The following is a 144,179-nucleotide window of genomic DNA, read 5'->3' as shown; positions in this document are numbered from 1 at the left end:
GCATAGCCCTACTTACACTTAAATAGGCTGTGTCTTGCCTTCACACAAAGGGCTGCATACCTCCAGAAAGGCAGGGCACATGTGCACTTCAAAGGCCTTCCTCTAGAAGCTTCTCCCTACTTCAAAGACACAACTGTGTAAATACTGACCTCAGACACCAACTCTTCAATACTCTACTGGGCCTGTGGATACTTTGTCAGGAAGAAGGAATGCTGTGCTGCTGGAAGGACTGCCCCTCCGATGGACTGATTCTCTGTGGATTCCTGTATTGACCTTCTGCCCTCTTGCCTGGGATAGAAAGACTGGACCTGTATCACTTGAACCCAGAACACCAGAGTGACTCCAAGGGCTAGTTGGCCAGCCTCTTCATCTGAAGCCTCAAGGACACAACAGGTTTCCAACAACCTTGCACCTGCACCTGGATTATGCCATCTCAGAGTCTACTCTGCCAAGTGTTGCCACCTAGACCCTGGACCCTTGGAAGTGCCCTTAAGGTACTCTGCCAGCCTCTGTGGATCCATCGGAACTGATGCATATCCTCTGCTAGTGGGGTGAAACCCCGAGCAGAACCGACGCATCTCTGCTACTGCGTGGGTTGGACACATTGCCAAGACCTGCTTTGCCACTGCATCCAGCAGCCTTTTTAGAAATGCTACTGTGCAATGCATTCTTAAGGCAGGACCTGGCATCCCGTCGCTAACAGTAGCCTTGACAACAGACTTTACATTGCAGACCCGCAGCTCCTCGGAAATGATGCATTGTCTCGTTTGCATGACGAATCTTTGACACTGGACTTCCCATCACAACCCCCTGTCAGCAGGACCCTGAAAGGAGATGCAGGACTTCACATCAGAGCCTTACTACTCCTCAGAACCGATGCATCATCTTGGCTGCACGATGCATCTTCAACAAGGAACATTGCATCACTCTGCAAACCAGGATTTAAGGTGCTTTTTTCAGCAAGCCTATCTGGGTCCATGTAGCTGGCCCACATTCCATGGCGGTCAACATGAACCTATAACTCCGTCCTAGTCCAGCACAACCAGATATCCACAGATATGCTTTGTGCTTATTGGTGCTATTTTCACTAAAATCTTTAAAATTGCAAATCTCCACTTCTACTGATTGGATGTTTGTCATTCTGATCTAGTGTTATTTATTAAAGAAAGTTCATTGTTTCTAATTTGGTCCTGGATCCTTTTAGTGTGGTGTTTTTTCACTTTATAACTGTTTGAAGTGTTGCACAAATACTTTACACATTATCTTTAAGTTAAGCCTGGCTCCTTTGTTGTGCCAAGCTACCAAAGCAAAGGTTAATTTAGGGTTGGCCTGTGCCTCACCCTGACAAGGATTGTGGTGGCTGCTTGACCAGTGCTCACACCCCTGTCAACCAACAACCCAATTTCTTACAATACTTAACTTATCTTGTCCCGTAATATTGGCTCACACATATAACAATTCTGATGGGTGTCATTTCATTTCAGCACATCACAGAGAAATATCATTTAAAATTGTACTATATTTCACATTGAAACACGCGTTTACATAAAGGTTAGCTGGTTGCAATATGTTTAATTGCAAACTGTCTTTAACAAAACTCCGGCTTCTTTCACAATATGTTTCTTTATTTTTTTTAAACAGTTTTTGATGAAACATCTTGAATCCTGTCCCTTTTTCTAACTTCAATCCTTACCCTAAACTTTGTCAGTAGACAGATCTTAACGTTAACAGTACCCAAACCCTGTTCACAGTCTTAATACTAAACTACCTCTAACGATTTCCTTACCTTAACTCAAAGTCTGACCCTAGCCCTAACATTCCTGCTTACTGTTACCCTAACCAGATCCCAGGCTGTTTAGCTACTCCTATCCCAATGCTGAATTTAATCTTCACCCTAAGCCTATGCTTAACCATAACATATACCCTAACTTCAAACGTAATGCTTCTTTTGGCAGAAATACCATCACTTCTACCATGAAACTGACCCTCTCTTTCACCTAATTATCTTAATGTCATTAAAATCATTCCTCTGAGCTGTATTTCTCTGGCCTTGCTGTTCAAATACACAATTTTAGTTAATTAATTAATTTTTAAATATATTAATTAAACAAAATGTGTTTTCTAAGAATGTGTTTGGGATAAAATGATCACAATACATAGAGAACACTGTTCAGAGGGAATGGAAACAAACGTTTGGAATCACGTGATTTCAGCTGGAATCCATATGGAAATCTTTGCCCAGGCAGTTTCCATGGTAATTCCAATTGGAAATGATGAATTCTAAAAAGTAGTAAATCTTCACCAGAATGTAGAATTACATGTGTGGGTGTGGATTTACTATTTTGTCCATGAATAGGGACCAGCATCTATGTTTTGCTCTTTCTGGGGCCGAGGGAGAGGGTGGGCAACAGAAAAGGGCTAGGCAGCATTTAAGGAGTGAAGCAGAAGATTGAAGCAAAAGTGTGTAAGGACAGATCTCCAAGCCACATATGAAAGCTAAAAGTAATTTATGGAGGCACAGCTACAGTGTGTAACACAAGGTTGTCCGCAGAAATACAGATTCACCATGAAGATAGTGTCCAATCACATCACATGGTTATCATACCAAGGTTCTCTTCACAGTGTGCTCTGTGAGGCCATATAACACACTGAGAAGACACCTCACATATTCCCCACCATCAAAGAAAAGTACCATGTACTAAAACAGTAACACAATGAAAAAACATTGGGAATAAAATAGCACAAACAGGCAATAAGCATATCATTTTAATCTGTTGTCTGTAAATCCTGTTGAACACAAGTCTCCTCTTTCATATTGATGATTGATGTTATTTCACCTTGACACCTTCCATAAGCTGAACTTCAAGTCCCAACCCTTTCTCCTCTGGCTACCCATTGAGCAAGTAACCCATAATTCTTTTTAATGTTATCTTTATTGATTCCACCTCCCCACCCATGCTTATCTTCATAAAACACAATACATGCAATGATATGTTCTTTAATCTCTTGCCAGGGCTTCCTCAGTTTCACTTAAAGATAACCTTCAAGGGCGGTCAGTCCTATCATCATTCTTCCCTCAAGTACATATTCTCCCTGAAATTGAATTCTAATAGTTTTGTCACTAACCTAGCTACTGTTGCTGTAGATTTTCCATTTTAGATCCAGCAAAAAGGTCTGCCAGAGAGCAATCATAGGTTTTCAAAACAAAGTCTATCTCATATGCATCGGGAGAGAGAAGAAAATAGCAAAACTCTCTATTAGGACCTAATAGTGTCCTCTTTACATGCCCAGAATACACAGTTAATCTGGAAACAGCCAAGAAAACAAAAACAAGAGCAAGAGAAGATACACAAGGAGAGGAAAAAGATACCCATCAGCCCACTCATAAGTGGAATCTCGTCATCTGGGTATATGTTGGTAAATGGTGTCCTCTAGGGTCTGCCTTGGAAACAATCCATAGGACTGCCTAGTGATGGACCCAGAACATTTCACCAACAGATGACAGTATATGAGCGGGAGGGGTTGAGGTTGCAGTGCTCAAAGAAAAGGAAGAAGAAAAGGAAAATAATCCAAGTGATTCTAAAAATACCTACGATGATGTCATGAAATACTTTATTAGGGCTGACCATCAAAGTGGTATGGTTAAAAACAGTATGCTGATAGCATGTAAGGAATTGCTACCCACCAATGTTGTTATTCGGTCAACATGTTTCAGCCTCAAGGGCTTTCGTCAGGACCTATGGTGCTACTGCAACACTTACTTAAGTGATGTGAAAGTGGCTACCTGGGCCTTTGTACTTTATAGGTCTACAGGTTTGTGCAAGCAGTGCAGTCAGTGAGGCTTTGTGGTATACTTTCCTGATGCAAGAGGAAACCAGTCTGGCCATTGTGTCACCATGTGTGTCTCTGATTTATGTGTTTTGAATCCAGTTTTTCTTGTTTGTACATTGTGTTTCTACTACCACTGGTTATAACTTTCTAAGTGTTCTGTTTATTTCCAGTGCGTGGCCTCCCTTTCTTCCTGAGCAGTGGCCAGGTGAGGTGAGGTTTTCTCTCCCCACAATAAGGGTGAGTGTCTTTCAAGTGTTCATAGCCATATTATAAAGACCATAGAAACGAGAGTTTGCAGTCTGTGCACTTCTTTTTGTTGACATAATTTGTCCATGTCTCTGTTTCTGTCTTTTGTATTGTGTCTATGCAGGAGAAGATACACTCTTTTCAGTTTGGAAAGCAGATGTAGATCCCACTTTCACATCACTTAAGTAAGTGTTGCAGTAGCACCATAGGTCCTGACGAAAGCCCTTGAGGCTGAAACATGTTGACCGAATAACAACATTGGTGGGTAGCAATTCCTTACATGCTATCAGCATACTGTTTTTAACCATACCACTTTGATGGTCAGCCCTAATAAAGTATTTCATGACATCATCGTAGGTATTTTTAGAATCACTTGGATTATTTTCCTTTTCTTCTTCCTTTTCTTTGAGCACTGCAACCTCAACCCCTCCCGCTCATATACTGTCATCTGTTGGTGAAATGTTCTGGGTCCATCACTAGGCAGTCCTATGGATTGTTTCCAAGGCAGACCCTAGAGGACACCATTTACCAACATATACCCAGATGACGAGATTCCACTTATGAGTGGGCTGATGGGTATCTTTTTCCTCTCCTTGTGTATCTTCTCTTGCTCTTGTTTTTGTTTTCTTGGCTGTTTCCAGATTAACTGTGTATTCTGGGCATGTAAAGAGGACACTATTAGGTCCTAATAGAGAGTTTTGCTATTTTCTTCTCTCTCCCTCTGTATTTCTGAGACCTTCTGTACCTTCCGTGTGTTTTAGTGTCTAGTTGGGGGACTAGGTACCAGTAGGTCTATAATAATTTTTTCCCCTCGGACCCCCCCCTTAACCGTTTATCTCTCTCCTATCTCATATGCATGCCTTGACATTTTTCACCCCCACACACCCTTGTATTTCTTTTAAATATCTTTGTTCTACTGGTCTCAGTGTTCATGACACAATCTCATAGTTACCTTCTTTTTTCCATCCTCTCGGTTTAGTCCTTCGCATAAACACTGGAGTCTTCAGTCACACAACTCTTCTTTCATCTGCAAATTGTTGTAATACCAGCGCTTCATCATTTGCTCTTTTAATGTCAACAAAATTGTTTTGCACTCATCCAACCACTGAGGCAAAGAACCACTTTTGTAATCATCCCCTCAAACATTCAGTTTTCTATTTAAAATGCTTTAAGAACTTGAAATAAAATGTGAATAGCCTAATAAATTAAACTAATTGATCTCTATCTTAGGGAGATGGTGCATTCATAAAATGTTACAAAAGACTAGGGGCCTCATTTAGAGTTTAGTTTATGCAGAACATCCATCAAAACTGGTGGACATTCACAAAACTAGCTATTTTCCCACCCTGGTTAAAAGTGTGTAACGTACCAGGTTTACACCTGAAGAGCCTCAGCTAGCCCTACTAATGGAAGACTTTCACCAACAGCCCATCCACCAAAGGGCCATCAATGTACATCGACACGTCTACCCTATTCAGAGAAAATCTGGCAGTCCCGAACAAGAATCTAAAGAAATGCCCACCTACCCCCCATGCTCTGGGAAAAAAATATCCCAGCGTGTCAGTGCCAATTTTATTTTCGACAGCAAAGTCCTGCTTTGGGCTAAGCAAACACATCAAAATTGCCCTTACACAGGCAAGCTTTAGTGCCTTCAAAAGAGCCTGAGTGGTGGTGGCTCTTTTGAAGACACAGAGATCCTACCTTCCAGGCTGGGATCTCTAAATATGGCAGATGGTCTTTCACCAGGGGAGCATAAGGCATAGCTTCCACGGGCATGATGGGCTGGTGGGTGGCATGCTGAATCCTGAATCATCTCTTAGATTTTGGTTGAACCTCTTTATCTCTCAGCAAATGTCCCAAATATATGTTCTTTTTCTTTAAAAACATCTTTTCTTATAGTTTGTCCTTTAGCTTATGAAATATATAATCCCTGCTCAACCTCTGTGCCATGCTGTTATTCATTTTTGAACGCAACCTTTTTTTGATAGTTTTTTAATATTTTTAAAATAAGCGTTTCAGTAACATATGCCACATATGTCAGTCCAAATGGCATAAGATAAACCTGATATGTACCACCCAGTGTTACAAATATTGGTATGCAGGCTTGAGATTTACTTTGGTTTATCATTTGGCCATAGCTACCAGAGCTGTCAGATCTTCAGTTCTAGATAAAAGAACGTTCTCTCCCCAGATGGCCACAATAAGGCATCCTAAGTCAATTAGCTGTGCAATCCTGCCTTCGCTTCAGCTCCAATGTCTGAGCATCTATCCAACGCTACTGTTCTTGCTACTTACTTTCCCCCTGATATCTCCCTTTCCACGAGCCCATTCCCAGTTCTACATTCTCCCCCACAAACTTCAAGAGGTTCTCTCTATCCCCTCCTTATTGCTTCATCCTGCCCTGATGGGACCCTTGCTCTATCCATATTTCACAGTATGTGTTGTCAAGATCATCTATATGTAACCTAAACCGAGCTGGGGTTACCCTAAAGCAATTCCTTGGTTGTGTTACATCCAGTCTGCATTGACAGCCCTAGGCCGCCCCAGCCTTTTCATGCAGCCTGAGGACATTTTTAAGGCGGACTACCTGTGGGTCAAACAGAATCTTCTATCTCCCGTTCTCAGGGAGGGCCAGAAATTGCTCAGACCAGCTGTATGAGCTCACTGGTTATTAAAAACTGTGAGTCTAATTGAACCATATCTGACCTGGGTTAATAATGTCTACCATCATCAGCGTTTATCAAGGTTTAAGCTGAATTCCTTTTTCCAACTGGTCAGCTTTCCTAAAGGTTGGGCTGCAGACGGCTCTTTAAGCCCTGGTGAGAGTGACTAAACTTCAGCTCAGTCCATGATACATGTTGTAATGTTCTGTAGCCCATAGACTCTTACAAGGAAAACGTTTTTGTTTCCCATTCTGAGAGAGGCTCAGTTTCAACAAGTAAGGCCAGCAATGGTGTTCACCTCTATGTTGGAAGAGATGCGCACCTGTGTAAACATGGGTCCGTTTTTTAAGCAGTATTGTTAAGATTCAAGTTGCTTGGTCCTAATTGTCTGCACTAATTGATTATATTTTATTGGCCGCCCTTCATCTCCATTAATTGAATCTACTTTCTTTTACTGGTACATGCAGTAACTGTATTTGTTTTATCGCCTATGTTTTATAGACTCTGTTTAATGTGTTTTACATATTTGTGATTGGACTTGTATGTTTCATGAGTTTTTATCTTTTTTATATCTTGTATTGTTATTTATTTAACTGAATAAAGAGAATTTACTACTAGTACTCTTAACGATGTATGTACGTATGCGGAACTTGAATCCGTAATTTTCCTCTCCTTTTTCTCTCAGTCTCAATTCCACCTGCTTTTTTGAATGATTCACATTGTTGACAGACATGAGACCTATGATTACAAAGAGACTGCCAATGATTGTTTCCTTCTCTGTTTTATTTGCTGACTTTTGTACCCCCAAGGGATGTAAACCATAAAAACCTCTGTAAAAATGATTTGGAAAAAAGGCAATGTAAGTCAATGCACTAGGGAAGCTCTATAATCTTTTATGTTCAAAGTTTTGTCTGCAACTGAGCTATGCACTTCACTTGTTGCACTGTATTTGCATAATGTGAAGACATGTAATTCTGTTGCATTGCCTACACCAAACCATTTCTGCTGTTAATAGGTGCAACTATTTTCACTGATGTGTTATTGAGCTCCTAATAGAATGAGCTATTTGTTAAGTTGGGGAAACTGGTGATATCAGCATTAAAATGAGTACCGTGCCTTCTCACAACGTTGCATTTTTTCTGCAAGTCTTCATGAATCAACCTGATTTAACATGCATAATTTGTATCTATTTAACAGAATGCACTGATATAGTGCCTAAAACATTTAACCATAAAGCAGTAAGGTCTGATGTAAAGTTAGATAGAGAAAAATACAAGTATAGTGGCCAAAATGCACAATGTGAAACCAGGAAACCTGGCTTCAAATCTGTTTTCTCCAATTGAACATATTGTGTGATCCAAGTCAATTAGTTTATTTTGCAATACCTCAGCTACATTCATCTTCACCTGAGTGTACCTTTTTCTAAAAACATTAGTTTATTAAGATTTACAAGCAGTACACAGGAATAACACCTCTGATCATGATTTGGAGTCAAAAGAGATAATAAATGTTGTGGCAGCCCTAGAGAGAAGAGCTCAGAACCATTTGGGGTCACCTTATGGAGAAGGAGCTTAAAGTTCTCACTGTCCTGCTGAAATTGCTCTCACATCACTACCATAGCCTGAAAATACATTTTTGAAACTCTTTTGGGGCACTCAGAGAAACCATATACCTCTGGCATTGTTTTTGCAATGAGGTAAACAGCACATTTTTAAACAGGACTGGATATCATTCTTATTCTCTCGTGGATCTTCAAATCTAAAATAAAATACAGAATTCAAGATTACTTGCCAGAAACTCACTTCCTTGAGTTATGATGGTTTGCCAGTAAACATTTATGTCCAACCCCTGTTTATGGTAGGGATTATATTGCACATGCCTAATAACTGGCGGTGAGTCAGACACAGGAAGTAACCCACAAATCAGGCCCATATAAAACTTTGACGCAGTTGCCACACTTTTATCCCTAATTTGTTTATTAGGCACACAAATCATTCCCGAAGGGATCTCAATGTGCCATAGTAGCAGTGGACATTTTGCAGTACAATGATAGACTTGAAGGTTGAACAGCAATGTTTTCAGCAGTTTTTTAAAGAGAGTAAGATCGGAACAGGCGCCGATGAACAAGGAAAGCTGATTTCAGTGATGCGGAGCCAGAAATGAAAAAGAGCGACTGGCAAATCTGGTCGCAGAAATACGTTTGGGGCGTAATACTAATAAATCGCTGGATCTGAGCTAGCAGACAGGGACATATGGCTGTATTTAGTTTTTGAGGTAACACAGTCCATTTCCGTGCAGAGCTTTAAAGAATAGAGAGAGAAGTTTGAAAAGAGCATGTTTTTTAATCAGTAACCAATGGAGATAGCACAATGTGGGTTCTGCTGGGAAGCGAGAAGGGTGGTTCAAGATAAGACGTGGGGCTGTGTTCTGTACCACCGGAGCCTGGCAAAGAGGCTTTCTTTTATTCCCACCAATAAGGCATTTCCATAGTCGATGCAACTTACTACCAGAGCTTGAACTAGAATTTTCCTGGTCTATAGAGGAGTCAACTGAAACACTTTCTTAGGCATGCGCATGAGGCTAAAAAAGGTTCCAGAGATGCTTTTAGCATTCTCACTCATGGGGTGATTATCTTCTAAAAGGACTCCTAGGTTCTTTACATATTTTTTAGGGGTAGGTGGTGAACACAGCTCTGATGGCCACCAGTCTACCGACTAGACAGAATGGGCTTTTCTGAATAAAAGGATCTCTGTTTTAGGACACTAGTTGATGATTCACTATAGACTCTAGGGGCCCGATTCACAAAAGTAATCTGAAACAAAATCGTAACATTCCAACTTTTGGTATTCACAAAGGTCATTTAGGAGTAGTAAAGTTAGGAATCCTAACTTTACTACTCCTAGTCTCAGATCACCTTTGTGAATCAGGCCCTAGGATTTTGGATATAAAAAGGGAGTTGGTATATAGGTCTATAGATTAGCATGTCCAGAGGGGCTGCTGTGGGTTTTTTAAGGAGGGGTTTGATTCATGCTGTCTTCCACATATATGGAATAGTGGCTGACTGTAGAGAGAGATTGCATAGGTCTGTGATTGAGGTAAGCAAAATAGGAGTCAGGGTAGCATTCACATGAGGGGTCAGGGTCCGACAGGGAGCAGTTTTTTATTGAGTCTAGACGAGCCAGTATTTGATCTGTTGCAACAGGATTGAAAAATTCAAAGGTGGAAAATTGAGAGATGAGTCATTCCTGTTACTCTCTTGGAAATATGCAGTTCCAAAGCCATCATTCTAGTCAGTACTCCTCTCGGGTGACAAGAGGAGGCCAACAATAAATCTTGGGACTTGGATGGTGAATCTCTAGGTCTGGGCTTCTTACCTTAGTTATTCCATAGGTTCCCTTCTTACTAAATGGCATCTGCCTAAAATTGACTTGAATTGCTGACTTTGTGAAGGTTTAGCAATCAAAATCATTAACTTACTGTTCATAAACAAAAGGCACTGTGAACTCACAGCCACGTTGCATGGCTGCAGGTAGCTCACCACTATCACATCTTGAATTTTTTTTAAATTAAATTGGCAGTGTCAATACGCTGCCCAACAGTATTAAGCATTCATCTTGTTAGCAAACATTGAGTTGTGTTTGTAATCTGGCTACTAAGGGTGGCAAATTAAACCATTCACTTGGATTTATCAATGAACATTTATTTAAAGAGAAGTGATAAGCGTGAAAAAAATGTTGTTGTGGCCCAGCACCATTAAAGAATTTTGTTAGTTTGATATTTACTTTGTGGCTCTAATTCACTTTAAAAAAAACAAAAGACATCAACTACAAAGAATATATCTTCAGGCTTTGCTCTTTATATTGAACTTTTTACTACATGTAGATTATAACCTGTTAGTGCAGAAATCTCACGGTACTCTCTCTTTGGAAAATTAAAGAAATTTGGCACCATTACCTTTAATTACTGTTTTCCTTATTTCCGCTTTATCTATTTTCAAGGTGATGAATCTTTGACACTGTATATTGACCAAAAGAGCTATTTCAATAAACCCAGGCAAATAATTAAATGCAACTAAATATTTTAGTCAATAATAATAATAATTGTGAGTAGTTTTAAAGGGATTTATTTTCCAATCAAACTTCAAGATTCTCTGACTCTTCATTTATTAGTCAGATATCAATCAGCTTACAGAACTGATAATAGAAAAAGTAAAGTTGGTACAGAGAACATCATAATTTCCATTACAGTGCATTCCATAAAGAAAAGAAACACTATTCTAAGAAAGTGAGGCACGAAAAATATAATTCAGAACTCATGAAGAGTTCAAGCAAAATGCAAGAGTGAGATTAGCATGAAGCTAAATCAATAATTAATACCTGCAAAATCTCCCATGAAGAGAAATAAAGCATAGAGCAAATAAGCCTTGGCAAGGCCAAGTATTTAAAGCATAAAGTTCGGGTTTTTAACATATAGCCTATATCTAATCTGCCCTCGTCCCAGCTGATTCTGTCTCCCCTTGCTCAGCTTCGACTGAACCCTGTTCTGCTCTCTATCAAAGACTTGCCTCCCTTTCTCTGCAGGTCTCTAAATCGGAATCTGAAAAGTTCTGAATAAAGTCTGCAATAATCTTGGGGAGAGGATATAGCCTTACAGCTAGAGCGGTTGACCTCGAAACAGGGGAACTGAGTTTGAGTCTCGGCAATGACGTTCAACATCCTGTGATTCTGGGCAAATCACTTAATCTCCCCGTGCCTAATAAAAATGAATGTGTCCTCTTGTAACAAAACTGGTGCTCATGTAAAGCGCTCTGATACCCGATGTCTCGGTTTAGTTCATGCTATATAAAACAAAAACAAAAAATATCCCAAAAATCCTGCACTCATGAACTAGGAAGCATTTGTATAAAAAGAACGTGGCATGATCTTTGTTTTTGATCGAATTGGAAAACAGAGTTGCTCAAAGATCATCTACACCTCTGGCTGTCTGCACACGTCATCCATCAGGTGAGTGAAATTCTTCTTGTGACACATTTGAATCTTACTCTAAATGACTTCATCTCCTAACTTTCTGTTAAGGAAACATTTATTTTAACTACACAGAATAACATCAGCTCCAAAAAGAACTTAATATTTAGGCAGGAAACATTAAAAACATTTTACGATAATACATTTTAAAATGTGTGAGCTTTTCAGTTTTCTCTATGCTACGAAATACACGAGGCTTCGTTTGAAAAAAATTTTTAAAGCAACTAAACAGGATAAAACAGGTTACAGGCTATAAATTAGACAAAACTTGTTTCTTTCACTGAGAGGAAATATTCCTTTCGTATCTCAAGCTGAAGCTCTCACAGGAAGGCTAAATCAAAAGCTGCTTTCAGTTCTCTTCACTTTGTGTTAATTTCAAAGCACTGCATACACGACATGGTTAAACACTTTTTATAAGTTAGAATTACATTCTTATAGCGAGGAGAACATCTAAACTAGTCATATTAAAGTCAAACTATGAATTCATTTTGCATGTTTTACATGATTGTTAAGTAGAAAGAGTCTAACCAAGGCCTCATGTTTTCATTTTATGACACCAAATGTCTGTGTGTCATTTTTTAAATGCAGTTTTATGTCTGAAGCCCAAGGCAACTTTGTCATTAGTAATGCTTAATGCTATAGGAAATGTTTGTTGTGTTTTTTTGTTGTGGCCCAGCAGCCATTCATTTATTGTCAAAATGTAAATCATTAGAATTATATTAGTTTGATATTTAGTTTGTGGATCTAATTTACTTTAAAAAAACATCAAATACAAGGAATATATCTTCAGGTTTTGCTCTTTATCTTGAACGTGTGGCTGCCTGTAGAATATAACCTAACTGTAGTAATATATTCTTCAAATAGAGATGATCTTCATATTTAGGGGCTCATTACGATGTCGGTCAGAAAGCCTCCGACCGATATCTTCTCGGACTCATGACCGTCCAAGAGGCGGTTGGCGATTCCGACCGCCGGATTACGATACGACAAACACTGTTCGGTCGGATTCCCATTGAACACTCTCCAGTGGGAAAATGTGTGTGTGTGTAAAACCCTGCACCCTGTTGCAGGCACCCTATCGTGCCTGCCACACAGTGCAGGATTGTACAGGGGGGTACCTTAGGTCACCCCATGGCCCGTAACCATAGGCCGTGGGGGAAAGAGGGCCCTGCCAGGGCCCCCCAAAGGCACTATCCAACAGCCTTTCCGTGTCGGAAAGGCTGGCATGGAAAGGCTGTCGGAATCCGACATCATAATCCCAACAGCAGATATGCCGGCCATAGGGGGTTACGGTGTCATTCCGACTGACAGGAATATTCCAGGAGCGGGTTGGAACTGAGTCGGAATGACCAGCCGGTGTACGACTGTGAACATCGTAATTGGGTGGTTGGAGCGTAAACTGACCGACATCAAAAAAAATTCCCTTTGTCAAGACATCAGTCTGTATTCTCCCACTTTTTCATTTAAGCAATTTCTGGAGATTTTCCGTGAAGAAAAAGGCAAATAGCATCTAAAAATTAGATCGAGGAAGACAAAGACTTTCATAGATTCCACTGTGTATTAAATATGACTTTGAGCTGCGAAGTCATAGCAGCATTCTTAATTGGGCAACAGACAGCTCTTTCCCCTGTGATCCCTTCGTGAATCTCTCTGGTATTCAATTTGCTTAGTGTGGAACTATTAACAACCCTGCTACCTTCCTCTGCCCTCTGTTTCGGCCTTATAGTAGAATACACAAGAAAACATGGACTCCTTCTCCCCCTTCCCTGCTGACTTTCATTTTGTTTTGGCATGGAAGTTGTGAAATCCCAAAATGTTAGTATTAGATCCACGACTAGTAAAGTGGGAAGACTTGCAAAATGATTCCGCATGGAATTTCACAAAGTCCTCTGCCAAAACGATAAATGAAAACCTGCCCTCTCTATAAACAATATGTTGTAATGATACCATCATCTGTCATTTTTCCAAAAATGTGTCCTACAATATCCCGAAGATCTCTCCTTACACATTCATTTTCTTAGATGCTGGGTTGCGGTTCTTACGGAAGTTGACAATTATTTGAGGGACCAACTTGTTGCCAACCATGTATAAATGTATGGGTGTATATGTTATTTCTATAGTGCAATTCTAGCCGAAAGACAGACGAGCTATTCCAAAGGAGTTTATATCAAATCATCACAATATAATACATCAAAATCTGTCACTAACTTGCTTGCTGAAATCTAGATGTGACATCATTAGTCAACTGTAATAAGAAAGTGACACAGCTGCTCAACTGTGGTATCTTATTACAGTTTAGTTGTGACAGCACGCTGCTTGCTGAGAGAGCAAGCAGACAGCATGGATGACAGGCCCAGAAGCAGAGTTACAACTGTTTAAACAATGAATACAAAAACTATATTTTCTGGTCTTCTGAACTGTTTTCTAGAGTGAAGAGCAGTTATTGACACTGCTTTTTATAGAGATGCGGTTCATCACTATAAAGCAAGCATCTCTCTGAAATTCGCCTCACATTTTGAACTATGGTGCACTATGGTATTGTCTTAAGTGACTTACATCAAAATGCATAAAGGGTGTTTTCTCAACAAATTACTAGCTGTATATTGGTGTGTTTAATTGCATACCTCAGATTCTGCATTTAGCCTACCTATCTGCAATCATACCAGTTCATATGATAGAGCAAGAAACCAATGATTTAAGCTTTTTGTAGTAATAGTGTGATCAGGTATAGCAAGTATATAATGCCCACTATTGTACATTAAAGGGATATTGTGTGTAATACCGGGGTTCAATGACCTCATACGGTCACCGAACTCCTCAGTGACTTGGAATATCTTCCTAATGTATGGAAGAGGGGCATTCATCCCATATTTGAAAGAATCTGATCAATCAACGTCTGTTAGTTTTAGCGGGAGCTCTCATACGGTGTTATAATATCCACTTATTGACTGCATATCTCTTTAATGTTGGCTCTGATTTGCTCCTAGGTATTTAGAATGGAAAAATTGTTCTTCTTGAACATCTGAGTTAGCCATTGAGTTAACAGGAATATTTTTTGCATATTTTGAATGAAAGAGACTGGGTTAGCTTGAGGTAGAATTGTACTATTGTTCATATAGAATTCTCTCTCAGCATGAAACATATAGCTGTGCTTCATGCCCCTTCTATTGATAAATAGGCATGGTGTATGCCATTACATGAAAATTGCATTGAAGCTACAAGCAAATCACATTTCAAGCTATTTGGCTAATTTTGTGCACTTGTTTCCCCATATTTGAAAAGTACAGACTAGTAGTGTTAGGCACAGGAAATGTTATGCATAAATCATATCTTTGAAAGAAATAATCTCAGTTTGCTTAACAAATGGACGGATGGCCTACATTAAATGTTTGTAGTAGGTTTGTGTGTAATTTACATTATACAGGCGTAATACTGCCAATGATCAAATCTTGAGTTCCACGAAATGGGCAGTAAGTTCCCCATTTTGTATATTATATGAGGTACAATTTTGTATGGCTTTTGCTTGGGGTAGACTGAAAATGTATCACTAAGAGACATTTCCTGTATCAATTATGTTCCTGCAGTACCTAAATAAGATGTGCCCTAGCCTAGAAAAGTTATATGAAATGCCAGGACAAAACATTTTACACACCTCTCATGATTTTGCATTACTTTATGTAATTACCAGGACATTCCAGTGGTCAAAATGACATAGATTCCACATAGGTCTACTTTGCAGGTTGTACCACAACCACGCAAAAATGCCAAACATATGATATTATATCGAGATAAATTGAGCACCCTGCTTTAAGTTAAACAAGAAAACTGCATCTGTGTTTTGAACACATAGTCCCAGAGCACACAGATATGAATTGAGAAGATTATCCTTCAGCAGGCACACCAAATAGTTCTAGTACTATAAAAAGTGACTTATCTGACAATGGCTGTCACCAAAAATGCTTACTTAGCAGCCGGGGGTCCTTCCTTCACAGTAATAACTGTTTTGTGTCAAACTGTATGCAATGCTTTCAGTTTCCAAGCAATCTTTTCTTTGTAGAGTATCCCTTTGGGAAAGTGGATATATTTATTTATTTAACTTGTAGTCGTTGCCACACATCACTATAACAATTCACCTCTGTGTAACATTTCTGATGCATTTGTGTTTTTTTAAACTAGAATATTAGTAGCACACACTGTTCAGCACTGGGAGGAAATCTCCACTCCAGCTTCTCAAAGACCAGCTTAATGCAATGGTGGCTGATTTTTAATTTTCAATTAAGTTCAATTGTAATGAAAAACCACACATCTATTACCAATTTATAATGCGTTTTCTATGTAAATTTCTTTCACCGCCTTCAGCAAATCATACCCAAATGAACGCCGTTGGAAAATTAAGCCTCTTACCTCTTAACCCTTACGTGAAATAATTTTTCTCTCAAGGGGCCATAATATTTAAAAAGGTGCACTACCGCCACTAGCTCTAGGCACTGGGGGGAAGGAACAGCACAGCATTGAAAAGCAGACTGGAGTTCTGAAACTGACAGTCCTTCAATGATGAGGGACCAGTAACATGCTGAGCAGGCGGTAGGGATCCCCACTAGACAGATTGTCTATGTGACTGCACATGTGTTTGGGGGGGTGTCTGTGAGGGGTGGTCCTAGGACCCTATTGCACTCCTTTAAAGGGGGTGTACACGGAGGAGAGTGCACTGACTGTGTGCTATGTCATCTGCGGAACACAATGAGTGAACCTGCCAATGACTTGTTTGCATCTGCAACAGCATCCTTAATTTGGCATGGATACAGATGCCAAAGCAGTTCTTCATTTGTGGGACCCTGGATGTATGTCGTTACCACGCATACTTTTACAACGCATGCCTTTACCACACAACTTTTACAACGCAAGTCGTTACAACGACTTGCGTTGGGGGGCGCTGGATAGTGAATAGTTTAATTTTCTATTCCAACTCCAGTCCCCGTGGCTAGTAGGGAAGGTTTTGGATAGTAAATTAAACTATTACCTATCCTAGAGCGACCCCCAGCGCAAGTCGTTGCAACGATTTGCGTTGTAAAAGTTGCGTGGTAAAGTTAGTGCGTGGTAAAAGTTGCATTGTAAACGCTGTTTACCTGGGACCCTATATCCACGTAAAGGACACAGCACCCCCTTGGGATCACATGGCTGTGAAATGTGTGACAGCTGGATAAATATTACAGGAGAGGCCACACAAACAACTGCACACCTGTTTGTGTGTGCCTCACATGTAAAAAAAAAACAGACACAAATGTCCGTTCTATCCCGAAGGCATTTTCTGTAATACGTCCCCAGGTGACAAATAATGAACTATTGTACCAACATTTACATTTATCAGCGAGTACAAAAATATTGTTTTTTGCTCTGAACGGTTACTTCATATTTGCTTTTTATTAGTGGGGTTAGTGCAAATGTAACTGTAGCTTTTTAAATAGCTGGTGGGTGCGCAAATTGGTTAGAAGCTGCCTCTGCAAAATGTAAGTGTTCTGGTCCTCCAATTTGAAAAAAAAAATGAAATGAATGCACTTGAAAAATGCACTTCTAGCTAGCCATCCTTAGGTGAAGAGCATAATACATCTTCTAACAGAAGGCAGTAATTCAATTTAAATTAACCAGTATACACAGAACAGGCGACCTGCTTCAATTTATAAGGAAGTGGTGAGTAAATAACAGTGTGATGCATATTGTTGAGTGATGAATGAAGAATTATGGTTCTCTAAAAACAAGCATTGATGACTCTATCATAAATGCCAAAGAAGTTAAAGATTCTGGATATGTTTTTTAATCCATGAAAAAATAATTTGGAGATCTTAGTTCAGTGGAGATCAGTTGATTTGCATGAAATGAGGCAGATCTGGGCCATCATCTTATTTAAATCGCTGAGCTGAGAAGTCCATAGGAATATACGCAGCTAGCATAGTATCAGTGAGGGAATGCTTCTGGAAGAGGCATGTTATGAATCCAGTAGCCTTAATGTTGGACATGCTACAGCTGCTGAGGTCTGGGATGGGTAGTAGTAAAGGAGGTTATTTAAAGTGAATAGCTCTCTACATGAGGCAGCATAGCTTGATTTGGATTCAGCCCAAGGACTGAAGTAGGGTGGTAGAATACAGACGCTACAGGCCTCCCAAAAGCAGAGCGCTCGCTCCGTAAGCTTACACTAGTATTTATGGCCCACAAAGGGAACATTATGATTGGCTTTCCTGCTCCCAACATTCCAAAAGGATGCTAAGTTAAAAACCCAATGCCTTGAAAAGGCAGGTCATGCATTTTTCGAATTTTTGCCATACATTAGACCTGGGCATTAGGAATATAAACCCAAGTTTATGTAGTTAGGCTACAAAACCTAAATTTCCGATTTTCTCTGATTGTCAAAGTCAAGTGATCAAAGTAAAGTGATCGATACCATGTTGCTTTTACTTCTGAAAGACCTGCTTACCATCCGCATATCAGAGGACAATAATATTGTTAGCGCTCAAGGAATGGCAAAAATAGGGTATTAAACCAAACACCCCAACTTACAGCTTGGACACTTCAAATCCAAATGGCAATTGACAGGTCGGATGGACCTTTGCCACTGTGTTTTGAATGGAGCAAAGACAAAAGTAGGGGTCATAAATGTCATCACTGTCAGATTCTATATTAACAGTCAATGAGGAGATCTTGTAGAAGTTTCCAAAACTTGTATTTATCTTTAAAAGATTAGTATGGTTTTGTCATCTTTATCCCAATTAGTCTAGATTACAGAAATATCAGATAAAAGATTGATTAGGGACAGCATGAAATCAAACAGAGTATTCCATGATGGAGATTTGTCACTAACTTAGCTAAAAAGCCTAACCTATCATATTTAAGAAAGCCATGAAGAGTTCTTTCTAGAAAAGAGAAAGATTTTCGGAGCATAGATAAATTCTTGAACTTCCCATAAAGAGTCATTCTGGAAACTCAGCTGAGTTGCCCACATCTTCAGTCGCAACCCTTGAAATATCAGTAACATTGATCAAGAAGAATCAGGATGAAGAAAAGTAAAGTAACTGTCAGCAGTAGCTTCCAGCAACGAGGGGCAAGGCTGAAGAAGATTCTTCATAGAGCGACTGTCACATAGTAGTTCATAAGGAGTCTCCTCCTGTTTCTAATTAGGAACACTCAAATATAGTATAAAATCACACAATAATTTTGAATATTAGTATGTGTATGATGCTCTCATTTAATTAAAACAGCTCATACGATAGTGTTGTCAACATCTGTTCCTTCTCCTTCCGATTTCCATGGTAACTAGTCATGCCGGTTCATAGGTAAACAACTGTTGTGACTTGAAACATGGAGGAAAGTTCTCATAAGAACCTTCTTACCTAAGCCCTTAGCGGCTCTCAGTGTCCCATTGTGAATACAAAGCAGGGCTCGAAAATTCCACTCGACCGCTTGCATAGTCGAGGTAAATTTAACAAGGTCGAGCTGTTTTTAGGTCCTACTCGCCCTTTCTGGCGAGTAGGAAAAAAAAAAAAAACTTCTGTCCTCTCTGTGAAAACGGAGCAAATGTGACAAGATAACAAGATTTAAAGGCATCTTTATTGCTCACAAAGTTAATGAGCAATAAAGATGCCTTTAAAACTTGTTATCTTGTCGCATTTGCTCCCTTTTCAGAGACAGAGGTCAAGTAGGTTGCAGTTAGGTCGAGGACATTTTTAAGGTACTGCAGGACTAGTACCATTTTTGGTTTTTTTCGAGCCCTGCAAAGGCCTAGTCAAATGAAATGAAACAAATATATCGACAATGGTCGTGGTTAAGTATACATAAAACATATCGAAATAAATATTCGTTCTAACAGCCTATTCATTATGCATCCTCAGCAAGGTTCATAGTGAAAGCAAGATGATCTAATGTGATGTGATGAAGCAAAGAAACATAATCTTGAAGTTAGCACATTATTCTTTAGCAGGATGCTGGTGCTAAATTCTAAATATGTGTCTATTTAGCTATGAGCAAGAGTCAAAAGCAAATATGGCTGGGGCCTAGTTACAGAAGCACAATGAGAATGGTAGCCTACTACATTTGTTTTTCTTGTCTACACTGTAAATTAAGTCCTGTATGAAATCAATAGACACTTCACTCTTTTACAGCATAAACTGGTATTTATTTGTAAAAGGCCAATTAGCTCAACTATATACATTCTCAAAATCATATGCTTTGTTTTATAACCAATATCAGTGTCCTATGTTAAAGATTTCAAAAACAATTATAAAAAGCACATCAAATAATGATACTAAATACACAGAAATCAATTAATAAGGAGCAATTTTGGTTCAAATCATGAAATCATTCAAGTGTGGTTAAAAAAAGTATTTTGCGAATAATTACGCAAGATAATATTTCAACGACTTAAACCAAATGTATATTTCCGGTTGTTATTTTAAAGTTTTGTTTTCTCCTCACAATGAATTAATAGGGGTCCCATGTCCTTACATACTCACTGGGTATGCCAAAAACATGGATCTGGGAAGGTGGTTTGCCGAAGGCAGTTGGCCTAGCAAGGTTGTTATGGGCCCTAAGGCAAGCAAGAAAGGCGGTCCAGTATAACCTCGGTTTGGTAGTAGTACAGAGCCTTGATTGAGCTACAGTGGACTCCTCACATTTTTGGGCTCAGGTAACACTGCACCTGCGACACCAAAGTCAGCCCAGTGCCATTTCTCTAGATCAGTGTTGCGCAGGCCAACATTCTGATGAAAGATATTAATTGCCCAATCCCCAGTATATAGTATGGAATTCAAATATATATTTTTACTCTTTACAAATGGTGACCATATTTGACCATTGTGCCCATGTCAGTGTCTAAGGACGTGTCTACAATGGCAGTCCCAGTAAGCTCTCATTCATGGCCCCAAATACACGGAGTAATGTGCTGCCAATCCACCAAAAGTGCTTCGGTACCTCATCAGAGGTAGAAGCGCTATTTGAATGCAATTGCAAAACAATAAATGTGGAGGAGCTCTACTTGTAGTGAACAGGATTACCTAAGTGAATAACCGTGGTGCTTCAAACTTATTTTCCACATTTATGAATTTCATAATTGCACGAGTTATGTATATTTTTAAATTCTAGGTAAAATCTGTCCAATATTCCTTAGGTAGTGGTAATTTGTTCATGTGCTGTATTTTGTTGCTGTTAAGCGTGTTTATGATCTGGATTGTGGAAATGGCCTGTTTTTAGATATTAAGACGCTGCTTCACAAAGCCATTTGTGCATGTAAATTTAACTTAGATGGACCAATGTCTTGACTTCAAATTAGGCCCGGGCTAAACGTTTCATTGTAATCCCGTACAAATCCCAAATAACACGTTATACATGTTTTGTATAACTTTCTCATGTTTATGCTTGCTTTTTGTAATTTTTGCTCACAAGAAAATTGTTTAAGGCGAAAACCTCATGAGGTCAGGAAATCTGTTGATTTCCAGTACCCCGTCACTTCCTGCTCACTTCATGACACTACATGTGTATTGAATGTGTAAATAAATACAATACCTTCCTTTTGGACAATAATATACCCAACTCTGATTGTGGTTTTATGGTTATGGTTACGAATTTTCCTTGATAGGGGCTGCTGTCTTTAATAGTATACAGTCTAGAGGTCAACATTTCTTGCCTGGGTTGTCACAAGATCCTTTGACAATTCTTCACGACCAAAGCAATGAATAAAATACCTATCTACACAGTGGTTGGTTTACTTAACCCCTTGGCTGCATCAGAAATTCCGCCGCAGCGCTGGGGGGGGGGGGGGGGGGGGTGCACGCGGCGCCACCATGCTCGTGACGGAACAACTCCATCACGAGCCTCGGGCGCCCTGTGCTTGTGACGGAGTGGTTCCCTCATGGCCCTGCCCGTTCAATAGAACGCTCAGAGCAGGCGCGAAATCGCTGCCGCGCAGGCGTGGCGGTGGGACCGTGACGGAACCACTCCGTCATTAGCACAGCCCGTCCGTGGCTGGTGACGGAGTGGTTCCGTCACCAGCACCCAAAGGGTTAATTAGTATCTAGGGTAAACCAAACACACAAACAACCTAACAGCGAGATACCTTGTTTATAGACAGACCCATCTGGGGTGGATCACCAGCAGCATCAAATGCTGGTAAAGGGAACGTTAAGGAATTCTGAACATTGAGCAGTGTCTCATTAGCCATTTGACCTACCCTTGGTCCACCAGTTCGGCAGAGAGGAGAAGTTCACGTGCACACGTGCAACCTTTGCTCAATGCTTGTGGAACTGGCTTTAAGCAGACCTGTTTGAGAATCCTTTGAATTTAACCCCTTGGCTGCGGCAGTAATTCCGCCGCAGCGCTCCTGACGGAACCACTCCGTCCCGAGCCTCGGGCGCCCTGTGCTAGAACGCTCAGCCCAGGCGCAAGATTTCTGCCGCGCAGGCGTGGCGGCCGGGCCGTGACGGAATCACTCCGTCAATAGCACAGCCCGTCCATGGCTGGTGACGGAGTGGTTCCGTCACCAGCACACAAAGGGTTAACTGAGTGTCAAGCCCGAGTGCCTATAGAAATAACGTTATCTTTAAACAAACTGCATGCAGATTGTGGGTTTCCACCTGACTATTTCTGTCTGACAAGAATAAAAAACTGCCTCTAATAAAACTGTGCAGAAATTACATGATTCAGGTCTATTTATTAAAAAATCAATACCTTCGTAATGCCTCTGCTATTTATCCTCACTGCTGTGTGCTGTCCTGCCTTGTATGCATCTGGCTTTGCTGACTGTGCATCTGTCTGACTGGCAGTGAGAAAGACAAGAGGAATCTTCATTTAAACCATAGGATCTCTATTCTACAGCACTAATTGCTTGCCAGTCTGCTGTCAGCATATAACAGGCCTGCCTTCATCATGGCTGTGAAGCCATGGGAAAGCGGTCGTGCTCAATGTGGCATTATAATGTGCTGTCATCGTTGACTCGTAAACTGCTTAAAAGTCTTATTCCAGTAGAGAAGGCAAAGGAAAAATAATTCACATGCAAAATTGAGAAGGTACAGTAGTTGGCAGCGTCACCCACTTTAACATTACAGGAAAGGTCTGCTTCAGCTGCTGATCTTCATGTAGTGCTAACTTTGTAAGAAAAATAATCAAAACAAAATACATGTACAGGAATCTACATTTTTTTAGGTGCATGCGGCAAGCGTTGATTAATGCTGGAGTAGTAGAACACCAAGGCAACCTAGACTTGGCTCCACCTCATTCCTCATTCTTCCACCAGCCTTTCTTACTCTGGAAAAGTTCATGTTTACCTCTGCTTTCTCTCTTTGTCATTGTTTTCATGTTTCTCTTTCTCCTTCTTGCTCCCTTTTCTGCTGTGCTCTCTGCTATTCTGAGCCGAACTCTACTGATGACAATAAGTCCCAGTAACCAAAATTAAGTGCCGGTGCACAACACCTACAACCACGAACATAAAGTAAGCACTGCGGGTCTCAGGAGTGTCAGGTTAGAACTATAATTGAAAATCATGTGGCGATGTCTGCGTTTAAAACATGTTGATATTACACCGGGCCAGTGGCGTAACAAGGGTTGGCTGGGAGGCGGTCCGTCTGGAAGGCACAAGTTTTGGGCAGCCGCGGCCTGTGGAGGGAGTTTGGTGGGGCAGGGAGGCGGTGCGGGGGAGAGGCAGGGTGGAGGGTGGTAAACAACAGAATATGGATAATTGCAGGTAAGTAAAGCTGCATCGCATTTTGCGATGCAGGGTTCGCTACGAAATTCGTTTTATTTATTAAATTGTTTACTTACCTGCAATTATCCATATTCCGTTGTTAACCACCCTCCACCCTGCCCCTCCCCCGCACCACCTTCCTGCCCCACCAAATTCCCTCCACGGGCTGCGGCTGGTTTTGGGGGTGGCATACCCCCCCTTACCTGCAGCTGTCACGGTGCAGCAAACACAGGGACCTTTGTCGCCCCCCCCCCGCTCTCACCTGCGGCCATCGCAAGGCAGCAAACGTCCCGAACGCCATGGGTGGCGAAAGACCAAGCTACGTACTGACCTGTATATATAAAGCACAATGTCCCAATAGGTAACAATTGACAGGCAATTAAGTTGTGCATGCAAAAAGCATTACATCTGAAGGAGGCTCAATTCATTAGTACATGGCTTGTAATTCACCAATTTTCTGGGTTAATTACACATGGAAATACAGTTGAAAAGCAGCACTGTACACGAAAAATCATGTGACAACCCAAGAAGCACTTGGTGACAAGGTGATATGTACAAGTGAAGGTGACGACGCAAGTGAAGGGGGTGAACAGCGTGGACGGCGCAAGGTGACAAAGTTATGTACAGTGGTGGCTCAAGAATTGATAAATTCAAGTTTTTTTAGAATACATTAGAACACAGTTATGAGCCAAATGTTGTAATGCGCCAAACAATTGTGCCATAGTGTCGACGGCGTTTCGATCCACAGTTAATTGGGATCCTCTTCAGGACAGGGTTGGTGGATTGTTGTAGTGCTGGGCTTCAGGTAGGCGCTGGTTCAAGGTAGTACCCAGTCGTCGTGGAGCGATAATTTCAAGGGAACCTGGAGAATCAAGGACAAGGTTCAAGATGCAGCGTTGGTGCCGGGAAGCAACCGCGAGAAAACTGGGAGAACTTACGGTTGGAACATCGTGAGTGAGTACAGATACGGGGTACCGTCTAAATCGGCGTATCTGAATGCAAGGCGTCTTAGTCGATGCAGAGGCAGCGTCTGAATAAATCTGTACTTCTGCTGTCAAGGACTGAATCAGGAGCGAGGATTCCGACCTGCGATGAGGGCAATTACCCATTCCTTCAGATGTAATGCTTTTTGCATGCACAACTTAACTGCCTGTCAATTGTTACCTATTGGGACATTGTGCTTTATATATACTTCATACCCAGTCCCAGTTTGGTCTATGGGTCCTACTCCTGTTCTTTTTCACTACGTACTGACCTGGGCATTCTTTTCCAAAAGTGGGCAGTCAACCCTCTTAACCCCTTCCGTGCTCATGACGAGCTGAGCTCGTCATGAGTTGCGCCGCTCGCATGCTCATGACAAGCTCAGCTCGTCATGTAACGCGGCTTTTTTTAAATGCCGCACAGCGCGAAAATAGCGGCCGCATGCATGCGGTTAAACATTGCTGGGAGCTTGATGGCAAAAGCCTACTTTTCAAGAGCGAGAAAATTACTCCTATTGGATTTCAAACTCTTTAGGTATTCTGAAAAATTCCCAGAAGTGTTCTGAAAATTCTTTGACAATTGTAGTTTTCACAGTACTCCAAATGAAGGCCCAGATTTACTAAACTTTCCCATAACACAACGCAGCAAGGGAACTAGTTTAGGACACCACCGCGCCGCAGCGCCACCAGCTGCTGCGTGTGCCTCCCCGCCTGCCTGCCTCGCTGCTCCGGCTGCCGCCGCGTGACCACGCCCCCTGCCATCGAGCGGCGTGGTCTGTGCTCGCTATCCTGCCTTGTACCACTGTTTTTGTTTGAATTGTAAATTGTTGTAAATTGTAATTTTGTCCCCCTCTATTGCCTGTTTGCCTGGTTTTCCTTGGTTGCCCCCGTCTCATCCCTCCCCGCTCCCCGCTTCCCGCCACCGCCGCTAACCCCGCCCCTTTTTTTCATTCTGTACCCTCCCCGCTCCCGCCTCCCAGCTGCTCCGCCCCCCTCCACTTGGCCATATATGGCGACCGTGCGACGCAGGTGAGTGTGACCTAGTTTAGGACACCCCCGCGCCGCACGGCCACCAGCTGCTGCGTGCGCCTCCCCGCCTGCCTGCCTCTCTGCTCCGGCTGCCGCCGTGTGACCACGCCCCCTGCCATCGAGCGGCGTGGTCTGTGCTCGCTATCCTGCCTTGTACCACTGTTTTTGTTTGAATTGGAAATTGTTGTAAATTGTAATTTTGTCCCCCTCTATTGCCTGTTTGCCTGGTTTTCCTTGGTTGCCCCTGTCTCATCCCTCCCCGCTTCCCGCTTCCCGCCACCGCCGCTAACCCCGCCCCTTTTTTTCATTCTGTATCCTCCCCGCTCCCGCCTCCCAGCTGCTCCGCCCTCCCTCGCACTTCGCCATATATGGCGATCGTGCGAACGCGCAGCGGTCACGCGCAGCGGGTGTGCCGATTGTGCGCCGAAGGCGTGCCAAAGGTAAGCCCGTCTGCGCCCGTACGCGACCGGACCGCGCCCAGCGCCAGGACCCCTGGCCCCCGCAGACTCCAGCCCACCCGCCGGACGTACGACGCCGCCACCCTCAGCGCACTCAACACCAACAGAACCCCGGGATGCTACCGAGCCACCCCGAGACGAACCCACAGACCCTTCAGCTGTCACACCTGCAAGTTCTCCTGCAACCGGACCTGCCCCACTCCAGCGCCCGCCAAGCCGAACTCCAGCAGCAACCACCTCAAGTGCATCCTGCTCAACACCCGCTCCGTCCACAGACACACCTATAGTGTATAGTATGGGACCTATAGTTATTGTATGATTCCATCGATTTCCGAGCGCCTAGAGACCTGCAGGTGATTGGCGCGATATAAATCTAAATTAACAATAACAATAACAATAACACCATCGAACTATGGAACCTCCTCGACACCACAGATCCTGACGTCGCCTTCCTCACGGAAACCTGGATGAACGACTCCTCAGCGCCCGACATCGCCATCGCCATTCCGGAGGGCTACAAGATCACCCGAAGAGACCGCGGCAACCAGACTGGAGGAGGCGTCGCCATCATCCACAGGGACACCATCCGCATCACGACCAACACCGACGACACCCTGAAAACCGCCGAACACCTGCACTTCCAGATCCACACGGACCCAAAAACCACCCTCAGAGGCACCCTCATCTACCGACCCCCGGGACCACGCACACAATTCAGCGAAGACATCGCCGACTTCATCTGCCCGCATGCCCTCCCCTCCGCTGACTACATCCTCCTGGGGGACATCAACTTCCACCTGGAGAACAACAACGACCGCAACACCACCACCCTGCTCGACAACCTCGCCAACCTCGGACTCAAGCAACTGGTGACCACCCCCACCCACCTCGCCGGACACACACTCGACGCCGTCTTCTCATTCAGCAAGGACATCATCTTCAGCCACGCCACCGGACTCCACTGGACGGAGCACAGCTGCGTCCACTTCAGCTTCAGAAGGACCACGATCCACCACCACCAGCAACAGGTTGCTTGAAGAAACTGGAACAAGATCACGGAAGACCAGCTCGCCGCTTCCCTGAGCCAGCACCCTCCCGCCAGCTCAGCGAACCCCAGCCAGGCCGCCGATAACCTCACGAAGTGGATCAGCAACTGCGCAGACGACCTCGCCCCACTGAGGACCCCACCCAGCAGACCCGGCAGCAAGAAGGCCCCATGGTTCACTGACGAACTCAAGAGCTCCAAAAAGAACTGCCGAGCCCTCGAGAAAGCCTGGAGAAGGGAACCAACACCGGACAACATGACCACCCTCAAGCTCGCTACCCGGAAGCACCATCAACTGATCCACGTCACCAAGAAAACAGCATTCAAGGACCGATTGGACAACAACGCACACAACTGCAAGGAACTCTTCAACATCGTGAAAGAGCTCTCCAACCCCAACGCCGGAAACAACGACATCACCCCTTTGCAAGACCTCTGCAACTCCCTCGCCTCCTACTTCCACAACAAGATCGCTGACATACACAACAGCTTCAGCCCACGAACAACGCTCCCCACGACCGCACCAACGCCCCCCACCACCACCCTCAGCGCCTGGACCCAGATCAACACAGAAGACACCATCTGCACGATGAACTCTATCCACTCCGGATCTCCGACCGACCCCTGCCCCCACCACGTCTTCAACAAGGCCGACGCCATCATCGCTCCCCACCTGTGGGACATCATCAACACCTCCTTCGACACAGCCACCTTCCCTGAGAGCTGGAAGCACGCCGAACTCAGCGCACTACTAAAGAAACCAACAGCGGACCCCACCGAACTCAAGAATTACCGCCCCATCTCGCTCCTCCAGTTCCCAGCCAAAGTCATCGAGAAGACCATCAACAAGCGGCTGGCCGCCTTCCTCGAGACGAATGGATCCCTCGACCCCTCACAGTCAGGCTTCCGAGCCAACCACAGCACCGAGACCGCCCTCATCGCTGCCACAGATGACATCCGAACCCTGCTAGACAACGGTGAAACAGCGGCCCTCATCCTCCTAGACCTCTCCGCGGCGTTCAACACTGTTTGCCACCGCACCCTAGTGCAGCGCCTCAGCGACATCGGAATCCAGGAGAAGGCACTGGATTGGATCATCTCCTTCCTCACAGGAAGGACACAGAGAGTCCGCCTACCACCGTTCAGATCGGCAGCCACGGAAGTCATCTGCGGCGTTCCTCAAGGCTCCTCGCTCAGCCCCACCCTCTTCAACGTCTACATGAGCCCCCTGGCGGCCATCGCACGCCAGCACAACCTCAACATCATCTCCTACGCCGACGACACCCAGCTGATCCTCTCCCTGACCAACGACCCCGCCGCCGCCAGAACCAACCTCCACGAAGGGATGAAAGAGGTAGCTGAGTGGATGTCGACCAGCCGCCTGAAACTGAACTCAGACAAGACGGAAGTCCTCATCCTGGGCTCCTCGCCCTCCGCCTGGGACGACTCCTGGTGGCCCCCCGCCTTGGGCACCGCACCCAAACCGACAGACCACGCACGCAACCTGGGCTTCATCCTGGACTCCTCCCTCTCCATGACCAGACAAGTCAACGCCGTCTCCGCATCCTGTTTCAACATCCTGCGCATGCTACGAAAGATTTTCCGGTGGATCCCCACCGAGACCAGGAAGACGGTCACCCAGGCCCTCGTCACCAGCCGACTGGACTACGGCAACGCCCTTTACGCCGGAACCACCGCCAAGCTCCAGAAAAGACTCCAGCGGATCCAGAACGCATCAGCCAGACTCATCCTCGACATCCCCCGACGCAGCCACATCTCCGGACACCTGAGAGACCTGCACTGGCTTCCCGTCAACAAAAGAATCACCTTCCGTCTCCTCACCCACGCACACAAAGCCCTACACGACCAAGGCCCGAGCTACCTCAACAACCGCCTCAACTTCTACGTTCCCAAACGCCACCTCCGATCGACCAACCACGCCCTCGCCGCCGCCCCCCGCATCCGAAGAGCGACAACAGGAGGAAGGTCCTTCTCCTACCTGGCCGCCAAGACCTGGAACACCCTCCCTACCGACCTCCGCATGACCCAAGATCACCTCTCCTTCAGGAAGAAGCTCAAGACCTGGCTGTTCGAGCAGTAGCGGCCCCCCACCCCCCCCTAGCGCCTTGAGACCCTCTGGGTGAGTAGTGCGCTATATAAATGCCATGATTGATTGATTGATTGAACTTGCTGCACTGCATTCCATGAAAAGGAGAGAGCAGCAATGTGCAATATTTACTAATTCATGGCACACTTCTGCTCTCTCCTTACGCTGGTGTGCTTGTGGTAGCCTATCACAAACACAAACACAATGTGCCATGACACGGTGGTGCCTTTGTAGTGGTCAAAATAGTTTTCCTGCACAAAAAATCCCTGGAGGTGTTTTTCTCTTTCTAAGTGTGCTGCAGAATTTTAGAATGAATAAAGGTTATCACCTATTAACCATATCATAACAGAAAATGGAGTAAAACATTATGTGTGGCAAATTGCAGGTCTTGTCTGCTGGAAATTATTGAAATTATTAGAATAATAATTTTCATTTCAATCACATAGGACTAAACTCTTCTTGTAAAAAAATAATTCTTCACAATAGATGTTTTAGTGTACAATAATGATCAGTAGTACAACTGAAAGAAGGATGATGGTGAGCACGCATGCAGTCTAATAATGTGTACAGCAAGATGTACGGGAAAGAAACATGGGGCCAGATGTACCAAGGTTCCTGTTTGCATTACTTAAATAGTGACTCTGTAGGAATCGCTATTTAAGAAAGGCAAAAGGATATGTACAAAATTTGCGATTCTCTAATAGTGATTCCTACTGATTGGGAATCTCTATTAGGGAATCGCAAATTGGAAATGCAGTTGCATTCCCGCCTATGGGTAAAATAGGAAATCGCAATTTAAGAAATGCAAAGCCAAGTGTGCCGTTGGGCTTAAGGCACCCCTGGAGGTACCCCGAATTTCCTAGTGCACATATTCCCTAGGGGCATATGTGCCCTTCATGTTACAATAAAAAAGGCATTTTTAATGCATGTTATTATTTTGCACATGGTTACCATTGACTTGAAGTCAATGGTAGTTGCATTTCCTAAATTCCCAATTTGCATTTAGGTAGTGCTTTGTATATGTGCTTTAGGAATTGCAAATAGGTAATCCTATTTGCGATTCCTAAATAGTGGTCGAATTTGCGATGTCTACAGTGTAGAAACCGTTAATTGCTACCGGTGTTGCCCCTTTGTACGTCTAAAAAGGCCATTGAACATTTCTTAAAGGGCCGAAATGGCAAATCGGCCCTTTAAGAAAGGCAAAATAGATTTGTGCATCTGGGCTATAGTTCCAATTAGTTCTATTTTATTTTATAATATGATGAAAAACTAGAAAGTTCTCAAGTAATGAAAGGGATATGATTGTTAAAGTCAATAAAAGAGATAGCATTGACCCTGAGGCTACATTAGATAAAAATACAATTTTAGATGCAAATGTAATCTTAAACGTATGAAAGTAAAGCTATAACTACAGTCCTCATGCAGAGTATAGAATTTCACAGAGAAATAACCTACATACAAATAGAATAATGCCCAAGATAATTAAACTGAATGACATTAAATTGCATTTTAAAATGTTTTGAAACTAGGACCCATTACAAAATTATGCTTGCAATTAAATGGTATCATCAGTAAATTTGCTTAATTGCCGAAAGTAACTAATTTCCGCCTATCGTCTTTCTAAAATAAAGATTGTTTGCCATAAATTTGTCAATGCAGTGCTCTTTTTTATTCAATGCAATATTTCAATATTTGGCAACGAGTTTTTTTTCCCCACGAGTAAATTACTTCGTTTTGCAAAATCAGGTGTAAGTCACAATTAATGTGTGAGTAGGTCATGCCTTACTGGCAATTTCTCTTCAATCAGGCCTTGATTTGTTTTAGTTATTTTCTGCTTTGCAATCCTGGAGTTTGGGTTGTCTCTTCACACAAGTAGTGTCATCTTAGGTATAGTCGTTTGCTGCAATATTAATTTATGGTCTCCTTAATGACCTAGTGCCCATTGTCTGCATACATGATTAAGGGATATTGTTGATGTTGTGATGGGAATACATTTCACAGACCTATATTGGAGACTTAAGCAATATGCCCAGAGTCTGTAACTGTGATTCTACTTATGCTGCGGTCTGTCAAGCAAAAGACACACAATTGATGGACGGAATGCTGGACAAATCAAAACATCCACCCCCAGTCAAAAGATCTGGGTTAAATCCATCATTCTTTTGCTCACCATGCCACCCCAGTTTAGACCTGGCCATATGCAAATCAGCCTTGACCCTGTGCCTCATGGGAACAATCCAGCCCTAACTGCCAAGCCAGGTTCTCCCTGGACCGGAAACAAGCATCCTAGGACCGGTTTCGGGCTTTCAGCCCTCATCAGCCACGATAGCTTGATTCCAGTGGCACAGTGAGTCTGTCAAGAGCATAGTTTATTTGATGTGCCTACACAGTGCACCATCTGGATGAGGGGGGCGTCTCGTAAACATGCTTATGCACTAGGCCTCATACCTGAACATGCAGTGATCCTTTGAGGTACTGCTGGGCCTTACTCCTTCAAGGCTTATCATGCTGTGACAACACTGTTTCTTTGCCCTTCAAGTGTAACCCATGAAGGTTCTACGCCTTTGGTCTTGTTGGTAAGGTCAAAGATGTAGTCTGTGGCCACTACAGAGACATATGCTGTTTTGAAAATGTCACTGTGGCACTTTTCAGGGATAGAGGGCTACGTGTCATTCAATATGCTTTCAATCGTGTGTGATGTTTCTGATTATATGGTACAACGGCACTCATTGTATATTTTAAATCTCAAATTCTAGTTCATTTTGAAGAATTTATGCTTTGAGTTGAGTACAGTCAGGATTAATCGACAGATGTTTTCCATATGAGAATGCATCAGTCAACTAGCATGTGATCTCTGTGGCATGGACAGTGAGGATAAGAACTTGACCATCCACGTCTGCTTCTTATCTATATTATTTTATTTTTTTTATTTTTTTTTAAGACCAACGGTCCCAAACTTTATTTAGTTTCACAGATGAGGTAAGCAGTAATCATACAGTGTCATACCAATGAAACATTACTACAAACGGTACTTGGCTATCAGCACAAAATGACATGTCAATTATATACAAGTGAAAATAAACAGTAGCCAGTGGAGAGGCATTAGTTCACAAGTGGCGGTGCTAGGAAATGTCTCGTGTCGCAGTGCTCGCGACTCGTAGCACTGCGCAAAGGCCAGGGTGTCCAAGAAGTCCAACAGTCATTGTATGAAGTTGCGTTCCCTGGTTATCAACAATCTCTGCGTCAACCAAAAGATATAACTGGGAAATAAAAGAAGGGGGAGAGGGAAAATATTTCAACAACTGTTGGACTAGTATATGTGCGTGTGGTAGTGTGTATCTAGGTCCCTAGCTGTGTGTGGTGCACCCTATGTGGGCTGCGCAGGGGCGGGTGTAAATGAGGATGTGGGTTCGCTGCTGCTGCAAGGCGGAGGGAGGGGGGGGAGGCGGGGGGGGGGGGCGGGAAGGGCAGCGGCGGGGAGCGGCAGGGGACATCCCACGTTGTGTAAAATCTCAGCAGTCAGGGCAGGCGGCGGGGGGGGAGGAGGGGGGGGAGGGGGGTGCGTGGCAGCGGGGGGGGGGTAAATTCCGTGCCCTACATGGACAGCAATGAACTGGGTCCTGTCTAGTCTGCGTCGAGGCGGCATTCTATACCGGCCTGGGCGCACGCCCGATGGTACGCGATCAGGGTAGCGTCCCAGTCTTGGGCGATCGGGTATTTCCGTAGGCCAGCGGTCTCCTCCCTGTGCAGTGACACACTCTCCGCACAGGCCCAGTTGCCAAAAGAGCGACGCCAGTCCGCAGGGCGCGGTGGAGTGGCGCTTTTCCACCGTTTCGTGATGAGGCGCTTGGCCGTGATGAGGCCTAAGTCCCAAAAACGTGCCCGCAGCTTGGTCTGCTTGGATCTCTTGTAGAGTCCCAATAGGCATACTTCCCACGTCCTGGGGAGAGTTTCGCCTGTGGCCGCTGACAGCGTGTTAGTGACCGCTGACCAGTACGAGGCGAGGTGGGCACAATTCCAGAGTGCGTGTAGGAAGTCTGAGTCCAGGAGGCCGCATCGGGGACACGCCGACGAAGTGAGTCCAAAATAGCGATTCAGTTTGTCAGGAGACAAATACGCTCGGTGAACGATATAATACTGGATGGTTTGAAATCGCGCGTTGCGGGGAACATTTCTAGCGCCCGCTAGTATCGCGACCCATTGTTTGTCCGTCCAGCCGGAGCCCCGGTCGGCCGTCCACTTCTCCCTCAATCTTTGGGAGGAGAATTGGGTATGGGTGTGTAGAGCCTGTGCCAGCCAGTGCACTATGTGAGACCCATCGCCCATCACGTGTAGGTACTGGATGAGCAGATGAGTGGGCGGTTCTTGGCCCATGTCACCCCATGCCTTCGTCAGCTCATGGAGGAGTCTGGCATGTGTCAGGAATTGACCCACCGGTAGCTCGGAATCTGCGGCCAGGGTCTCGAAGGGCAGCAGCTCTCCGTCGCTATACAGGCCGCTCAGGTCGTCTAGGTCTGCCGCAGTCCATCTGCGTAGCTCAGTTGAGGACAGTATGCCCGTGCCTAAGGGAGTCCCTAATAGAGGTAGGTTCGGGGCATAGGGTATGGAACCTTTGGTGAGTCTGAGGGCCCGCGCAAAGCACCGCCTTGCAAGCGCCACATGGACTTGTGTGAGGTGCCGTCCCTGCGTTAGGGGGTGGAAGAGTGTTAGCACCCGCACGGGGGACAGGATGGTGTCGGCCGTGGCCGTGTCCATCAGGTTCTTGCCGCTCAGCCAGTAAGCGACCCATTGTAGCTGGGCCGCTAAGTAATATAGCTCTTGATTGGGGACTGCCAAGCCTCCAGCGTCCGTGGCAGCATATAAGGTCCTTAACGCTACCCGGGGCCTCCCTTTGTTCCAAATGAGGCGCCTGGTGAGAGTTTCCAGTCCTCTGAAGATGTGCGTTGGCACATACACTGGCAGGTTAGCATAATAATAAAGGAGCCGGGGGAGCATTATCATTTTGGTCAGCGCCACTCTGGCCGGCACATTCAGTGGGAGGGAGTTCCAGAACGTGACCTGGGCCGTGAGCGAGGATATAGCTCTCACCAGGTTACCCTCCAGGAGATCCACGGGGTCTCGATATATCAAGATCCCTAGGTACCTGAATACCGTCGGGTGCCACCGGAGCGTCTCCCCCATCATGCGCACCTCACATTGCGGCAGCTCGCCACTGAAGGCATAAATTCCCGATTTGGCCCAGTTAACGTGGAGGCCCGACATATCCCCGAATGTACGGAAGATGTCCGCGATTGCTTCGGGTACATGCGTGAGGTCCCTGACATACAGTAGTAGATCGTCGGCATACAGAGACACCGAGTGTACGCCGTCCGCTAGCGGGATGCCCCATGTGGCGCCGAAGGTGCGGAGCAGCTCCGCCAACGGCTCCATCGCCAGGGCGAATATCATAGGGGAGAGGGGGAAGCCCTGCCTGGTACCCCGCCCTATGCGGATCCTGTCAGAGAACAACCGTCCAGTCCGGACGCGTACCTCGGGCGCCTGATAAAGGAGCCCCACCATCTGGATATAGGCCTCGCCTAGTTCGTATTTCTCGAGGACTCGGAGGAGATACGGCCATTCCACCGAATCAAACGCTTTTTCCAGATCGAGCACGATACACCCTGAACGTGGCCAGGTGGGGGTTGCATACCGTTGGATCCTAAAAAAGCGGCGTAGATTGTAGGACGTGCTCCGGGTGGGCACGAAGCCATTTTGATCAGCGTGTACCAGCGTGGGGACTAGCGGTGCAAGTCTCCGAGCCAGCGTCGCGGCCAATATTTTATAATCGGTGTTGAGGAGTGCCAAGGGTCTATATGAGCCAAGTTCGGACGCGTCCCTACCCGGCTTCAGTAGAGAGACCACATTAGCTTCGTTTAGGGACGCCGGGAGCTCAGCATCCTCCAATGCCGCCTTATACATTCTCAGCAGTTCCGGTATCAAAACCAGTGAGTAGGCTTTATAGAATTCTGCCGGGAGCCCGTCAGGGCCCGGCGCTTTGCTATTGGAAAGGGAGAAAATCACTTCCCGTAATTCCTCACCGGTGAGCGCAGCGCCCAAGTCAGTCTGGTGGGCAGCAGTAGCTGTTGGGAGCCGTAGAGTCGTTAGATAGTCCACAATCTCCACCACAGTGGCCCGCAACCGTGAGCTATACAGGGACTTGTAATGTGACGTGAACGCCTCGTGGATCTGCGTCTGGGTATAGACCTCGACGCCCTGGGTCGTGCGGATCGACAGGACCGACGCGGATTGCGTGTCCTGCCGTATCAGCCACGACAGCAGCCTGCCAGGTTTGTCCCCCGCGTTGTGAGTGCGCGCGGAGTGGGCTGCGAAGTTAACGTTCTTTAGGCGCTCTAGCAATACAGCGTGAGCCGCTCTGGCCGAAATCAGTTGGGAATCGTCGCCCCCCGTCGCCTCCCGCTCCTTATCTAGTAGTGCCTCCTCCGCCCTTATCAGATCCCTCTCCACCTGACCTCGTATGCCCGCCTGCACACTGAGACAGCCTCCCCGGGTAACCGCCTTGAAGGCGTCCCACACAACTCTCGGTGAGGAGGTCGAGTCGTCGTTGTCTTCGAAATATTGTATGATTCTCCTGGACATCTCCTCCCGGAAAGGTGTGTCAAGCAGGAGGTCCGGTTGCAAGCGCCATGTGGGTACGGGCGGACGCGGGCGCCGCCATCCATAGACCAGTGTGTGCGGGTTATGGTCCGAGTGCGTCCGTCCCAGATAATCTGCGTCAGTCACGGAGGAAATCAGGGCGCGGGACAGCATGTATCGATCCAATCGGACATGTAGTGAATGGGCTCCGGAGTAATAAGAATACACCCGGGCGGTGGGATTTCTGACTCGCCAGGCATCGTGTAAGTTCCATTGCGTTGCCCAATCAAGCAGGGCCTTGGAAGTTGCTTGCGCTGGGGCGATCGCTGCTGGGGGGGACGAGCGGTCAAGGGAAACATCCAGTACGCAGTTGTAATCCCCACCCACCAGCAAAGGTACGTCTGGCCAGGGCGCAATTACTGCTGACAGGCGCGTGAAGAATTTCCCCTGCTCTACATTAGGTGCATATATGGAGGCTATGACAATCTGTTGCCCGTCTAGCCTGCCCTGTATGAAGACGTAACGTCCCTCAGTGTCGATATTGCTGTGTGTTAGTGCGAATGGAACCCCGGGTCTGACCCAGATCAGGGTCCCCCGTGCGAACGCTGAAAAGGTGGTGGCGAATATCTGCCCCCTCCACCTACGGCGAAGTGCGGCTACCTCAGCGGTGACCAGGTGCGTCTCCTGTAGTAGTGCAATCTGGACCTGATGTCGCCTAAGGTATGAGTACACCTGGTATCTACAAGAGGGTGTGTGCATGCCCCTGACATTCCAGGTACAAAATTTAACCGTAGCCATCACAGTGTGCCTCGTGCCCAAGCGCCGCCCCCCCCCCCAACCCCCAGCCCGCCCCACCCACACACGCACAGCAGCCGCGAACAGTGACCATTGTTTCCCCTCGCCCACCCACACAGGCCCAGGGATGCACGTCGTAACTTATCAATGTCCACACTAGTCTCAAAAGGAAGAACTTTAACAGAAACATAATACCAAAAGGGCGACAACAGAACAAGTCGCCGCCCAAACGCTCAATCGAGCTCAATCAATCCGTGAGTTCAATGGGGGGATGACGAAGTTCAGCACTTGGATGAACAAGTTAGTTCAAGTCGCCAAGAGAGCCGTGGCGGCTCCCCACCACGGGCAGTGGGTCAAGGGTCACCAAAAGTCAGTGGCAGCGTCCGCAGACAGGTCAGAGTTCCCAATGTCACTGGTCTCAGACAGTCCACCCCATAAGGGGGATCCCATCTGCCATTCCCTCGGGGGGGACACTCACCTCTGGGGGTCCGTCCACCCCTTCAGACACTCGTACCCGGTGATGTGCCATAGGGACTGCTCCGGCTCCGCTCTCGTTGTCACGGGGGGTCCGTGACGGATCGGCAGGGGGGGGATCAGGAGTGGAGCTCAGATCCCGGAGATGGGGCTGAACATAGCTGCCGTGGTTCCCAGTAGTGCCGTCGTGGACCTCCGGTCGAGCCTGCCTTAGAGGTGATCAAGCTGTTCAAAGATGCCAGTTGCAACGGCCTAGCCCGGACCAGGTTGAGGGGAGTGGCTTATACAATCTGATCCGATGTTTGGGGTGTGACATCCGGCAGGCCCTCCGTGTTCGTGTCATCTGGCAGTCCGTACATGAAGTCGTCGTCTTCGCTCCCGCGCGATCTTGGGCTTGCGTTGGAGATCAGGATGGGTGATTGAGATCCACTGATCTCAGCTACTATTCGAATGGCCCCCTGCTGTTCAGCGTGTATTTGCTCCGGAGTGGGTCCGATTTCCGCGTCCGTGGTTGGCGACCCGGCCCTCGAGGCGTGTCGTTGTCTCCGCCTACGGGTACCTCGATTTCGGAGCTGCTCCTTCGGCGCGGGTACGTGGTTCGCATCTATTCCTGAATCCAGCCAGGCCGCCGCCGCCTCTGGAGTATCGAAGAAGTGGGTTTTGTCCTGCGCCACCACTCTGAGACGTGCTGGGAACAGCAAGGAGTACTTGAGAGCCAGGCGTCTGAGCCGATGTTTCACCTCGAGGAACGATTGACGCCGACGCTGGACTTGGATGGTGTAATCAGGGAAGAACATCACCTTGGCGTTGTCTACCTGTATGTCCAATAGTTTCCGCGTTTCGCGGAGAATGGCGTCCCGGTCACGGTAGTTCAGCACCCGCATAAGCATAGGCCTCGGGTTGGAGCCCTCCGGGGGTGGACGGGATGGTACCCTGTGCGCCCTTTCCACCACAAAATGTGGAGACAGTGTGCCTTCTGGTAGGAGCTCTCTGAGCCAGGTCTCCATATGTTCCGCCGTCTCCCTCCGTTCCCATCGTTCCGGCAGGCCCACTATGCGCACATTGTTCCTTCTGGCCCGTCCTTCTGCATCCTCCGCCCTGTCCTCGAGGAACTCCACCCGGTTGAGTAGGTCACGGACGTGCTTCTCTGTCTGCGACAGCTTGGGTGTGGTCTCCGCCATCGTCTGTTCCAAGGTCGTGGTGCGGTCGGACAGTTTCTTGTGGTCCGCGCGAAGGAGCGTCAGGTCCACAGCCACCTTATCGATCCTGTTCTCTAGCGACGTACGGGTTAGCTGCATGGACTCCTCCAGGCGTTCCATGGCCGCCAGCATAGTGTCCAGTTTGGAGGCGGTTTGGTCAGTCTCTGTGTTCTTCACCATCTTCCCTTTGCTCAGTGTCCCACCGGTGCCGGACTTTGCTCTGGTCCCTCCTGACATGAGGGTGGTCGTCACGGGTAGGCAGCCGATTGGGCAGGCACTTGCGGTGAACACTGACGGGGTCCGTGTGCTCTGGTCTCTCCCGGTCAGGCCGTCAGCTCCGCCCTTGCCGGGTGGCGCGCAGGATTCTAGACGCCACCTAGCGATGTGTGGGGCACCGTGGAGGTCAGCACCGGGGCGGCCGGAGTGGAGAATGCGGGGCTGTCCTGGGTGCTCACCCGCGTGGGCCCGGGTAGGCCACTGTGGACAGGGCCGACTGTGAGATGGGCCGTTGCAGCGTGGCCGCAGTTCGTGTGTCGTGCGGGCCGGGCTCTTCGGCGCTGGATGGGTCCTGCGTCGACCAGCGGCTATACTTGAACAGCGGGCGGGTGCTGGTGTCTAGGAGGTGGGGCCGCACAGTCTCCGTCGCTGGTTGTTCAGGCCCAGGGGGGGATGTCGCCAGTGCGGGCCTCCAAACAGTGGAATGTGACCGTCCTCCGGCATCCGCTAATTGTGGCGGGAAGTCCCCAGCGCCGGCAGGCAAGGCGGGTCAGTGGCACAGGGCGCCGCGGGCCAGAGTGGCGTGCCCGCTTGTCGCTTCTGGGATCCCCGCGCTGTGGGTTCGCCGGGGGGCACCGGGCGTTGTGGTACGGTCCCTTCCCTCTTGCTGGGCCAGCGTCGAGGCGGTGGGCGGGTGTAAGGGCCCAGGGGGCAGAGCGGGTCAGTCCTCGCTGTAGCCTGTCGGGAGCCTGGGGCAATGCTGTCCAAATGGGCCCCCAGAGACCCGAGTGCAACCCTTCTCTGGTGCTCACAGGGCTTGGCAGGATGCCTCCAGAGCCGGTTGGCAGGGCGGGCCGATTTCACCGCCAGTTGCAAGCCAGGGTGGTAGTGGCTGGGGCTCCTGCGCAGCTGGTGCGCCGGTGGGCAGCCGGCGTTGCGGCGCGATCTCCTTCCCCCACTTGAGCGCGCCGGGGAGTGCACACTTGTTGCGGCCTACCTCGATGGGTTGGATCCCCGGTCTCGGGTAGATGGGGCCGCCGACCGGAAGTGAGCCCTGGGCGGGCAGGCGCCGTGGCAGTCGGCGGTCGGAGGGTCAAGTACTCCGATCCTTCCGAAAATTTCGGTGATGGCTGACCAGGTCCCCAGGTGCACTCGGTTCGAGTTTGGGCCCGGTAGCTCTAGAAATGGAGGAGAAATAGCCCGTGGAAGGGGAGCCGCGCTCGGAGCTCAGCTCGGGCACGTCTCCTCACATCGCGTACTTGGCCACGCCCCCCCCTGCTTCTTATCTATATTATAACCAAATCCATGTCTTTGTCATGTAATATAGAAATGGCAAGTATCTCATGAAGACTCTGCTGATGACCAGAATACAACTATCATATATTTACTTTATAAACGTTATTTCAGCTGTAAGTCATAAAAGCACATGAGATAAAACATACATCAAAACAGTTAGACCATACATTATAAAATGTGCAACATTTTCTGAAATAAAATAAACAATGAAGCAACCTATGACTCCTTGGAATTATGCAGACTCCTACAGCATAAAGGTTTTATACACTATGTCGAGGAGTACCTGATACCTCCCTGGCTGGAATTAATCGTTAACATGATTGTATATCCAGTTATCCTGAAACTAGGTGTAAGTAATTTTCTGCACAGTAAAATAGGTTAATCGTCTGCTAAAACTAAAAAAATAAAAATATAAACATAAAAACTCTAAAAAGGATCTTCAATTATAAAATAAGTAATAGTTATCCTTTTCTCCAACGGTTGTACCAATTGCTGTATTACTGTTAAATACTATACAAGTTTACATTAGAGATACTCAGATTGTACCTTATTCTCCACACACTCATTAGAAAACGAGAGAGCAGTTGACAGCCTGCATATATCGTATCTCAGAATCCTGAGTGCTTCCTTGTGTTCCCTAGTTCCCAAATTCGGACAAAGTGGGATTATCCAACACTCTTTTGGGACACATAGTTTGGGCAAAGGATATCATGTGCTCAATAGTTTCTTTTTGTTCCCCAAAGGCTGGGTATTGCAGCTCCCTGGCCCACTGTGTACGCTACCACTTGGTAGGCTAAGAGAGATAAAGTTCCATACTGAAACTGCAAGTAGAGACGACTGGCTAGAGCAGGTTCAATGTCATCCAGGAAGCCTTCCTGCTTAAAGAGTCCTTAACTGTGAGAAAAGCAATTGTTAGAGATCCATGGCTTGACTGGCTATGTATGTGATTATCTCTGTGCTGTCAGTATGCAGTTTTAATAAGTGATTTGCAAATGGCTCCAACCGGGACTGGCAGTGGCTGCTCCGCAACTAAGGCGGAGGAGCGTCACCCCTCTGCTTTTTCCAGTGTAAAAAAAGGAAAAATAAAATGATAATAACTCAAGGTCAGTACGATTTTAGTCTTCCCCATTGCAGCATCTTTGTGGGGCGGGCTGCTGTCAGAGCAGGGGGAGGAGTGGTTTGCACCCCCTATGTGAGCATGAGTGCTTGCCGGACCTATAGTGCCGCCCAAAACAGTCATGTGCACATACCGTGCTCTACATGCTGACTGCATTACAGCTTGGGTGGAGAACATGCCCACCCCTCCATCCCCTGGCTGATCGCCGTGTCATGGCGCTCAGTCCAACACAACATGATTGGCTGCAGAGAGCCCCGAAGCCCTGGTGCTTCCTGTCTCTCTCAGGGAGAGGACGAAGAAGAGGCGGTGGCCGGCCACCAGGCCGGCGGGGAGGTGATTTTTTTTAACCAATACTCTCCTTCTCCCCACCCCGCCACACTGCTGCTTCCAGGAAGCAGCCGCCACTGTGGACAAGGGCATTCCATAGACCATCAAGGCCAATACCTGTGAGTGTACCTGTTACATGGTTTAGCAATAGAATTCTGCAAGAGCCTACTTGGGACAACATTTCCTCTAAACCCTTTTGATAAGCAGATAGCTTCAGGGTAGCCCAAATCCTCCTCTAATAAAGTACAGGTGCACAATGCCAATTTGTCAGAGGTGTTTCTGTCCCCAAGCTCCAGCCTGAGAGGGAGCAAAGGAGTGCTTATAGGTAAACCGACCAGCTGGCGCATAAAGGGATTTTCCACCATTTCCAGTGAGGTTGAATCCTACTATCATATTCACCATTCATGCAGGGAATTCTATGACATGAAACCATTACAAGTGTCAAGATCAGAGGCTCACTGTGGCCTCACTCTTCATCCTGGATATCTCTACCAGTCTCATGGTCAAGGTTAGTTTGACCATTCCAAGCCATCCCATAGATTATAATGCAAAAACATCAATAGCTCAGATTGTAACTCATTGCTTACATTACCGCTAATTTTGTTTTATGTGTGTGTTCACCATTGTGACATATGTGTAGATGCTGCATTGTTTGTGACTAGAGTGGATGCGGAGATTAAGCTCAACCCTAGGACATGTTTGAATGGGCTACTCAAATATGTGGCACAATAAGTGCTGCAGGCCCAATAGTAGCCAGGCTAATCGAGTTCATAAAGCATGCCCATATAAATACACACTTAGGTTCATTTAAGATATACATTAAAAATAATATTATTAAATATTTAAAAAATATAAAGAGTAAAAAGGAGAATCCCACAATTCATTAATGGTCCACTTATTTCCTTTTTCTGCATGCATGCCCATAAAAATTATACAACTGAAAAACATACAAACGGGTTGGGCAGAGATTTTAAAAATGATAATGCAACCTGACATATTTTGGAATTTGTGCCTCTTTAATATGAGGATACATTTATTTCTTTCCTGATGGCACAAACTACAGAAAAATAACAAATGCAAATCCTTCTGAGATGAGTTGAAGTAACAGGGGCACAAGGTAAGGTCGGAATGCTTAAACCTTCTGTCTGGATACCCTAGCATCAATGGTATCAGATTCAGGCAGAATCTCAGCAGGATAAACTTATGGAGTGGGACCTCTACTAGGTAAAACTGCTCTCCCTCTACCATCGGTGGTGTTTTTTGATACATCCGGACCATCTGATTGCCATAGTTCCTCTCACTACGATAGTATTGGGCCCTCAATTTAAAAGTATCAGCCAGCCTCTGCCTGAGGAACTTTTTACAGATTGTTGGGTCCCTAAAAATATCTTTCAAGCCCATGGCAGTCAGTTCCTGCTCGATGTAGTTAAGCCATCTAACCCTTCTATGGTTTTCCATTGTTAGTGCATCTCTTATTATCTTCTGGTTAAGGGGGACCATGTCCCTCTGCTAGATCGATAGCCAAAGCAGGAGCGGGGCCAATCGGATTGAATCAGTGATGTATGAAAGACTCAATTCTATATGAGAGACATAATTTGAGAAGGATTATGGGAGAGAAGTTAGGGATTTAAATAATCCATTTTCAATTATTTGCAGTGGATCAGTGGGCGCCATAACCTATACGCATGATTGTGGCTGATTCTGTCTTGGCGTGATTAATCTCTTTTATAGGGCTGAGTGGTCTTGCATTCAACCTGCTAGAAAAAGATTTTAGTGCTGCTCAACTCCTCTCCATGGCCACAGCCCTTCCTTCAACCAGCTTTGTCCATGTTTGTTTTTTATCGAAAAGTACCCCTAAATATTGGTAGGAGTTGACTACCACAATTTTTTCAGAGTCCTTATGGAAGTACCGTGTTTTGTCTTTTTTCCCTGCCCCTGAAATTATTATGAAGGATTTTGACTGATTGACTTTTAGGTCCAACATGTGCATAAAAGCTGCATATGCTGTTATAAGACATTGGAGACCCAAACCACGCCATTTGTGTAAATGGAGAAAAGAAATGGTGCAAGAATGAAGCCTTGCCTTAACCCTGTTAAGATCCTAAAGGGTTGGGTGCGCTCCCCGTTTTTCTTATACCGGACAGTTGCAGAGGCATCAGAATACAGTTGGCGGATGCAATTGATTGAGGGCAGGGCAGTTTCCATCTCTAACATAATATTCCAGAGCTTTTTGCGGGACATGCAGTTGAACACTGTGGATAAATCCATAAAGGCGAGATAGATTTTCCCACCCTTGGCTCTGGTATATTTGTCCATGATTAGAGAGAGGTTGAGGCACTGTTCAATAGTGCCCTTCCTCTATTGGAATCCATACTGTGTTTGCATTAAAATATTCCTATCCCTCCCCCACGACTCAAGCCTAGTCAAAAGGAGATGACCTATCAGTTTAGCTGTTGTGTCTATGAGGTAAATAGATCTATCATTCTTTGGATTTCCCTTGTTACCCTTTTTAGAAATTGGAACTAGTACGCTTGTCTTCCACAAGGGTGGGGGCCTATTAGCGCTATCTTATTAAAAACATTTGTCAGCAAGGGCACCCACAGATCTTAATTCTCCTGAAAGAAGTCAATTGGGACCCCATCCGGGCCCGGGGCTTTCCCAGTACTACAGGCCTCTAGCCCACACTTCACCTCTTAGAGTGAAAACACTACCTTTTCCTGGGGGTTAGTGTCTGGTGCATTAGGGGAAGAGGGCGGAGAAGTAGTAAGAGAGAAAATACTTGGATAATGTACCACCCATTCATCTTCTCCTACGTGGATGTCTAAGGTAGGGTCCCTTTGGGTCTTGAAATAGGGTGCATTTATTGTTTCCCAAAGCTCTTTACTATTTCCAGTTACTGAGGCATGCTCTTTTCTAGCCTAGATCTCCTCCCTCTTAACCCTCTCCCTAGACCTTCTTGCCACTTTATACTTGGTACGCAGTGTGGCAACTTGGGCCACATATCTAGGTTGTATCCATAAGGCTTTTACAAGTGCCATCCTGGATTTTGAACAAGGCCTGGGCCCCTTTGGATTTATTTGACTTATACTGTGTTAGCACCATTTTTATGTATACTAACAGTTCCATAAAGCCTGATGACAATACACTGGGAGAAGTATTTGATTCCAAACAATTTTTAATACTATCAAGGGAGTTACTAACTGTTTCAAAAAGCAGTTTAGGTTTATCAATTTGGGCCAACTTTAATTGATAACCATTTCTCCTTGCTAATAATAGTGGATGTTAGAGTTGAACCTTTTTGGCTAACGTTTCATAACTGTTTGCTTTCCCCTAGACCTTTTTACTGACATAGTGTTGCCAACTTAGATGCTTTGGGCACTTTGCTCCCTGTATAAACTTTAATGGTAATTGATTGTCCATTATTGGTATGTTTGCCTTACTAGTAAAGTCCCTAGTAAAGTGCACTATGTGTGCCAGGGCTAGTAATGCAAATGCTACTAGTGGGCCTGCAGCACAAATTGTGCCACCCACATAAGTAGCCTTAAAGAGAGAACTCAGGCCTGCCACTGTTGTTAAACTGCCATGATGTCCTGACTGAAAAATTCACACACTGGCCAGGCCTTACCTTTCCCTTTTATGCACATCAGACACCCCTATGGTAGGTCCAAGGTACCCCCTGGGCAGGGTGCAGTGCAGGTGAAAGGTAGGACATGTACTAAGGTGTGTACCATGTCCTGGCAGTGAAATACTCTCCATTTTGTTTTTCACTGTTGAAAGGCCATCTTGCCCATAGGACAGAATGGGGAGGCTGTGTAATATGTTTTCCAGCCTATCGTTCCAAAGGCTTAAGATGGGGAGGTGAAGTTTAGTGTGCCTGAACTCACAATGTAATAACAAGTCTTTTTATGAAGGTGGATTTTGCATTGTGTGTTTAGAAACCACTCTTTTAGGAGTGGCTGGGATTTTGTACTCTAACATTTCTGTGTGTCTCTGCCTGGTTGTGGACTGACTGCCTGGATTTGAAAGTGATAGGATCTTGCAAATGTCTTGACTCAGGTGAGGAGGTGAGACAGCAACATGCAGACCTGCACCTGGAGTGTAGGGGGAGAGGTAGCACCTAGAGGTGAAGATGCCCGAGTTGCTGCCACAAAACAATGGTTCCCATCTCCTGCTGAGTGATTGAGAATCCAGACCCCCACTAATCAAAGGAAGAAGGTGTCACAGGTGGGGAGGATCCCAGAACTGGTTTGAACAGGGGTCTGTGCCCCCTGAACACAAAGACTTCAAAGACATTTAAGTGTATAACTATGAGAGCTGAAGCTCCTGAACTTTGCAGAAATGGATTGATCAAGACTGAAAAGGATTGAACCTACTTCGGGGTCAAGAGGAACCTCTGCCAAGGAAGAAACAGCTGAAGAGAGTGAAGGAAAGGACTGACCCTTGCTGTGTGTTCTGGGGCTGGCCTGCAGTTTGCTGCTTTAACCAAGGAGAGGCTAAAGAGACTTTGCTGTGTGATGTGTCCCCCTGATTGAAAGGACTTTGCTGCGTGCTGTGTCCGGAAGTAACTTATCCCCAGGGGCCCGAGGTGAGCAGGCTCCCTGTTGCGAAAACTCAGGAACACAAAAGTTTCCAGGAGAGTCTCAGCGATGCTGTGTGCGTGTGCTTTCTGCAGCCTGAGACTCTAGTAAGAATTGACCTGTGATTGTGGGCACCCGGAGTCCAAGCGAGTCTCAGCGACACTGTGTGCTTTTTGCAGCCTGAGCCCTTCGTGAGGATTGTCCTGTGATCGTGTGCACCGGAGTCCAAGTGAGTCTCAGCGACGCTGTGTGTGTGCTTTGTGCAGCCTGAGACCTTCGTGAGGATTGCCCTATTATTGTCTACACCTGGAGTCCAAGTGAGTCTCAGCAACGCTGTGTGCGAGTGCTTTGTGCAGCCTGAGACCTTCATGAGGATTGCCCTGTTATCGTGCACCCGGAGTTCAAGTGAGACTCAGCTACGCTGTGTGCGTGTGCTTTGTGCAGCCTGAGACCTTTGCAAGGATTGCCCTGTTATCGTGCACCCGGAGTTCAAGTGAGTCTCAACAACGCTGTGTGCGTGTGCTTCATGCAGCCTGAGACCTTCAGGAGGAGTGCCCTGTGATCGTGCACAACCAAAGCTCTAGTGAGTCTCAGCGACGCTGTGTGCATGTGCCCTGTTGCTGCCTGAGATCTTCGTAGCAGCAGCGGCCCGGACCGGCACACCCAGAGGAGCTGAGCCGCCGACCCGAGCCTGCCGTTGCCAGAGCGGGACCTCGAACCAACCCCGTCGAGGGAGGGTCCGAGTTCCACTGCCCGGAATCCACAAAGTTGCATTGGAGGCCCAAGTCGTGGGAAGAAGCCAGGAGAGCGAGGTCGCACCCCCAGGTAATGTGTGTCGCCACCTGGGTGGGGTGCAGGCTCGGAGAGAGATGCTCTCGGTCTCTCCCATTCCTACAGCGCGAGCCTCTGCTTCGGCTCGTATCGCGGCCCTTACTTGCCAAGGAGTGGCAGTACCGGGGCCGGAGTGCGGAGCTGCACTTTTGGTTTACATCATACCGGTGTGGCGCATCTGTTGACGGAAGCTGACCGCGAGTCAGTACAAGGGATGGAGAGACCGTCTAAGGCACCGTGATCGGTGCTAGAGTTTATTACGCTTTGCATTATTTCTGCATTACAAACTGCCTGATTGTTGTAATACGCATTGCATTATTTCTGCATTATGAACGACCTGAAGTGTATTATTCATTGCATTATTTCTCCATTACGTACTACCTCATTAGATTATTACGCATTGCATTATTTCTGCATGACAAACTACTTGATTGTTGCTTTGGGCATTGCATTATTTCTGCATTCCAAACTGCCTGATTGTTGCATTACGCACAGCACTATTTTTGCATAACGGACTACATGATTGGTACATTACGCATTGTTTTGGTTTGCATAATGAACTACCTGATTGTTAAGTTACGCATTGCACTATTTTGGCATTATGAACTGCTTTATTGTTGCATAACAAACTGCATTATTTTTACATTGCAAAGTGCCTGATTCTTGCATTATGAACGGCATAGCATTGTATTAGGACTGCAGTCAGTGGATCATTTAGAATTGGCTAGCAGGCCTAATAACCAGCCAGGAGGAACATTACAAATACGTTGGATTTATATTGTGTGGTCTCATTGTATATCTTTTTGTATACATTATGCTTGTTTTTATGAAACTCGGGTGGAGTCCATTTGTGGTGTCATCATAGGGTTACTGAGAGCGAGGTTGCACATACTTTACACACTTGCCTTGAAGATAAGCCTGGCTGTGGGGGCTATCTGAGAAGGTGTCCTTCTTTTCCTTGACGTGGAAGCAAGGGTCCTTATTTGGCCTACGGTACCTACCTCAGCCAACTAGCGACCCCCCAGGCCAACAGTGGACCTATTTCCTGGGGATTGGCCACTTCTCTATAAGTGGTCAGTATCTCACAAGTTAAAATTGCGTGGTCTCTAAAAGTTGTGAATTGGGCGTCAACATGAATGCAGCTATCATTAAGAGTATTTGACACCAGGATGAAGTTTGCAGTTGTTTCCTGGTCATAACGTCGGAAAGTTTTAGTTAAGGAGTCCGAAAAAGGTAGTGTGCTTCTTCACAATCACCATATTCCTAGCCGAGAGGGTCCTATTGAGCCTCTTACCATAGGTAGAGTGGGAAAATGATATATTGGATTACCCATGAGGTCCTCCAGGCTACATACACTCTCTAGGTTATACTTACAAGGGTGAATATTAAAATCTCCCAACCAGATTATATGTATGGGTTCCATTATCCTTTTCGTTTTTAAGACTTCATCGATTTCGCTATTTGCTTAATCTACAACCAGATACATGTTTGGCCCAAAGTTATTATTGTAAAAATTTATTGAGAGCCAAGTGCCTTCGTTAGCCAACTCAAGGGTGAGAATGTGGAAGAACGGGCTCTTTTCTACATACTCCTTGGGTTTCAAAGCCAACGTATTTGGAATTAATGTTAAAAGGACTCCCTTGGACCGCCCTGACACCGACAGGATTGTCCTAGATTGAAAAGAGTGTAACCATTTACAAAAATGGAATCCGTTGCCCACGTTTCCTGCAGGCAGATTATGTCGTGTTCCTGCCAAATCTTTACCCATTGCTCATCGCCCAGTTTGTTTGTTATAACCACCACATTCCAAGATGTTATCACAAGTGTAATGGCTTGCCCCCTCCTCATATCGTTACTCCTTGGGGTCCCTTGAGTATCAGGAGGAAAAAATCTCGATGAGAACGACCCCTAAAGTGACAATGGACTTAGTCAATCACAGAGATCCATATCAGAGAGAGGAGCAAATATATTCACAAGGGATAGACCCGGATTACCCATCATGACAGAATTCACTTGATATTCCCTAGGGTAAAATGATGATTCTAAACCCAGTTGGCGAGGAGGAGAATAGAAGTATGCAAGAGGAAGTGCTACAATATGGGTACCCATAGGTGGAACTCTATGTAGTTAGGACAGAAGGGATCTCGCTGCCGAAGGGTTGTTAAAGATTATTACCACACAATCACTCTTCAGAGTTTTTGAGGTTGAACCCACCCACACTACCCTCCATGCCATGATAATTTGGCTGGCTAGCTGGGCCAGACCCACCCACCACTCACTGTGTCATAAATGAGTCACTCCTCTCGCAGGCCTTACAGCCTTAAGGCACCACACCCATGTTGAGGGCATAGTTGCATGAGCAGTATGCACCTACAGTGTCTGAGTCCATTCTTGGACACTGTAAGTGCAATGAAGCAATTTTGAGTACATGGGCTGGGAGAATGTCACCACAAACTCCACAGCTCCATGACGGCGTTGCTGAAGACTGGGACGTTTTGTATCAGAGTTCTCTGCATAACAAACCTACACTGATGCCAGTGTTGGATTTATTATAAAATGTACTCAGAGGGCATCTTAGACCAATTTATAGTGTATCGGCTGACTGGTCCCCACCAGCCACCAAACAACAGGATCCTGACCTCATAGGGTGAGAGCCTTTGTGCTCTTGGACGTCAGAAACAAATCCTGTTCTGAGTGGTGATGCTTCACACCTCTCCTTGGCAGGAACAGCAACACTTGTCAGTGAACATCAAAGGCTCCCACCTTTTTATGTTCTGTATTGGGCATCCCTCAACTAGTGGAGATGACGACCACCGCCTGTCTAGGTCCCATTTTTGACAGCAGGTGGGAAAATTAGTATGCAGAGTAGGAGTGTCCACCTCAGCCTGGCACATGCCTAGGGTTGCTAGGAGCTGAGGTGAACCCCTCTCTTACAAATTCTCCATCTTGAATTGAAGAATTAGGCCCAAAAGGAACAGGGATTTACCCCTCTCCCCAAAGGGAGGGGGCACCCAAAGGATAAATTCACCCTAGGGGACAATAGCCTTTGGCTACTGCCCCCGACCACAATAACACCCTTAAAGTTAGTATTTAAGACCCCCTGAACCTTGTTCCTTAGCTTACGATGACCTATGAGGAGGGACTGAAGAGATGTGCAGCAGTGGAGATGATGACAACAAGTGACTGAGCCCCAGCCCCACCGGCCTGTCTCCTCATCCAGCGACCCTGCTCAAAGAAACTGGCATGTTATGCAGCCAGCACCTCTCCAGGGATCTGAGCTGACTTCAGTGAAGATTCTTTTCTCCCGTGGACGGTTTGTCCAACAAGGAAACCCCAAACCCGTAAGGACTCCGGATCAGGTGAATCTGTGACATTTACACACTCTGCATCTGATGCCCACGGTAAGAGTTTGAGTGACTCGTCTATCCTGCGATCCTGACCTCATCTGCAGTTGTGGCTGACCTCTGCAGGACCCCCCTTGACTCCTGCAGCCTCTGTTCGAAGGGTCCCCCCCAGCCTGGACCGACTGAGAAAACCAGACACTAAAAGACACCACTGAATCCTCTGCCCTTGAACTTGGGGAGCCCTGCTGATGGTGCCCAGGAGTCCCCCAGCTATCCAACTTACCTTCCCAGCCATTGGTCACCTTCTTCTGGCCTTCTGGTCCAAGCCTGCAGCCTCTTTCCGAAACCGGCGAATTCTATTGGAAAGCATTGGGCGCCCGACACTGATTTGCACCCTTCATCCAGCCACCCCTCTGCAGCTGGTGATGTAGTTTTGGTGCTGCTTTGTGCCCCTTTGTGCTCACCTCAACCCCCGGGGCACTTGCCCTAAATCCGTGGGTACCTACCTGCAAACCGTGCCTCTTTGAGATACCCCAGGCTCCACTCGATAACATTGGGCCCAGTGACCTCGGCACACGCCCACCCCAGTGCCGCTGGTGGAGCAGTAGCTGCCTGGTCTTGAACCTTGCCTTGTGTTGTGCTAAACCCCCTAATTCTATAGAAGTAAGTTGTTCTCGCGGCTGTTGCTGACCAGGGGTGGAGAGGTGGGGTGCTGGGGAAGGTGCTGTGGGATGGAGGAGGAGAAATAATAAAAACAAAGGTCTTAACTTTTTCCCGCTGACCGCTGCCTCTTCTTTCTCCGTCCTCCTCTCTGCACAGCAGGATGCACACAGCCTCCCAGAATCCCCTGGCCAATTACAACACTGACTTAGAAGCGTTGTGATTGGTCTGAGCGATGGTGTTCGGCCCTCAGACTGTGGCTGGCAAGCAGTGCATTTTCTCCGCACAGGCTGTAATACAGCCGGGTAGAGAGCATGCAAAGTGTGCAAGTTGCTATGGCTTGCCCGAGATGGCCGGCCACAGCATCATGCACACTTTAAGTGCTGCCACCACTCCTCCCCTTGTGATGCGGGGAGCCCAGCCCCGCACACCTTGCTTAAGCTGCAAGCTGAATGCAAGAACCTAAATGATAATAACAAACGTTATTATCATTTTATTATTTGTATTCAGCTTGCAGCTAAACTAAACTATACTATACTATACTATACTATACTATGCTATACCTTTGGGAGTCACTGTACTTTTGCACACTATACCTCTTTTTGGTATAGCATATACTGAGCCAGCTTCCTACGGCAGGTATGTTACTGTTGTCATGATCTGCTCCACACGTAATAGCTACACACACAGACTGAAGGATTGGGCTGATTGATCCTGGGGATGTTCTGCATGCTATTGATAAATGGTTCGGACTGGAGAGCTTGAGGAATTTATATGTAATGGAGAGGTAGTATGTAAACCATACTTGTACAGGATTGTTGAGGCCCCTGTGAATTGATAGCCTATCCAAGAGTAATGGATGCTCAACACTGTTAAATGATGCTGACAGATCAAGAAGGACCATTATCCAGAGGTTATCTCTATCAGCAATGGGTAGAGTGTTATCTGATCTGGAACCTTCATTGTAACTGTCTCTTTATTGGAGTTGGTCTTGAACCCTATTTGATCTTTTTTGTAGCAAAAGGGTTTCATTAGTGTGAATTGAAGGTCATCTTCAATTGTAGTGACTTTGAAAATACTGAGGATGTCAATAAGCTTAGTGAGGTAAAAATGGTTTGAAGGCCTTTTGTTAAAGTTGCACGATTGGGAAATTGTTGCTTACATTATGTTTTTGTGGAGTCTGGTTGGGTTGCCATTTTATTAGTTTCCAGTGTACTTGAATATATTATTATCTCAGCAGATTCAGATGTTTGACATTTATTCTATCTGTTTCTAAAATAGTAACTGTCTTGCATGGCGTGGACAAGAAAGACTCAATTTATTAATGGTAGCATAAAAATAAATATAGCAAATCCCAACAACATTGTCATGCACCAACGTTCCAGGGTGGTTACTCCTTGGGCACAGGCAGGACTTTCATTGTATTGAGAGAATATTAGGACATTTCCCCTGAGAGGGAGCAAAAGCATGACATCAGTCAACATGTCTTTGAAGTGTCATCACAATTCTTAAAGGACTGCCATAGCCCCATCATTTTGATCTACCTGCTCACCATCAAGCCTTAGCCTTGAATCACAGTTCATGAAGGACAGTCTGTCATTAATATGCCTTTTGGATTTCAATATTATCAGGTCCCAGACGCTAGTGGGAAACAATTTACAAAGAGGTCTTGGACACAATACCGCACCTGTTATGTTAGTGGGATTCTATTTTGCGTGGTGCAAAGATCAAGAGAAAAAAGACCTCATAATTTCTCAAATAATGAATAAAATTCCCATAAACAATTTCCAAAAAGAAATGATCAGCACACATTTATTTCCAAATGTAGTTCAGTTTGCTAAGACCAATATCTTTCATAAGGTCAAAAGTTGCAAGAAATAATGTTCTTGGACATCTGCAGTGGAATGTTGAATGATTCTGTATTCTTTATTTTCCTACCCTTCACAAAGTGGCCAACACATTTCGTCCTTATATAGGACTTCTTCAGGAATACAAAACATAGATAACATATATACATTTAAAATCATGATATAATATACAATGCTCAATAAAAAATCATTACAATCTATCTATAGCTTTTATACAATTTTTTCTATTTACAAATTTACAAACCACCACATATTCCGACATAAAAATTGCTATGGCAATGACAAATGAATTTCATAAAGCTTTGCCATTAACACCTATATAGGACAGATAACATTATCTATTGAGCAGACATTGCACATCTAAAATAATGATAAGCATGTCAACCCCAGTCTTCAAGTATGTCATATTTGACAATCTAAATGTAACTCTACAAAAAAAGAGTGGTGAAACAAAAGAAAGAGAAACAAAAAGGCTAGCAAAAGCTAGAAAAACAATAAAAACTGTAAAAAACAGAGAGAGGGGAGATCACAATTCATAATCCCAAGTTATATACACATTTGAGCAATAATTACCTAAAACAGGTATTATCCTTTTACACTGATGTTTCTGTTCCAAAATTTAGAGGCAAGACAATCTTGTTCTGAAAGCAGTTAGATAACCAAGCATAAATACACCTATAGACTTTCAATAAGTTGTATTCCTCACATTTTGTATAGTGATACCTTCAATAACTAGTAGGCATACCTGCATCAAAGGTGAAGCTATTCTAAGAGTCCAGTAATTCAAGAATTAGCTATATTCTTAGTCTGAAATGTTGTCAGTTTTTCTGGCCAATGTTGGCCACCTCATCTTAAGTGAATAGTAAAGAAATAAAGAATCATTCAAAATACCATGGCATATGCCCAAGAACATTATTTCTTGCAACTTTTGACCATATGAAAGATATTGGTCTTAGCAAACTGAACTACATGTGGGAATAAGTGTGTGCTGATCATCTCTTCCCAGACGCTAGTGGGGTAGGTCTACACCTACAGGTGCCATTATCACTGATGCTCATGCAGCTTCTGCCCATATGTGCATTTCTGTCAGCCAAACTCTCTTCCCTGGGGTGATTTATGACTTGCACTATATAGCTACAGACATGTTTGCTAAGAGGAGGGTCAGATCAGCAAATTTGAGACTACAGCTCAGTTTGTGAGCCTGTGCAAGAGGCCCAACACACACACACCTAATCAATTTACCCATCTACCATTATGAAAAAAGTCTCAATAATAGTTGCATCTTCTAGTCATAGTACTGGGAAGGACTAAACTATGTTGTAAAACTCAGCATGTGTCTATCTACAACTAGGCAGTTATCAGCATTTTCAGGATTCACCTTATTCAGCTTCATTAGTACATCCGATGAAAAAAAATCAAATGAATACATTTGAATTTTGCATGCGGGAAACATGTGCAATGTATTTCCTCAACTTTGTCCATTCACCATCATCCTTACCAATTTACACACCATTTGCATCGCAGGAAACCCTTGCAGGGTACTCCCTCACTATATGACAACTGTGTGGCTACCTCAGTCTTCTGTTGCGCTGGAGACAACTACAGGATAGAGAGTTGGCACTATCTAGTGTTCAAATCAAACTCCTTTGGTGATTTCTTGGTAGGTGTGAAAGGTGCCATAAGTGTACAGGTTGGCCATTTATATCATTCTAATCCATTAACAGTTGTGTGTGTTTTCTTGGTTCATCAGTTTATGGAACCTTGGGAGGCACACCAGCGGAAATTCTGGGGCATATGTTTTTTACTTGGCCTTTCTCTTTACACAGCACTTCCAGCAGTACTTAGGCGTTAGTACTATCATCTAGAGCAATCCTTCCTCTGCACTATTCCAGAGTGCCTCCTCCAATGTGAGTGGGGACATATTGTGTCAAGGAAACTGGGATTGAGCACACCTGCTCTGTCTCACAACCATCCAATCACCTATTGCACTTAGTAGAACTCAAAGTCTGATGCCCGCAGTCCGCCCGCTGTCCGCCCGCAGTCCTCCCTCAGTCCATGGTTACTGTTCTTTCCCAGTGCAACCATGCTTCTCCCTGCTCACTGCATAAGAACCAGCAGCTGCTGTCAGTATAAATACTGTATTGTTCTCAAAATGGTAGAGGGGACATCTTAGGTTGTGCAATCCTACCCCTAGTTGACATCAGAAGGGTGTTGCAGAATACCACTCACCTCCTCAGTGCAAACAGCATTTTGAGTAGGTTTCCCTCCATCAGGTTGCCACGAATATGATAGATTCTAATTTACAGGGACTTAAATGTGTTGGGTGCCCAGTTCAAGGGGTCTTAAAGGCCCTCTGTACCACGTGCTTTGTATGGGACTAGACATGACTTGCCCCAGTTTATCCTCAGACCTTACACTAAGTTAAAACTATTTACCATATCCTCCACTGCTTCAGGTCTGTCTCAAGATTTCACCCATTGAGGAGGAGGGTGCCTGCATACAAGAATATACAATGGCGTAAGTTTCTCACATTTACACTTCTGTTTCTGGTAATTTGCCAGGCATTGCAGGCCAGTGGTTGCATGGCCAAGGAGGACAATCAAACAGATACAGGACACACATGTGTTGTTTACCCTACTGATTGTCTACTGTTTTTAGATAACATCCCCCATTTGAACTCTCTCTAGGACGTATACATGATGGCTTTCACTCGTCTGTAAAATGCGGAACAGGAACATCTGAGATTGGGTTATGTGGTGTGTGGTGGCCATGAGCAGAGGTCTACTTTAATTTGATGCTTAATTTTTGACTGAGATGTAATAGTCTGCTTTTGCTGTAACAAAGTTTCTGCTCTGACTGGAGGGCATTTAGGGGCGTATTCACAAGGGAATTGGCGGAGTGAGGCGATAGCCTTCCTGGCTTAACGTCTCACTCAGGAAACATCCTTTACAACGCAACTTTTACCATGCAGTGCCTTTACGACGCAACTTTTACAACGCAAACCATTACAACGCATTGCGCTGGGTGGTGCTCTAGGATAGGGAATACGTTTAATTTACTATCCAACACCTTCCCTACTATCCACGGGGACTGGAGTTGGAATAGTAAATTAAACTATTCACTATCCAGCGCCCAAAAGCACAATGCGTTGTAAAGGCATGCGTTGTAAAAACAGCATTGTAAAGGCATGCGATGTAAAAGCATGCGTTGTAATGTCATACATCCGTCTCACTCAGCCACTTCATAAACGTAGGGCTGCACCATATTTACAAGAATATGGTGCAGCCCTGCGTTCCTCCTTGTGCTGGAGCTACACTTAGCTGCCTAGCGTCAAAGCAGGCACCCTTGCACCATGGTGCAAGAGTGTCTGCGTACAGGAGAAGATTGTTTATGTACATTAACAATATTGAAATGTTGTTTTGTAACTTCTATGTGTGCTGCTTATTGTTGCTTAATACTGCTTAATAAAGTTGCAAAAAGGAATTTAAAAAAAATTATTGTTTATGTGCAGGAAGGGGGACCTTCCTGTACATAAAGTATAATTGGCCTTTTGCTGTTTTCATGTGTGCTGCACAACACAGCACTCATGAAAATAGCAAAAACGAGGAGAAATTAAACATTTCTCCTCGTTGAGCCAGGGTAAGACCAGGTTTTCCCTGGTCTTAATTCTGGGGCTGCCTCCTATTTACATCTCCCTTGTAAATAGGTGGCAGCTTCAGAATCAATGGGTGTTGCGGTGGAACGCCCACTGCAACACCCATTGCCCTCCCCTTTCATGTGAAGCATTGCGTGAAAGGGAGCCATATTTACAAGGCAGCATTAAGCCATGTAGAGTGGCTTAATACTGCCTTGTAGATAAGGCAAAGCCCCTATTGCCACAGGAACGTCGTAAGAAGTGACGTTCTTGTGGCGATAGGGGCTTGTAAATATGCCCCTTAGTTTAGATGAAGTCTTAAGGACCACCTTTACACAATTGAAGTTTGTAAACATGACTAATTATTGATGTCACTTGTAAATTTGACAGGCATAAACTCTATCTCTCTCTGACTATGAGTATGTCCGCCCTTTTCTCTCTTTGTCACATGTGATACCAATATCCAGAATCCAATATCTAATCTAACCAAATTCCCTGCAGTCAATGTTGTGCATTTGGAGCTGTGAACCAACTAACTTTTCTCCGTCTATTTCCTGAGTTGTTGACGGAGAAATTTCAATTCTGTAGTGCATTGTGTTTCTCCTCGTCCGTTTGCGACAGTTAGGAAAATATAGCTGTGCCCTAGAACTACTCATATGATGTTTACTGTTGGTCAGGTAGCACTCTAGTTACTCAGAAATGCACTTACGTTTTGTTATCAGGATGGAATGCATGAAGCAAAACACTGGGCAGAAATGATGTATTTATTGAGCGACGCACTTAACATGCCCAGAAATTATATTTCATGGAACATTCTCCTTGAATGGAATGTAAGCGATTGCAGGCTTCTTTTATATGGATTTTGTTTTTGTTGGAGTGGTCTAAAACCATTTGCAGCAGAAGGGGTTGCTCCAACCTCTGGGGCTGCTTGCCTACATTATGGAACTGAAATCATTGCATTGTGGGCGATAAAGAAAACATGTCTCTCAGTTGTCCTTTTGTGCAAATACTCTGAGTAGCTGTGCGCTTTAGAAATGCAGGATAACATAACATAACATAACATAACAAATGGTACGCTGGTGGCGTTAATAGCAAAATGAACATGTTTTTCAGGATTTTAGGTGGCGCTATAGCAATCTTAGTTTCCAGTTGGCGGGGAGAATATAGGGCAAACTATAATGCTTGCCATGAAGAAGTGTCTGTAAGATTGTCACCATCTACATAACTCAAAAAAATGTATTAAAAGGTACATCCATTTTTCCATTTACTCCCCTCGTAGCTCGCAAAGTTTTGTGAAGGCCTGGTGTGCCATAATAATCTTTCAAATAATGTGACTGCATTTATGTCTGGTGTTCTCATACTTTCCCAAGCCCCTCCCAAAAATTTGGTCTCCTTCCATACCATACCATACAGGAACCTGCATGCCTTATCTTACACTTTAATGCTTGCATTGCACTCACCATAGATCCAAAATGTCGCTGGTCCAGACCATACCGTAGCCTCAAATGCTCCCTCCTCCTTTCCTGCTGTCAGATACAATGGAACTGCACATGATTTTGTGACGGTACCTCGGCCTAAGTAATAGAGGTGAGCTAGATCTTCCTTGTATCCATTACTACCTCCAATGAGTTACTTTGTGGTCTTTATAAATAGTGGATCACACAGGTGTGTAAAATCCACCTAAGATATATGGTCCAACTCAAAATTCGTAAGCTCCATGATTTATGCAAACTTTCCCACTGAGTTCTACTTACTAATTCGGTGCCTGGCTGAACACAAGCATGAGAGAAACCCACTTTAATTGCACCTAAGCTGCTCTCCACAGAGGTAAGTTCCATGAATAGTACCCTCCTGACTCTTCCAGTGCATTATAGTACCATGAGCTAAAAGGCCTCTAGGTTGAAGATAAAACTCCAGTTAGTTGGTAGGCAAAATGTAGCCCAACTATATTTCTTTTCCAACTCTCCTTTCATTCGAATCACAGGCCTTTGCACTTGTCCTGTGGACACCAATGCTAAGATGAATTGCCCTTCCACTTCTACAAATACCACTAAATAGAAACGTGTTCTTTATGAGACCATCTTGTTCACCCATATCCCTCTTACCAATATGGAAAGACGTTTCGCTAAGTGAAAAGTCTTTAAACACAGAGGGCCCGGAAGGGTTACTCATTGACAACAGTGACGGATACCTCCCCGTCTGCCAAAATACATATCCCAGAGGATAAAATAGGATTTCTAATTCGGAGGAGAAGATATCCGTCAACGTTGTGATGGAGTAACCCGTCCACCGCAATCTAAACCTCTGTGTTTAAATACTTTTAACTTTGCAGATCGAGCATTGTCAAGACATATTGTTCCTATAGCAGGGCATTCATCTTTTTTCACACTAATATATTGTTCTTAAATCCCTTCCCAAAATGTTATATCATGTGTTCACACACATCCTAAAATATTTACACAAAGTATATGTATAGTTTGAGCTTTCTTGGAAACCCACTGACACAAATAAAACAAAAGGAATGTCTACTGTAATGTTGGACCTAACCACATTTGTTTTCTGTTCTTGGCATGCCACATATCCTCATTCCTGCTCCATCATATGTGTTATATCCCCAGGGAAGTGGTTTGAAAGCTGATAAACTAGGCTTTCAAAAACCCTTGAAAAGAGTTCTGTTGAAAATGATCTGATCCTATCTATGTCTTAGGAGGTTGCACTCTTCCTCGTATTTGCCGAGATACTTGTGTCATAGGAATTCTGTGTAATTGAAATCTCGCAGATGGAAATTTTCTGGTGCCTCTAACCAGGAACAAAATGTATAGAAGAGCCCACATTAAAGATGTTTCACCTGATTGTTTCCCTTATAACCAAGTAGACTAAACAAGTCATGTCGAGAGACAAGAGTGCACAATTTGCAGACATGGCCTTCTTCGGCAAAGCAACAACTTAATTTCCATCACAAACAATTACAAACACACTGTTGTTGATGACATATACTCACCAGACATCCACAGACTGTGATGTAATATACGGACAATGCTAGATTTTAAGATCTTCACATCAATAGAAACACATAATCAGCCTAGCACTAGTTTGCAATTTTCAAGTTACACTTTGTGGCTATCTTAACACACACATTTGTTGTTTTGCATCTGTGAGGATTGGTGACACCAAGGGTGGTCATGACAAAAGTGCGCGTCATGTGATGACAATGTGAACATGACACTTGTGAGAACACCAACATAGCTGTATAAGATATGCATTGTATAACTTAGTATGCTGGTGACACACATTGAGGTATATTTGTAGGGGATCATTTAATCTACAAAGCTTTTGGTGCAATATTTTGTATATGTGGAAGGACAATTACAAAACTCTGTTATTTATATATTCTGAATGAGCAGTTCTTAAGGCACAGCATTTAGGGTACCAAAAGTGGAGGTGGTGGCAGGTGGCTGCAAGGCTGTAAAGATAGGCCATGCTCTTTATTTGGTTCTATGAAAGGATATTTTTGTGTACAGTCTCCTGTGGTATGACAGCATAAGATTTGAATATAGGACATGGGTGGTTGTGAAAGCTAATAATGGCAGTGGAAACATGTAGAAGTGATGTTGCTAAGCAAACAGTCATATGACACTAATCATGTGTGGGTACGACTGACATTGCTGTGACACGTACCTGGATGGGTGAGGGGAGTTGAGCCACGGGGCATTTCCAGATTGTGCTTTTTCTATACCAATAATAGCCACCACTTTGGGCCTTGAAACATTCAGTACATGGGTTCTGGCAAGAATCCATATATGTTACAATTTAAAAAAAAATATATAGATTAACAGTCAGGTGTGCTGTTACTTTTGTTTCAGTGTATTTGGATGGGTTGTTTTGTTATGTGTGGTATGTGACATTGTGTGGCTGATGGATGTGCATTCTGTTTGTGGGCATTGATACTTTTGCAGGACCTTAGCTCAGGTATTACCTTATCTGGCCTAAAGATGGTGGTTTCCAGAACTGGTAGGTCATGCATCTTGTCAGGCTTGCATGGTGGAGAATATGTACTGTTCCATTGGGGGATAGTATGAGTGAGGTGTGATCAGGGTCCATTGCTGAGAAGAATTGCTGGTACATTTATCCACCTAAAGTTATCCTTCACACACTTACTCTCCACTTTCTATATTTAAATTATCTGGCTCCTCGGGCGTACATCCAATCACAATTCTTTCCTTCTACTGGTGATGTCCCCACACAACCTGATTACCAGCACTACTGTGGAGGTCGGGTGAGGTGTGTCGACAGATATAATTGTTCACCAAGGTAGTCAGCTATAAAGATTTAAACCATGTCAGCCTTCTGCTTGGTGGAGATCTTCTTCCTACTTAGCAGGATGGTCAGCATTTCCAGTGTTCGCCTGGCTCAAACTCTAGCATGGCGATTGACTTGTTGGTGTTCCTTGTACTATTCGCTTTAGATTGTTATTGCTGCCTGGTTCTTGGGATTGTAGTCAAATGTGTCTAATTTCCTATTCCTCCCATTTGGAATTATTTGCAGCATATCCGAGTGCTGTGTTTCATTCCAGATAATGACACACGCAGAAGTACATACTCCTAGAAGAAGCTAGGGAATCACTGATTTTTAAAATCCAGGTGGTCCAGAGCATGGCGGACAGGCTTGCCCTTAACCGCCCTTCTGGATCTCGCCCAGCGCCCCTACTGAGCAAACTACACTGGCTTTCAGTGAAGAAACGTTCCCATTTCAAGGTCTGCTGCCTCACCTATAACACCTTAAAAGGGAAAGGTCAGTTTTATCTTCAAAAAAGGTTACCGGCCTATGCCCCAAGGCGAAATCTTAGATCCAGCGACAAAGCCTTACTATCTGTCCCTCGTATTCGCCAAACACGCATGGGGGGGGCAGACCTTCTCATATCTTGTGCCAGAGTACTGGAGCAAACTTTCATTAACCCTGCAATCCATCCCCACATATGCCAAATTTAGGAAATCACTAAAAGCACACTTATTCTGAGTTCTTTTGCACGCACCTCCTGTCAGGATCCGAAACAGCGCCGAGATGCCCATGGGTGATTCGAGCGCTATAGCAAATGACGATAACATAACAACGTATAAACTATGAAAATAACATTGCTTACAAAAACATTACATCTATCCTTTCTTGTTGTGTGTATTTGTAATAGGGTTCATCAGTTTGTGTCTACACTTAGACAGAAGTCTGTGTATATATTTAGGTCTGGCTAAGACCTTTGCTTTTACAAAAATATTATACTAAAGTTAAATAAAGGTACTTACTTGAAGGGGCTTTCAGCCAGCTTGCTTTATCCGTTGCACTGTTTTATGTCATTCAAATTTTGCTTCCACCCACCACAGCATGAGGCAGGGGCAGACCCAATTAAGCCACTGGTTAACTTCACTTTGAGTGACTGCATGTTGCTCTTTCACAAAGGTAGTTTCCTTTAGTTACAGTGTTTTTGTTTTACATGATCATTACTTTAGTTTTGCCTGATGTGATAGCAGGACACCTTTGAAGTGAGCAGATTCCAGCTTTATCAGTTCCTGTCTAATGCCAATGCTGTTGTAAATTGTTCTTAGAGTGGCCTAGCTTTGCCTGACTGCTGTTATTTCATTTGCAGAATACCAAAATGTATTCCCGGACTTGGTTTCACCAATGGTTGTTTAATTTGCAGGCCACTTGGAACCGTTTTTAAAAGTATAGCTGGACTTTTCTTTGGCTTTTAGTAACTAATTCTTCATACTATGAACTTTCTTTCTTTTCATCTTCTTCCTTTTTTCTCCCTTCCTTCTTACTCTTTCCTTTTCTCTTTCTTTCTTTTTAGGCCTTAGTTTCTTCCTTTTTAGCCTTCTTTTCTTTTCGCTTCCTTTTTCCTCCTGCCTTTCATTTGTTCTTTTTTCTTTTGTTCGTTTAATCTTTCCTCTTATCACTAGTTTTGCTTCTTTCCTGTCTTCTTTCATTTTTTCCTTTTTCTTTCCTTCTTTCCTTTTTTGTTTCTTTCTTCACTTCCTTCTTTCCTTTTTTATTCTTCCTTTTGTTTTTGCCTTCTTTCTTCCCTTCTTGTCATTTTTCTTTCTTCCATTTTCTTCTTTCTTTCTTACCTTCTTGCCTTCTTTCCTTTTTGCTTTCCGTATTTCTTTCTTTCTTGCCTTTCCTTTATGCTTTCCTTCTTTTTTTCCCTTCTTTCCCTCTTTCTTTTTTTTTCTTTTTTGCCTTCTTCCCTTCATTTTTGTTCTTTCTTTCTTTCATTCCTTGTTTGTATGTTTGTTTCTTTCTTTCTCAAAGGCAAGAGGGTGGCGGCCATTAGAAATCTGATTGGCTATTTAGGTTTGTGTTAGCCAAGACCTTTTGATTTTACTAAAAGTGTGAATACCATAATTGCTTATAATCATTTTCAGCACACTTCATCCATTAGTCCGTGGTTTTCAATCGCATTTTTCTTCCACCCACTCCAGCATGTATCAAGGGGCAATCTGTCAGCCCACTGATGCCATTGACTAACTCCACAGTGAGTTGTAGCATGCTGCCCTCTCTCTCAAGGAGCACATCTATACACAATGTAGTTCCCTTCAGTGCGAGGAACTACCATGGTAATATGTACTTTTTTGAGACCAAAAACATCTTTGCATTAGCCATTTTTTTTTTTTAGATTTGATGAGTGCCTAGCAGCTTCCTGAACAAATCATGACAAAACAAAAAGGCTGGTGGCCAATGCCAGACCTGTTGACTTTTCCAATGCGTATTTTAGAATTCTCTTTATTGTAAAAAGAGGATGGACCATGGTCTCAGCTGGAGGTCTCACCCGAAAGTAACTTGCCTAGAAGGACCCAATTAGCTCCATTTCCAGTTGCTGCAACCCCCTTCTCGCTCCACCCCAGATGAGGGGGAGGGCGATGATTTGGGAATACAGTGCTACCCTGTGAGACGCGGGTAGCAACAAAACAATGTAACAAAATCCACGAGGTAATAGAAGTTTTGCCTGCAGTGAGTAAGAGTAAGCATCGTTTGTTCATTGTTTTCTTCTCACAGTGGGCAATTACTGCGTGCCATTACTATCGGAACTATGTCAAACTAGTTGCAAACCTAGACGAAAACCGCACTGCTGGTAGATGTCACCTTTAAATGTACTAAGTAGTTTTAACTTTGGGCTGACTTTCTGTGAAATGTTTGGCAATCCTTCTGCTTTGTACTGTACTTAATGGGCAATTAGACGTAATTGTGACGCATATCAGTATTCACACAGCAGCGTGGGATTAATTACTGAAAAATGATTAAGATGCATTTTGTTGTGCAACAAAGCAATATTGTGTGAACAGCTGAACGGCTGTGTATTAAGATTCATGGTGCAAAGAGAAAACAGTTTTCAGGGACTTTATTTTTTCTTAGTCATATTGATACTGTGCTATCATTTTCGCACAGTGCATTTCCAAAACTTGGCAAACTTACTACTGTGAGCTGATCAGGCATTTTTGCTCAGACCTGCAACTGAAGTTACAATTTCATCGGCAGATTGACCAGGGGCGGCTCCTTCGCAATGGCGAAGGATCATCACCCCACTGCCTGGCTCAGACCCAGCAAATGAAAAATAAAACAATGTTCTAGTATACGTCTCAGGCCGACCAAAACACACAAGCACACTTAGGTTTCACCACCCAGGCTGCATTGTCAGCCAGCCTGGAGAAACTCCACAGACCCCCTGATCTGAATGGAGTTTATTTCTAGCCCGCTCAGGTCAATCTCCACGCTGCTATGCAGTACAGGAATTAAATAGGAGTCTGTCCCAGGGGCTGCTGGGACCAGGAAGAGGAAAGGGGGAGTGACACCAGAGGTGGCCGGCGGCTTCAGGTAAGTTCTTTCTTGGGTGTTATTATATTATTACTAACTTCTCCCTGCGCGACGCGACCCCTACTGCGTTTCCTCCATCCGCTCCACCACCCTTTGCTTGTGGAGGCGGCCACTGAGATTGACTAGTATAGTGAAAATAGCTACCTCACAAAAATTACTTTTCTTTCAAGTCGTTAATATGGAATTTCTAAAAAGGCTAGTTAGTAAGCGCCCCTAACTCACCCTAGATAGAAAGCATTTTAGAGTAGATTGCATTCTCGAAGTGACAGGTTCAATCGGCAGGTACCTACTGTGGTGAAGATAGTCGAAAAATCGTTTTTTGAGCAGGAGGATCAGATTGGACTCAAGGTAAGATTTTATTTTATTTTTGAGATATAATTTTTTTATTTATATTTCAGTGTATTTCTTGCATGACATCAATATGCCGAGTTGCATTAAAGCAATGAAGAGACGGTAGTAACTGGAATGAGTTACCACAATATGATGCGGCAGAGGATATAGTATTCTGGGTTAATACTCGACAATGACCAAGGATCAGAAGACAGTTAAACATTGGTAGTACTGATGTACTTGAGAGGTTTTTGGTTACAGAAATATTTAGATTGTATGTTCAAAGTTTTATTAGACAGCACATAAATAACAGGGTTCATTCAATCCAGCCTTTGTACTTCATGTTTCTTTGGGTCTAAAACATTTTGGGGCTTATTTACAACCCCTTGCGTTGATGCGTCACTTTTAATATGGGAAAAAGCGACATACCAGTGGCGCAAGGGGCATGTAAATAAGCACCCTCGTTTTCATTAGTGTCCTGAACAGTTGAGTGCTCAATAGTCTTCACAAGGCTAGTGGTGGACCTTTTCATTGTCTTGGGGTTGTGAACCTAGATATTTTACTCTGTGTATTAGCCTTTTGAACTTTGATTGGCCACTGACCTAGGCACTGACTCCATAAATGCAGGTTCATATTTGGAACACAATCTAGGGCCTGGTTCTTTATACGCCCTTTTTTCAGAAGCTTTTTGCATTGTGTTTTGAACTTTTTATTTCATCCTGACTTCCACTGTGAACCAGTGAGTGCTCTAGGGGTGTGTTTCATGTAATTGTGCCTCTTCAAACTAGGGCCAATGTAGCTTCTTAATTTTGAAGACTTTAGTTGAATACTGCCAGGGAGCTTCTTATGTAGGCCTCTGAATAAAATTTTTCAAACCTACACTTATGCCAGAATTCGGTTTGAAGGTGCCATAGGGCCATGTGGCTTTGTGACAATTGGAAGTTGGTTGCTTTTACCATTGCATTAGTTTGTTAAGTTTGTATGCCACTATATTGAGGTTGAAGATATCAATCTACAAAAATATTTCATTCATAAGGTTGCCAACCACTATATCAGCACCATATTGCAGATAAAGTTTATATTAACTATTCATCACTCCACATTACATTGGGGGACTTATCATGTGAGGTAGTGCTAGTCAATGTAGTGGTTCCAATATTTTTGTCATGTGATATATTGCACGCCACATAGTAAATTCGACTCACAAGTGAAGTTTAACGTTAATATTTAGACTCATGCAAAGTTGCTGTTTTGGTAAACCTGACAATTATTGTTTGTGGAATGGCAATTTTGTGCATGCCCTGTTTTGTAGTTGGTTATGCTTTGATATAATCAGTTTGCAAAGGTTTTCCAGCAATAGTGGTTCTTGGTTTGTTTTGCTTAGATGGATCATGGAGTATTTTATTGTCCAAAGGCTCCCATCGTTATATTGTTTTTAGTTGTATTTACAAGCAAAGTGAAAATATCACATAAGCATAATATGCTTACATTTGTAAAGTCTATATAACCAAAGCTTCTTACAAAATGTATTCTGATCTGGACAGTTATCCCTGCTTGAAAAAAAGCAGGGCAACCCAGTCTTTTTATATCTGTTAAGTTAGTCAGTCATATGAAGGTGATTCATAATTTGTGTTTTTATATTGCACATTCTACCTAGTTTTTCCCAGCTCTTAGCAATATTAAAACGCTAACATGAACATATCCTGGGCACACTTGTATATTGAACAGTTGATACAATGTTGAAAATATGATACAGTCGACACCGGTGGTTATCTTAAGGGTTGTTTATGTGGAGATGTTTGTGAGAAAAACAACGCCAGCCGACACGTGTTTTGTCAACAGGTCAATGCCTGTGACTCTTCAGGGCTTAAATCACGTCGAAGAGGTTTTGAAAGACCGGTGATAATTCCAACCTGATGTACGGGTGCAGAAACAGCCGTAGTTTGGTCGAAGGGAATGGTAGGTCAAATGGACGGGTACGTCCGTGTAAGTGTGGAGCCTGATGGTGCAGGGTCCAGCTGTTGCTCGTCTCGCCGAAGGAGTGAATCGGAGCAATCCACTCCTTCGGGAAGATGAGCAACGGCTGGACCCTGCACCATCAGGCTCCGCACTTCCATGGACGTACCCAACCTTTTGACCTACCATTCGGCCAAACCACGGCTGTTACTGCACCCGTACACCAGGTTGGAATTATCATCGGTCTTTCGAAACCTCTTCGACGCGATTTAAGCCCTGAACAGTCTTCTGACCTGGCAGCACCACAAGCTTTTTGTTCTTCATTCTGTTAGTACCCTGTAAGGTTACCTGCCTGAGCGCCACTCACCTGCTACCCCAAAACCCTGTGCAGAATCAATTAATAAGCTAACACTGAGGGTCATTTAGACCCATATGATTGAGTTAAAATGGAGGCAAATAGTATTTGAATTCATTTTAACAGTTGCACGCCTGTGGAGATCAGTATGTGTTACATCAGCAGACATAACACACTGGAGCACAGCCTTGGTGTCATTGAGACAGTGACATAGTCATCTAGTTCTCCACCAACAGATGGGAAGTCAGCACGCTTGGTGTGCAGGAAACATTTCCTGTCTGCTTCGCTTAGTACAATGGAATCAGTGTTGACATGCTTACGGTTGCGCTGGAGGGTTGCTGCTTGTGGATTGCTGCTATGTGTGCATGCCAGTGTGTTGGCCTGAGAATTGAGAGGAAGGTAAATAGTGGGCTGGAGAATCAGAGATACCATGCATCAAGTGCAGAATGTGGGGCATTTGATGCAATGCCATATTCCTGTGACAGTGGGTGTGGTGAAGGTTATGTTAATTCCCAGCTAAGCGACCGATTCTGATGCGGTTAGGAATGGCTCTGACCAAGGGTCAGAGCCAGCTTAACCACATTGGATGAGCCCATTCGGATTCTTTTCTGAGCGAGTCATTCTGATGGGCTCGGTGGGAAAGGAATCTGACTTGGTTTTCCAGATGGCTTCTGACGGGCTCCCATCCGCCATCCGGAAACCCTTCAGTGCTCCCCTGGTCGGCTCTTTCTGGCCGAGGGAGTACAATGGCAGTTTCCCACTGCCTTTCTGTGCTGGCCTTTCCAACTCAGACAGGCATTGGGCCCCAGCAGGGCCCACGAGGGTGGACGGCCACCAAACTGTGGCCTCGGGGGCACCTCTGGTGCCCCTCTGTTGATCCCTGCACCCCATGGCAGGCACCTTGAGGTGCCTGCCATGGGGTGCAGGGATGAACTGCACCTCTGCTCATTTAATGAGAGCATCCATTCCATACGAAATGCATGCTCCCATTGAAAGGTATAGGCAAAGTGGCATCCTACTTGCAGGTCTGGAACCGACGACAAGAGGTCCTGCCGTTCCAGTTCCTGACCGATGTCGGACAGACTCCGGTCCGTCCGAAATCAGAATCGGCCCCTAAGATGGTCCTGTTGTTGTACCAGATCTTCCCTGACCACAATAGTGCTCAATGATTTTCCTGTGAAGTCATTTCCTGTTTTGTCCATGCATGAGGCAGCGTGGTTTTGATAAAGATAGATTACAATGCTTTTGATTCCACCTCAGATACTTTTTGTCTCCAATTTGTGCTGCCTTTTTTACAGCTGGATTTCCTAGTTGGATTTCTCAGCCTGAAAGATTATGCTCAACTGTTTCTCTACTTTGCCTCAGATTAGTTTTGGTGCGTTGTTTCCGAACTCTCCCATCAAGAAATATTAATTTCGCCAAGGAGATTTATTCTTCTTTTCATGGCTTTTTCACACAGTTTTGTTCAGTCAGTTACCACCAGCTGCAAGCCAGTGTTAATTTTCGATGCCAAACCAAGAGTATGTGCAATGCGCATTAACCTACTAATAATTATCGCAAATTGGGTGCAAATACTATTGGTACTTATTTTACAAGCTGTAACGATCCTGCACCTGTATTAAGTGTTCTAATGGAAAATAAAATAATCTTGAACCTAGCCATTTTAAGCCACTTTTCTACTTTCTGCCAACGAGTTAATGACGTGCGATTCAGGTTTTAAATAAATAACTAAATCAATGCTCCTTCAGCTATCACAGCCTCGTTAGGTGCATGGGCCTCATACAAACTGGGCAATTCAAAGCAATACCCTGCAGAAATGTGATTGGTATTGATGATGTTCTTAAGTGATGATTTGCTGAGGTCCATCTTTCTGAATTGATACATTGGTCTCCCAGTTTACCCTTGATTCACATTAGCGACTTCTCAGGTGAGAGATCTCACGGTTTAAGAATAGACATCAACTTCAATGTTGAGTTGTGGAGTAAATACCTTTTATCTAAAATGGCTATTGGAAGTTTCCGTTGCAATTACTTGATGTCATTTGTGTTTCTGATTACCCCATGTAGTACAATCCAAATTCAGCTTCAAATTGCCTGGATCTCACCTTATTCCAAGTAAAAGAGGTTTACTGGATGCTCCCAGACTGAAAGTAACAAACAGCCAGATTCATCAAGCAAAATTGCGATCGCAATAGCTGCGAATTAGCTATTGCAATCGCAATTAACAGAAAAGCAATTCATGATGTGAAAAACACAGAAATTGCGAATTCGCAAAAATAAAATTGCAAATTCGCAAAATAATTTGCAGAATCTAGGAGGAACCCCTATAGCGATTCGGAAATAGCGAGTATCTATGGATTCTGCGAATTTTTTTGCAAACTCGCTAAATATTCGCTAACGCAATTCATGAAAACTCGCAAATTGCGAAATATCTGAAAATCGCTATTTGCGATGCGCAATTTAAGGAGAACCAAAACCAGGTGGTAACCATGAAGGAAAAAAATAATAATAATTCAAACTAGCCACAGGTGCAGGCCTGAACAAACACACAGTAGGAGACACAGTAGGAGCATGAGGACTCTCACAATGCCAGGACTCTACATGGTGGTCAGGCAGCGAAGGCTCCAGGCTGCAGCATGGAACAGACGCAGGATCCAGGAGCGAATATTCCGCCAGCGGATCACCCTTCTGGGCCAAACTGCAGAGCAAATTTACTCAAAGTACCGCCTGAATGGGGCAATGATTATTAAGCTGATCCGGGACCTAGACCCCCTGATGCAGCACCCAACAAGGAGGACCAATGCGGTGCCCACCCATGTCCAGGTCCTGTGCAGCCTGCACCTACTGGCCTCCGGAAGCTTCCAGGGGATAGTCGCTGTTGCAGGGGGGATATCCCAGAGCACCATGTCCCGCTGCCTAAGGAGTTTCCTGAAAGCAATGCTGACCCGGCTACACCATTACATCTCATTCCCGACAACCCAACAGGACTTAAATGAAACCAAGCTTCACTTCTACAACATTGCGCAATTTCCACATGTAATAGGATGCATTGACTGCACCCACATCCACATCTGCCCACCTGCACAAACAGAGTACATGTACCGGAACCGCAAGTCCTACCACCCCCTGAATATCCAGATGGTGTGCAACGCTAAGACATTCATCACAGACATAGTGGCACAATACCCGGGGAGCACACATGACTCCTTCATATACCGGCACAGTGGCATGCAAACACGACTAGCCAGGGGAGACTTTGGCGAAGGACACCTACTCGGTAAGTACACATGCCAACAAATTGTACACTGTGACCATGTAGCTGCGTATAACAGACACTCACCCTCTGCTCCTTTCATTCAGATGACAGCGCCTACGGTCTCCGTGAGTACCTCCTTACCCCATACCTCAACCCTGCAACACCACAGCAATGGCATTACAATGCTGCACACATACGCACGAGAAATTGCATCGAGAGCACATTTGGGCTTTTGAAGAGCCGATTCCGCATACTCCACAAGACTGGTGGGGCCCTCAAATACGAGCCTGAGGTCTGCTGCCGCACGTGGCCGTGTGTGCAATACTCCACAACCTTGCTACCAAGCGCAGGATACCTGTAGATATCTCTGGCAGTGAGTCGGAAGGGGACAACCGCCCACCTGCACATGTGCGTCATGCACGTGGGGAGAATCCTGCAGAAGGACACAGGCGCCGCAACCAAATCACTATTAACTGTTTCTAGTGCACCCACTCCCCTCACCCAATACTTCACTCATGCATGACAATTGAAATGATGACATGAGTCAGATTAACTGGAACTGAATATTTGTTATTGTTTTGTTCACAATAAAGTGGGAATTTCTCACACAGTAACATGAGAGCTATATTGAGTCATATGCCCCATGTATTTGAGGAGGGCATGCTTGTCTCAGCAGCATGGCCCTTCATGGTACTAAAGAAATGGTCAATGGCGCCTCCGGGCGGACGCTCCCAGTCGTCTTTCCAGCTCTTCCTCAGGATTTGCCCGTGAGGCAGCAGTGGGCCTGGTGCTGCGGCGGGGTACTATCACCAGTGGCACCGATTGGCTGCTGTGGCTTGAATTTGCCTCACTAGTGTCATCCCCCCACCCACCTGGCCATGGTCAGTTGCCTGCAGACCCTGCACTGCAGTGGTAACTTGCTCCAGTGCCCTTGCGACATCCTGGCAGCACTGGACCATTTGCACTTGCATGGCCAACGAGCGTCTTGAGAGTTGGGAGGTGGCATTCCCTATGATGTAGTTTGACCGCGTGTACGCAGACAGCGCGGGTCAGCAGCTGGCGGTGGTGGCGCCGGTTGACGTCCCGCTGGCTCAACATGGCCTGGGTGTTGTCCTCCACTGCAGCGGTCATCCTCTCCATCCTGTCTGACAGCTGTCCCACATTCCTAGTGGTCTTGTGCAGCTGTAGGTGAATTGCTGCGAGATGACGGGCTTGTGTTTGGTGTATGCGGAGCATACGGCGCTCAATAGAGAGCCCAGGTGCCCACACGTTCACCCCCCTGCCAGCGCGTGGTGTTGTACTGCGCGGCTCCCTCACCAGTCCGCTGGACTGGGTTCTCACAACGGCAGTGCGCCGGGTTTGTTTACGTGCTGCAGCTGTTGTTGTCAGCCCCACTGGCATGTGAGTCACAAACTGCGGTTGTGCTTGCCTGTTGGCGCTGAGGTGGCACTGTCCACAGTGGCAGGTGGTGGTACTACTGCTGGTGTTGCAGCTTTCCCTGATGGTCCTGGTTGAGGGGATGGATGGACGTCTCCCTCGGTGTCCTCAGGAATTTCATCAATTTGCAGGCCATCGCTATCCGTGCTGGGTACTTCAGCGCCACCTGTGATGTAAAGTGGACGTTGATTAATGACATGTATCTTGCACATGGAAGGTTGCTACATGCATGCAGGCTACCATTCCCTGACTGGGTGTAGGATTGACTCTCACTGGACAGGTCTGGCTGTATGGTGCTAGATGGTAATTGTGGTCAGACTACATGTCCCACAATTCAATAGTGCTTTTCTGGTGTGCATGGGCTGCATAACTAGGGTTACTGATGGGTTGATCTGGGGTCATGGCCATTGTTAGAGGACAGGGTCGCAGTCGCATGGCACTTACCTTGGGAATCTTGGGTGGGTCGGGAGGAGTCCAGCTGGGTTACCCCAACGCATGCCTGGGGATTCAGGGTGTCCTCTACAAGGTCCTCAAGTGGGGTGTTGGGTGGGACAGTGGGCTCTCTCCTCCTGTTGCGACACGCTCTCACTGCCTCTCTGCGATCCTCTGCTTGGCACGCCCTCTGAGGTCGTACCACCTCTTCTTTAAATCATCTATGGAGCGCTGGGTCACTCCCACAGAATTTACTTTGTCGCGGATGCGCACCCAAATCCTTTTTTTGTCGGCCTCAGGTACCCTCCTTGAGTCCTTCCCAAAGAGCCGGTCGTGGTCTTTTCACACTCCCTCTATGAGGTATTCCAGTTCTTGTTCAGAAAATTTAATTTTCCTTTTCCTTCCTGAGGAACTGTCCCCTGCTGCTTCCTGGGACATTTTCTGCAGTGGGGTGTCTCCTGGTTTTGAGCAGGAGGTAGTCTGGAGTGGAGCTCAGAACAATACTCCTTCCACTTCAGGCTCAGAATGCAGAATGAGGGTGGAAACTGCCTACTTCCTGGTTGTGATGTCATCACTGTGCTCAAAATGCGACTTCCCGTTTTTGCGATCTCGCAATTAGCGAGATCGCAATTTGCGATTTCGGTAATTGCGAGATCGTAATTTCAACAAGGAAAACGGTCGATTATACGAATTTTGTGCGATTTTTGGTAACTCGCAATCAGCGATTGAGGCCGATTGCGATTCGCTTTTTTTTCTCGCAATTTTTCATAAATCCCATTTTGCGATTTCTAAATTGCGATTCGGTATTTCTCGCAATTTAGGAATCGCGGAATTTGAGTTGATGAATCTGGGGGAAAGTCTATTAGGCTGAACTGTTGCCTGCATCCTTTATTTAATAATATTCTTTGTGAGAGCTAAGCACCAGATTCAGTTTTCAATTGGCCAGTTGCTGTTCATAGCCTCACGCTCAAGGGATGAGGGCTATGAATAAGGATGCTGAGCATATAAATGTCTTTTTCTGAAACCTTAACAACAGCTGCATTGGAGATTTTTCTGGTTAGTTCTACATCTTATAGTGCTGAAAGCACTGTTTATGATTCATTTTCGTGTGACGTGGAAGCCATAAAGCACATTGTAATGCTTAATACATGGAGTCAGGATGAAGGAAGCAGCATCTTATGAGGGATTGTAAGTTCATGCATTCTTATAAACTGAGTTGCTTAGCAATGGTTCTGTGTCTCCTAGATGAAGAGAAATTCTTCAGACTCGAAAAGGTATTTATAGCCTTCATGAACTTGTTTCAAGACTATTTTGTGAAGGATAACGGTGAGATATGAAGAATATGCAGTGTTTGTTGAATGAAATTGATAAGTATGAGATATTGTATCCCAACCAGAGCACTAATCACTGGTAGTTACCAACCGCATTATTATTGCCTTAGCTGAAGACAATGTAGAATAAAACAGTTAATGTCAACATTGTAAACATTCTTTTTGGCTTAGCCAGTCTCAATATTCAATAAAGGGTGTTGATTAAAAGTATGGCCTAACGTCATTACTAACATCTGAGGCGAAATTCATGCCCCTGCAGCCCCATTGGCGCAGGGGGACTCCAGAATCTGAATATATAGATGCAAGGCATAAATCGAAGGTACCCAGTATTTTCACAGGGTAGACAAGGGTACACGTGGGTAGATGGCATCTACCCCCTATTTTCACAGGGTAGATGAGGGTACACGTGGGTAGACAGCATCTACCTCCTATTTTCACAGGGTAGATGTGGGTACATGTGGGTAGACGGCATATACCCCCTATTTTCACAGGGTAGATGAGGGTACACATGGGTAAGTGGCATCTACCCTCTATTTTCACAGGGTAGATGAGGGTACACGTGGGTAGACGGCATCTACCCACTATTTTCACAGGGTAGATGAGGGTCCACGTGGCTAGACAGCATCTACCCACTATTTTCACAGGGTAGATGCTATCCCCCCTGCCAAGAAGTTGGGCTCAACAAAAATATGCTGAACTTGTCCCGGGGTTATTTACTGACAACGGAACGCATTCAGCAGCACCTCCACATTGTCTGCTTTCCAAAGCCCAGCAGCAACATGCAAGCAGGGATGGGGCTTTCTTCTTTCCTCCTCCTGCTTGGATTAAGATAAAGGCCAAGGTTAAGGGGTAAACAGGCCTCCTTTTGTTCAAATATGATCCTGACAGGGCACGGTCTGGAGCCACCCACTTCGTTGCAAATGCAGCGGAGGGGAAACGAGGGCACACAGCTTGTAATCATTTGACAAGTACGCTTAGAGACCGTTGGTGATAACGCGCTATATAAATATAAATAAAATTACAAATTACTTAAGAGAGGCATACTTTCAACTTGTATATAAGAGATATGCATGCGCTGTATGAATGTGTTGATCTGTCCCAGTATTTACACAAATAGCAATTTAAATGCCACTGCTGTATCTCTTTATTAGTGCGGGTCATCCCAATGCAGGGAGGCAGAGTATTTTACATAACATGCACATTATACATTGACTATAAATCATTTAAGTGTGTAAATCAATGTACAAGATGTGTTACATAAGACACTGAGGTTTACAAGGTGTAGGTGTCACATCTCCTTCCTGGCTCACTGTGCTATATTAGAAGGATCACAATTAATGAACTGCAACTAACAAAAGGGTCTCTGTGTTAAAAGCAATAACCCACTTACCTATCGATATAAAATCAAATATATCATTTGCATGTTACATCATGTGCGTTGCAGGTGAAACAATAATTTTCTATACTACTTTGATTCAAATCTGGGATTAGACAAACAGAGATCTCTTCAGCAAAACTGTTTACTCCAGAATTATTTTACCATTATTATTATTCTCTGAGATTTACTAGGCAGATAAAGATCTGTGCAGCAGGTGCCTTAACCCCATACGGCATTTTAAATGCAGACTTTGCGACCAATTAAGAAGAAACGATCTACTGCAATGTTTCTCCTCGTTGGTAAATTCTTTGTTGCAAAGTAAAAAAAAAAAAATTCGTTCGGGCCCGGATTTTGCATCGAGGTTGTGCCACTTTTTTAGCACAACCATGATGCAAAATCTCATTTGTTAAATCTCGCAATGCGCTTAAATGTACTCATGACAGACCTGCTAAACTTGTGTGAGATCTAAATATCTGATATCAATGTTGTGATGTCCTTTCTGCAAACACTATTCTACATTGAGGTCTGCTTATATTTCACCACTTCTGAAACAGGCAAACCTAAGGTAGTGCTGGGCTCCCATGGAGTTTTTGCAGAAGTTGTCTACTATGAGGCTATGTTAATCGATTGCAGTTTTTATTCAGCGGACCATCAGTCTATGCTTAACTCGCGCCCCATGAAATTGTGCACTTTCTGCTTGCGTCCCACCCCCCTCTTCTGAATGTCATCTGATTTTTTATGATGATGGATTTTTACAATTCGTTTATACTTGTGAGCTATTACTGTGTGTTGTTTTATAGTCATTGCCTCTTTGAACATTGAATAATGCGAGAATGTCAAGCAAGGTTTTAGAAACAACAGCACTTTTCACTGTTGCACTTTATGACATGCTTTATGCTCTATCACTCATAAAGGGTTCATTATCACATTATGCAACAAAGCAGACTTATTGAGGGTTCTGTTAAGTGCTGCATTTTGGTAACCAGCTAGTAATCTTTTTCCATTACACTGTACCGCTACTCTCTCTTTTGCATTTTTAGATGCGTTCACAAAGCTATCCTATGGCTTCTGCTTTTACTTGCAGTTTTTACATATGATGTATTTCTTTTTATCTGTACTTTTATGATTTTTATTCAAAATCGAATAAAGGATTGATTGAGAACTCCAGAGTTATCTTGCCATTATTATTATAATTCCTTGAGATTTACTGAGCACACAAAGATCTCTGCAGAAAGTGCCTTAAACTAATAAGATATTTTAAAATGCAGACTTTGCAACCAATTAGGCAGAATAGAACTATTGCCATGTTTCTCCTGGTTGCCAAATTCCCTGTGGCAGGTTGAATTTTTAAAAAAAGAATTAGTTCAGGCCCAGATTTTGCCTCCGGGTTGAGCCACTTTTTTAGCACAACCCAGATGCAAAATCTCATTTGTTAAATCTCATAATATGCTTAAATGTACTCATGACAACCGGCTAAACTTATGTGTGTGATCTCAATATCTGATGTCACTTTTGTGATGTTCTTTCCTGTGAGGTTACTTCCTGTGATGCCATGCGCGATGTCAAGCACTGTGATGTTGTGTCATGGTCTCACTTGCATACTGACTAACTTGGGGGATGATTCACAGAACTAATCTGAGGCAAAATCCTAAACTTACTACTATTAGTTTTCACAGAAGGCATTTAGTAGTTGTCAAGATAGTATTTTGTCTTAAGTTAGGATTTTGTCTTAAGTTAGAATTTTGCGTTAAGTTAGGATTTAGTCTTAAAATAGGATTTTGTCTTAAGTTTTGGTCTTAAGACAAAATCCTAATTTAAGATAAAATCCCAACTTAAGACAATATACTAATTTAAGACAAAATACTAATTTAAGACAAAATACTAACTTTACCACTACTAAATGCCTTCTGTGAATACCAAAAGTAGTAGTTTAGTTTTTTACCTCAGATTAGTTCTGTGAATCGACCCCATGGTTAGTCCTCCCACTTCTTTTTGCCTTGTGCCTTGCATAGATGGATGTTACATCGCCCTCCAACTGTATGGAATTCCAAGTGAATCTAGTTCGCATGGATTAATTTATAGCAAAAGGTGGTTGCAAAACCCTGTTACCCGCACCAGCAGCACAAGAGGCTTTAAAATAAGCCCTATCATGCCATCATGAAAAGCATGCACCCAGGATCAAAGGATGCTTTTATTTAATGAAAATGCTGAGCAGTACCACTGATATAGCCACTTTCAAAAGATTGTCCTATCCATAACAATTTGAAAACATGCCTTCTCTGTCTGACAGGGTATGCAGTCGAATGTGTAAAATGAGTTAATAAGACCAAATTAAGTATGTGTGGGAACGATATATAAAAAATAAAAAAGTTACCAATTCATTAATATTTTATTAATACAAAGTATCCAAATGACAATACTTCATATAATTTTCTTTAGTTTTCAATTCAACTATGAAGAGCAGAAATTCTTTGCGGCAATACTGAGGTGCAAAGATGGCATCTTTTAAGGGCTGCTTAAGAACACCAGCAATCTGGTGTTATGATATAGGTTTCTAATTCAGGGTGTTACTAGAAAAGACAGCCTACTGTACTCTGCCATTTTCCTTTCATATTGAGACTCTTGGTTTGGAACATCAAAAGTGATCTATATTTCTGTATGAAACTGTGTTTAAAATGTTTGGAATAAGCTGCCCTCTACTATACGTCATAGGATGGCACAAAGGAGCACCATTCTCAAATAGATATGTTTTCGCATTCTTGCAGGATCATTTAGTCCTGGGTACTGCTCTATAAAATGGGGGCGATAGAAATTTCCCTTGTTATTACACTAGGAGGGAAGCACAAGCACAAATAACATTTCTGTCTGTGGTTACACAATCAGTTATCATTATGGTAAATTTCCTGTGCATTTGATGGGCAAATTAAGGTTTAGATGGCTATTCTGTGCGTTATGGATGGTGGAGCTAACCAGAACTATTTTTACCATATGTTACCATTTATTTAACCTCACTACTGGTAACTTCACTTTTACTTTTTTTTTCAGTGAATTTTGTGGTTTTTTTTAACTTATATGCTACACCCAAGTTCTATGAGCACTTACCCTATCTTGTTGGTAGGCATTCAATGGTAGCAATCATATCTAGGTATTAGGTCAATTAAAAAAAACTATGAAAGATGGTGATAGAACTTTATAATTAAGAAGACCTGAGTTGTAGTATGTATTTGAAACTTGACAATTACAGTTAGATGTGAAATGTATAACTAGCCCAACAACCTAACCAAGCAATAAGTGAAGGAATCTCTCTGTGGACCTCTCTGGACCTCTGCATTCAAAACATGCCAGACTTTAAAAGAACACTGAAATCAACACTGTTCAAGAAAGCATTTGACACCCAGAATCCTACTTGGTAATCCTTCAAAATGTAAACTTTGAAGCAAGGACTTCAGCCCCTGAGAACATTGTTTGGGCTCTGCAAATTTGGGATTTGGCCCTCTGAACCCCAGCCCCTTGCACATGCGTGTTATCCTCTTGCCTTCCCCTTTGGTGCCCCGTGAAATGTTTGCCACAACATGTTGTTGCATTATAAATCATTTAAATTAATAAATTCAATAATTAACTAACCATAACTCACATACCAAATACAATGCTCCGGGACCTATAAATTATTATTCAGATCAGATTAATATAACATTACCATTAATTCTACCAATAAAACAGTTACGAACCTAGTATTTTTTCATTGCTTTGAGTATGTCTTGTTATTAATTGACATTTTGCTTTTACGTGTTCTTACTTCTTAGTATATATATTGTGAGATCATAAACATTGCATTAAGGTTTCATTTTGTAACCATATCTTCACTTTGTGGATTTTTAAGTGAGTTGCAGAGTTTTTTTATACATATGCTAAGATGTTAGCACCATTATATACCTTCCCTTTAAGTGTAATGAATGTGTGTTTTTAATGATATACTGATTCCCAGTACTTTGAAATTGTGCCCTTTCACACTGTGTGCAACTTTTGTCCATTCTCTGCTAAGCTGAGCAGGGGTTGCAGACAGAGGACGTTCAATGGGCAGCCAAACCTCACTGGCCTTCGGGTAGCCAAGTGGGGGCTATGTACTTTTTTATCTAAATATAAAAATAAAATATTTATACCCCTGTTTTTTAATGTTTTCGAAATGTTCAGGGACACCAATTTGGGTTTGAGAACGCTCGTTTTTCCTTTGTTGCACCTCCCACAGGGTCTGAGAAGTATGTTGTGCATACCCAAAGTTTAAGGACCATTCACAGACTAACCAACCAGTTGTATCTAACATTTTAACTCTTTCAAGCCGACCTCATACATTTTAGTAACTCTAACATTTGGAAAAGGTTAAAAGCACAGGGACGCAGGACACAGTAGGTTTTGGACGTGGGGCAGGACCCTTAATTATTGTGTGACTATGCACAGCAACTCTCTGTGAAGTGTTACCTCTCCCAAAATGGGATGGAGAAGAAGGATTACATCCTCATAAACTAAAGATAAGTTTGTCTGATGTTTTACAAAGTAGCAGCCATTTGTCCTTTTTTGACAAAGTAGGAGTAGCTTGGTAATTATTCACTGCTTCACCCAGGGAGGGAATTTCTATAATCATTGCCCTGAAGGAAGCCCAGGACCCACTTTGAGCCAACAATTTGGGCTCAAACATGTCGGCACTAGGGTCGTAGGACCACAAATATCCCATCTGACCCTATATATGCTTGTAAATTTTAAGATCCCAGTCGGTTCCAAGAATGAAGGGAAACCGGGAACTGCCTGAGGATTTTTAATATTTTAGACCCCCTGGCCAAATCTTCAAAGAGCTCCCTGAAATACGGTTGAGCCCACCCTGACCTTTATGAGTCAGGGTGACCCGATGATGAAGTATGACACCACTAGGGTGTATGAGGGTAATTAAAATAAAAGGATCTTTTTTCCTTTCCCACAACCCAGTGGGTAACAACCAGGATGCATCAATGACCATCTTCCCACTCTTAACCAGGGTTATATTCGATATTTCAATAATTGTGGGGTATTTAGCATGATTTGACTTCCTTCCTGGATGAGCGCTTCTTCCAGGTGTTTGAGGGCGAGGTAACCTCCCGCAAGCAACCACTTAGTTGTGGGGTCCCCCAGGGCTCCGCCCTAAGCCCCACGCTTTTTAATGTCTACATGAGACCTCTAGCAGAGATAGTCCATCCCTTCGATGTGTGTATTGTCACCTACGCGGACGATACCCAATTGGTGGTCTCTCTGGACCATAATGAGGGTTCGTCCAACACACTGGGTCCCTGTCTAGAGGCTGTAGCCAAGTGGATGCAATCCTCTTATCTCAGATTAAATGGGGAGAAGACGGAGATTATGCTATTGGGCACCCCTGCACCGACCACTCTGGCTTCCATGTGCCCACATGTCTAGGTTCTTCTCCCCCCCCTAAACCTCAGATAAAGAGTCTTGGAGTTTGGCTCGATAAGGCGCTAAACTTCTCCGTCCAGGCCACCAGAACAGCATCTACTTGTGTCGGGCTAATGAGAATGCTTCGGAAGGTGCTCCCTTTGCTTCCACTCCAGGCGAGAAGAGTCATGGTTCAGGCCCTGATTCTTTCCCGCCTGGACTACGGAAATGCCTTATATCTGGGAGCCCCGACAGCAGTGACCAACAGACTCCAGGTCACTCAAAACTGCGCTGCCCGATTATTATTTAACATTCCTCGTTGGCAGTCAGCCAAGAAGGCCCTAAGAGAACTACACTGGCTTCCAGTGGCTGCACGAGTTCAATTTAAGGCCATGTGCATTCTGCATAAATCCTTCGATCGAACAGGTCCTGCCATCCTGTTCCCCCTAGCTGTGCCCTATATTCCTTCCAGATCCCTCCGCTCTAGTACACTGCATTTAGCTACCACAACCAAAATCAATAAAGCCCGTTGGGGCGGGCGTTCATTTTCGCACACTGCTGCGAGAATTTGGAATTCTCTTCCTCTGGAACTCAGAGAGAAGAACAACCGGATGGCCTTTAGGAAAGCCCTAATAACCCACTTGTTTGGAAAAGCGTGTTAGTCTACCCTGTACCTCGCCATAGTAATCAGTTAAAGTGCTGCGAGGCCTTCGAGTAGATATGCGCTATATAAATATAATTTTTCATTTCATTTCATTTCATTTAGAGTTTACCTCGGGAGGACGTACTCCCACCAAAGATTTCCTCTCTGCCCTTGTGACACAGGAGGAGTATTTGAAGTGTCTTTCTCCCATGTCTATAATGCTGTGCCATGACGTTCTGGCCAAAGGCATTCTTCTTGGAATTCTAGCCTTTGGATATGTGACAGTTACTGTGGTTTTGTTGTGTATGGAGCCAGCTGCTGCTCAGCACCTGTGAAGATCATTAAACTAAAGCTTCATCTCTCATTGTGTATTGGAGTCACTTACTCCAAAATACATGGTGACGATTTACAGGTGCCTGCAGAACCCACAAAGGAAGTCCAGTCTTCATCAGTTCATCGGCGTATTCGAACGATCCTGTCTCCTCACGATGTTGTGCACGATCGTAGCCTAGTCATGCCGAAGCAGAGATCTCTAAGGTACTGTACATATTTTTCAATTTGAACTGCGGCAGCGGCACATAGAGGGTATAGAGTTAACCCTCACGTCACAGCTCATTGTTGAAGGTCAGCGTTTCAGCCTTTTTTGTCTACGCCATCTTGGATGTACTTACACAACGCAGCGTTGGGCATCAAGAGGTCGTTTCTGACATTTTAGATGTAGATCGGCGTGTTAGCTCATGTACAACATCGGCGCCATCTTGTGGTTGGCGTTACTGCAGTTTTAACTGTCTTACTTGGTTGGATCAGCTCACGTTAAGCGTGAGCGCCATCTTGTGGCCGGCGAGATTGTGTGTGCTCGTTCATCAGCTGGTGTTCGTTGTTTTTCCTCGGTTAGTGGCACACTCAAAGATTGTTACGGAGCTGAGCCCGAGCATTTACACTCAGGGCGAAGAGCCTGCGTGCTTGTTGTCGGTGACACACACACCTTTTGAACTACTGCCACCAGTCTGTATTCGGATGTATGACGTTATAACGCATACTTTTACTCCGCAGACCATTACAACGCGACTTTTACACCGCATACCGTTACAACGCATAGCGCCTTGGGGCGCTGGATAGTGGTAAGTATAATTTACTATTCTAACTCCAGTCCCCGTGGACCCTAGGGAAGGTGTTGGATAGTAAATTATACTTATTCCCTATCCTAGAGCGCCCCCCAGCGCAATGCGTTGTAATGGTATGCGGAGTAAAAGTCGCGTTGTAATGGTAGTGCGGAGTAAAAAATGCGTTGTAACAGGTGTATACCCTGTATTCAGGTAAAGGCGTTACGGGAAAGCTATTCTACATCGGATTTTGAGCACAACGTGGAACTATTGCATATTTCTACCTTCATAAAATATTGCTCTATTTCTATGATCTAATCTATGCTGCAGATCTACAGTGTACTTCGTCAAGATCATTGCAGAAGTTGATCTTGCTTTACGGTGATGCACACACCAATCGCATAATATGTACTTTATAAGGATCGTCATGGAAGTACCTCATGCTTCACGGTGATACGCACACCAGGCGCATAACTAGCGTATCTACTGAGGCATCTTATTTTTTTCTTCTGTTTGTAATGCTTTAAAGTGTTAGAATTTTAATATCTAAATTAACTCCTCTGCATCTTGAAAAGTTTCATTGCAAGCTTTAATTGATTTCTTTGGATATTCATCTTTTTCTTTAAAAATCCTTTTCTTTCCTTTTCTTTGTTCACTAAACATGCAGTCGGTCTGGCCACCTCCACCTTTCCTTGAGATGCCTGGTGAACCTCCAATCTCATGGAAAAAATGGTATGATGCTTTCATCACCTATCTTAGTGCCATAGGTGCTTCACGCTACGGTGCTGAGAGAATAAAATGTCTCTTGGTAAATGTATTAGGGTTCAAAGGGAGATCTGTATTTAAACATTTGCCCCCTTTAGTAAGTGCTGCTGATGCTGAAGAGATTGATGAATTTGTGGAGACAGTTAAGAAATTAGAATCACGCTTTGATATCCAACCCAGTCTGGTCGTCGTGAGGCACAAGTTTTTCAAGCGAGAATAGAGACATGGAGAAAATGTAGAGGACTTCACTTCTGCCCTGCGCATGTTAAGTGCAGAATTCCAATTTGAGGTGTTTAGAGATCAACTGATAAGAGACCAGTACATTTGTAAGTGCTCTGACAAAAGCATTCAGCAGAAACTACTCTCTTTAAGAAACCCCTCCCTTGAGGAGACAATACGTACTGTAAAAAGAATTGAACATTCCAAGTCTTCCGTGAAGGAACTGGATGAGAAAGCCTCATCCACAACCACGAAATAAGAATCTGTCCAAAGAGGTTAAAAACAACACAACTACACGTCCTGAAAACAAGTTTTTCAAATAGACGAACATATGCTCTAAATGTGGTAACTTCCCTCACTTTAAATCTGGACGTCCTTGTCCTGCCAAAAATTTAATTTGTAGAATATGTGGGAGGTTGGGACATTTCGCTAAAGTTTGCCAGAATGAAAAGGGTAGCTTTTCTTTTTCTCAGGATACGAAACAGGCCACAAGTACATCCTCTCCTGTTGCAAATGTCTCTGTGCCTGAATGCAAATCTGATGACTTTAGTAACATACAAGATGACGTAAGGGACATGGTCGTTGTGGTCGGAGATATGAATGCTGATTCTAATTAGTTCTCTGAGTGTGCCAATCCACATGTTGATGTTGAAATTGGTGGTAAAAATTCGCTTGCTGGTTGACTCGGGGACTCGGGTGCGAGAATAACTATGTTAACACAGGAAATGTTTAAAGAGGCTTGGGAGTCTCGTCCTTTACAACCTCCAGATAGATCTCCAGTTTCATATGAAGGGAGGAGCATTGAACAGGCAGGATATTTCGAGGACACTCTTGAATTTAGGGGCAGGAAAATTCTTGGCAAAGTTGATGTAGCCATCAAAGGTTTAAACATTCTTGGGTGGTTTCACCAAGGACTCTTCAAGATGGTACTTAGACCAGATACAAGGGACCAAGTTTTCATCCTTCGTTCAGATGACTTTATTGATAAATTGACCGAATGTTACCCTTCCGTTTTTGGTGATGGTCTTGGACGGGTTTACTCATGTCATTAAAGTCAAGGACAACGCTATACCTGTTAAACATTGGCTTAGAAGTCTTCCGTTCAGTGTTAGGGATCAGTTAGAACAGGAACTGTTAGAAATGGTATTTATGGTTGGCTAAGGCTTGCGCCAAAGCCAGGCAAAAACCACCACTCTAGTCAGGGCAAGGGAGCTACACGCCAAGATAACCCCTGCTCACGCCCTTGGTAGCTTGGCACGAGCAGTCAGGCTTATCCAGCAGGCAATGTGTAATGCATTTGCGCACGCACACAGCAACAACATCCCAGGCACACTACAAAAGGAACTCCACACAAGGTTTTATAACAATAGCCTTTGTATTCTCAAATCACATGAGATAGTAATCACACAATATACATTGTACCAACTGGCACGGGCAATATTCACAGGGGATTATTTACACAAGACAGGGCCACGGGGGCCACTGTCAGGATCAACACTTAGCAGAAATTGGAACAAGTAAAAATAGATCATAAACCTACAACCAGTAGCCACTGGTAATCACTGTACTCCACCTCAACCTGTAACATAACTTTACAGTATGCACAGTCACATCAGGCGCAAATTACATCCTGCGCCAACCTCACCAGCATAAACACATTATGCAATCTCGTCACTAGTCTAAACACATTGGACCCTACCTCCTAAGTATAACTCACATTAGGGGCGTAAATCACAGTGAAGTATAATCTCACTAACACAACCACTTGAAATGCAAAATAACCTCATAATCATAAACCACAGTTTAGAGGTATCAAACACAGGGTGAGTAAAACATACTAAATGCATTACATTGCCTAGCACCACAATCACCTCAGCAAATAAATCACATTAGGGCCTTGCACCCTATACATCTACCAGCCCCCCTGGCCAGCTGGCCATCCACGAAGGGGGCTTAAATGCCCTGTGTCTAGAATGTCAGGGTGCGCTGCCACTGCAGCGCCAGTCAGGGGTGCGCCATCTGCAAAAACCTAAACGTTGCAGCTGCCCACTACCTGCTGGGCAGCTGAGAACAAGAACAGGGCCTAAACGCTGCAGCTGGCACTAAGTGCTGCGCAGCTGTGGAAGGCCTGACACCTCTGTGCCACTTCTGTCCCTCCCAGGGACTCTCGCTGGAATTGCACCTAAACTGTGCAGCTGCCCACTACTTGCTGGGCAGCTGGGAAATAAACTGCGGCATGGGCCCTCACTGGCCCTTCGAAATAAAACTGTGCCCAAATGTTGGAACCTTCTCGGCTCTGAAAGACCACCATGTCCATGGAGCACTCTGCTCTTAAACTAATTATGCGCCCATCTTAGACGCAGCACTGGCCCCCAAACACTGAGGCATCCCAGGGGGACCAAACCGGGCCTCTAGGGACCCTCACGGGCTTTCTGAAACAATGGTTGCCACTGGGCCACGCTGGCCCCTTTAAGAAATAGATGCCCCCATCGGTGGAGCGGCCCGCTGACAGACGGGCCGCTCCAACTCGGTGCCTCGCACTGGCACCACAAAACTCCTTCTGCTCCCTCGGGGAGTGGAAACAGGAATGTCCCCCCCATCACCCGGCCCAGCCCTGACTCACCGGGCTGTTCGCTGGGGGACCGTTCTCCTTCCTGCTGTAATCGCCGGGGCTCGCTCACTGGTGCCGGGGATCCACGGGGCTCTCTCCTCACTAGGAGAGCCCCGCACACCGGCAGGAACACTTGCGGCGCGGGCTTCCCTTTGCTCCTGGGAGCCCCGCGCTGCCGTCGGCGGCCTCTGCCGCCTTCATTCTTCACCCAGGCTCCCTCCTGGGGAGCCCCGGGACTGGTGGCGGGCACACGAAGAGGCGGGGTAGGCTCCCGACCTCCTTTCACGCAGCCCAGCTTCCACATTTCGCCCAGCCGCACTTCCGCCCAATGGCAGACCCCGCCCCCGTCACGGGTGGGCCTGCCTGACTTCCGGTTTCGGGCTCGCAATGGCTCAGAGCTGTGGCGGTGAAATGCGGGGGGGGCACCCGCTTCCGATTTAATGAATACTTTGGGCAAAGTTGCGTGGTGGGCACCAGCGCAGATCACTAATTAAAACTCAAGGGCATAACGCAGGGTGGGCTCCTGTGACCCATAAACGATCCCATAAGCGGGGTGGAACCCGTGAGGAACAAGGAGGAGGGGGGAATCCCTATGAGGGGGATTCCCTCGGGAAGGGCTGCCGCGCAGCCCCCAGGCTCTCCCTTTCCTAGGGAAGTCAAATCCAAGCAGAATAAAGCGCTCAGTCTGCAAATAGAGTGCAGGAAGGCTGTACCAATGCAGTCCGTCAGGTATCCAGGGGCTGAGCAGGGCCCAGGGAGGGGAGCCTTCTCCTGGGCCCCAGCAGCAACACAACCCTGGTTGATTCAAGTAGGAACAAAAAAATGTTCATAGGGTCACAGCCCCTCTTTTATACAGGAAAATCCTTAGTTTCCAAAGGTGCAGGCAAGGGGCGAACCAGATGCAACTGGTCCTGGAGCACTTTGTTTTGATCAGCCCCTCTGCCTATTCACAGGGTGGTACAAAAGGGGGTGGTGATGGACGGAGCATCCGAACCAATCAAACACTCACACCCAGTCAAAAGATCTGGGTTTAATCCATCACCGTTCTTTAGCCCACTCTGCCACCCCAGTTCAGACATGGCTTCATGCAAATCAGTCTGACCCTGTGCCTCATGGGAACAGTCCAGCCCGAACTGCCAAGCCATGCCTTCCCTGGACCGGAAACAAGCTTCCGAGGACCGGTTTCTGGCATTACAGCCGTCTTCAGCCCGGCTTGCTTGAATCCAGTGGCAAAGTGAGCAAGGGACTCACGTCTGAGCATACCCTGCCACACCTATGGCGGCAAAAAGCAGTACAAAAGGGGGTGGTGATGGACGGAGCATCCGAACCAATCAAACACTCACACCCAGTCAAAAGATCTGGGTTTAATCCATCACCGTTCTTTAGCCCACTATTCACAGGGTGGGTCAGGGACATCAGACACACCACAGGGGGTGGAGCCAGGATTGTAGAGGGAGGCCCAGCCCTATTCAGGTCTCAGGTGCACTCCTCCCTACCATCAACATGCAGATCTCTCCATTCACCACCGGGGCAGACCCATCCTGACTCCTGGAGCCAGGCACACCAGCCAGCTCCAGCCAATCACAAGCCAGACAGTCAATTCACATTTAATGCAGAGACATGCCAACTTCTAGAAGTGGCACTTCTCCACTAGACACAATAAATCCGCCCACATCATCGCGCAGCATTTAATCTCACAAGTTCGCACAAACCAAGCTCGATCCTGCACTCCCCACACATCAGGAACTACTATGGACACACATATCCCCATGCATTCCTATGGGAGGGCAGACCACTCTCACCAGACATACACAGAGGGTGCACACACTTTACACTGCACCACAGTGAAAAAATACGCAGAGGCCTAAAACCCACCACCAGGTTACAGAAACGGGCAAGGAAAATGCAAAAAGTTTCGGGATGAACCTGCCAAAAGGGCCAAGTCCAACAGGAACTAAATAGCCTTTTCAAGAAAGGACTCATTGAACCTAATGAATCGTCCCTTTGGCTATCTCCCTTGGTCGTAGCTAAGAAGAAAAATGGTGAGCTTCGCGTTTGTGTTGACTTACGCAGTCTTAATAAAAATATCTGGATCGATTCTCATCCTCTCCCATACATTTCTGACATGTTGTTGTTCATCAATGGTTCTTAGTGGTTTAGCAAGCTGGACTTGGCTTCAGCTTACCACCAGGTGGTTCTTGATCCTTCGTCTGGGCATCTCACTGCCTTTGTTTCTCCTATTGGGTCTTTCCAATACTGCAGCATGCCATTCCTTCTGGCCTCTGCGGCAGCAGTTTTTCAGAGAATAATGTCAAATTTGCTCAAATATATTAAGGGTGTGGTTGTTTTCCAGGACGATGTGTTATTTCATGGTGTAACGCATGACTCACATGATGACACCATGTTTTGTGTGTTGGAAGCTTTACGTAATGATGGTGTTGTTTTGAAAAAAGTAAAGTGTGTTTTCAGAGTACAGAAAGTGGAGTATTTAGGACATGTTCTTTCTGAACACTGTGTTGAACCAAGACCAGGCCTTGTTAAAGCTACAGTAGACAGTCCAGCTCCCAAGGACAAGGTAGGCCTCAAGTCATTTATTGGTCTGTGTGAGTTTTACTCACGGTTTATACCGGATTATGCTTCCAGAGTTCAACCTTTGTCCAATATGCTCAAGAAAAATGTTTTCTTTCTCTGGGATAATAGTTGCAAAGAGATTTTTGAGTGGATAAAGCATCAGCTTGTTAGTCCCAAAGTGCTCAAACCTTTTGACCCAAATGCTATGTGCACCATTACTGTTGCTGCTAGTGGCCTGGGGCTTGGTGCCGTGCTCACTCAAAACATCAACAGACATGAGCATACCCTAGGCTATGCCTCTAGGGTGTTACGTGGTTCAGAATTGAATTTTGCTGTCATTGAGATGGAGTTGTTAGCGTACCGCTGGGCTATAAGAAAGATTAGTCCTTACATCTGGGGAAAACATTTCCAATTGCGCACAGCTCACAGTCCTTTAGTATCCATTCTTTCCGGTGATAAATTAAAAGAACATACCCCAAGGATTCCACGTTTGTTAACTAAGTTGTTGCAATATGACTTCGAGGTCATCTATATCCCTGGAAACAAGAATGTGAGAGCGGATAATTTCTCTAGGCACCCTGTTGAGAGTGATAATGAAAATGATGATGATGCTGACTAAGATTGTTTTGTTGCTTCTCTTGTGCCAAATGATATGTGTGCTGTAGGTGAAATAGAGTGGAGAGATTAACTATGCAAAGATGTCTTACTTTGTGAAGTCATTAACTGTGTGAAAAATAGTTGTCCAAGGGAGAAAGATGCTCACTACTCCCTGCAGACTTTCGTTAAAGTTTCTCCTGAACTTTCTGTCGAGGATGGTCTTTTAGTACGTGGTGATAGATTGGTACCCCCTGATGTGCTTAGAGTTAGGTTTATCAGGGGCACACATGAAGGTCATTTGGGCAAAACCTTTACCAAGAGAAGATTGGTTGAACACTTCTGGTGGAGAGTGTGCAGTATGCTCTAATTCTGAGAAGAGTTTAAAGGTCCAGACCCTGGGAAAAGATTGGGATTGACCTAGTTAGACCTTTCAATATGCTTCCTACTAATTCCAGATTTGCGATTGTGACCATAGATTATTATTCGAAATGGCCAGAAGTACGTTTTATTAATGAACCCAATTCAAGAAATGTAATTGACTTCTTGAAAGATCTTTTCTTGTGAGAAGGGGTTCCCTCCACAATGGGGAACACTTTGTCAGTCAGGAGTTTGATTATTTTTTACGCCAAGGTGGTATTACACATTCCAAAAGTGCGCTCTATCACCCACAGACCAACGGCTTGGTAGGGCGCATGAATAGGGTGCTTAACAACTGTGTGCAGTGGGCTTTGGCGAAGAAGTGTAATGTCAGGAATGCTGTTAGATCCATGTTATGGTTCTATTGCACCACGCCTCACTCGTCTACCAAAGTGTCCCCTTACAAACTACTGCGAGGGAGGAAACCTTGCTCAAAAGTTTTTCCCGGATGGATGTCCAAATGGGTAAAAATGGACTCTGTGTGTGATGTGGATGAGTTTGTGAGATATAATGTCACTCAAGCCCAATGTCGCCAGAAATTACATTTTGACTCCAGGAAAAGATCTGTCCCTTAATCATTTGTTATTGGTGATATTGTACGCATTAAGATCCCTGTTCACAGTAGAAAGGGCAGCTCAAAATATTCTGAACCATTCATTGTAGAAAAGGTTTGTGGCAATGCTATTAGAGTTCATTTTAAGAACTGGTGGAATGTCTCTAGCATTGTAAAAGTTACTGGATGTTCCAATCAAAATTCACTGTGTGGTCAAGCTGAGGATTCCTCTTCATCTCTTCCCTCTATGGTGGGTTTACACTGGAGTTGCAGACAACGTTTTGTTCCTTCTAGGTATCGTTAGAGTTTTTATTTCTTTTATCTGCTTCCTTTTCTTTTCTCGTTTATGAGGAGGAGGATAATGTAGTGTCTTTCTCCCATGTCTAGAATGCTTGTGCCATGACGTTCTGGCCAAAGGCATTCTTCTTGGAGTTCTAGCCTTTGAATATGTGGCATTTACTGTGGTTTTGTTGTTTATGGAGCCGGCTGCTGCACAGCACCTGTGAAGATCATTAAACTAAAGCTTCAACTCTCCCCGCGTATAGGAGTCACTTACTACAGTATTCTTCTCTTAGTGTCTTAGGTTTTGTGTAAAGAAAAACAATGACATGTCCTCAAATAAAATTCTAGTTTCATGCTAAGTTTGGAGGAATGATGTTCAATGCTTTTTTCTGCAGTGGCGAGAAAAGGTTACTGTTAGAGTTACAATGGAAAATGTAACCACTTTCTAAATCCCCCCTATTCCCACCCTCCCAGAGAAATCTCCATGCCACTTTTCATGCTGAACAAAAATCTGATGAACTATGTTTGAGGGAACTTTTTTGCCCTTTGATTTGCCCCTCCCCTCAAGTCCATGATATGCTTATTGTGATACAGTTGAGTTGTCTTTAAGCTCTCAGATCAATCATATTCTAATGGACACATGATTCAGAATCTTTACCCTGAAGAAGTTTGCATTCGGTGCTTCGCAAAGAACAAATGTAGAACATGGATTTCTTATGGCAAAAGGCCACTAATGAAGTAGCTTAGCATCCAATCTGTAGCTCTAGAATCTGCAACCAAATTATAAAACCTGTGCAAATGAACAGGACTGTAGCTCCCCAATTAACGGGACCATGAGTGCTTCTTATTTTTATCGACACATCACAAGTGCTTCTTATGGTACCTCACTTATGAAACCCTGCCTTTCTCATTGATCATTAAACTTACCTCACTTTCATTCTGACCATTCATTTTACCTGCACTTAAGGGATGAGAGGCATACCCTTAATGATAGTGTTCTCAAGTGGGACAATTTCAGCCAGCTGGTAAAAAAAAAACCCTGTGCACTGGAGTTCATTGGAACTTTGTATGCTGCAGTTGTACATCTCATCATTTTAAACCCTCTGAGGAACAGGGGAATGTAACTGCTACATCATAGTGTATCCAAGTGAAGCATCCCCATTGCCACTTTTCTGAGAAACTTAATGGGACCTGACAAGATGCCTGATTATGGGTGACCCTTCAGCTGACATTTGTCCCGTAGAATTCACAAGGGGATAGACAGTTATTAACACTGATGCTTCTAAAGTTTAGAAAGAATGCTCTCCCTGTCCCCTCCACCAACACATTTAGGCACTCAATTGTTTCTGAATATATTATTTTCCAGATCGACACAGCCATCAAATGATTGCTTGATTCACACATATTATTGCAGTATATAAATAACTGCTTAAGTACAAATTTATTTATCATTGATAAATGGCAATAAAAATATGTTTGAAAACAATACAACAATAAATTACGATGAATTACTGACTTTTGATGTCTTTACTACATCACGTTTTACATCTGTTCTATTTCACATTCAAAATCATCAGATAGTCCTTGTATAAAGATATATTTTGGAATGTAAATTCAGTGTCATGTATTGGCATACTTTGTTTGCTATAGCCATTATCCCTTTTGCTGCTAGGCCTTTTCCCTCCTTGTGATAAGCCTTTTTTTATATTTGGGATAGTTCACGTGTGACAATTTAAGTTAAGTCATCTTTTTTTCAGTTCAAAATAAGTTTATTAATTGTATTGCAAGGTAGGAATACAAAATATAATTAAAGAGTTATGAGGAAAAACAATAGGGGGAAGGAAAGGAAGGGAATTCACAAGAATGATAATCAAAATATATTGCAGAGTGAAATGAGCAATAAGAAACATAATAAACTAATCATGGGTATCGGAAAGTAAAAAGAAAGGGTACAGTAATTATACAATAAAAGCAAATGCAATTATAGTTAAGTCATCTTCATGAGTAGATAAAGTAGAAGAGCCTGGAAAGTAGTTGAAGAAATGGGTTTCTTTATTCACAGAAGATTCCAGCCATCCATAAGCAGGACACCTTCCAGCTGACTGGTACATTCAAATAATCACATTCCATCCCCATGGTAACCCACAGAATATGACATCATAGTGATACCCACAGCTGTGCCTGTTCAGGACACAGCTGTGATTACCAATTAACCGACTTATGTGGAATTCACACACACCTTCCTCCTTTGAAAATTAACCAACCAATAACAACTAAAACAATAGAGTAATAAATATGGAAAAGAAAGTGCAACAACAAGTGGGAAAAGTAACAACCCACCCAGGAGATCAGAAAAAATCTTCCAAATGCCTATTTTTTTTAACAACACAGCCGGACTTTCTAGTGACAACATCACCTTCTGACTCAGAAGAGTTTTTGACATTACCACCATCACCTTTAATTACAACAATTCTGTTCATATTCGAAATGCGGTGATCTTGCGTAGCATTGTTAAATGTCAACAAGAATTGAGTGAAAAGAGTGAAAAATAAGCATCAAGGAAACCTATGTATTTCCAAAATGGGCATAAGATATGAAGTTTAGAAGCAGTGGTTACCTGCACATTGCTGAATTTGTGGGTACCCATACTAGCATGATAATTAGAGGGCATTTCTCAAATTGTCTTTATTCTTGTACACTGGCTGACATTTGGAAGGCACGAATGCAGAAAAATAGAATTGATAATAGCACTTGTTCTACTATTCTGTGTTCCGCTAAGGCTCCTGATACAAATGGTATCACACTTGTGTGGGTAGGCCTGGTGCCCGCGATAAGAAAGGGCCCAAAACACAACATGGACACATCATATTTTACCACTGAAAACTGACCCTTTTTTTTACAATGTGCCAAGCTGTGGATTGTGGGCCCTAGTTCAGCAGGCACCTAGGGAAACCCAGGAAATCTGTGCATTTTTGAAAATTAGACACCTAGGAGAATCCAGGGTGTGGGCCTTGTGTTGCTTCCACCAGGTTTTCTTAACCAGAAGCCCTTGCAAACCTTAAACTTTGACGGAAAGACACATTTTCCTCACATTTATGTGATAGAAAGTTCTGGAATCTGCAGGAAGCCAGCATATTTCCTCACACCAACCATTCCCCCAGTAAAAAAAGGTATCTCACTTGTGTGGGTAGGGCTAGCACTCACAACAGGAAATTCCCTGATTTCTTATGGGCTTCTGCACCCTCTCCCCAGAGGACAGATCTACCCAAAAAAGGCTGATCTGCATTCGGGGGGGGGTTGTTGAATAAAATAAATATTGCCCCTCAAGAGAAAGCGACCCTTGCCTAAGGGATAGCTCCCCTTCAAAACATCCTATGGTGTCTAGTGGGCTTCTCTCCCCCCAAAAGGGCAGATTGGCCTAACAACATCCGATCTGCGCTTGAGGGGGACCCATTGCCCCAAAGGTAAGTGACCCTTGCCTAAGGGGTTGCTGCCCTTCGAAACATTATTCCCCGGTGTCTAGTTGGTTTCCGCCCCCCCCCTCCCAGCCCAGTGGCCAGATCGGTCTAAAAACAGACAATCTGTCCTCCGGGGGGGCTACAAAAAAACCAGATCCCCTGGGGGAGAAACTTATGCCCAATTATACAACACACATATTTATGCTTGGTATCTAGTGAGTGTTTACCCCCCTGGGGGGGCCGATTGGCAAAGAAAATGGTTGAACTGGCCCCCGGGGGAACAAAACATGGCTACAATATATGCCCCTAAGGGGGAGTGGCCCTTGCCTGCTTCCCCAACAACAAAAATGCTCTGGTGGTCTAGTGGAATATATTACACTAAAAGCAGACACAGGGAGGGAGAAAAGAAAAAACTCTTTCCTTTCCCCCGGTGTCTGTTCACCTAAAAAATCCCTGGGGAAGAACTCACCTTGTTCCCCCGACGCACTTGAAACAACGGATCCCTGGTACTATTTGATGACTTTGGCACACCATGGGCAATCTGAAATCATCAGATCATTGCGGGGGGTCAGGAATCACATTGGAAGCACTTCCGCTGCCACCCCCAGTGGAGGCATGTGGTAGGGATGGCCTGTGGAATGAGCGCTCCCCACCTGGGTCAATGACAGGGCTACCTGGAATCATCCTTGACACAGGCTCACCATGGCTAAGGTCAGTCAGTGCCAGGCTGCCCTCAGCATGAAAAGCATTACACAGATCTCTACTTAGGTATGATTATGGGTATCATTGACTTTTGATATTGCATGCCACATACTGTGTGTAGTGTTAATTATATTTTTCTTCCACTCCAAAATAGTTATAGTAAAATTAATTGGGTTATACAGTTCATATTTTTTTATTGTTCCAATTGGTCATGTTTCTTTATATTTGTCAAACGGTCTATAAAGAGAGGGCCAAAAAAAGAGTGCTTCTAATTTTAACTCCAATAACAAATGTTTATCTCCACTACAGAAAACAACTGCTGAAAACTATTACAGCAAAGTTGGTATGGAACTAGAACTTTACTCAGAAGAGTGCATTTGCATGGTTTGGTGTAAATCAGTTTAGTGGTTTTAGAGCAGTTAACCATTGTTTGTGGAGCACTCACAGACCTAAGTGTGAAAAATAAAGCCCCTGCTTTAGATAAGGGAGTTATTTTCTATTTATATTACACGCTATTTCAGGCTTTCGGATGACTTAATTTGCTGGCTGCAACAGAAAATCATCTGTTGCGGCCACAGTTGAAGGATACAGGGCACGGTTCACATATCCTTGTAAAAAAGAGGGTAAACGACTACTTAAAAGGGCAGGCTGTGCACAACCTGATCCACAGGACTAGGTATGAGGCCACAGATAAGCATCCCCAAAGTTAAAATGTAAAAAGGTCCAACCATTGCTCTGGGTTCACAAAGCTTGGTCTCAGAGTTTCACCAGAGACACTTTGAAGGAATAAAAAATATATAAGGTCTCCATAAATGTTGGTGTTTTTCAAACATCCTCCTGGAGAGAAGATTTTAAAAGCAAGCAAGATTTGCTCCGTCACCCAAAGTGAAACAGAGGACAAAGAGGTTTGTACTTCTTTGGAACTTAGACAATGTCACGACATTTGAAGTTAAAGAAGGAAAAGATGTTTCTAAAATTCCAGGAAGAACAGAAGAAACAGGCAAGCACAAGGTATGCCTCTACAAAATGTTCCTAGACAGGGGCTGCAGAAAATAAAAGAGACGGATCACAATCTCAAAATGTTGATTTGCATTGAAAAAGTATAGAGAATAACATTTCAAGACACAGATAAAGAAGATGGAAGAGTACTACTAAAAATACCACCAATAAAAAGATGTGGAGATGCGAAAGAGTTCATCCAAAACGCAAGATATAAAAATAAATCCTTAAAAATCACTAACAGTTGAAAAACAAAATTAGTTTTTTTTTAAAAAGCACCCAAAAGCCAATAACATAACTAGTCTATATTACCTCCTCAGCAGGTTTTGGCCACAAGTACAGGATTGAGACATAAGGCCAAATGTTGTGCTTAGCATGGTTTGGACGCACCAGTTATGGTTATGTTAGTTAGTTCCTGGTCACTTTCATGATCTGAAATGTTTCTGCTGCCCGAACATTGCTGTTTGAGATCCAAAACTCTCAAGACACCTATTGTCTCAGAAACATTGTAACTTAAAACCATATGTCATAAGAACTATCATCGTACTCTTGTAGATGTTTTGCTTAGTGGATGTAGAAATATGTCTTGGAAGTTATATAGGATTCCTATTTAGGTATAGTTGTGCTCTTATTCACCTTTTCTTAAATGGTTGCTATTGGTTACTACAGTGGGAGTCTGTCAAGGTAAAAAGTAAGGTGCTGGAACGAAGCACCTATTTGAAAATGGATGCATAGGTCATTAATCACTGCTGGAAGTGGCTATCTAGCAGAAGGGTGGGATTGGAATGACTGGTGAGGAATTTGAAAGGGGATGAATGGCTGATGGAAACTAGGTTTTATATAAGCAGAAAAAAATAGATACATGAATGTAAAATAATGTGAGTTGTTTAAGCACACCAGTTAATAGGGTGAAGCTTTATAAGAACATGTTTCTAAACACTAATGACTATGGCAATAAAAGATAAACAGCCTGATCCTAAAAGGTTTAAATAAAAGATGGAATCAATTCTGTTATCGTACGGTTCAAACAGGTAAATCCTTCTGGGAGAGGTGTGGCGCAGCGGCCAGGGCGACTGACGCTGGAATCTGGGGACCACGGTTCGATCCCCGGCTCCGGCGGCAGGTCAGCCCAGCACCATGTGACTCTGGGCAATAGCTTGCTTAATCTTCCCGACGGCCCCCAGCGCCTAGAGACCCTTACGGGTGATTGAGCGCTTTACAAATGTGGATTATTATTATTATTATTATTATTCTGTTATTATATCCACATACATCATCATAGAAATGGATAACATACTATGTGGCTTTGATTCATACACAATTCATAAATTAAAATTACAATAGAATCAACAGACTTGCAGTATTATAAATAACACGGGAAATTAAAAGGTTGTGCAGAGAAAATCAAACATTTAGATGTAAAGCAATTGTAATCTTACTGGATTACATCATACGATGCATCATTATGGACACTGAAAAAAGACTGCTGGCATGGTCGATCATGCTATTGAATACAAAAGGCTCCTATATATAAGTGACAATACAATTCAGATATTATGATATTGAATAAGGCCAAGAACAGTGTCATATTAATTCACTGCTATGTGATGTTGTTAGTCGTTTCACAAGTCCAGAATAGTAGACATAATGGACAGACTATCAATCCACAATCTAAACTAAATAGTGAAATTATGGTGATGTAATCAATCAAGAAAAAAGTAGTTTTATAACCATTATCCACAGATAATAATGATGAGCAGTATAATTGAAATTACCCACAATGCTACTGGAAATACATTGTACAATAAACATTCACTGAGTTCCATATATTCTGTGATATGTAGAAGCCACACAGTAGTCAGCACACTTTTTGATGATAAATGGACATTGCACAGGTTTGAAAACATGAACTTAAATTTATAAAGCAATAAATCCCACCAATAAAATTGTAAAAAGAAATACAGAAACCCCAAAACAATGTGACCTAAAAAGATATACTAATTAGAGTCAAGGAACAGCCGAATCGGGTAAATGCATTTCTACAGTGATACATCTGCATTAAAGAACTCTAGGACAGCTATTAACAAATGTCTAATTGTATCGCTTAGTTCATGACAAACAATCAGTGGTCATATTCAAGGTCAGTCACTTAAAGAAAGGGGAAAAGAAGTGAATTACACTGTGAAAAAGGTACGGTTAAATTTAAAGTACTATAAAGTTGCTACGGGAACCGAGAGACAGGGAATCGGCTGAAACGCGTTGTTCTTTTTGCTCCAAATAAAAACTACTCGTGGTGGATTTGGTGTTCCACTTTTGTTTCCGCATTGGAGCCTTTTTGGTGTAATTTATAGTTCCTGTTATCACGGCTGGCACCGGCATAGAATTGGCAGGCATACGGCGTACTGAACAGGTAACAAGCAGCATATATATATATATATATATATATATATATATATATATATATATATATATATATATATGTGTGAAAGTGCTCCCCCAGCAGGTACGTCTCACAGGAACCACAAAAAGACTCGCACACCAGGGTCCGTGTAGAATTTTGCGTTTATTGGTTTATATATATATATATATACATATATATATATATATATATATATATATATATATATATATATATATATATATATATATATATATATATATATATATATATATATATATATATATATATATATATATATATATATATATCCTTGTGAGTAACCAGAGAAAATAAATTCCCTTCCCATAGAAATGGGTGCATTTCCAAAGTTCTGTGCAATCCTTAACAGACTGTCTCCATTTTGGAAATGAATCTGCCCAGTGTACTGGCTGAATTTCCACAGAATTCTACCAAATTCTAGAAATTAAACCTCCGGTGTACTGGAAACCTTCCCACAGAATTATATCAAATTCTATAAATTAATGTGCCCCGTGTACTGGAAACATTCCCACAGAATTATACCAAATTCTATATATTAATATGCCCCCGGGTACTGGCTGAATTCCTACAGTATTCTACCAAATTCCAGAAATTAATCTGCCCCGAGTACTGGTTGAATTCTCACTGAATTCTACCAAATTCTAGAAATTATTCTGCCCTAGTGTACTGGCTGACCTCCAACAGAATTCTACAAGCTCTCTCCTTGGTGCAAGCATATACAGAACTATAGCAGTTATGCTAATTTGCAATAGTGCGTCATTTTCTAAGCTAATGCTATGTACTTTTTTCTAAATTTGAAAAAGTTCTGGTTAATTATATTGCCTGAAATACGTGAGGTAGTTTTCTCCAACGCTGATTCTATTATCAATAAAATGAGTCACAACAAATGGAATATAGTAACATCTGGTGTGAGTACGAAGAGACAACTCAAAGTGATATTCTTGTTCTTAGAAAATCGAACAGTGACTATGTTAAGCATTAATCAAGAAGCTGCAGGAGCAGACAAGTTTTTTCGCTAATATTGTTTAAAAACTGACTAACATTTCTGCTATTGTTTTCTCAGTGCCTCAGTGCCCTTTAACTGGCATTTACAGTTTTTCCTACCATCATTAACCCCTCTGACCTACTGTGCAAAAAACACAACACTCATTTAATTTTACTCTGTGAAAAATGACTTCCCATTTGGTAAACAGCAAAAAAATACCAGGGTTTCCCCACTATGACTCCAAGAAATATGTAATCTATCATTTTTCAAGTTATGTAGGACTGAAAGGCACAAAGCATGCAATCAGAAATCAAAATATATGTTCTAGCCAGCATGCGAGCATATTATAAGAAGTGTGCTTTTAAAACCTCTACATCGTGCGCCGAAGAAAATATAGATGCTGCTTCATTTCAAGCAAGCACAGGCAAAGCCAACGGGTCTGCTTTTCATTTTGAGTCCAGACTAACACATTACAAAAGCCTGCACCTGTGAAAAAACAAAACAAAAAATTACCACTTTCAGTATACAGTGCATATATGAGGGAAATAATATATAATGTCTGATGAGTTGTAAAGTAGTCTTTCACGCATGACAAAGCAATCACTCCATAGAAGATGGAAGGATGCACCAAACAGCCAGTAGTATGAGGTGAGAAAGAAATGTTTCTTATATTTCAAAGTATTACTAACAGTATGTCCACCAGAGAGCTGTGCTGTCAAGCCACACCTACAAATGAACGAACGGAAGGAAGAAAAGTAGGAAAAGGAACTTCACTGTGATGGAGCAGATTTTCCTGTACCTATATATTTTATTGTAGTCGTTGTACAGGATCCTTGACTGGTCATATGGACCTATGATTGTCTACTGAAAGCATATGAAAGGAGCTAGCATCAGCAAACATTTCAATAAAGTGAAAATAATTTGGCTGCACAACATAATAAAGAGGATGGTGGTCCAAACTGTGGTAAATAAATAAATAATACCCTATTTTTGACTAGACTTATAGCATAACAGATAGCTCAATAAATAAGAGTCAAGATTCGAGGTAGTAGGAGTTTCTGCAGGTTTATTACAGCATAAGGACAGGATCAGGACAACCTGCATAGGAATAGGACAATAAGGCCCGGCAGCTGCCGGGGCTGGGTCTGGGATGAGCGCGCTAACATTTAATAACAAAACATTGACTTATATACATAGCGCAAACACATAGCATTACATTGCAGTGGGCGTAACAGTAGGTGGAGTAGAAGGCGTGACGCGTAGCAGTCGCGAGAGATAAGAGAAATAAGAGGTGTAACTGGGAGTTTACTTAGACATGTGATGCAAAACGTAACAGAATATGTCATGAATGGGCGGAAACATTGGAGGGGGCTACCTAAGGAGCCGGGACCTCTAACCTAATGGTGCGCGAAAACTGGCAATAACGTGTTACTAGGAGAAGCTGGGGGCTACGAACTCTGTGCTAGGAGCAGAGACTAGAGTCTGGAGGGTCGGAGCGACATGTACCTAAACCCTATCTGGTATCTACTGTTTAGGGAACATGTTGATATAAACTAGAAGTCATGAGGGGAAAAGCTAACTTGATTCTAAGACTGGACCATGCATTATTCTACATGTAGTGCGTGATGAAGAATACTAAATGACCATTAAATACAGTATTTCTCTAACGTGGAGACGAGAAGGCTAGACAATGACGGAAACTATTGATGCAGTTCAGTAGCTTAGGAATGCAGAGGAGGAGGACTGAACTGATAACTGGAACTATAACATACTTTTGGCAGACTCAGAGGCAGAGCCGGGGTGCACCGGGCACTGCAAGGCAGGAAGTGAGTGAAAGGTCGAGGATACAGGTGGGGGCTGTATCGCTCCTTAGCGAGGCTTTCAGGAGACAGGAGCTGAATCTGTGGTCCGGGCCCTTTTGAGGCCTGGAAACGGGGACTTTATAATTGAATAACGTGCACACTGAGAAACGTGGCAACATTACTTACATAGGCCTGATATTCGTAGTATTCACGAGGATTGGAAACTAACATACCAGAGGTGGACACAACTGTAATTGCGTCTTTAATCAGGCATGGGGAATAACATATGCATATTGGTCATGCACACATAACATATGATGGATGAAGCGTAGGGACACAGAACATGGCAAAATTTACTTTTCCACATTCCCTCCTTGTCACTACGTTTTCATCAGGAAACATCAATATTCATGATACCGTCTATCATTTCATACAGTACCATTTGCTCGTCTCGAATTGTCTTGGAACGGGATTTAGAACAGGGCTTGGGACTAGGAATACAAGAGGTAGCACACATGCTGCAAATCGCAGGGCCACATTGTATACAGAGGCAGCAGCTAAATATGATCGCTACTGCAATACCTAAAAAGGACAGGACTTTCCAACCCCATGCGGAAATTATATTCCAGAACCAACCGGACCATGTCCAGGTGCCTGGATCTTGGTGTAACAGATGGGCAATTTTATGGAGTCTGGTTATAGCTGAATAAACAGACGGCGCGTTATTTGGAATGAAAATACAACAACTGGATCCGAGAACTCTACAGGCCCCGCCCCTATCGGCCAGTATGACGTCAAGGACGAGACGATTCTGTAAAACGACAATTCTCATAAAGGATTGCTCTTCAGTTAAGTTACCTAGAGCGGAGGCAGTCTCATCTACTACTGCTTCAAGGGTTCTTGTTAACCTACGGATTAGCTTACTATTTACAACTGTACCTAAATAAGGGAAAACACCTTTATCTATATCAATGAATTGCTCTGCGGCAGTTTCAGTATAATCGACAATCGGGAGATTTCTCTTGTGTCTAGTGTGTATTAAGAAAGAATTCCTATGATAGTCAGGTGGGGCTAGAAAAACAGGTGGCAGTAGGAAAGCAATGTAACAGGTTCCCTCCCAATCGAGGGGCAGACGGACATATGCAGTTTGACCACAAATAAAATAAGAATGACGTGAAGCTTTGAAAATAGATTTCCCACTGTCACTATACTGGATAACAGTAGTACATTCACTATGACCTATATGTACAGAACCATAACTACGGACACATAATTCGCCTTTGACTGGTAGTACTGAAATAGCGGGTGAGTCTGGAGTAGTATCAGACTGAACATTCAGAACCATGAAATTCGACGAATAATTTCCTAAATTATATACTTCATTTTCTAAATCTAAACCTGTTCTGTGGGGGAAACCTTGCTTGTCTGGGAAACATGTACTGTTAAGAAAAGACATATCTGTTGAGGATGACGTTAACGTGGACCATGCTCCACACGAACCATTGTGTGAGAATGGATAAGGAAAGAGTGGCAGAACTCCCTTCGGTGTCTGGAAAGGGGGGAGTCGACCACACACCCAACAATTAGTGGCATTGCTGGTCTGGTGTGAATAATGTAACATACGGATAAATGTGTTATTACGCATGGCGAGGCGGTATGAATATTCGTGAGGAGGCAGATCACTAAACGTGTGCTCTACTGTAGCATGAGCAGACATATTTACATGAGGAACTGGAAAACACAGATAGAAAGCATAGCTGGTGCAGGAAATCATTATGCTGATGAATAATACGAAACTCAGAAAAACGATACATTTGATTGAGCTTTGACTGACTCTCTCACTATGGGGGTCTATTTTATACATGTCAGAAACAGTCTAACCGTTTCACCTAGGGGAGGACTTATACAATCAAACTGGCTGACTTATTAGACCTGAGCTTTAACTTATACTCCTGTTGCGGAGTTTTCTCTAACAAGGGAGGGGTTGTAAAAATGTCTTGTGCGGGACAGTCCTTTAAAACAATGTTCCGGCAATCCTTCGAATCCTGGGAAATGTTCTTGGAAATGTTTTTGAAGACTGGTTTCGATCCTTTGAAAAGTTTTACATGAGAAAGGTGGACCCACCCCTTCCTGCCTTCCAACTTGACGGCAGTTCGGGTGGTCAAGAGGACCTGACGTGGCTCCTTCCAACGTGGTTCCAGCGGACTTGATCTGTCAAAATTTCTGATCATCACAAGGGAGCCTGGAACGATCTCGTGCGGTGCCACCTCGGTATTGTCTGGAAATGCGGCGGCAACCTGTGAACGACATGAGTTGAGGGCAGACATCAAGGAAGCTAGGTAATCTGTCAGCATATTACATGAAACATCGGTAATACTTCGGGGTCTAGGAGTACCCCACATATTAGGGGGGCGGCCGAATACGACCTCATACGGGGACAGACCTGATCTGGAATGTGCGACCATACGCATGTAAAACAGAGCGACTGGCAAAGCTACTAACCAGTCCACACCCTTGTCTTTACATACTTTTGCTATACGGATTTTCAGAGTCTGATTATGCCTTTCGACTAGTCCAGCTGCTTCTGGATGGCGTACACAATGGAACTTCCACTGGTACCCTAACAACAGGGAAACGTGTTTCATGAGTTCAGATGAGAATGGCTGGCCGTTATCAGAATATACGACTCTAGGGAGTCCATATCTAGGGAAGAATTCACGAACCAACTGCTTGGCAGTGGTCGCGGCTGTGTAATCTGGGACTGGATATGCTTCTGTCCATCTGGACAAGGCGCATACAACTACAAGGACATACTTGAAACCTCGACATCGCTCCATTTGAATATAATCCATCTGGAGGACCTCAAAAGGGTGGTCAGGGGGCTGGAAACCACCTTGTTCCACCGGGACACTTTTACCTGGATTAAACTGGCAACATATCATACAGGTACGGACTTTCTGCTTGGCTGCAGCTCGTAAATGCTTGTTGAACCAAATGTTCTGGATACTGTCTAACATAGCTTTTTCTCCTAAATGTGCTGGACTATGTGCGGTATTGATAATGACTTGAACCATAGAATCGGGGAGAAACCATGTGGCTCTACCCTTCGCTAACCATCCTTGATCTGTCTGGACCCCTCCTTGTTCAGACCATTTCTTGATTTCATCGGGAGTAGCATGTGACTGGATATCTATGACATCTTGAGTAGGGTCCTTAACTGTCATGCATGTAATCGGATCTGGAGTATGTGTCTGTGTCTGATTAACTGGAATGTCTGGAGTCTGTGCTGTAAGCTTGGCTGTGCGGTCTGCTAAATCATTACCTTGGGAAATAATGTCAGTGACTTTCGTATGTGCTTTGCACTTCATGATAGCAATAGATGTCGGTAAATGTATGGCATCTAACAGGGCTTGAATAAGGAGACCATGCTGAATCTTGGTTCCATGAGAAGTCATAAAACCTCTCTCCTGCCAGAGCACTCCGAAGTCGTGTACAACTCCGAATGCGTAACGTGAATCTGTGTAAACATTAACCTTCAGGTTCTTGGCATGTATACAGGCTTGTGTCAGAGCGACTAGCTCTGCTGCTTGAGCGGACAGAGTATCAATACGGTGTGTTTCAATAACTTCAGTGTCAGTAGTCACTGCATATGCGGCGACTAGTTCTCCTGTACTAGTTCTCATACATGAACCATCCACATAAAGTGTCAGGTCAGGATCTGGTAACGGAATATCTGTCAAGTCTTGTCTTGGCTTTGTCGTAATGTTAACTACTTCCACACAATCATGTGTGTCTGGATTTGAACTAGCTGATGGTAACAGTGTAGCAGGATTCAGGACGTTGCAGCGTCTAATTTCTATGTGTGGCTGGAACAGTGTCAATTCATAACCTGTTAAACGTGCAATTGTCAAGTGCTGAGTTTGTGTTCGGTTTAAAAGAACTTCTACTGAATGTGGAACTTGTACTGTCAGGGAATGTCCTAAAACTATAGAATCACTTTGTCTGATAGCTAGTGCTGTGGCTGCAACTGACTTGAGGCACGCAGGCAACGCCTGGGCGACTGGATCTAATGTGCTAGAAAAATAAGCACAGGGCTTGTATTGACCTGCTTGATCTTGTGTGAGGACAGATAATGCTGTACCTTCCCGTTCTGTAACGAAAAGTGTAAAAGGCTTACTGTAGTTCGGTGTAGCTAGAACTGGAGCTTGACATAGGGCTTTCTTTAACTCGTTGAAACTAAGTGTATGGTCAGATGTCCAAGGGAGGACAGTCGATACGGCTGCCTCCTGTGTCGTTAACTGTATCAGTGGCTTGGCTAGGAATGCATACTGGGGAATCCATTGTCTACAATAAGAAGTAAGGCCGATAAAGGCACGTACCTCCCTCTGGGTTCTGGGCTGGGGAAGACTCGCTATTAACTGGATACGGTCGGGTGTCAACTGCCTACCCCTCTTGGACAGCAAGTGTCCTAAGTATACCACTTGCTGGACACAGAATTGAAGCTTCGAAGGTGACACCTTGTGCCCCATCTCGGCTAGAAAATACAGAACTGTAAGTGATGCTCGCTCGCAAGCACGTTCAGAACGGGCTGTGATCAGTAGATCATCGACATACTGGAGCAGGGCAGTGTCAGTTGGCATGTGAATGTTGTCTAGTTGTCTCTTGAGTGCTTGACTGTAAATACTAGGACTTTCTGTGAAACCTTGAGGAGCGCGTGTAAACATATAGCTCCTTCCATTTAAACAAAATCCGAAAAGAAACTGGCTATCTGGATGAATTGGAACACTAAAAAATGCATTCTTGAGGTCAATAACAGTGAAAAACATGGCTTCGGAATCAATGGCTGTTAACAGGGAAGAAATGTCTGGAACAACTGGGTACTGAGGAATAATACATTTATTAAGCTCTCGTAAATCAATCACTAATCGATATACTGGGGGTGCATTTGGATCAGTACGTTTCATGACTGGAATGATCGGAGAATTGCATACATTGGAGTCAGTTTCCACAACTACTCCTTGAGCCATGAGCTCGTCAATAATTTTGGATAAGGCTGCTACAGCCTCAGGTGGCAATCTGTACTGCCTGATTCGTGGTAACACTACACCTGGTTTGAGAGTCACACGATGAGGTGTGATTTGCATGTAACCTACATCAGTTGGACCTTGCGCCCATAAATGCTGCGGAACATTAGACAATCTTGAATCAAAATCTCGTAATACATAGTGACCCTTAAAGTCACGTAGGAACAGACGTATTCCCTCTGGGGAACAGCAAATAACTGCACCTAATTCTTTCAATGTCTTAATGCCTAATAGATTTTCTGGACATGACTTAGTAAGTAACAGATCAGTAGTACGGGACAATGGACCTACTTCTAGAGTAACTGGCTTTGATATCTCATTAACTATGGGTTTTCCTGAAAATCCAAGGGAAACATTTCTTGAGCCTGAGAGCGGAGCCCCTGGAACTTCGGCGTGACTAATTGTGGTCCTACTTGCCCCTGTATCGATCAAAAACTTTCTGTCTTTCCCTAATACTTGACTATGAACATAGGGACCTTCTTGGTCTACAGGTATCTCGATGAGAGGCAAGCCTACCTCCCTCTCTAGGCTGTTTCATGAATATGACTGATACTCTGGATACTCGGACTGTGCATACTGGTACATCTGCGATGTAACGTGCTGTGTTGCAGCAATAGGCTGCGGTACTGTAACTGTCTGTAGTGCATTCTGTGACTGAGGAGTCTGTGAAACTTGTTCTTGTCTCGGCGGACGTGGTCTTTCTTTAGTCTTACCAGTAGCTATGTTGTGTTTCAGAACTGCACACTCGTTTATAAAATGACCTGGCTGTTTACAATAATTGCAGTTCCCTTTAACGGGAGCCGCAGGGTGACTGGCTTGATTCGGACCCCTCTTCTGACTGTCCTGAGGAATAGACTGTGCAACTAGCACTTTCATTTTCGTGTCTTTCATACGTTTTCTTTCGTGTTCTTGCTCTTCTCTGATTCTATTCTGGTGGTACTGGAGCATCTGGAGCATCTGGGACGGAGTATTTGCTTGCCAGGTGCTTTCGACTTTCAAAACTCGGTTTTTAATTTGTGGACTTGAATTCTCGACTAATTTGGTAACGAAAAGATGAGGGTATGACTCACTACTTGTCTTGAGACCACTGTTAATACTGAAACATTTCTCAAATCTAGAATAAAAATCACTAATATCCTCATCTTGTTTCTGTTTACAGGCTGAGATTGCATCCCAGTCTTCTTTCCTAGTTGTCAATAATCTGGGTAAAACTTGAATCAATAATTCTGGTAATTCTTTACATTTATCTCCAAGACCGGTACCTGGTACTCGTGCCTTGTCTTCAGCTTCTAGAGCTGTCCAATCGATCTTTTTCTCTCCCACCTCCCATTCTTTTTCCTTTAACTTTTCATACACCCCTGCGGGTAGCAGGACCTTTAACATTTTAATGATGTCTGGGTAAGTGTATTCTCCCATACGGAGCATGTCTTTTAATTCTCTATGGAACCCCGCTGGATCTTTGTCATGACAGGGAATTAATTTCTTCATTTCAAGAAGTTCCATCTTTGATATCGGAGTGTATACAAACACTCGTTGCATTACGCCACCCGCCCCTTGGACTGGGTGGACTTCTCGTAACGGATTCTGTCTGTCTATGTAGAATGGTTTACTTTCTGGGGGTGAGACATGAACAAAATGCGGGTTCAGGAACGTTCTATACTTGTGGCGCTGTTCTAGAATGACACTAATTAAATCGGTACCTAGACCTCTCCATCTGTACTGGAGTAACTCGTTCAGGATATCATGTAACGGGCCTGGATCAGAATGTTGACCCTCATACTGAGTAATGAGGTGCTGGATCATATACATACCCACCAGTCGTTGCTCGGCTGGGGGCAATTTCAGAAACATTTGTGCCACTATTTCGTCTGGAAAAGTGGTAGAATCAGTAATCCATCGGACTGCTGATCGGGCTAGTTCTTGTTCATGCATGGTACTTAATTCACTGTAACCGACTCGTGATTTCAGGATGTGATCGGTAGCTTGAAATACTTGTTCTAGGGAACCTTGTTCTGGTGCTAGATGATGAAAAATAGACTTAGGTTCTGGACGTAAATGGCGATCTAGAAATCTGGATTTTCCTACGTACGCTATTCTGGCGGGATTCTCGTTCTCTTCCTCTTCAGGATCAGAGATACTTTCTTTCTCGCTTACTTGTGCTGCTTTACGCTGTTCGTGTAACCTTATTATTTCTTTACGAATTTTCTTGTACATACTTTCCATGGCACTAATGGTTTTGTGCTTACCCTCGGCTATATTATCACTCCACCTTGTTAGAATTCTCATTTCGGCGGGATCTTTAGACGGGTAATCTTGTTCTCTTATTAAACAATTGATCAGGAACTTTAATATCATGAGCTGAATCTCGGCTTTCCTTTGAGACATAATCTCGCCAATACTTTCTGGATCATCCCCTGTACGGATGAAACGATATATTCTGTCTAGATCTTCTTTCATATTTGGTAAGGTGACTAGATACTCGGTCACCCTTCTTACGCGTACGGAATATAAAACCATATTATACTCGCCTGGGACTGTGTCATAGACACATTCGGCAAGGGCTTGTCTGATTTCTGTAACAGACTTATTACTTTTAGGAGTACGCTGTGATGCTTGAACATGTAATTCGAGTGCTGATAAACGCTTGTGTGGCGGCGGGGTTTGAGGAGGACCTCCTCCTGCGGTCCCTAGACTGGAATCGTCGACTGACATTCTTCGTGCTTGCAGGGTCGGTAATTGTAACGTGGGCTGAACTTGTATGGCAGGCTGACCCGGGGGTACCGTAACAGGTACTCCGGTGTCTGGAGGAACGGGAAGTGCCTGATTTACAGGGACAGGTGGAGCGCGAACTGGATTTGCATATTCTGGAACTGTGTCGTCCAAATAGGACGAAATAAAAATATCAGCTGCGGTCGGTTGGTGACGTAGCTTGGTCGGAACTAATGGTGGCGGGAAATTACTGGGTGCCTCTGGGGTCGCTTTTGGCAAGCCTTCGGCAAGGAGAGGATACATACCCTTAATAAGGGCATGCCTCTGTCTGTCTGACTGTTCGACTTTGACTTGTTCACCTATCTCGATTAATTCTCTTTCTTGGGCTCGTTCTTGGGATTCTCTACTTAACTCTGACTTTCTGACTTCCTTTTCCGTTCTTCTATGAGCTTCCTTACGCCATAACTCGATGGCATCTTTCTGTGACTGTCTGGCTTTCTTTTTCCATAATGCTTCCTCTACTCGCATGATACATTCGGCATCCCATGTACCCGATACGGGCCATCTATACTTTTCTTCTAACTGTTTGGTATACTCTACCCATAAATCTAGATACAATATGGCGCTTATGCCATGTTTCTGATACATAAAGTGACCTGGACTGTCCCTAGGCGGAACAGGAACTGCTGCTTCCAGCAGACCCTTTCTAGTTTTTAACTGACGTAACTTGGAAAAGAGCGGCATTCTAAACTTGAATCGGAACACAATACAATACACGAAAAACAATAACAATTGGGAAAACAATTCAGGCATACCACGACGTTGAAAATACATTAAACAACATTATAAATAACAGTTCGAACAGAATACTCCTTGAAAATACTGAAAACAGAAACAGAACAGAATTCTCGAGAACGGAACAGACTAGAGTTACTGGATGCACTGCTGTAACAGTACGGAACATACCGGTCCCACTAAGGAACGCATCAAGACCCGTATCCACCTAGGTGAACACTTCGTTTGTGGGCTTGGGTACCACCAACCCACGGACCAGGAGTCAATTTAGACTGACCCTGTCTAGACACTACCCCAGCAATGGTACTCACCGGGCAGCACGGAACGGAAGGCCTCGGACTGGACTGGACGGCTACGACGACGAACTTCGGACTTTGGACTTCAGTTACGGGTGGGCCTCCGGATACCTCGGACCTTGGACTCTCGGCTTGGGCTCTGGTCGGGACTCGCCGCGTTCCTCCACCGTCTCGTTCGGATGCTGGACCGCCTCCTCCGTCTCCTCCGTGGGCCTGAGGGATACTTGGAGCAGAAATATCTGCCAGTGCACGGTATGGTTCCGTCACGACTGCAGAGGGTCAGGGGGTCGGCGTGGCTTCACCGACGCGTGGGGAAAGGGCAAGTCCCTATTCGGGCGCCATTATGTGGTAAATAAATAAATAATGCCCTATTTTTGACTAGACTTATAGCATAACAGATAGCTCAATAAATAAGAGTCAAGATTCGAGGTAGTAGGAGTTTCTGCAGGTTTATTACAGCATAAGGACAGGATCAGGACAACCTGCATAGGAATAGGACAATAAGGCCCGGCAGCTGCCGGGGCTGGGTCTGGGATGAGCGCGCTAACATTTAATAACAAAACATTGACTTATATACATAGCGCAAACACATAGCATTACATTGCAGTGGGCGTAACAGTAGGTGGAGTAGAAGGCGTGACGCGTAGCAGTCGCGAGAGATAAGAGAAATAAGAGGTGTAACTGGGAGTTTACTTAGACATGTGATGCAAAACGTAACAGAATATGTCATGAATGGGCGGAAACATTGGAGGGGGCTACCTAAGGAGCCGGGACCTCTAACCTAATGGTGCGCGAAAACTGGCAATAACGTGTTACTAGGAGAAGCTGGGGGCTACGAACTCTGTGCTAGGAGCAGAGACTAGAGTCTGGAGGGTCGGAGCGACATGTACCTAAACCCTATCTGGTATCTACTGTTTAGGGAACATGTTGATATAAACTAGAAGTCATGAGGGGAAAAGCTAACTTGATTCTAAGACTGGACCATGCATTATTCTACATGTAGTGCGTGATGAAGAATACTAAATGACCATTAAATACAGTATTTCTCTAACGTGGAGACGAGAAGGCTAGACAATGACGGAAACTATTGATGCAGTTCAGTAGCTTAGGAATGCAGAGGAGGAGGACTGAACTGATAACTGGAACTATAACATACTTTTGGCAGACTCAGAGGCAGAGCCGGGGTGCACCGGGCACTGCAAGGCAGGAAGTGAGTGAAAGGTCGAGGATACAGGTGGGGGCTGTATCGCTCCTTAGCGAGGCTTTCAGGAGACAGGAGCTGAATCTGTGGTCCGGGCCCTTTTGAGGCCTGGAAACGGGGACTTTATAATTGAATAACGTGCACACTGAGAAACGTGGCAACATTACTTACATAGGCCTGATATTCGTAGTATTCACGAGGATTGGAAACTAACATACCAGAGGTGGACACAACTGTAATTGCGTCTTTAATCAGGCATGGGGAATAACATATGCATATTGGTCATGCACACATAACATATGATGGATGAAGCGTAGGGACACAGAACATGGCAAAATTTACTTTTCCACAAAACCATGGAAGTTGATTAGCAAAATTTAATAATTTGTGTGGGGGAAAGGACCTGAATGTTGTGGGGGGAAAGGAGTTGTGTTTAATACTCTGGGAGGGGGCAGACATCTTGATGAGTGATAGGTCAGCGCTCTAGCTGCTACGGTCCTTACGCTCGCCCCTGGGGGCTCTGGGGATAGGCCGGACACTCAAGAATTAAACTCAGAACCATGAGTAAACTAATCTACAGAGTTCGAAAGCAATCTTCCTTCCAAAAAGTCAGGAAGGTTCTGGAAACTTCCTCCCACCAACTCCCTCTGGATGGTCCATCAGGAGATTATTTTCTCTGGGAGGAGGTAGACTCCCCATGTTCCCAGTGCAAGACAAATAAGTACACACCTGCACAGCCTTGAAGTTAGCAACAGTTTTATCAGCCTGGTGCAGGAGGTTCTCTCCCATCCCTACACACTGTGTATCCACGGTCAAAATTCAACTAGACAGTTTATAGACAAATACCCTCTTATAACTAACAAGCACTTCTTGATTCAGCACCTGCAGAAGAGAGAAAATATGAACCTTGCAATACGTTTATTAAAGAAATAATTAGAGTGACTGAAGCTTAGGCACACGCCAGGTCAACTGCAAGAGAAAAATATGGCAACCAACAGCGTACATTTAACATGCGTAAATGAATTCAGCCACCTACTGTCATTGAGTTACCAAGATACACACAAATTAATATGGTTACTACACGATGAGTATGATTAATGTACAAAGGCAGGAAGCACTAAATTACATGGCTCCAGCTGTAATAGTGAAGAGGGCTAAGGGTGTCATCACGGGCATTAATTTAATCCACAAGGAACATTGAATTCAACTGTAAATCAGCGATAACTTTTTTTAAGCCTTACCCATACTAATAATGATCCATTCCTTGCAGCTCACAGTACTTTGCTCCATTAGCAGACTGGAAGAGCAATCCAAATATGGGAACAAAAACCTGTTTTGCACCATTTTGCTTTCATGGTAGGGAACGGAACAAACTATTTTGTTCCATTTCAAATTGCCTAAATACATTTTTACTAGGGCAAAGAAGGAGAAAACATGTTTTTGAAACAACTGCAAAAAGACTCATCTTTTGCCCAGCCTGATTCATAATTTAACCATTGAGAACTGAATTTACACTATTTGTGCTGCGGTGATCACAAAGATGGAATCGCCCTCAGTTCAGTCTCACGTATCACTCATTTAATGGCCTTGCTGCTGGAGAAAACGTGGTGGTTGACATTCCCGCTGGCATGCTTCTGAGTGGGACCTCCATAAGGACCAGGACACTCTCTCAAACACATATTTGAAAATGTTGTTTTATGCTGAAGGAAGTTCTATCATGCCACCATGACACAGTTGATCTTCTGCCATGGATATGGCCCAGCAGAGCCCTTACTGTCATGCAGACTCTACATTTGGTGGCTCAGCTGCTGCGAGAAACATCATTTACTACGAAAGCATTACCACGCATAACGTTTACAACGGTACACTTACCACGCAAACATCTTTACAACGCGGGTGCCTTCCACGACCGTCTTTACAGCGCAAGTGGTATTCCTTCCAGTCGTTTTGCCTGTACGTTCTGCGTGGGCTTGGGGAGGGCTGGGGGGGCTGGGGGGGCTGAGGGGGCTGAGGGGGCTGGGGGGGCTGAGGGGGTCTCCCCCCCCCCAACAAAAAAAAAACAAGGAGCGGGTTACTTAAATAAAAAAACGCTCTTCAGTACATCTGAAGTAAAAGGAAAGAGCCTCCCCCAAAGACGTGCCGTATACGTCAGAATAGAAGTCCTTTTTTAATTTTGGTAGACGTGTTTTGACGCTTGTTTCCATGGTGGATGGAAGTAAGGGCTGCTGGTGAAAGGCGTGCAGGTGCCAGGTAAGAATATAATCTTTATTAAAAATATATATATATTTAAGCCCACATTAAATTAAAAGAATTTATAAATCTAAGGTAATTTGTAGTTTTTGATTGTTTGAAAAATCGATCGATTGGGTTGTTATGCAGTTAGGAACATTGTATTTAGCCTATCACTGTCGTTATGTAGATTTCATTGACATATGTGCCTAAGGGACGTTAGATGTTTGGTAACGTTTTTTTTTTTTGGCGATGTTAAAACCTGCGTTCTAAAAAGCTAGGTAGTAAAGCCACTTGCGAACTAAAATTTGCGTGGTAATGCCATGCGTGGTACTTGTAAGCGATGTAAAATCATATACGTTCATAGACTGGGAGGACAACGTCTAATAATTCTAATTTGGAGCGCCTGCATAATCCCTCCCATAGTTGGTTGACGAACAGAAAAGTGGGTGTGGAGGTACGAAAAGTTTGTCCGTATTTTCCCAGCATGAGTCACTATTGATATGCATGCTCATCGCTCATTTTTTGTTAAGAGCACCTCTCTCACACTAGTCTTCCTCTGTTTTCTGTTTAGATTCTCAGGTAGTGTGAACTGCAGTTTTGCGCTGGGGATAGCATGTTGAGGAACATGTGGTCATGAGCATGTGGAGCATCTTCTTTTGTGCACACATAGCGTCTAATTCTGGATCAGCTTGTTCCGGGTAACATGACTAAGTGTGAGTGGCAGTTGGCCTTTCTATATTCCTCCCACACAGCTACACATTAGAGGAGCTAGGTGGGCCTGAATAGGCGATATCAGGCAGAATAAGGGGCGGAGCTAAGTACAAGCCCACTTGCAATTCAATAGGCTGTAACTTGCTCTCACACAAATATCTTTACCCTATCTGTTGTGCCTGCAGACAAACTGGTGCCAGGATAGAGAGGCAGGATATTTCAGACACCTCTGTGATGAGAAGTTTTTCCCACATCAAAGGAGGCACCAGGTATACAAATTGGACCCTAAGACCCACTCTACAGTTTACTCCTGGACCTACAGAAGGGCTATCAGAGGTCTGCTCGCTTCTGTGGTCTGCTATGTACTTCAAAAGGTCTGTGTACTGCACCAAGAAAGACTGCTCTGCTGCCTGAAGCCTGCTCTGAGCCCCAGAGATCTGCCATGCTCTTTCCCTTGACCCAGGATGTCCAGAGTGACCATGAAGGCTATTTGGCTGGCCTCCAACCATCTTGAACATGCACCTGGAACCTGCCTGAGTGGGTGCTGACCCTTCACGTAGTAACATCTCCAGTCCTGGACCCTTTGAAGTTGTGCTAAAAGTTCCCAGATATCCCAAATCCAACACTTGGGACTTTTGATCAAAAGTGCTCTGATAACCAAGAGAAGGTCAGACCCTACCTGCATGCCCCATCGGCTACTTGGAAATATGTACCCATGCGCACCGGGGTCAAATATGACCTATGTAAACATAATAATTGATAAGTTTAAAGCATGCATTACGAGAGAGCTTGGTCATCCTGTCTAGGATATAGTCCCAGTCCTTAGCAGCGATAGGAACGCCCAGCTCTTCCTCCCATCTAAGTGGTTGTCTTTCCAGAGACTGTTGCTTGTCCATCCGTAGTGCTTTATATAAATAAGCAAGAGGCTGTCCAGATGATGCCCGCTAAGAGAGTCATATAGTGACAGCTCTGCAATGTAGGGTGCTCAGTTCTTCCTGTATTCCAATGCGTTTGCATTGCTGTGATGAGCACTCTATGCAGTAAAAAATATCCCTGCGGTAAATCGAATTCTGTGCGTAACTCTTCAAATGGGAGCCGTTCCGTATATCGGAAGAGATCTCCTCCGGGTGTTCTAGGATTTGAAGATAAAATGACATCAGCAAGCCTTAAGAAGAGTAAGGGAAGCATCCAGTTTTGAGCTTTTTAAAAAAAGTCAGATGGTTCACAGTATCAAAAGTGAAAAGTGATAAGTTGTGCTCATTTTTTGCGACTAAAGAGGAATACAGTGGCTCCCCATGCTAGGTGTTTGATAGTGTGATGGTGGGATTTTCAGTAGATGAGAAGATGACTAGAGAGCTCCATGACAACTGTAAGGGACAATTGTGGAAACTACAGAAAGGACCTTTTTATAAGGGCCTTAATGGCAATTCAGAGCACCATTGGCTACTGGCAGCCAGTACAGTGATGCCAGCGAAACATTTCAGGTCTAGGGTGTAATTTTAAATGGAGTGTTGCCATACTACCCTGAATGACCAGTAATCTATGAAAAAGATAGTTGGAGAATCCCAGATACAGTGAATTGCAGTAGTCAATTTGGGACAAGATCAGGTATTGGACAGTGGTTTTATGGCAACCGAAAGACAAACAATGTATAGGTTCCTTCAGTATCTGAATAAAGCAAAAACCAGAATAGGAAGCTGTTGATCTTATTCAAAGAAAGAGAGATTTTGTTCAAAGGTTAAATTCACATTTTTAACAGATTGAATTAGATTATGTGAGATACCAAGTGCATCCCATCAATTATGGGAAGGGCTCTGAGTACTAATACTTGAGATTTAGCTCCCAGTAGAAAACAAAACTTTAGAAGCCACAAGGCCTTAAGAACATCGCCCTGTTGGCTAGAACCTGCCACCGGGAGCAAATTGACCTAAACATTGGTCCACAAGGCCTATTAACCTGTAGAAAGAAGCTCGGTCCCCTTAGGGTTCTGGCTGGAACCGGTGCACAAAGTATACAGCTACTTAACCCTTGTAAACTCCTCCTGGAGGGTCAAGACCCTGGGAGGAAAAATGGCTGAGAACAAGAACATCCATGGAGCATAACCAAGCTCTCAAATTCAGCTGGTCCCCAGGGGACCATGGTTCCCAGGGACAAAAGAAAGAGCCAGGCCAGATGCTCCTCTGAGCTTTCGTGCTCATGTCTGGTGGTGGGATAGGGATACCCTGGCTTTAAATAAAGATAATACATTGCAAGAGGCCACATGTTTGAAAGGCATTCTTGCGGCATGAGGCCACTAGTAAAATATGCAGACCTCAGGGGCAAAGTTGTGCTCTATAATGCACTGCAATATTCATTTGCATATTTAGTGCAGGGGCAACAGAATGCCACTTTTACCCTGCAGGGCGCCACCTTTGAACAATGTTGCCCCTCCCACTATTGCAGTTAGAAGAGTGTGTCTATCAATATTCTTAAGCCATGGTAAGTGTCTCATGGGGTCAAGTTAAAGACGCTAGTTGAGGATTAGCCATCTTTCATGCACTCCTAGCACTTTTGCCTATATAACTTAGAGTGCAGAGAATCTTGTTGGCAGTTAACTTTACATTGTGGAATGGTATAAAAGTAGACTCACAGTTTACTTAAATAAAATGGTTTATTGAAAATCACAAAGTTGACTGTGAATTGTTACATGTCTTATAGAAGATTATGGGGATTCTTTATTGACTACAGTGAATCACTATGTGTTCTAATGAAAAATCTTTAAAATCTTTTCAAGTTATTTATTGACAAGCACATGGTTAACTTTGAGACATTACATGCTCTAATGAATATCGCTGTAAGATGGTACTATCCTTAGAGATAATAATGATTCTGTAGTGGGTTATTATGGCATACATCTTCTTTAATTGATGGAGTGACATCCAGACAAATCCTGCAGACTATTAGATAACTACATCCTATTATTTTGACTAACATATTAAGGTTATGGGTTTCAGGGTTCGTATTACAGGTATAGGTTTCAAGGCTGGCTAGAGGAGGGTACTGTTAGGAGGGTGCCACCGTAGTAATTTTCACCTACCATCAATCGTACATTTGTAAATTAATGCATAGTATTGAGTAGTGTGTACATAATAAAGTGCATTCCCTTTTTATAAGTAAAAGCATTGAATATACAAGGAGTTATTGTGTGTTGTTTGCTGCATATCTGCAGCCTCGGGTACTAGCCGACACCACTCTTTCTGAGTAGGTCTTTCATTCTTCTGCCTCACTACCATGAGAGTTAAGTGTTGCAACAGGGATCTTGGCTCCTAGTGGAATGAAGGTGCAGATGTATTACTTGGTAAGGACTCCAGGGCACTTGATAACCAACCTACTTACAATATGCCAAGTATTTTCATGAATCAGCTTGGGTAGTTTAGTTTCCTGCATCTAGAGCTTCATGAAGACACCCGAGGGAGGAGGACGTCACGCTGCTAAGGTAAGTCAATGTATTTATTTATTTGTTGCGTGTCCACCCCACCTCACCACCCTCGGTATAAGCCAGCCACCCTGCCTATCTCTGGAGATGTCTACAGAGAATGATAAACCTATCAATGGTGAAACCAAAAAGTGATATGGACACGTCAAAAACAGAATAAGGAGGAAAGCCACCAATAAATGCTAGGCAACTGAGATTGACCACAAAACTGTCTAATCGTGAGCAAGGGTTGACTCAGTGGAGTAGGGCATGCAGTGCTGTCTGCAACAGACAGCAAAGCATGTGTTTACGGCTCCAAACATGTCTCAGGCAAGCATGATGCATACTTCATTTCAAGGCGACACAATTAACAATATAATCCTTGGAGCAGAGATTGTCTGACGCACAATTCATGATTAGATATATGAGTTTGTAAACATTTATTGCATTTTATGTTTTTTAATGTGATAGCGGTTATAGCAGATGGTTAGTACTAATGCCTACATGCATTCTTTGTGTTTAGTTTTGTACCGATTTAAATTAACCACACGATAAACGACTTATTTGTAAAAATTGAATTGATGTAGAACTGGCTATCCTGGTGGTTGATATGACCAAAGCAAAAGGAAAGTTGTTTTTGTAATCTCTCATGGGCTTGGTGCTGTGCCATAGTCTTAGATTTAGAACCAGGTCTAGCACAAAGTCAGTGCTGTGGTAAGTAGCAGATATGTTTGAGTAGGGTAAAAGGTATGGTAAATTTGTTTCAATGCTTTAGGGTGTTTTAGTGTCTTGGAAGAAGAGCTGTAGAACCTGAAGGTCAAGGTGGTAACTGACATGCATCTCAAAATAAAGCAGAAATTATTGTTTCTCTAAACAACTACACAGCTAACACAGAGATTAGGCAAGATGTGCACACAAATTACATTGATATACATCGATCGACAAACTTTGTATAATCAAAAACAATTAATGCACCCAGCAGCACATAAACATTGAGACGGTAAACACACGGAACAGGTTACATGTATCCATGTGTGGATTTCACTTCATTACTCATGCATAGTCGGCAAAGACGTATAGCCCTTAACAACAATGAGCTCTGAGCAGTGTTTCACCTCTTGATGTGAGACTGTAGACTGTGCTTCTCACTGCAGTGGCAAATTGGCTGCATGAGGCTAGGGTCGCTTGGCCCTCAATGCTTTCAGGTTGATATCTGGAGAAACACACAGATTGCAACCAATGAGGATGATGGTCTGAAGGAAAAAGGAAGCCTTTACTTTTCCCGTAATGGCTTCTGCTTTTAACCAATTCACCAACACAGTCATTTCTTTGCTATGCTCTGTCACTTAAAGATTGCAGGAGCAACCTAAAGAAATTCTTTAAAACTTGCACTTTGTTAGACCTGTCAGTCATAGGCTGGTCTTCCCCAAACATTTTGCCTTCCGCCTTCATTTTTCCAATCTTGTTTTTGCTGGCCTTAGGATGCTAAAGTGCATGCGTGCACTCCTTAAAATGTGGTAATATTCGCTGATCCCCAATTTGCATATTTAATTTACTTGCTAGAGTCTAGAAAAGTGGCATTACGTGTGCCAGGGCCTGTAAGCACTGGTCGTGCCACCCATTCAAGTAGCCTTGGTGTGCAGTTTTAAACTGCCATTTCGATCTGGCAAAATAAACCTTTTGCCAGGCCCAAACCATCATTTTTAATTCATATAAGTCGCCCCTAGGTTAGGCACTGGACAGCCCAGAGGACTTGTAAGTACTTGTAATTTTTACATGTCCTGGTAGTAAAAAACCCTTAAATTAATTGTTCCCTACTGCAAAGCCTATCTGTCCCACAGGATAACATTAGAGTTGTCTTATTAGTATTATTTTATAAGCGTAATTTCCACATGGGTAGGGATAACCAGTTCATGTTTGGGGTCTCTAGAATCACAATTTAAAATCCTAACTGATGGTGAAATCGGATTTTAAATTGTGATTCTAAAAATGAAATTTTTAGAAAATTGCCATTTTCTTGCCATAGCCATTTAGGGCCTCTTACAATATTTGAACGCATGGTAGCACAGCAAGACTTCCTGTATCAAAATAAAAGGGCAGGAGTACAAGATACAAATCATTCCTGTCCTTCTCCCCTGTGCCAGCGCACAAACAGCAGCTGTGTGCCAGTGCAAGCGCCCTTGTGTTGTGCCATTTTGCAAGGGTGCCTGTGCTGAGGGGATGATTGTTTTTGTACAGGCAGGGACGCCTTCCTGCACAAAAACAATAATTAAAGACAATTTCCTCTTTCTATGCATGCTGCAGAATGCAGCAAGCATAAAAAGAAGAAAGACAAGGAAAAATAAAAGCAGTTCTCCTCATAGCGCCTCCTTTCACCTCCCCTGGGGAGGCGTAGGATCCTGACACTTTCCCAAGTTAAATTTGTTTTGTAAATCTGGGAAGCGTCAAGTTCCACGGATGTTGCGTGGGAACACCTACAGCAACACCCATGGCAGATTTTATGCGTGAAAGGGAAACATATTTCAAGGTTGTGAACTGTTTTGCAGGGTTACTTTACATGGGCTTGTAAGCCCATTGTGCTGCCGGTGTGTCAATAAAAGTGCTGCACTGCGGTGCAATGGGCTTGTAAATAAGCCCCTTAGTGTCTGTAGCCTGGCTCCGGTCACATGACTAGGTGTAGCTGACAGTTGGGCTTTGAGTATTCTTACTTGACAGCCACACATAATAGGGAACTTAGATATGCCTGGATGGCCATCACTGGCAGGGTGGGAGGGAGGAGTTGGACGCAGCCCCACTTGTACCTGAATAGGCTGTGTTCTGCCTCCTCATAAAGGGCTGCATACCCCATTTAGTTGGTCTGGAGCTGGGACAGGGAAGGCAAGATGCCTGAGGACTTCAAAGGGAAACCTCTGAAAAAATATCCTCCACTTTAAAGGCACAACTGCTTATAAATACTGGACCTCAGACACCAACTCTTCAGAACACTTCTGGACCTGTGGATACTCTTCCAGGAAGAAGGACTGCTGTGCTATTGAAGGGCTGCCTTTCTGCAGGACTACACTCTCCTGGACCCCTGCTTTGCTGTGCTGACTGCTATCCTCTTGCCTGGGTGAGAAGTAATGGACCTACATCTCTTGAACCCAGAACCCAGAGTGACTCTAATGGCTAGTTGGCTGGCCTCTTGATCTGAAGCCTCCGGGACATAACAGGCTTCCAACAACCTTGCATCTGCACCTGGACTCTGCCATCTATAAGTCTACCCTGCTAAGAGGTGCCACCCCAGTCCCGGACTCTTTAAAGTGAGCTTTAGGTGCTTACCAGGGTCTCTGGAACCAGCGGAACTGATGCATTTTCTTTGCTGCGCCGCGCAACCCTGAGTAGAACCGATGCATCTCCGCTACTGCATGAATTGGATCCATCGCAAAGACCTGCATCACCACTGCACATTGCATTAGAAACTGCCACTGCATGACGCATCCTCAGCACAGGCTGTTGCATTCCTCAATGACAGCAGCCTCTACTACCCTGGACTCCACAGTGCAGCCTCGCAGCTCTTCATAACCACAGCATCGTCCTCACCGTGCGCCCCATCCTCAATGCTGGACTTCGCATTGCAAGCTGCTGTAGTAGTAGTGGTACTAGTAGTAGTAGTAGAAGTAATTTATTCAGGTTCCATGCACCATCAAAGTATACATACACAGTACAATGCCAATATAACACATTTTTAAAATCGAAGTTAAAAACAGCAAATTTCCTAATCAATTTTACTGTGTCAACTCACTCATGAAATAAATGCATTATCAACACAAATTCATCCCTATATACAATCAGTGCAAAAACGGCTGTAGGGTATGTGCAAAGAAGCAGAATAAGAACCACAATTTCTTCTCAAATCTCCTAAAAGTTTAAACAGATTGAAAATCGGGCATTAATTAAAATTAGATAGTGATCACAATGTATATTGCTTGCTAAACTACTGCTGATATAATTTTACTTTGCTTGTACCAGACCACTTGTAGAAATGTACTAATAGCAAAAACAATTACGGGAGAGGCATCACTTTTTAAAGTTCTATGTGCCACAAGATATCGGGTTAAACCCAGGTCCCGAAATATTGGGTGGATCCATTTGCGACAGGACTATAATATTCCAGGCAGACGAACATTATGTGAGTCTCATTTTCACTATCCAAGCCACAGGCCCGGAAAATACTAGAAACTGGATCCTTGCTCCATTTATTAGTACAGGATCTTAATGGAAGGCTACCAAGTCGAAAGTGTATATACAAACTTTTGGATAAGGGTGGAGGCGGCGAGTCGAAAAATTGCTCAAAGAATGGAAAGAACTTTGGGGCAGATTTACAAGCCCCTTGCGCCTCTTTTGCGCCGCCGTTGCGTCACTTTTGTGACGCAGCGGCAGCGCAAAAGATGCACCATGGTGCGGGGTATTAACAACGTGACGCATCTGGGAGATGCGTCACGTTGTAAAGCCCTGCGCCATAAGGAGGCATTCCTGCGCAGGGGGGACGTTCCTGCGCAGGAACGCCTCCTAAAGGTGGCTGAGTGAAATCTACAAGATTTCACTCAGTCACTTTTAGGCCAATGCTGTGAAAAAAACCTGCACCTGCTTGAAGCAGGCGTAAGGATTGACGCAGCATTTGAAGGATAGGGCACCCTAGAGCCTTGCTGGAGCTGTGTCGCACTTGCGATGCAACTCCAGCAATGCACCACTTTTACGGCACAGATGCGTCACGCATCTGTGCCGTTTTTGCCTCATGGTGCGCCGCATTGTAAATGCGGCGCATCCATTGTGGCGGAGGCATGCCGCACAATAAGTGGTGCATCCCTGCTGATATGCAGGGATGCGCCACTTATTGTAAATATGCATCTTTATTTCTAAATACCTGTTGGTCAGGGTCCCATGTAACTTATTGTTTACATAGCCCTCTTGAATATATACCCAATAACATGATTTCAGGACTGTGAGATCAGATTTACAAATAGTATTCGGGTCACCCTACAGTTTTTGCAATCCCAGACTTCTCATCCAGTCAGAAACAAATTTAACCCAGGGTGCTGTCTTGGTCCCGCATCATTTAATAGATCTATGAGAGAATCTCTACAGTCTCCTAATTTAGTTGTAAGTCATAGGCGGACCCAACCTACTAGCGGTCTAAGTGCAGCCAAATCTGCATTTCTTTTTAGTCCTATTTCAAAATAAAGTGGAGTAAGAGAGGAACTGATTGGAGCAGAGACTTCCTGTCTCGCAAATTTATTTTCAGCAGTAGATAGTAAAGAAACATCGGTGCATCCTCAGATATTAGCGCCATAAAGCGCTGCACCTTGTGACTTAGCATGGTATACCTCAAGGGCCGATGAGACTGAACACGAGATCATTTGCTTATGGAATCTGATAATAGTGTTTGATCTGTGTTCAATTAGCAGCATCCTTCTACTAAGTTATCTTGCCCATTTAAAGTTCTCCATTATTTTACCTCTAGATAATCAGAACTCTGCACCCCTCTAGGGCTTCACCGCAAACACAAATACCAGAATTTTTGACCACTCCCTTTCCAAGCAACATATATTTGGTCTATTTACTTTGAGCTCCAAGCCCATAGACATACAAAAATCTAGGATTTTATCAATTAGGAGCTGGAGCCCCATGGGCGTCTTGAAGATAAGGAGGGAGTCATCTGCAAATAGAAGGATAGGAACCTTTTTGTTGCTCAAAGTGGGGAAGTCATTTCTACAGTTCACCAGTATATCCACTACATCATTCATGTAAAGGGTGAATAGAGTTAGCGCAAGAATGAGCCCTTAGTACCAACGATGCTCAATTGGGATGCGTTCCTTTAGTTCACCCCTTGGACCACAGCGAACCTGGGCAAAGTTATTGTTATGGAGTTGCGTCATAAGCTGGATCAGATTCCTGGGAACACCTATATTTGACAGAACATGCCACAAGTTGGTATGTGGAATAAGATCAGTCACCTAAAGCATTTGGTGAAGTAGTAAAACGTATTTCCAATACAATGTGGTGAATCTAAACATTTGATCAGAAGTGGTAATCTTTGGTTAGAAGCTGGCTTGAAGGGGGGACATGATGTTGTTGGAATCCACCGAATCTAACCATTTCGCTGGTACTTCTTTTACAAAGATCTTCTGCGCATTGTCAATTAAACTGGTTGTCTGTAGTTTGTGGGGGCACATGAATCACCCTTTTTGTATATTGTTATAATTTCTGCTTCTCTCCAAGATTCCAGTATCTCTCCCCGGATGCTACTGCATTTGACAGTGTTGAAATAAATTGTTCAGACCTGGGACTCTGAGTTCTACAGATCTCCAGGAATTTTATCCGGGCCTAGTGCCTTAGCAGATTGTAAAGAATCAATGGCTCCAGCTGTATCTTCAAAACTGAAGACAACCTGATCTGCAACTTATGTATCATCTAAAAAGAATGTCTCAGTGGCTGTCATCTGATCACTACTCAGCAACAACTTGTTAGGGTGTTATGCCTCATAAAGATCAGAGAAATGTGACACCCATTTTTCAGACGAAATATGGTAGTGGTAAGTTTTTACTTTATCTGACCTGGATTGGGCTACTGTGTGCCAAAAGGTCCGGTTATCATTTGTTTTTAACAGCGGCTAGAATATCGTGCCAAAATCTTTCATCTCAATTCTTTTTTGCTAGGCTTAGGGAAGCTTATCAGTATGTCTGGGTTTGACTATTACAATCCTGTAACCATCCAGGACATCCGATCTTAAGGAACTCTTTCCCAGTCTACAGGCATGATAGTCCCATCTTATCACTTTACCCATGTTTGGTTTCGTATGGGCCAAATCTTTGTAAAATATTTTTTGCATCTCTTTGAACAGCAGGCTATGCATGCTTAAGATTAGAATATCTGCTTCACTAGACCCTACATAGTTTGATAAAAAGGCAACACATTTTTTTGATAAGATAAAGTATTTGGCCATGGAACATAACGACGATTGTTAGTTAGAGTGACATACACTCATTTTCTTTTTCAGGGAATCCCCAGTTAAAATTACGTTCAGGGAGTTATGTTCACTATCTGAACACAAGTCCACTTTAATATCGACCAGAAGTGGCCATAATCTCACATCTAGGATGACAAAATCAATAACGCTGGCGTTAGATCCTCTCCTGAAAATAGGAGTTCTATCTGGATCAGAAATAGTGCGTCCAGTACATGCCCTTAGGCCTCTCCCAACTGTTATAGAAGCTCAGTTTAAGAGCAGTAGCCAAAGGATCTTCCTAGGTTTCCCTGTTAGTGATGGAATACCCCATATTCTATCTTCCTTCTCTATAATCTCATTAAGATAAGAGGAGCCAGTACTAGTTTTGTGTTTGAGTGTAAGGAGGTTAGAACCTCTTCCAAAATGGATAAAGTAGATTTTTTACTCCTGGGTCGTTCTTACATAGATATTTATAAAAGCCAGGCTGAGCCCTGTGGGAAGAGTGTTAGTAATCCCCATTAGGTCGGGACAATTTATCAGCAGTAGAGTATGTGCACTAAAAAGATTATTCCTAATTAAATCAAGAGGCCCCCAATTGCGCTCCCAAAATGGTCGGTGGTTTTTGCTTCCACACTAAAAGTAGTAAACCCATCTATAAACACTTTCTTGGTAGCCCATGTCTCTTGGAACATGCAAACATCATGGTCACCGATATTCGACACCCAATCAGAATCAACCAGTTTTGACAATATTCCTGCCAGGTTCCAAGATAGTAGGCTAATACAGGAATAAATGAACTCCCAAGCACACGTTATAATTTAGACAAGGTTTCCCAATTCATGAGCGAGCAAATATAGTGATTCACAAGACAAAATATACACAATTTCTTTAGATTCTCTTTTTTTATCCCGTGCTTTATTCTGTTGATTTCAGCCACAACCAACACGTGTTTCGTCGCGTTCGGGGCGTGATCCTGCGACTTCCTCAAGGCTATATTGTCCAAGTGTGATATTGTAAATGTGGTGATACTTCCGACTCACAAAGGGGTTCCAATTTGTAACGCAATCGTCCAGCAATACGTTTCTTTCCACTTTCAAATCCAAGTTTCCAATGTGTTGATTATCATAATCTCATAACCGGCCCGCAGAGTACCGCAGACACCTCCAGGAGCGTGATGTAACCACTGACGGTGGTTACATCACGCTCCTGGATGTGTTAGTGCAAAATGCAAATGTGTTAGTGTTCGTGCAAATCAACCGTAGGCGCCAAATCCCCTATACTAATTACCACGTTCCTTGAGCTTTAAAACAGGAATAAGGATAGTAGTCCATGTTTTCCTTAAGATCTAAAGTACTAGGTAAACAGGGAATTTCTTCTGTATTTGTGCTAATATTGTCATCCGCCATACTCAAAAGTATCCTGTGTCTATAACTATCAGGGATTTTGTCAATACTACCCATACATGACGGGACAAGTGTAGTTTCTACTGCACAACATTTTGCCACAATGCCATCTACATTCACAATACGGATGTATGACATTACAACGCATGCTTTTACCACGCATGCTGTTACAACGCAGTTTTTACAACGCATACCATTATAACGCATAGCGCTTTGGGGTGCTGGATAGTGAATAGTTTAATTTACTATTAAACTCCAGTCCCCGTGGACACTAGGGAAGGTGTTGGATAGTAAATTAAATCTATTCTATATCCTAGAGCGCCCCCAGCGCAATGCGTTGTAATGGTTTTCGTTGTAAAACCTGCGTTGTAATAGCACTGCGTGGTAAAAGTTGCGTTGTAAAGGATGTTTCCCTCACAATACAACCTGAATCGGCCAGAATAGAGTTTCTATTACCATCATTAGACACTGTGGCAGTAACACTAGTTGAGTAGCATAACGCATTCTCATTGAGAGAGCAGTGGTTCATTGGGTCCTAGATACTCAGTCAGTCAACTGCTTTCAAGTTTGATGTGACAGTGAGCATAGGAGTGACATTGCCCTCTTGGATTAGGTTGGAGGGGTACGCAATAGGACCTTCTGGGATACTAACAGACGGAGGAAATGCTTTCAGCCTCATTCCCAGTGGGTTACCCCCAGAAGATAACATGTCTGCAGTTCAAACTTTATAAGAATTACCGCCAACTGGCTAAGACACTGTGTAATCAAAATGTAATCATGAGGAGATGTATCAAGTGAGCACCTTCTAGCATGTGTAATATGAGGTCTAATCACAGAAAGACAGTTCTGCTTCACCCTAAGTCAGTGGATCACTTTGTTAATTAAAGTCTAAGTGTCCTCAAAGGATCCTGGCTTCAATTTCGGTATCTGGGTCATATAAATTGTGTATCTGGAATTAGTTCCTGTGTTCACTTGGACTGGGTATGATGGAGTTTTCAATGGATATTAATTTGAAGGATGGAGAGTGGATTCACTTGAGGTAGCCGATGGACAAAAGGTTTTCCTGTTAGCTTGGACTCTTCAGTCCCTTATTATGATCGGCGAGTGATGCTTCAGTAGTTTAACTGCTAAATGTGTGTTGTGTATGGGACCTTGTGAAAGGAATTAAATTAAAAGTGCTTTGAGATAGTCTGGTTGCCACCTCTGTTTTGGCTAAATGGGCCTGATGCAATGTCACTGCAGTAGCCGGTCTCTGGACTGTGCTTTTGGTATCTGTTGCTATGGAGTTGGGATTGGGGCCTTGTTGGTACTTCAGGTGAGTCCCAGAAGTTTTTGTACTACGGACATGGACATAACAACAACAATGTGACTTAGTCTGTATGATAGTAACTTGAGCAAGCAAGGAGGGATTTAGTCTACAAAGATGGTCCAGTTTAGAGTCTTTCACTATGTGTCACTTTAGTAGTTTGTTCATAGTTGTTTATGTATGGTAGCTCATTGTGTGTAGGTGTCCCTCCAATGTCGGCCATAGTTGTCAGTGGGTCAAATCGATTATGACAGGGAACATTACAAACAATGTAAATTTCAGGAAATAGCGGACATGAAACTGAGTTAAATGGCTCAGAACAGTGTTTCAATGGACTGAGTAAAGGCAAAGCTCTATGGCCTCATGTTGATCTGGTGCAGGGTTACTTGTGAAATGAGCAATGGCACCCTCACCAGGGGCAAGCACTTGTTTGGCTTTTTTAAACTCATCAGGAACCCTTGGTAATTTGTCCTTTTTTAGCTCTAGTATTCAAAAGGGACTCCACGGCTTCAATTAATGAATCAATATCTGCCAGCGTGTTGGTATTTGTTAGAGGGGACTAAGGATTTTTGTTTGCTGGCTTCTTGGATTTCTTGACATTAATTTCAAGTATTGCAGAGTCTCCTGCTTTCCGTTTGGCCATTACAGGACAGGCCCGGCTCCCATGTGCAGCAAAACAAAAAGGGTAGAATATAATAGTTTAAAATAGGGGTTGCATGTTCATAGTGAAGACATGAAAGAGAGAAGGCCCAGCATGGCCTCTTCCTGTCGAGGACTGGTAAAGATGGTCCCGGTCTCTGACCAGGCGCACGCATGTGCTGCATGACTACTAGATGGTCCCGGTCTCTGACCAGGCGCACGCATGTGCTGCATGACTACTGCAATGTTTTCTGTGTGCGTGGCTTCGTTGTCCCTCCTTTCAGGCTGAAGGATGCTGGGGGACCGAGTCCCACCCCAGCAACAGGGAACTGCAACAACTGCGGGAAATGCTGGCAAAGAGAGAGCAGCCCTATCGATGGGCTCCTCAACAATGATGGGAGGCCTTGCTCTGCCACATCTTGGAACTGACGCACAGATCTAGTTGTGCAATGAATCTTCAATGCGGGTCCACACAAAGCTCCATAAACCAGGATTGAAGGTCCTCTTTCAACAGGTCTAAATGGGTCCCTGTAGCTGGCCCGCAATCCATTGCGGTTGGCCTGAACTTGTGACTTTGTCCTGGTCCGGCACAACCAGATACACACAGTTGGGGCTTTACAACTTTTGGTGCTATTTTCTCAAGAAGCTTTAAAATCCTATGGGCCATATGTATCAAGCTAATTAGCATTCGCAAAGGCCGAAATTCTGCGAATTTCGGCCTTTGCGAATGCTAATTAGACAAATGGTATTTATCAAACATGTTTGATGCAAAATAAGGAATAGCTAAATTTGCTATTCCTTATTTTGCGATTGCACTTAAGGAATCGCAGATTTTGCGATTCCTTAAATGCAATGTATCAAACAAAAAATATTCAAAAAATGCCATTAAGGAATCGCAAATTACCACCAACTTCTAGTTGGTGGTAATTTGCGAATTCTTTTCAAAAAGCTTTTTTCCAAAAAACAAAAGGTGCCATATGACGCCCATACATGCGCTTAGGGCATGTATGTGCGCCATATGCCCCCAAATGTCTTTTTCAGGGGTGCAGCAGGGTGTTCTTGAGACACCCCTGCACCCTAGGAAAAATTCCTAATTTGCGATTAGCAAATTGCTAATCGCAAATTGCCCCTTCATTCCTATGGGCCTCCTGGCCCAGAGAAATGAATGGGTAAATTGCGATTAGCAATTAGCTAATCGCAAATTAGGAATGGTAAGGAATCGCTATTATATAGCGATTTTGTACATACACACCGTTTTGCGAATTCCAAATAGCGATTCCTTAAAATTCGCTATTTGGAATTCGCAAAACGGAAGTATGATACATATGGCCCTAAATCTCCGGCTCTACTAATTGGATTTTTGTCTAGTTTTATGTACTAAACTAAGCTCTGTTAACATGCTGTGGGCCTTTATTGTTTGGAGTTTTTACTGTTTTACTGTATGAAGTTTTGCATATATGCTTTACACATTGCCTCTAAATGAAGCCTGACTGCTTTGTGCCAGGCTACCAGAGTGTTCACCACTGATTCATTTTTGATTTTTTTGTGCCTTACCCTGATGGGGATTGTGCTTGCTGCTTGACTAGGGCTTGCACCCCAGTCAACCAACAACCCAAATTCTTAAACACTGTAAGCCTATGAATGTAGTATTTTCACAATCCATGCTGCATTCTTCCCTGATACGGTGTCAATCAACTTGTAGCCCTCCCGCCTAATTTTCCCAATCCAAAAGATTATTTTGGTTTCCTCATTGGTCAGTGTTAGAACTGGGGGTCTCTAGTTGGCAGAGGTAGGTACCACTGTCGAAATAGGGACCCTTGCTTCTAGTCAGGGTAAGGAGGAAACACTCTTAGATAACCTCTGCTCACCCCCTGGGTAGCTTAGCATGAGCAGTCAAGGCTTATCAAAGGCAATGTGTAAAGTATTTGTACCAACACTCACAGTAACAGAAAGAAAACACCACAAACTGAATCCTCAACAGTTTAGAAAAATAAAGGTATTTAATCTAAATTACACAAGACCAAAACGACAAAAATCCAACATACACAGCTCAAGAATATGGATGCAAAAGAGTTCTTGAAGTTGCGATAAAATAATCTACAGTTGCGTGAAAAGTTCACAGTTGCATCACGTTTAGCTAACAGTATCTTTAAATGCGACAAAGTTCCAAAACAGAAGCAGGTGCGGTGGAAAACTAGCAATGCGTCACTCCTGAGACCCTGGGGAGGCGTTGCGACAGCCCTGCTGGATGTAGCGGGCGTGATACGGTGACGCCGGTCTGTATGGGAAGGGATGCGATACCTTGTATGGATTCCGGTGCGGAGGTTCCGTAGTGAAAGAAGCTTGCAAAGGCACGATGCGATGATCTTTTGAGTTGCGACGATCTCCGGGGCGACGATGCGCAGACCAGCGGTGATCTTCCTCTCGCTGCTTCTCGATGGCTCTGCGAAGACACTCGCAGCGATGTGATGTGGTCCGTAAGCAAGCGGTGCGACGATCTCACCCAGCCACGAAAGGCTCTGCAACAACACTCGCAGCGATGGTAATCTTTCCGCACCTGTCTTGTGCGTCCCGCAAACGAAGGATGCGATGACTCTGGCAGCGGCAACAGGCGCTGCGACGATCTCGGCCTTTGCAGCGGCGGGAATTTCCTTGCACTGTCGGGGATGTGCTCCGCAAGTGAGCGATGCGACAAAACTTGCAGAAAGTCTTTAAAAACTTAGTTTACAGCTTCCCAACACAGGTACAACTTCCAGAGGCACCACAACTGGCCCAAGCACTCTAGGAAGGACAGAACTCTCTCAGCAGAGTTCAGGGAAGCTGGGGGGTGAAGTCATTTTGTTCCTGGGCCTTCTTAACAGAGAGCCAGCTCTTCTCAGGCCCTTGGAGATTCCTTCAAGCAAGGGGACACAGCACCAAAAGCAAAGTCCTTCCCTTTTCCTCGGCAGCAAAGCAACAGCAGGTCAGTCCAGCAGAGCAACAGCAGGACAGTCTTCATTCTTCAGTTTCAGCTTGCTCTTTGGCAGAGGTTCCTTCTTGATTCCAGCATGATCTAATTTTCTCTAGTCAGGGGTCCTGTACTTATACCCCTAAAAGCCTTTGATCCCTTTGTGCAGGGGGGCTCTGGGCCCGCTCTGAACAAGTTCTGGGTGTTCCTTGAGCACTTTGTTTTCCTGGCTTCTCCTTTCCTTTCAGGGAGAGGGGCAGGGTCGTCAGCCGCCCAGCAGGAGGTGGAGCCAGCATTGTGGAAGGCAGGCACAGCCCTATTCAGGCCCAGGTGCTATCCCCTCCCACCACTCAAGATGCAGATGGAGCTATTCAGCCCATGGATGGCCCACTCAGACTCTGGGAGCCACCCAGCCCCTGTCACTCACAAACCAGACAGTCAATTCACAAACAAGCCAAGGCACACAGAAAGGTCAGACAAGAGAACAACAACTTTCTAAAAGTGCTGTTCTCAAACACAGGATTTAAAAACAACCTTTCCTAAAAGATGTGTTATTAAATTCTGAGATCAGGGATACCAGTCTTTTATATCCTATCTTGCTCCTATGGGAAGATATGCTGGTACCCACTGTAGCCAGCATTCCCCATGATAGCCTATAGGGTAAGATAGCCTTACAATAGTGAAATACGAAAATTGCTGTAATTCAATACCAGTGCATGTCAACTGCACAAGTACATGCTCTACCTTTCACATACACTGCACCCTGCCCAAGGGGGTACCTTGGGACTTCCATAGAGGTGACCAATGTGCACAGAAAGGGAAGGGTTACTGCCCAGGAAGACATGGCAGTTCACAGACTGCACACAGGCACTGTGGTGGCAGGCCTGAGACAGCATTTTAGGGCTACTCATGTGGGTGGCACAATCAGTGCTGCAGGCCCACTAGTAGCATTTGTTATTACCAGCCCTGGCACACTCAGTGCACTTTACTAGGGACTTCTTGGTGACACAAATATGCCAATCATGGATAACCAATCACAATATCAAGTTACATGGGGAGCACTTGCACTTTGACACTGAACAGCAGTGGCAAAGTGCCCAAAGCATCTTAACCAGCAAAAACGAAATCCAGCACAGCATCAAAAATACAGGAGGTAGAGGCAAAAAGATAGGGGGAAACCACGCCAAAGATGCCAGGTCTAACAGTCAGAAAGAATGAATATGTGGACATTTTGGGGGATTTAAAGTTTAAAATGTGATTTTATAGCTTTGCAGTGTAGACTACTAAAAGACGTAGATTGCAGGTCTAAAACTGCATTAGAAGTTAATCAGTAACTCACCCACAAATCCATGTAGAAATATCCTGACAGTGAGTACCTCACACATTGCAATGCGTTTCATGCCCAGCATCTCTATTACCCCAAGACATTAACCTTTAACATGCTTCTAAGATGTCCTGAGCCTCCAATGCTCCATCACCTACATTTCTGCATTCCCCATGTCAAAAATATTAACTTCCTTACCCATTACAAGCTCCATATTGGAATACTTTCATCTATTACATCATTGAATTAAATGTAGGTACAAAGAGTATAAAACCAGCATACTGCATTGCATTAAATATCTTATAGGTCCTATGCACCTATTGCAATGCAGTTCGATGCATTCTCTATTGTGTCTCTAATCTCTACACTCACAACTGCACCAGTGTCTGCTCCTGTCTTTCTATAATTGATTCCAATGGGAAAGTGATGTTCTGCTAGCGTTGGGTACCAGGTACATAATACAGAAGAACTTCAACAGGAAAAAGGAAAGAAGATCACACTAAAACTGACTAGTCCACAGGGAAACTTAAAGTGATGACTGATACCTCTAAACATGACCCCCAATCCAATTGAGAAAATGCAGTAGATTGCAAGATGTTATTTGCCATGATATATTACGGAATAGGATGTTTGAGAAGCATTCACACCGAAGGGGAAACATCCTTTACAATGCAACTTTTACCACGCAGTGACTTTACGACGCAACTTTTACAACGCAAAACATTACAACGCATTGCGCTGGGGGGCGCTCTAGGATAGGGAATAGATTTAATTTACTATCCAACACCTTCCCTACTATCCACGGGGACTGGAGTTGGAATAGTAAATTAAACTATTCACTATCTAGCACCCCAAAGCGCTATGCGTTGTAAAGGCATTCGTTGTAAATACCGCGTTGTAAAGGCATGCGTGGTAAAAGCATGCGTTGTAATGTCATACATCCCACCAAAGAGGGCTATATGGCACTAGCATGAAGAAGAGCAGAGAAAGGGCCAGGAACCTAAATTCAGGACCTATTCGAGAGGCACAATCCGATGGTTCTTTTTAGCAGCATGGAAGCGAAGGGGGAGAAAATGTGTTATTGAAGCCAATCAAATCAACGAGAAATCCTTTGGACACATAGTACCCACAGACTACTACGTAAGGTTAGTTGATTTATTACAATGCCAAGAATAACTGAACATAAAGACACCTCAAGATAAGTGTGTAGAAATATATCGAATCAGCATAAAGCCAAATCTGCATATTCAATTTAGACGATGTAGCATATGAAAAACAATTAATTCAGGAAGCAGGATGCCGAGGATCAGAAAGCATGAGTCCAAATTTCCCTGAATCGAGGGTTGATGAGTAAAAAGCATTAATCTATCCCTATACTAACACTAAAGTGACTTCCCTACTTAAGCATCTTCAGAAAGGAATAATTGGTGTCAGCAGGTGAGGCTTTCCTAAGAGTTCCCTACATCATCGATGGGTCAGTAGGATAAAGCTATCAAGACAGAGCTTGTTCGAGGATGATCTCTCCCCAAAGACAAAGGAAGAAGAAGTGGGCAATTTACCTACTCACAACATCACATTATTTCAGGTATCTTTCCCAAGAGTCTTTGCGGGTCATGTCATCTGCTCTGAGTATAGTCTCAAAGGTAGTTTTCCATGGGAAAACTGTGTTCTTCTCTCAACAGTTTGTCCTTGGTTTCCAGGCTTTCTCTTGTGTGAAGCACAACAACCTTCCTTTATGGACTCAGGCTATGCAATTGTAACTTTTTATCTCCTTGCCTGACTAGTAAATCAAAAACAACAAGTGATGGACTGAATGTGGATCAATGTCACACACTCCCCCAGTCAAAAGATCTGGGCCCAAATCCATCGTTTTTTTGCACTCCACACCACCCTGGGTTAGACAATGGCGATATGCAAATCAGCTCTGACCCTGTTGCCCCATGGGAACAGTCCAGTCCGAACTACAAAAGCCATGTCCTTCCCAGAACGGAAACAAGCATCCGAGGACCGGACCGGTTTTGAGGTAACACCTCTCTTCAGCCCGGCTAGCTTGACTCCAAGTGGTGTGGAGTGCCTGGGACCCACGTCTGGGCATCCCCAGCGCACTTGGGCGGCAATTGCAAAAACAACAAGTGATGGACTGAATGTGGATCAATGTCACACACTCCCCCAGTCAAAAGATCTGGGCCCAAATCCATCGTTTTTTTGCACTCCACACCACCCTGGGTTAGACAATGGCGATATGCAAATCAGCTCTGACCCTGTTGCCCCATGGGAACAGTCCAGTCCGAACTACAAAAGCCATGTCCTTCCCAGAACGGAAACAAGCATCCGAGGACCGGACCGGTTTCGAGGTAACACCTCTCTTCAGCCCGGCTAGCTTGACTCCAAGTGGTGTGGAGTGCCTGGGACCCACGTCTGGGCATCCCCAGCGCACTTAGGGCGGCAATTGCAAAAACAACAAGTGATGGACTGAATGTGGATCAATGTCACACACTCCCCCAGTCAAAAGATCTGGGCCCAAATCCATCGTTTTTTTGCACTCCACACCACCCTGGGTTAGACAATGGCGATATGCAAATCAGCTCTGACCCTGTTGCCCCATGGGAACAGTCCAGTCCGAACTACAAAAGCCATGTCCTTCCCAGAACAGAAACAAGCATCCGAGGACCGGACCGGTTTCGAGGTAACACCTCTCTTCAGCCCGGCTAGCTTGACTCCAAGTGGTGTGGAGTGCCTGGGACCCACGTCTGGGCATCCCCAGCGCACTTAGGGCGGCAATTGCAAAAACAACAAGTGATGGACTGAATGTGGATCAATGTCACACACTCCCCCAGTCAAAAGATCTGGGCCCAAATCCATCGTTTTTTTTGCACTCCACACCACCCTGGGTTAGACAATGGCGATATGCAAATCAGCTCTGACCCTGTTGCCCCATGGGAACAGTCCAGTCCGAACTACAAAAGCCATGTCCTTCCCAGAACGGAAACAAGCATCCGAGGACCGGACCGGTTTCGAGGTAACACCTCTCTTCAGCCCGGCTAGCTTGACTCCAAGTGGTGTGGAGTGCCTGGGACCCACGTCTGGGCATCCCCAGCGCACTTAGGGCGGCAATTGCAAAAACAACAAGTGATGGACTGAATGTGGATCAATGTCACACACTCCCCCAGTCAAAAGATCTGGGCCCAAATCCATCGTTTTTTTGCACTCCACACCACCCTGGGTTAGACAATGGCGATATGCAAATCAGCTCTGACCCTGTTGCCCCATGGGAACAGTCCAGTCCGAACTACAAAAGCCATGTCCTTCCCAGAACGGAAACAAGCATCCGAGGACCGGACCGGTTTCGAGGTAACACCTCTCTTTAGCCCGGCTAGCTTGACTCCAAGTGGTGTGGAGTGCCTGGGACCCACGTCTGGGCATCCCCAGCGCACTTAGGGCGGCAATTGCAAAAACAACAAGTGATGGACTGAATGTGGATCAATGTCACACACTCCCCCAGTCAAAAGATCTGGGCCCAAATCCATCGTTTTTTTGCACTCCACACCACCCTGGGTTAGACAATGGCGATGTGCAAATCAGCTCTGACCCTGTTGCCCCATGGGAACAGTCCAGTCCGAACTACAAAAGCCATGTCCTTCCCAGAACGGAAACAAGCATCCGAGGACCGGACCGGTTTCGAGGTAACACCTCTCTTCAGCCCGGCTAGCTTGACTCCAAGTGGTGTGGAGTGCCTGGGACCCACGTCTGGGCATCCCCAGCGCACTTAGGGCGGCAATTGCAAAAACAACAAGTGATGGACTGAATGTGGATCAATGTCACACACTCCCCCAGTCAAAAGATCTGGGCCCAAATCCATCGTTTTTTTGCACTCCACACCACCCTGGGTTAGACAATGGCGATATGCAAATCAGCTCTGACCCTGTTGCCCCATGGAAACAGTCCAGTCCGAACTACAAAAGCCATGTCCTTCCCAGAACGGAAACAAGCATCCGAGGGCCGGACCGGTTTCGAGGTAACACCTCTCTTCAGCCCGGCTAGCTTGACTCCAAGTGGTGTGGAGTGCCTGGGACCCACGTCTAGTAAATCAAAGGCATTATTCTAACTAACAAGAACACTCCTTTCACCTGCAACACAAAACGTGAGAGAGAACAAATTCCACAGCACACATGAAATTCAGCTATTAATTCTAAAGCAAGAGTTTCCAGGAAAATGCATTCAGGCATTCAAGATTGAGATAACATAAGAACCCAATATATGAACTTTATGAATTTGAATAAGAAAATAAGGCACATTCAATTAATGCATTTACCTACAGGCAAAACAACACAATTAATAAATGGATTTGGTACATGAATAAATGTCAGTTCCACAACACAAGCTCTTCGTGTTAATGTTGTCTGCTAGTTACATTCACTTTCTACATTAATTCTCTATGTTACTTTTCAAAGACCTAAGCATATCATATTTCAAGTTAACACATTTCTCAATTCTAATATCTCATGTTAATATGAGAATATATATGTGGGTGTGCTCTACATATGTGATTATAATGCACCCCTACAATTAAAATGTGATTTCCTCTACATCAGCAGCAACAACCCTAATAAGTCCTAGCATAATGTGGATGATAATAACCAAGTTTTCAGGTGTGTGTGAAATAGCGGCAACTTACAGATAGATCGGAGATGTGGTTGTAGGGAACTAAAAAGTGAAGTAGTCAGAATAGAGAAGCTCCTGCTATCCAACTTCTCCAGAGAAGCATTTGTCAAGAGGCTTAGAGATCTGAAAGGAGTGTAATAGAGAAAACTCTGACCAAGGAATCGAGGTGATTTGAGCTGAAGAGATATTTAAATTCTACATAGGACCATGAAGGAGATGCTGCCAATTCAACAACTAATGCTAAATCTCATTGCTAAATTTTAGTGTGTCCAACAACTACAGCTGATATGTTGAATGACCAGCAAGTGGGCCACCAAGTATTTTCATAGTGGAATATGCAAGTCACTACTGTAGGTCAGACATTGATGATTTTAGCTGCACATAGTTCAAATTTGACTTGAAACCATCAAGAGTCAAAAAGTACATGCCATTTGCAATGGTCTAGAGAGATGGGTGGTTATGGCTTTCCATAAGCCTGCATGAAACGGATTAAAGAAGTCAAACCTTCGTTCTGCCTCCAAACTGTGTCATTGTATTGCCTGATTGAAACTTCTCTACCTTGTTTACCATCCTTCCATAATTCCTTTCATTTTTCTTATTTCCATATTCTCGTCCCACCGGACCTCTCCCTTGAATGCTAGATTAGCATGGTACAATTCTATCCTGCTCTGAGGTTTACTCATTTTGGTACTAGAAAGTGTGCGTACTTCCTCTGAAGCAGTTATCTTACATCATTCCAAGGACTAATTTGACCCCCTAGTCTACTCTGAGATAAGTAATGGGTTCATGCTCTCCTTTCTGACACTTGCACAGCCCTCAAGCATATTTGTCTGACACCATGGCCCTCTGTGGAGCAGAGTTCCCATGTGGAATACCCCTTCATGTTATTTACTATTCTAACCTCCACATCCACGTATCTATACTTCCCATGCAATGTAATATAGAAGTCACTTTGCCAGTAACAAAAATATAGTTTGACTTAAATATTGTGGCTTAAATAAATATCTCTCACACAAATAGTGCTTTGTGGTTTAGATTTTCTATTATTACGCTTTATTTTGGTAAACAATATTTTTGACAGATATTTAGGCCTCTATCCCCCAGATTCATCAAACTCATGTTTTGCGAGTCCTTAATAGCGAATTTTAAGGATTCGCTATTAAAGACTCGCAAAACGGGATGCATGTAGAAATCGCAATATTTTTAGCGATTTCTACTGCTTCCTTATTTGCGATTTGCTAATTGCTAATCGCAAATAAGGAATGGCTTTCCCATTCATTCCTATGAATGGGGAGTCATTCCTTATTTGCGATTAGCAATTAGCGAATCGCAAATAAGGAAGCAATTTCAAGGGTGCCAGGGTGTCCAAAGGACACCCTGTTGCACCCCTGAAATGGTAATGTACACTGGTGTTGCGCTCACACATGTCCCAAGGACATGTGTGTGTAACATACAACTTAGAAAAATGCACTTAAGTGCATTTTTCTAAGTTTTTGCTATTTACCACGTAGTTAGACTTCGCGGGAAATAGTGGCCCCAGATTGCAAATTCGCAATTTTTAAATGGTTCATGCATTGCATTTAAGGAATCTCAATTTGAGATTCCTTAAATGCAAATAATTGCAATGTAGCGATTTTTAAAATTGCGATTTTTGCATTTGGGAAGATGCATCCCAAATGCAAAAATACCGCTCGCAAAGGGCCAGATTCTCAGAATCTGGCCCTTTGCAAGCGGATTTTGGTTTGATGAATCCGGCTGATTGTTTCTTTTCTTACCGTACCATTTACTGTTATTTCTCGGAGGTTTCTCACTCAAAAGCAACAACCTGCAAACTATTTCTCACGGAAGCCCGGCTGTCGTACTGGACACCTTCCAGGCGGCTCGAGCCTCCCTCGTTCCATTTAGGTTGACGCCAGTTACAGAGACGACATGTTGTCAGCAAGGAGCAGAATTTGCCTTGCTAAGTGCGAGGAGAGCATATGGGAGCTGTCCAGGGTGCTGATTTACAGGCGCTGTGACGCCGCATGCTCAAATACAGAGTATAAACTAAGTGAAGCGGTGCTGGAAATGCACAGCGTCTCTTCAGAACAAGTAAACTATTTTCACTGCTTGAAATGGAGGGAGCCAAAAGTGAATTTTATGACAAGTAGGTTAGGATAGAAAAAAAACCTTTTTTGTTTTAAAATAGTAACAGGAGTCACTTTGGTGAACACAATGTATTCATCGCACAATATGTGAGTGGAAATATGAAGTTACCATTAAAGAGATGAGTTGGCGTACTGCGCCATATCTGGAGAATACACATATTTTTTGTGCATCATATTGTGTTTGTAAGGACTCAATCAATATATGTGTTTATAAGTTTGTGACCTTTAGTTTTTCTGTGCCAGTAGTTTTCAAAGTGCCCATCTTTTTCGATGTAAGATACATAAAAGGGAAATTTTGTGTGGTTCTTAACAACTCTGTCCCTGTTGTCAGGTAGGGGTGACTCCTCTTCTTTCTGGAGTAGCTCCATGTAATCAGTCCATAGCCTTTTGTTAAAATAGTTTAAAAACACTGAGGATCTTATTTGCCTAGGAATTCAACTCAACTGGCCTAAACTTAAAAGTGAGTGAATGTATAGTATAGATGACTGAAACCCAAGAATGCAGCGCCTGCTGCTGATTGTGGCCTCTTTTTGCCAGCTATTTGGTACCCCAGAGGCCATCGAAGTCGCCAGGCTGAAGAAGATAATGATTGAGTGTCCAGGGCCTCATAGGAAGCTATCTGAGGGACGCCTTGATGAGGGAGGTGATGGCCGCACGGGATGTATGACGTTACAACGCAGGCTATTACAACGCCTGCCTTTACAATGCGTTTTTTACATCGCATACCATTACAACGCATAGCGCTTTTGGGTGCTGGATAGTGAATAGTTTAATTTACTATTCCAACTCCAGTCCCCGTGGACACTAGGGAAGGTGTTGGATAGTAAATTAAACGTATTCCCTATCCTAGAGCGCCCCCCAGCGCAATGCGTTGTAATAGTTTGCGTTGTAATGACCGCGTTGTAATGGTAGTGCGTTGTAAAAGTTTAGTTGTAAGTGATGTTTACCGGCCGCACGCAGACACCTGCACAGACTGACATGCTGTGGAGCGAAAACATGGAGAAGACAGCTGGAGCGGAGCTGTCAGAAGGGGAGAGGCCAGGTAGCCTGAGAGGGGAGCTGCTGCAGCTCGCATGTCTTAGTGCTGTGGTTGAACTGTGACCATGAAGAAGTAGTAGATGGGGGACATCAGATAGGGGCAACCAGTCAACCACAGGCACCTATGGTGGGCAGACAGTTTCCAAAATTGAATGGAGACAGAACAATTGGATGGTTCAAGACCACTGTATTGCTCCTTATCTCCTGTCTCTTTTTTTTTTAACTCCCGTGAACAGTGCAGCTAGGCTGGAAAGGTCAATCTCTGAATAGTCATTTGTTTTGCCACTTACTTCCTTTGCTGTTTGCCTTGGCAAACAAACCGTGCAACTCTAAGTTAGCATGCAGCTCTAGTGTAGCACCTTTGCACGCTTCTTTCCCATGTGTTGTTTGATGCACTGTGCTAAGCAGTGTTTCCTCACTTCATATTGAGTCGTATGAATGCTCCCAAAGTTATCCATGCTATTTCTGCACTAGCATCAAATGGTGCTAGAAACTAGCAAAGGATGATCTTTGAAATAACCAATAGTTATGCAGAAACGTCTTTAAGTGAAATTTAGAAGATATTCGGAATCATTTTGCTCACCCTGCTAGCATAAGATGATCAAACTATTAAACATGGGATGTTAATTATTCTTTTTTAAATAATTCCCCCCAACAAGTATATTATTTTCTAGTTACCTCAATATAGCTCCCTCTTGACCCAATTACAGTTGGACAGTAATGTGAGTGGGAGAGTGAGGGTGGGTAAGAGGGTATATCCACCCCGAAATTACTGCCTCCATACAAAATCACCACCATTACCATGCAATTGCAAGTTTTTCACATGAAATGTGGGGTAAGAAATAACCCTAACTTTTTAGTATGTTTTACACCATTATTGTACCATTTACTGGGCACAAATTTCACCTACTGTTGACAATGTGCCAGGGTTTTACCACACCTAAGCTGAGCGACATATTTTACAATCATATCTTTACTTTAAAATCCTACAGGCCCTGAAGAAGCTCAAGGCATAAGCTTGAAAAACTTGTTGTCTGTAATTTATGGTGTAGTTCGAAATTAAAGCCTTACTTCTCAACTACATCTCAGAGTGGATATATATTAGATATTTATAAGCACGTGCTTGGAGTTTGGACATGATACATATAAAAATGCAGAAGCCTTTTACAAAAAAAAATAGCCACTTCTGGCTTTAACTGGATAGAGAAGTCACTCCCTGTGAGCTTCAAAGCACCTACATATATTATTAAACAATCCAAACTCCATTAATCCGCAGGGAACATGGAACTCTTCCAGGGCGGTCTGGGTGCTGGGGGGCGGACAACCTCCATATAACTCCAACAAAACACCAATTCTGATGAAAAGAAGCGCGCCTGACCAGACTTCAGGTATTAACTTGCTTTTTAATTCACTAAGAAACAGCCTTGTTCAAAGTCCTTACGCGTTTCAGCTAAATAAGTAGCCTTGATCACAGGTGAGCTGTATGCATGTCATTCCGGCGTCACTTTGTGCTTTATACGCCTGCTTGGACTACTACATCTCAACGTAGTCCTGGTTTACTTCAATTCCCAACATGCACATTGAATGTAAAGTCTCACAGTCTTCGGGTACTTTTCACTGCTATTGACTTTCCCATCATCTTAATAAAATATTAGGTGTTTTTGCAGTGTGACACACTAATACTGAGTTCATTCAAAGTCATTTTCTGCTCAATTATTTTGGGGCTCTTGCTATTTTCAAAAACAAAAAATAGCCACTTCTAGCTTAAACTGGATAGGTTAGTCACTCCCAGTGAGCTTTAAAGCACCTACATATATTATTAATCAATAGATACTTGACCTGTTTCAACCATAAAATCTGCTCAGAGACCCACGTTTCATATCTAATCTCCTCTGGGAGGCCAGAATATCATATTCATATCTCTGTTCTAAGGGGCTCAATTTCAATTTTTTTTTTCAATTACAATTTTGCGTACATAGGTGAATCTCATAAATGTAGGGGACATACTTGAAACTTTGGAACTTGGCCACCATTCACAGGAAGATATTGATTAAAAAGTGACGGGATTATTTACTAAATGTTGTGTGGTTTTTGCTTGCCACTGCACATTTTGTGATGTATACGCAGGCTTTTCTAATAGTACGCACATTGTTGCAAAGCTTTGTGCTGCTATGCTCCACGGGAAATACCTTATTGAACAACACTACTGTTTTTTTTTTAAGTAGGTCAGACATGTCAGACAAATAGATTTATATCCAAGTAATAGCAATCCTACTTTACAACGAGGTTTATACAACTTTGAACCTTTACCACGCATTTTTTACCACGCAAATTTTTCTGAACGCACATGCTTTTACAACATATGCCTTTACCACGTATTTAAGGTAAGTTTGGGGATGTGGGGGGTCTCCCCCCCAAATCATTGTTTATATATATAAATACACACATATATATATATATATATATATATATATATATATATATATATATATATATATATATAAAAACACTGCATGGTAAAGGCATACATTGTAAAAGCATACGTGTTCCAAAAAATGCGAAGTAAAAAATGCGTGGTAAAAGCTTGCACAGTATTTCCCTGCATTGTTCCGTCATACAACCCCAAGAAAGTGGATTCAAGCTGAATTCTGTTGGATCAGTAGGCAGTGTAATATAACGAAAGTCAGGTTTAAGAAATCTTGTACTGGGGCCATGGCCACTGATCTGCCATTGAGTTTTAATTCTATAAATTACTAATTTTGGAACGCCAGCAAACAAATCATTATTACATTAAGAACTACATGTAATATTTTACATATTTGGTTCTTTATGAAAGCACAAAATATTTACATGAAGTAAATTAAATTTCGTCTCAAGTTTCCAGTATCAGCTTCAGAATAATATAGGCCCAATCCTGACATATTTCCTTGGAAAGGTATAAAACTCGTATGCATTTTAAGAAAGGGTTAAGAAATAGTAATGTCTCCTTGTGGAAATTCCTGCACGAGGGCACAGCTCAAAGCGAACATTAGGAATGCCCGCTCAAGTAACTGTAGAGATACAGTCACATATGAAAAGTAAATTACAACCCTATAAGGACTATGCTTGTTTCAAAAAGAACAGATCCTTAACTTTATGATGAAATAATTCATTATCCTCACTTATGAGTGTGCCTGGCACACAGCAACTTTGTGCTTTCGGATAAAATCATTTAAGGTGACTTTCAAAGATAAATGAAGTAATTCTTCCGGTGGCAACGATGAAGATCATCTTTATGAGGTGATTGACAGTCTACCTTAGATCAATGAAGGATACACAAAGCCTCATACATGCAAGCCCTCAACATTAGTTTGTTAATAAAAGTCTCGCGAGATAAACACGCAGGTATACAGTGCTCTGCACCTATTGACCTCGGTGGATTTATTCTGTTCCAGAGTCTATACACTTCTAGTTTTTTTTTTTACTTAAAAAAGACAATTACTTATGTTATGCCATAAAAGCTAATTTGCTTTAACACCAAAAGCAGAATGGAGAAGGTGAGACGAGGGCGAAACTCGACTTGTATTAGGTACTACCGTGCATAATGTACATTTTCCCATGTGTCACAGACACATTTTTCATCAAATGTATTTTCAGGAAGAAACAAATAAGGACAGTGGCTCATTCTTATAGAATTGTTCCTGAAATGGGATGAATACCTGAGATTTTTATGGCTCGTCTTTGTACATACATGAGGAAAAGTCCTGCAGCCTCTATCACACTCTTATTTATCTATAAAAGGTGCTGTAAATTTTGATTTCCCTTTAATTGGTTATGTGTCACATTAGCTTCAGGAAAAAGGAGTCTACTCTTTACCAAACTTGCTTAGCACTGGTTTGAAGGGTTGGGCTTGTTCAACATAGTCTCTTGGCAGAAGCTTTGGTGTGGCTGAGGGGCAACGTTTGCGGGGGCCTTATTGTTTTCCTATCCAAGTTGCAGCACATCATTTTTGTAAACAGGTAAGTTGGGGAAGAGGAAACAACTGTCTTCGGTTCCACCTTGTGTTGCGTCAGTGTTAGCTTTATCACAAAAGCACATGTCCGCAGTAGAGGCCCGTGCAGGTAAGAACATTAGGGCCGGGTTGGGAGGGATTCAACAGATGACCGAGAGGGACAATTAAATAAATAATGAATTTTCTGTAGTTGTCGTCTGTCGAAATCCCCAACCCACCCAGCCCCGCAACTCTAACCTGCACGGGCCGCAGCTGCATGTCATGCCTGTTAATAATTATGTAAATATGTGTAGTGACACGTGTGGGGGCCTCCAATGAAATGTAGTGTGGGAGCCTCATATTAAATGCAGGGCTAGGGGAAAAGTGCTCCAGCTGCCCTGACCTTCTGATGGTCCTGTCTCTATCACTATTTTCAAATTTGTTTTGTCCCACTTTTTTTCTCTGACGTGTGGGATTTTGGTGTGCTGGTTGCTCCAGCTTCTCCCTCTACCAGTGGCAGAGTCAGATATTTCAAACAGTCTTTCATGCCTTGGAAAACATTTATGCGGCATATCTTTACAAGTTCAAAACAACCCCAATTTGCAAACAAGGCCCACTTCTTTAGCTATCTAATTTACCCTTACTTTGGTGCCTGGGCCTATTTTCTGTCCCAGTTTGACCCTGACCAATGGTACATTCTTTCCTTACCGCTACAAAATTCAAAGGTGCTATTATCTGTAGTGGTGGCTCGCATAGGGCGTGCTGTGGATTGGTGTGGTGGGGCAGGGGAGGGGCAGGGTAGGGGGTAGTAAACTCGGACATATGACGGAACAGAGGAACTTAATAATTACTTTCCTCCGTTCCGTCGTATGTCCGAGTTTACAACCCTCCCTCCTGCACCTCCCCAGCCCGCCCCACCGCCTGCAGCACGCCCTATGCAAGCCACCACTGATTATCTGCAAGATTACAACTCACCAGTATTGAACAATCTCATTAATCACAGTCTGATAGTGGATTAAAAAGACATGCGGCGGCACACAGCTGAATCTCGCCAGCATACACAGATGATGGAACTTTCACCAAGTGTCGGTGATTGTAGAGCCCTACAAACAGTTCAGGTACTGTTTGGAAGTAATATATTTTATTTTTAGCTGTGTCACAGTGTTTCCTTTAACACATGTGAGGGGATGTATGACGTTACAACGCATGCTTTTACCACGCATGCCGTTACAACGCAGTTTTTACAACGCATACCATTACAACGCATAGCGCTTTGGGGTGCTGGATAGTGAATAGTT

This window comes from Lissotriton helveticus, chromosome 8 (assembly GCF_964261635.1).
Source record: "Lissotriton helveticus chromosome 8, aLisHel1.1, whole genome shotgun sequence".
NCBI lineage: Eukaryota > Metazoa > Chordata > Amphibia > Caudata > Salamandridae > Lissotriton > Lissotriton helveticus.
The sequence above is the reverse complement of the archived record's forward strand: the minus strand, read 5'-3'. Positions refer to the sequence as shown.